This window comes from Scomber japonicus, chromosome 1 (assembly GCF_027409825.1).
Source record: "Scomber japonicus isolate fScoJap1 chromosome 1, fScoJap1.pri, whole genome shotgun sequence".
In the NCBI taxonomy this organism is placed as follows: domain Eukaryota; kingdom Metazoa; phylum Chordata; class Actinopteri; order Scombriformes; family Scombridae; genus Scomber; species Scomber japonicus.
Window position 1 is genome coordinate 34,863,356 of NC_070578.1, and position 113,851 is coordinate 34,977,206.

Sequence of the window (113,851 nt, forward strand, 5' to 3'; positions counted from 1 at the left end):
TTCTTAAATGTCTTCACTGCTTTTCTTGGAATGATAGAACCACCGGGGTACGTGGCACACTCAGGAAAAACAGAAAATTACACACAAGATCACCTCAAGGTGGCGGGACAGATGCACCAAGTTGCCGTCATTGCACCTTAACGTCTGCTCATAACACACACTGCCATTAAAAGCCTGCATGTGAACATGTGCTCAGAAAAGGCTGACAGGCCGAGAGACAGCATGAAGATGAAGTGAGACATCTATAAAGAGCTTTGTGTGTGTGTGTGTGTTTGTGAGTGTTTGTGTGTTTTTGTGTGTGTGTGCGTGCAAGGTCCTGGGGTCACATTCCTGTATTTAACAGGCATAATGAAAGGCAGAAACACAACATGGTCAACATGTGTGGTTTTTGTCAACAACAGGATTGTCATACAAAATTCTTGAAGCCACAGTCACGTTCTATTTAGGGATGCACCGATCCGACATTAATATCAGATATCTGCCCCGATTTGAACTAAACAGCTAGATCGGGTATCGGATAATAGGGCTGAACCATAGGGGCCGATCTATTCATGAAAAAATCATATTCAAACTAAATATTATATTAATATAATTCGACAGTTTGTTTTTATTTTGTTGTTTGCCATCTCATCCAGCAGTGGGCGCTCTAAAAATTTTAATCTATGTCTTCATTTGTTACATTTTGTTTTAGTAAATTAGGAAAGTCATTTTTAAGTCAAGCCTGATGCATTCAGTCTCTACCACACGGCGAGGTTTATAGTTTATTAATTCAACAATGGTATCGGATCGGTATCGGCTGAAAAAGTCGTATAGTTAGATCGGGTATCAGATAATGGGGTTGATCCATGGGGGCCGATCTATTCATTTCAATTCTATGTTCATTAATCTATGTCTTAATTTGTTAAATTTTGTTTTAGTAAGTTAGGAAAGTCATTTTTAAGTCAAGCCTTATGCCTTCAGTCTCTACCACATGGCGAGGTTTATTAATTCAACAATGGTATCGGATGGGTATCGGCTATCCGTAGTTCTATTGTTTTTTCATTTGCTAGCATTAAAATATTACAGAGTCTTTATTATGAATCAATTATTAACATCATATGTAATGTATAATAAAAAGATGGATTGAATTCCATTGGGTGTCGGCCAGCACGGCCGCTATCTCCCCTTCTTGCAAATGACTTGCTGCTTTATTGACCCAAGAGGGATTTTTGCATGAGACTCAACTGACCGAAAGCAGACTTGGCTATTGTTTTTTTTTCACGGGGAACACACAGTAAGTACAGTTAACTCCTCACTTAGCACAAACCTGTAATAAAAAAAACATGTTGACCTAATTTATTGCAGTCCTACGAACGCAAAAACAGAGCAAACACCACCTTCACACGCACACACACTCACACACACACACACACACGTAAGTTAGGCTGACTACAGAGCCACATGACGGGCCCAAGAATGACACTCATCCATGCCATGCTGTCAGCCTGCTAAAAATACAAAGCAAACCAAAGCTGCGGCACTGTGGCACAAGTTACATAAGGATTACATATATACACACACTGTATATGTGGGACAATCCTGAACTCCCACTGAAATCCAACTGCCTTTCTTGTCTTTAATACTGTGCTCTGTCTCTCTCTCACTGCCCTATATTTCAAGTATAGAATAAAATCTGCATTTTTTCTTCTTTTAAATTGGCAGGATGAAAAATGAATTCTTTATTTCACAGTTCCTTACAGTTTCACTAAGCCTTCACAGTGAATCTGAGGGTGACAGCGAGGTGAGGATGTATGCAGTATATAGGTGACACAACAAAAGCTAAGAATATCCTGCATCGCTGAGATACTAAACCAGAAGATGTTAAAAAAGAAAGAGATAAAAAGGTTTAATCTGTGCAGCAACAGCTACAAATTCAGCAGAAATATCCTTTATCTAGTCAGCCTTGAATTTAGATGCTTCAAATATGCTGAGGAGGCACAACAGAACTATTTTCAAGCACAGATCATCACTGGATTCCCTCCCCGGGGCTTCGTCCAAAAAGATGCAGATCCGTGACTCACATCGTGCCTGACACGTTAAGAAATCTGCATGACATCCTAAGTGGTCTAATCCAAATACCTTAATTTGCTGGCTGGCCTTCTCTACCTCTCCTCCCCCGGGTCCCTGGCAGGGAAGTCTCGCCTGGCCATGGTTCTGGAGGTGAACGCCCAGCGAGAGAGAGGAGTCACGATTTATTCCTTATTATTAAAAATCCGTTTTAGAGAAGATGTGCTCGGGCCGCAAGCTTCTTTAAAAGGTCACTACAGAGCTCTTTGCAGTGGTCCTGAGGCACTGGAGAAAATATTTATATGTTTCTGAATCATTTATGACGTGTGTTTATTCAGCACAAATGCCTTAAGATATGACCCCCCCTCAAGATTTTGCAGATTGTCTTCAAAAAGCAGAAATCAGCATTTAAATATGAAGTACCTAATATGACATAACGTGCTTTTAAGACACTTTAACAAAGCCAAATGCACAGATTGTCTTGGTTATGCCCGAAGACTTACAGTAAGAGTACAGTAAGGTAGAGAATGGGTTTGTGGGAGCAAAAGAAACAGAGTTGATGGAAAAGCACCACAGAGCCCCAGAAACCTGAAACTAGGCCACATGAAGGGCCGGGTGCCAGAGCTGTAGACAAAGCTTCCCAGCCCAAACTCGCTGACTTATAACCACAGCAGGAACTCAGGGAGGAGTTCGATAAGATGTCCAGACCCTCAGTTGCTTCCACAAGGGGCTTTTTAAGACAACGTGACAGGGGAACGACTTCCAGCTGTCTCGAGTTATAAGGAGAACCGGGAGGGCAATGAAACTCGCCAAAGCAAGGCTCTCAGTCCGAGGGGCTTGCGACGGCCCCGGCCCTGGCCCCGGCCCGGCTGCCGCACTGGGCTCCAGCTGTATAGACATTAAGGCTCAAAGACTGCCACAGCAGGGCAGACACGTGGAGGAGGTGAAAAGGAATGTGCTCGAGAACATAAACACAAGCCAGTAGGAAGCCTCGCTGGCCAAGCATCTGCTTTCAGTTAGCCCAGGAGGAGTGGGCGTTTGGCTCCAGTGCCTTTCCGACATCAGGTCGTGTAACATCACGGAGGAAAGATGACCCCTCTGAGAAACGAGGAGCTTATTCTGTGCCAAATTGCAATCTCTACACCTGACTTATTTTGTTAAATTACTCAACTAAACAGTGAGAGAAACTTGAATCGAGGTGTCGCATGTTCCTGCTGCCGAACATCTCCGACACACCTGAGTGAAATTTAAACAACACGGAGTTAAAGCCGGTTCTGATATACTTCCACTGTGTCTTCTAAACTCCAAGCAAAACAATTAGGGCTGCAACTTAAGATCTTTTTCATTATTAATTTTATTTTCTTGATTTACAGATTAGCCCTTTAATTAATAAAGGGTCAAAAAGTTGTGCTTTTTCCCCAGAGCAATGTCTGGCCATGTCCTCTTTTGCTAGTTTTATCTAAACATCAGTCCAAATACCAAAGATATTCACTTAATTATCATAAATGACAAAAAAAAGCAGCAAATTCTTGAATTTAATAAGCTGGAACCAAAGACTATTTGGCGTTTTTGCTTGTTTTCTCCAAACATCAATGCCAAAGATATTCAGTTAATTATCATATCGGGGGGGGAATCAAGCAAATTCTTGAATTTAATAAAGTGGAACTAGAGACTGTTTGGCATTTTAGCTTGAAAAAAAAAGACTAAAGGGCTAAAAGTTAATAAAATGTCCAAATAGTTTTAGATTATTTGTCTTTTGCGAGCACAAACTGTGTGGTAGACACACACATCCGGAGAAAAAAGCAGGTGCTGGACCAAACAACAACAAAAAAGGAGGAGATTGGTGCAAAAGAAAGCAGGAACAAAGTCTTTTGTAAGCACAGACATGAAAGGAAACAAGCTTTATACTTCCAGCTCAGGGAAAAGGAGAAAAGTTTGAATATGTATTGCACGTATCAACCACCAGCTGCTTTGACCACTTTGTTGTGTAATTTGTTTTCAACTAAATTACACAATAACTAACATTCAACATGAACTTTAATTGCTTTTTAAAAGGAGTCACAGTGCGTGTGTCCAGCAGACAGTATTGCAAAAGTTTAGGATGCAATAAGCTTTGCCAACAGACGCTGTGTTTTTAATTAAAAGCGTGACCATTTGTTGCTGTTAGTTTTCTCAGGGTGACTTGTGGCTCCTAGAGTCTCTAAAAGTTACATGGGAAGTTAAACTTTTTGATCAATCTTATAGTTTGGGCTGGCCAAGAAGGAAGGAAGGAAATGAGGGAGGGAGGAAGGAAGGAGGGAGGGAGGGAGGGAGGGAAGGAAGGAAGGAAGGAAAGGAGGGAGGAAGGGAGGAAGGAAGGAAGGAAGGAAGGAAGGAAGGAGGGAAGGAAGGAAGGAAGGAAAGGAGGGAGGAAGGGAGGGAGGAAGGAGAGAAGGAAGGAAGGGAGGGAGGAAGGAGAGAAGGAAGGAAGGAAGGAAAGGAGGGAGGGAAGAAGGAAGGAAGGAAGGAAGGAAGGAAGGAAGGAAGGAAGGAAGGAACAGTCAAAACAGACGGGGTCAATTTGACACTGTGTTTTTAATTAAAAGCGTGACCATTTGTTGCTGTTAGTTTTTTCAGGGTGACTTGTGGCTCCTAGAGTCTCTAAAAGTTAAATGGGAGGCATCTTTTTGATAGACCTTATAGTTTGCGCTGGCCAAGCTTTCCTGTCACCACCCGCTAGTTCTGCTGCTACAAGCCTGGGCTGCTGGGGGACTTCCTGTGATGCACTGAGCTCCTCTCTCCTCCTTCCCATCTGCACACATTCATGTACCATTAATACATGTTACTAACTTGGCATCTTCCCCGTTAGTTTTGTGCTTTCTCATTTCGCAGGAGACCTTTGGCTGAGGACCGACCCACCGGCCCACCGCTCCCGCTATTAATAGGAGTCATATTTCTAATATTGTTTTTGTAATTGTTATTGTTGTTGCTTTGCTATGTGTGTGTGTCTCTCTCTCTCTCTCTCTCTCTCTCGCTCTCTCTCTCTCTCTCTCTCTCTCTCTCCGCTCTCTCTCCGCTCTCTCTCCGCTCTCTCTCCGCTCTCTCTCCGCTCTCTGTTTCTCTCCCGGTCAACACAGATGGCCGCCCACCTGGAGGTTTCTTCCCGTTAAGGGGTAGTAAAGTTTTTCCATGCCGCTGTCGCCAAGTGCTTCTCATGGGGGGAATGGGCAGGCGGGGGCGGGGGGGGGGTTCTCTGTACATTACAGAGTACCGTCTAGACCTGCTCTATGTGAAAATAGCTCTGAGATAGCGTCTGTTGTGTGATTTGGCGTGATTTTAGCAGTAAATATAACTTGACTCGACTTGTTTTGTTGATAATATGAAACAAATGTGCCTTCAGGGAGTCATAAAGTCATATCTTTACACCAGATATCATTACGTTGGTATTTCATTTTCTAACAAGGTAACAATAAACAACGGTGTCTCCTACAAATTCAAATCACTTCTTCGTCCTCTTGAGTCAGTCAGTACTTGTTTTTTTCACAGCAGCCAATCAGTGTCACAAAGTAAATAGACTCATACAGCAGGTGTGTACTTCTCTTTTAAATTTTTAGGTGTAAAATCAATGTGTGAAATCCCAAAGCACAGCATTCAAGATTTTATTACCCTCTTCTTATGTCAAATTTCAATCAATTCCTTTCAAAGATGCCAGACACAAAAAGATAGATCGATGGATGAATGGACAAAAAAAAAAAAAAAAAAGGAAGTCAAATCCATAGACACATAATAAATGAGTTGTGGAGTCTTTTAGTCATTATGAACAACGTGTTAAAAAATGAATCTGCCTGCCCATAAATACCAACACATTTACTGCTCATATGAAAATAATTACTGACCTCAGTGTTGCCGGGTGTTAAAAACCAAATAACTGTACGAATACTTCACAATGATCATATTTCAGGCCAGATTGAATCCAGACCACAGCACACACACACTCTGTTTGCTTTGAATTTATAACATTAATTAGATCTGGGCTAAAGGTCACAATACATCTAACGAGTTCAGTGGGTCGACTGCAGTGAGCTCCGACCACAGGCCGACATTTATTATGACAATATGCAAATCTGTTGTGTTAGATGCATGTCCGCTAATAGAAGATGAAGTTTATGGGCAGGCAACTTCATTTTTAATACGCTGTTCATAATGACTAAAAGACTCCATCAATGTCCTCCACTATTTTACCAACTGATTTATTATGTGTCTGTGTCTTTTTTTGGTACATTCATCCATCAATGTGTCTTTGACTAGAATTTGACATAAGAAATCTCCGAAATCTTAATTTGCTGCTCACTACTGAGTGAACAAATAGGTGTCTATTATATAGTGAAACACTAAATAAGGGAGAGATTTCGGAGCACAGTCAAAATCTTCTTTTGACCTCTACCTGTGAATTATATAGTAAGTCCATCTATAGACATGATGATGTTGATACTTACATTATTGTACTATAAGTCAATAATGTAATTATTGTAACAGGCACAGGAGCCAGTGTTTGGTTTGTCCGTTCTGGGCTACTGTAGAAACATGGCCGTGCAACATGGCGGGCTCCGTGGAAAAGGACCAGCTCCCTATGTAGATATAAAGGCCTCATTCTAAGCTAATGAAAACCCAACTATTCTTATTTTCACTAATTAAAACTAATTCCACTTCTGCCAGGTCCATTTCATTATAGATGCCACTAAATTTTACATACTGCACCTTTAATCCACACCAAATGAAAGGAACAAGGTTAATCAGAGACAAGATAATCAGTTCATGTTACTCATTACTGACATAGAGTCATTAATTTACAATGGATAGTCAGGCTGGTTACAAATCAGCTCCATAGCCTTTAATTAATATATACTAAGAGACTGGGACAAAGAGGGTAAATTATCATATAAATGTAATAATTATCATGCACCTGGCAACACTGATAGAAAGTCATGTGGGATGCAAGTCACACATGAGAAATGAAAGAAGCAGCAGGCATCAGGATGAGTTTGGATGAGGGAGTCCTGAATCGTCAGACCCTCAGACCCATTTTTCTTACTGTTTGCGGGGCGTCTGCAGACTTACAGTAAAGAGAATCATTTCAAGATGCTTTCTGGGATTGTTTCCTGCAGCTAAAATAAACATGGGCATGTTTCATGTTATATAACCTAAAAGTTTCAAGAAATTTAAGATGAAGGTTTAACTTTTCGAGACAGGACTAATTATCAACAACATCTCAAGCGGTGTTGACACTGACTTTATTTCCAGCTTCATAAAGTTAAAGAAATGCCTTTTGGGAAATAAATATCTTACACCACAGAAGTATTCGATTTAAATTTATTTTTCCACTCTCTATTTCCACTCTAGAGGCTCACTTAATTTTTTTTTTTGCCTCCAGTATAATTTTTGACTTCAATTTTAATCTTCAAAGTTAAGCATTTGTCAAAGCAGGGGCAGGACGCTCAGGGGTCAGACACTGAGGTTTCATCCATTAACGCTCGCTAATGTAACAGGTCACACTGCTTTTTTTTTTTTTTTTTTTTTTTTTACTATGCAAAAAAGCAGTATCAAGAGGAAGACCATAAAAATAACTATGCCAAGGTTAGCAATTTGTGCCCTGCTGGGACTAACCTATACCAAACATGAATATGCTAATTTACTGTAGGGTGCTTTAATAGAAATGCATTGGTTAGCATACAAAGTGCCTTAAATAACTCTGTGCAAGTTCTTGACCTAAATATCAAAAGGTGTTTTAAAATTCAACTCAAGTTTAAGCTATTTTTCTCCTCTTGGTGCGAATGGAAGACTGCGATGTGTATGTTATGGATAATTAAGCACATAGCGTGATGGATGATGAAGCAGTGATGTGAGACAAGAGCAGTGACAGACTTCACCTGCCAGCAAGTGATCCTATTAACATCACTCTGATTACACTGAGAAAAATAAACAAGGTGGGGAAAAAAAGATAAGGAGATTGGTGCAGTTTAAAAAAAGTTGTATTCACTACTAATGTTTGACACCTCCATCTCCATGCAATCATAGTTATAAAAATAGATGTAGCGAGGTGTGATGACAACCATTGGTTTGCACTTTGAAGCCCAAAGTTGCAGCTAATTGTTGGCTCCATCTTTTCCATTTGGAGCCAGAATCTTCCAAATAATTAGTGTGGGTTGTTTTCTTTAGCTAACGTTAACTTACTAGGAAACAGTGCTCATGTTAACTATATTGATCTGATTTGTACGTGTCCATAATCAAGTAACGATAAACTTCCACAATAGTAGAACAGCAACAATTTCTATTTCTATTAATTGTTTGGGTCAAGAATACCAATTAGTTGATGGTTTCAGCTTGTCAAATTTGAGAATTTGCTGCTTTTCTTTGTTTCTTTTTCTTAAATTATAATAAATTGAATATGAATAAGTTTTGTGTTGTTGACAAATAAGACATTTAATGACTCCACCTTGGGCTCCAGGAAATTATGATTATGACCAAATTATTAGATTACTTAATAAAAAATAATAATAATTGGAAGATTCATTAATGATAAAACAGTTATTACTTGTAGCTATGGGCAACAGTCCGACTCAGTTTGAGTTCCGGAACCGAGAAGAGCAGCAGGTGCGCTAACTGTCAACCACAGCTGTCAATCAACGTCCACACTTCAGACATCAAAGTTACTATAAGTTGGGGCAAATATTTCCAAAATGACTACTAAGCTCATTTATTAGAGGGTCTGGATTTAAAGACTGAGACCATAATGACTCATTTAAAAAAAACGACTGTCTGAAGTTGTAGCATCTAGTGGCCACCAGTGGTATTACACTTTAAGGTACTTCGGCATTGACTAAAGCCTCAAGACGTGATAGTCACTGCTTCCAAAGAAATAATGAGCTTCTATTTATCATTAACTTCTTTTAAATTACTTATTAAAACTCACTTCTACAGACTTGCTTTTATGCTATATCGTTTGTTCGTTGTTATTGTCTTTTAATCTTTTTTTTTAACATCTCCTTATGGTGTTTCATTGTCTTCTACTTTCATCTTGTTAATGTTGGCCTTGTTCCTGCTCTCTGTGTCGTATGGTTTTGTTTTGTATGTCAAAGCACTTTGTAAACTCTGTTTTTAAAAAGATGCTATATAAATAAAGTTAATATTATTATCATTATTATTATTTAAAAAGCACGAGTCAAGGATGCAAACATAACGCACAGCCACACTGGATTTTTATGGCTGATGGAGCTTGATATTTAGGTCTGAACCAGGTTGTTTTGGTGGTTTGAGATACAGGAGCATTGTCCAAGGTCTATCATTACATCTTATTTTCCAGCAGTTGATGTTGCCGCTGAAAGCTCCTCTGCAGTCTTGTGTTAGCACAGAGGCTTAGATATAGGGTGAAGTCATTTGTTTAACCTCCTGCATACCTTTCATTTACAGATTTTGCCCTTCGCCTTGATGTTGTGATATTTACGCTGACAACTGTGAGCCGCCACAAAAGTAATTGGAATAAACAGCTACAGGGTGTTAAAACTGTTACTAAGCCATATTTCAGTAAACATATTACCCAGGTTTAATACGGGGGGGTCCATAAATCTTGGTTGTCGACAGTATTCAAGATGTTACCTTCCTGGCTCAGTATTAGCACAGTGAAGTGCTAACACTGAGCCCTGTGGGAATTAATACCATGTCTCCAGGAAACCCGATCTCACCGACCTGCCTTCTCTCCCAGTCTGATCTTTTAATTCCCTAGTTGGCAGAAAAATGGTCTTAAGGCCGCTGTTATACCTTCAAGTCAGACAAAGTGATTTGGTCAAAACCACACATTTATTTTCCTGTTTGACCTCTTCTTTTTTCTTTTTTTTCTTATTTGCAGCTTGTTATCTATGAAGCCTGGCAGTTTTGATTTAGTGATGTCTTTAAGAGATGGGAAGAAAGCAGGAGGATACTAGGGGAATAATCCTTTACCCTTGTGAACCTGGTAGACCACACAGCAGCAGCAGCAGAATAGGGTGAGAATCAGACAATTACAGCCTTCACCAGTGAAGCCTACATCCAACAAAGTTAAGTTAAATCTATTGAACTTTCCAAGAAGTCTGCCCAAAGTGGAACAGAGTGGAAAATCAGACTTTAGTCTAATTTAACCTAGAAGTAATGCATGTGCATGTGACCGCAGTTACATCTAAATTACTCATCATTTCTGTTTGAGGGTATTATTTTCTCAATGTCAGCAAGAACAAGTCATAAACACTGACAAATTATCACTTCATAAAGATATTATGGCAACAGCTGCTTATTTACACATCAGCAGACTCAGATCAACATTAGCAATCATGTTGGGAGTCTTGGTTTTTGATCATCTGACAATAACTACTGTATTAACTGTAACCAATATTCACTCTCCTTTTAGCTCTGTTTTGGACTCCACCAACGTTACACAGTCAACTGACCAGCTATTAATATGTTAAACAATAGTTCAAACCAAATATTTATCTCCTAGATTGCCAAACCTGAATATATTGGACTTGCTTTTGATCACCTGACAATACAAAAATATTCACTGTATCCAATATTCACTCTCCTTTTAGCTCTGTTTTGGCCTCCACCACCTCCACCAATATTACTAGGGCTGTGTATCGTTTAAAGAATTATGATACCAGTACCAGTGCCAAGTACCCTTAACATGATTCCGATACTAATTGAATACTTTATTCGATACCCATACACATTTAGTGCTCTGTCTTTTATCTGGTGTAACAGGCGTGCAGTGTAGACACACTTTAGAGCATTTAGGAGGCATCTTGGCTGCTGATCTGCTAAGCGCTCGAACTCAAATTCACCACGACTTCACTACCACAGACGGGTTGTAGCTTCTGTGGCAGTGGGCCAATCACATGTCGCATTAAATCAATGAACGCTTGCTGTTGATTGGCTGTGAGCAAGTCCGTACAAATAGTCAGATTTAGTCTAGCTTAAAAGGATCACTTGTAGGTATCCTTTGACGGGAGATGTTTCGATACTACTTGGTATCGATTTATAACGGTTGATACCTTAAAGGTATCTAGTACTGATACCCAGTCCTAAACATTGCACAGTCAAGTGACCTGCTGTGAATATGTTAAACAATATTCCAGAGAATATTTATCTCCTATATTTGTGAGACAAACCTGAATGAACTGGACTTCCATTTGACAGGTGAAGAGAAAGAGGAGTTAATCTCTGGTGGGTTTATAAGTAGTATTTTAGCTAATGTGTTAGCAAAAAGAAAAACCTCCAGGCCCTCAAACCTCCAATTAAATATAAATAATATGTTTTTTTTGTTTTACTGTAAATTGCTAGACGGTTGTCTGTGTGTTTTTTCTATAATTTTATTCAAATGATGCACTTGTTTAGTCATGCACTATTCACCCATAGTGCTAAAACTGCCAATTTCATTGCTTTCGGACTGAGACAGAGATACCCACAGCAGCTATACTTTGCAACTTCCTGCCCATCCTTTCAGTCTGAGTGCCTGTCCAACTGTCGAAAGGGTCAATCAATTCTTAAAACTACTCCACCGCCGCTGACTCGACCAAAAAATTAACTTTCTCAATTCCTCCACACTGCTGCATTATTTCCACCAGAGAAAACAGCAGATAACAACACAATCCGAGTGAAATGTGTTTTTGTGCTCTGACAGATGACTTCGCTGGGTGCTATGAATCTCACTTTAGATGATGAGATCAGTTCCAAACACCCCAAATTCATCTTTTCCGAACACCAGATGCCACCCACCAACTGTGGAGACATCCTGCCTTTCTCTCTCTCTCTGGGCTATACTCTGAGCTTACAGCTAATTAGTGTTTGTGGATAGTCTTCCCTGGGAACGTGTAATCCTGTTCTCCGTCTATTCTGCATGCAAATCTATAGCAGCTTTTCTTTCCTTGAGTACAGTGTCGTCTTCTTCTTTTGGCCACGTTTTGCATAAAAACAGAGACCCCGCTGTGCTGTAACCTTCAGTCTGACACAAAGTCCTGCTTTTATCAAAACTTTAACATTGAATCTTCATTGTCACTTGCACAGAAAACAGTTAGCTGCATTGTACAATGAATTTTTTACTTTGTGCTCCTTTCCAGCTGCCATAGATACTCAGTTCTGTATCTAATAAATCTTGCTACTAATATATTAAGTTTATGGCAAAATCTGCAGTGACAAAGAACAAGCGTCAATACTTTCAGTGTTACTATAGTCGTGCCTGTTGCAACATGCATAAAAAACTATAAACTTAATCAACTGCTTTCATATTTTTTGGTAATTTATACTTTGTTTAATCCAATCAAGGTTTCCTGTACACGCGAACAACGAAGCATTTGAGAAGTTTGACTCGTATTATTAAACAGAGAAGATGGTTTTCATAGAAAAGAGTATTTAAACTCATACTAAGAAAAGTATGGAAAGTTTTCTTCTTTTTTTTCCTTTAGTGTTTGTACTGAAACTAAAGTATCCAAGCACATCCAAGACATACCCGAAAGGCTGTCAGCTGGATCCAAATATGTGATTCAAGTGGGCTTGAACATTTCAGTATAAATATTTCTATGTGAACAAAACTCAAGCAAAGACTGAAAAACAACACCCGAGTTATTTATTATTGATATCCCTAAAGGAAAAAAAACAAGCTTAAAGCCTTTGCTGATGATGTACTGGGCAAATTTTGTTGTATATTGACTAGATGTGAACAATATTACACCGCGTTTTATATGTCTCCAGCAGCTTAATTGAAGTTTAACAACAGAAAATGTTTCACTGATGTGCAACAAAGAACAGTATTAGTCTCTCAGTATTAGTTAGGATACATCTTTCTACTTTCTCTCTTTCTTCTTCCATTCAACAATGAAAGAAAAATCAGAGAAACATACAAAAAACAATCTGAACGTTCACAAAAGCAGAAAATACACCAATATGTTTAAAAAAACAAGTCGCTGTCACTCACTCAACAGTTTCATCCTTTAGCTCTGTTGCTTTCCTGTGTTTTTTCACCCTCTCTATTACCGTACTCCCTCCAGCTGTACCTATAAATCACTGCCAAATGCAACACACCGAAAGCTTGTTGAAAGGCATTATGTGAAAATGCAAGCAATCATTAATAACCTGCTTTAACTCCCGTCAGACACGAATAAAAAGCATCGGAGTAAAATTGTTGTTCAATGTCCTTGCAGGAATAGCAGGTACAAAGAGGTAAATAGAGGCGGAGGTACAAGACGAATTTAAATTAGGTGATAACGTTCCTTATCATTAGCTCGACTATAGTGTAACCTAATCTTCGTGACAGCTGGAATAGGGTGTAAGCTGCTGTAGCCTGAGGCCCTCACATCAAAACACAACCTGCATTACTGCAAAAAAAGACATCTCTACTAAAGCTTCATCACAAAGTAACTCCTGCAACAACAAACTAATGAAGTTTAGTGTTTTCTTCTCCTTTATGTTATGTGTGAACACAGAGAATGGCTTAATTAAGTTCAAAGTGTCCACAGTGAGTCTCCAGGGACATTCATAGTTAGGCCCAAAACCAGGGAAATACTTGGAAAGGAGACAATGAAACCTACTACAATATCAGACTTTGTTTTTCAGTCATGCGCAGAGCAAGTTTAGGTGAATGCTACCCACCCAGAAACACATGAACACTCCTCAAGTGCGAGCAGGGTGATCACCCCTGACAGCTCTATGAAGTGGAACTCTTTGTATTCAATAAATACAGGATGACAGGAGTAGCATGCACCTGATATCTCAAAGATTAAAACCCCTTTACTGCCACAGGAAAGGGGGACAACTTGGTCTCCGGTTTATGTGGACAGCAAAGCGTTAGACCTGAGGCTGTAGTCTGGGTTACTGAGAGTACCTGCAGTCTTCAATCAGCAAAGCAGCCACCATCAAGAGCTGTCAGTCCTTTCATCTTTTTACTCCCTGCTGTAAAAATCCTCTTCTCTGACCTGCACAAGACTACAAGCAAGACAAGAGCGCCTTTATTTCAACTATGACTTCTTTCTTTTTTTTCCCCCCTTCTCTGGAATTCAAGTACAGCGGCCTTCTGCCCTCCCAACAAGAACAGACAAGGCAATAAGACAAAACACAAAAACATCCCCGTCCATCGTGGTGCACAACACGACACATCTCAGGTCTCTGGCCTGTGTGAGAAATTCTTTAATATGCTTTAACACTTCACAAAAAATAAACAGGCAGAGGAGGCATGAGGATGTCTGAAGTTACAGTGGAAGCTTACCTTTCTGGTATGTGTGGCTGAGGTTTGCAAATGACAGGCTTGAGAGTATTTCTGTCACATGTATGATTTGACCAGACTTGCCTGTCCTGTGCGACACCACTAAATGATATGAGGGGATTTTTTTGGAGAGTAAACCTGCCCATTGCAGCTATGGTTTGACTGCTGGTATGTTCACACCCCCACAAGGACTGGGTGCTGAATTGGTACTGGTTCCTGATTGGCCAGAGCCAGCATACTAATGAGCTCCTGCAGCAGTCTGTGCTCCTCTCTGTATCATTAATTAGTTTAATATAAGGAGGTTTTTTTACTTTATCTACTGTTAAATGAGCTCTTTTTTCCTACCTCTAGCTGTCCATTTGTGTTAATGCATTCATTAGTGTTGTGGAACTACGTCATGGGTGTGTTTCGGTGCAGCAGATGGGGTGAACCACTCCAAAAAAGTGGGCTAAATGTACCAGTTGAAATCAAGCAGCCCTGTGCTCCTACATGTATGTCATGCATTTTGAAGCTGGTAACTATCAGTGTGCATGTTTATTGAGTCACTGCTCTCACCACACGAGCCTCCATCTGGAGAAGGATTGTTGTTTTTTCCTGTATCGACCGCGTGGAAGATAGACAAGTCTAGATATCACTCAGTAATCTCCTGCAGTTATACTCATTCCCTCCCGGTGAATTAACAGCAGCCTATTCCATTATAACGTTACATATAAATAAATAAATAAAGTGCTCATTCAAGGACAAGGCTGGAGATTTTCAATATTTTTTCTTCAGGTCAGCAAATTTCCAACAATGAATTGATCCTACTTAGTTTCTACTGAGTATTCTGTGTGTATCCAAAGCCTGATTTATCTTATTCCTCTGTGCTGTAGAGCGCCATTGTTGTCCCAAAAACTATTAAAAACTTGTCAATGAGCCACAATGCTGCACTGGGTGACCTTCTCCACAAAGATCAAAGGCATTGTTAGTTTGTCTAGAAACAGCTTTTAAAGTCTAATAACTACAATAAAGTTTTCAGTCTCAGCAGAGTAGTTCTGTGTAAGGCAGACTTTTATTCACAGTACTTTGCTAGCTTGTAGACTTTATCCTATATTGTCCATTGTACATTGTAAATTTCTGCCTTACACAGAACTACTCACAGGAGACTGAAAATGTGATTGTTAATGATCTTTGGAGTCATTTCTGAACAAAATAATGTGTCCAGACTAGGGATGCACCAATCCAATATCAATATCGGATATCAGCCATGATATTGACTAAATAGCTAGATCGGATATCGGATAATGGGGCTGGTCCATGGGGCCGATTTAGTCACTCCAATTCTATGTTAGCACCACGTGCTACGTCATGCATCAGCAGCATGTGCAGCATGTGCAGCATGCTGGTAGACTAGACTCACTACAAACACAATTATTTATTATTTTAATAATAATTTACAGTTGGGTACATTTTGTTTAGATGTGATTTGTTACGGTTTGTTTTACAAAGTTAGGAAGTCAAGCCTGGTGCCGTCAGCCTTTTCCACATGGCGAGGTATACAGTTCATGAATTCAACAATGTTATTGGGTATCGGGCCGATACACAAAGCCCAGGTATTGTTATAGATATCGGGGCTTAAAAAGTCAGATCGGTGCATCCCTAGTAGTCCAAACTCTTTGTGACAACCCTAACCCTAACCCATGTCACCCAGAGCATCTTCAATGTGTTCTTAATAGTCTTAATAGACAACCACAGAGGTCTATAGACCAGAGGAATAAGATATATCAGACTTTAGATGCACACACAATGTTAATAAGTGGATCAATTCATTGTTGGTTTGGCTTTGCACAACAATCAGCCTTATCCTTTAAGCACTAGTGCACATAATTACAACAAAACAACAAGCAGTGAAATTAAGAAGGGATATCATTAAGAATAACAATAAGCACCACACTGGTATCAATTCCTTAACCCCCCTCCCCCTGCAGCTCAGCTTATCTGCCTTGCTCTGACAGCATTACTCAGACATATTTGCAGCGATGCATCACACTATCAATGAACAGATCTCCCTCTAAATGTGGACATCATTCATGCAAGACTGCATTAGCATACACTCACCATCTTTATCCCCCTAGTGACGAACTCTCTGCCCTTAGCTGCACCACCACCAACACACACACACAAAAAAGCCTATGCAAAAAAAACAACAACAACAACAAAGACGTGAATTGTGCCTCTGCAGAAAATTAAGGTTAACTAACAACCCTAAAATATCCTCAGGCAGTGCAGAGTGTGCTTTTTTTGTGAGTTATTTTTAGCCCTAAAACGACTATAGTGGGGGTAAAAGCTGACATGTATTTATCACAGAGAGAGAGAGAGCTTGACTGAAGGATTTAACATGGTGTTACTTAGTGGGTAGATTTATTTACACACATGACAGCTTGATTCAAATATTAAAAATAAAAATAAAAAATTGATTGCAAACAACCTGTGGCACATTTTAACATTACTTGTAGCTTATTGCAGGAATGAGCTGTGAAAGCAAAATGCGACGAAGGGAAAGACATTTGTCATTAGCAGCATTTAAAAAAAGACAACAAGTGTAAACAAATAGGACAGCACACACACACACACACACACGGTGACATGAGCTATAGCTGCACGGGATTTCTGGCTTGTTCTAGCCGGTAAATCCCTGTTACTGTATCGGTTCATCATTTCGTACTTACCCCCGGTTGTGATCGGTGAATTAGTCCTCACACACGCAGAGAGAGACACACACAACTTCGACTACCGGCGTTGTTGCATTACAGCGATTAAAAAAAGAAAAATAAGAAAGAAAAAAAGAGGTGAGGTGACCCGTCTTTCTGTGCGTGTGTGTCTGTGTCTCGGTGCCGGTGCCGGTTTGTTGTGTATATTGTTGCTGTTTCTTCTCTCTCTCTTTCTCTCTCTCTCTGTCTCTCCCTCTCACTCTCTCTCCCTCTCTCTCTCTCTGTCTGAATGTGACCGTCAGCTGTCCAACCAGGCGAGGCGTCTTCTGTCAGTCACAGAGCCGAGCCGGCTGTCCGCTCCGCCGCCATCTTGGTAGTGATGGGAGACCGCCGTCCCCCGCAGACACGCGCACACATACACACACGAGTACACTAACTGACACACACATGCACACATACGCGCACACACACACAGGAGTACACTAACAGACACACACACACACACACACACACACACACGAGTACACTAACTGACACACACACACAGTTACACATACGCGCACACACACACATGGATACACACACATGGATACACACAGTTACACACACACACATACATACACATACATGAGTACACTAACAGATACACACACACACACACACACACAGTTACACGTAGGCACACACACATGGATACACAGACATACAGGGATACACACACACATACGAGTACACACACAGATACACAGTTACACACACACAATTACACATAGATACACAGACATACAGTTACATATACACACTCACACTTGTATGCATGCATATACACATACACACAGATTCACACACACACACACATAGAAACACACAAAGATATAAACACACACGTAGTTACATACACAGTTACACACACACATATATATGCATGCATAGACATATACACACATGGATACACACACACATATAGATACACACAGTTGCATATATACACATAGTATACACATACATCTCCATACACACAGATACACACACAGACAGTTACATATACATACATACACATTCATACACACACATACATAGTTATATTGTACATAACTTATATATACATACACGCAGAGATATAAACACACACAGACACAGTTATATACTGTATATATACACACTGAGATATAAACAAACACACACAAATACATACTCACACATTTAGCTACACATACACATAGATATACACACACTCACACATCGCTACACACACATAAACACACACACACACCACATGTTGTCCTTGGTCACTTTTGTGGACATTCATTTCCTGGAGACTAACCCCTAACCTTAACCACTGACCCCAAAATCACATTTTTCCCATTAGGGGACGCCGTGATTGTTGCCAAATGGACTAGCCTTCCCTAGTTCATTTTTCCTGAGTCTGAAATGTGTCCCCTGAAGTAACATACACACACACACACACACACACACACACACACACACACACACACACACACACATCTCTCTAGTGGCAGTTTTACATCTCAACTGCCAGCCTCTCCCAACAGGACGGATCTCTTATAATCCGGCTGATGCTGACAGTACTCTCTATTATATTCAGTGGTAGAGAGTTTTCAGATCCTTTGCTGTAAGTAATACCAATACAATAATGTAAAAATACTCCATTACAAGTAAAAGTCCTGCACAAAAAATATTACTCATGTAAAAGTACTGCAGTATTATGAGTGAGGTAGTATGCAGTATTACAGTAAAAGTACTGCAGTATTATGAGTGATGTAGTATGCAGTATTACAGTAAAAATACTGATATGTTATTATATATGACATCATTAGATTATTAATAGTGAAGCATCAGTGTTATAGCAGCATGTTACTGTTGTAGCTGCTGGAGGTGGAGCTAGTTTACACTATTTTATATACAGTTAGCTAGTTTACACTATTTTATATACAGTTAGCTAGTTTATACAACTTTATATACAGTTAGCTAGTTTACACTACTTTATATACAGTTAGCTAGTTTATACTACTTTATATAAAGTTAGCTAGTTTATACTACTTTATATACAGTTAGCTAGTTTATACTACGTTATATACAGTTAGCTAGTTTACACTACTTTATATACAGTTAGCTAGTTTATACTACTTTATATACAGTTAGCTAGTTTATACTACTTTATATACGGTTAGCTAGTTTACACTACTTTATATACGGTTAGCTAGTTTACACAACTTTATATACAGTTAGCTAGTTTATACTACTTTATATACAGTTAGTTAGTTTATACTACTTTATATACGGTTAGCTAGTTTACACTACTTTATATACGGTTAGCTAGTTTATACTACTTTATATACAGTTAGTCAGTTTACACTACTTTATACAGTTAGCTAGTTTAGTCCAGTGGTTCCCAACCTAGGGGTGGCGCCCCTCCAAAGGGTCAGCAGATAAATGTGAGGGGTGGTTTTTCTGTCATCAGTGCAAATGTATTTTTTTTAAATGCCTGTTTTGACATAAAAGTCTGTTCAGGGGAAGATTTTTCCACTGACACTAAATCAAACTGTCCATTTTCATCATACTATATCAGGTAAACTGTTTTGTGAAACCTGACAAAGTCGATCCCAACAGCCTGTGAGAGTCGTGGTAAATTTGGCTCACAAATTGGCAAGTGCTGCTCATATTGATTGAATCGATGGCTCACACTGTATAATGAACAGAATACTACCATACTACAATCAGCATCACAAAACAATTCAGACTCAGGGCCTATTCACACCAGGAAAGTCCTTTGGTCCGCTTATTTAGTCCGGACCAAAATACAATGTTTCTTTTTTGGTTTGGTGCGGTTCCTGTTCACATTGCGCTTTTCGCAAGTGGACCAGAATTTGTCAACAAACCCACATGTGTGCAAAGATCGTTCAATCATTGGACAAAACGCTAAGTGAGAGCGAACCGTTCCAGGGTCCGTTTGGAAGCGAACCGAGACCACCTCTCCGACTGGGTCTCGGTCCGACTGTTTGGTCCGCTCCAGAGTTCGATGGTTTGTGTTCACACCAGCCCAAAAGGTCCGCACCAGCGATTTTTTTGGTTTGGTCCGAACCAAACAAGGCAGGTGTGAATACACCCTAAAATACATATTTATTTGGCTGAATCCAAATTATCATCTTTAGCTAAAGCATCTTTATAATGCGATAATATAGTGGAGGTTTGTGTTTTTAAGAAATAATGATAATTTACTTGTTGATTTGTGTTTATAATGACTTTTTAATCTCTCGCCCACTGGATTTATTATCTGTGGAGACCTTTAAAAAGCAGCTCAAAACCCATTTGCTTTGACTTGCCTTTGTGTCATTTTTCTATTTTCTATTTATTTGTTATTTTATTGTGTAATATATGTCTACATGTTTAGTTTTATCTCTTCTGTGAGGCACTTTGTGATGTCTCTGATCTTTTTAAAGGTGCTATATAAATTCAGATTCTTACTTCCTTATGTAATTAAACTGAATGATTCACAATTTCTGCATGACCATATGGCATTAAAAAAAAAGATCAAACATTTTGAAGCAAATGAAAAACTATGCTCAATACTTTTCCCCAAGATGCTAAACTCATTTCACAAAGGATAAAATGAAAAACACTTGAAACATGAAAAGAGAAGACATGAAATCACGTTGCGTGCTGAGAATCACACGGGACTTAAGAAAATCCTTTCATTACTTGAGAGAAGTGGAAACATGAAAAAATGTTTTTGATACTTTTCTCATCAGACCCAACAGAGAAGAGAAGTGGAACAAAAGATAATGGCATGAATCACAAGCAACAGCGAGTGTGATAATCCTGATGGTGATAATGATAATATTATTAGCAGAGTGTGGATGTGAGTGTTTGTGTGTTCACAGGGGGAAAGAGGAAGTTATTAAAATGTACATAATGGACTCAAATAATCATACGGGAGCAAAAAGATAATTATTCTATAATTGAGCTAATTAAATTGGAAAACTGTCAGAATCATGACACCTTTCAAGGGATTCAGTTGTAAGAAGCTGAAAAATACAAATCTTTTGATATATTAACACCTCATAAATTGGTGAATGATGTAGGAAATAGTCTATTAAACACATCGAGCAGACACAAAAAATGTTAGCATCAATTTAAAGCCCTGTTTGTGCCCACCTGACACATGAAAGGACAATATTCACTCTCTTTTTAGCTCTGTTTTGTTCTCCAGCTCCAACCCCAGAGGGAAATATCTGGCTCCAAAGCTGCTAGATACTTCACTTTCTTCACCAGCTAACTTTTTCAGTCTTTTTTGGTGCTGCGAAACCAACATGGGTTTAACAGAGCTTTCTTCTTGTCTGCTAAAAGGCACTAAGAAATCTGAAAAATCCAGTTATGATATTTCTCTGTGAGTAGTCATTCACTCATATAAAAGTATAAACATGCTAATATTTTTGGCTTTTAACATCCAGGCAAATAGATGACCCAGATGATAATATATTACTGCTTTATTTATCCAACTTTTGTTTGATATAACACTTTTATATGGCTTTGAATGCACTTATATAAAAGTATAAAAATGCTAATATGTTTGGCTTTAAACACCCAGACGGATAAATGACTCAGATGGTAATATATTAATGGCTTATTTGTCCAACTTCTGGTAGATTGAACACTTTGAAACACTGTTCTGAAACAGTGTCAAGGTCATAAATATTCTTATTTATTCATTCAGCGTGTGAGAATAATTTGAATGGAAACCAGATACAGTAACAACGTTAAGTGAGTGTTTACTCCCATGTGTGTTCTTGGACGTGAACTGAAAGAGTGAAACCCAAGCAAACTCAAAAAGCACTTGAACTACCTGCATGAGGATGTGTTCAAAGATGTCAGAGATACCTGAGCAGACTGTTACACTCTGCAGTTGGGGTAAGAGCAAGAGAAGAAATGCAGCACTGTTAACCTTATTTGTTGAATAAAGGGATGTCGAACAGCTAATATAAAATACGTCTGTTTGGGGTTTGCTGCACACAAAATTCAATATGTGTGCTGATGATTTTTGCCTATTTGAAAGCTGAGCAGAAACTGAGAAACACATTTTCAATCACTGTGGTGTGATATGGATGGTGGCTGCCACTTTATAGACAGAGTACTGAGTTTATTCCCGTTCTTTTCTGCAGGCAGTTGCCCTTATATCGGCCTTTATTCACATTTCAAAGACACACAGTGCAGGTGGAATGGAAAGTTTTGAAGATGTATGCGAGTCCATTGTGGTCACCCTGCAGTGCAAAAGTGTTTTCCTTCCTTCCTTTCTTTCCTCCAAATTGCCTGCTGGGACTGACTCTATCTCGCTGTATGTGTTCAAACGAATAAGTGGGAATGGAAGATGATAAATGAATGAACAATGAAAAGCTGCCTCCGTCTTGATCTGTACTGGATTATTCCATTGATTGTAACTGTCACCCCACTTAGAGGTTGTTTGCTAGCAGCTAATTTTTCAAGATGGACAAATCCAGTTTCAACTTTATGTTGTTGGTGAAGGGCAGAATAAATGATGAAACTGGTTGAAACAGCTTCGACTATGAGTAGGTGTGAGGAGGTTTGTTCTCGGTCAGTGGGGGCGGAGAGCTTGCAAAGCGTTCCTACACAGTCATGCAGAGTCATAAAGCCTTTAAATGTGCATTTTTGTTTGTCTGTTGTTTTCACAAGTTAGATGCACAAAAACAGCTCTTATGAATTTTTGATTTCCCCTGTTTTTTCCAGAAGTTGGAAATGCATAAAAAGGGGTTAGTGGGCAAAAATATCAAATAAATGTGTGAAGTTTAGTTGGAGGCTGTTTAGGCAGGTTGTCTGTACACAACAACTGGTGCTTCCTTCCAGATTCTCACTAGCTGAAATATATATTTGAAGTTGTTTTGCTTTGTTTTGCACACACACTAGTGACTTCATAGCTGCTGCTGCTGCTGCTGCTGCTGCTGTATGATCATCCTAATGTACCAGCATGTTTCTGGACCCACCCACAAAAACTGGCATACACTCTGGATTTCCTTATATCAAAGAGACATGACATCACCATACACTGTGTCGTGGATATTGCTTTCTCAGATCACTGTTGCATGTTTTTCAGTGTATCTGCTGTCCCTGTACAACAGAACATACCACTGATGATAATATACTCAAATCCTTTAGGAATACTGTGTGTTATTGTTGTTCAAGACATGGCCAACTGAGGGGCTTGAGAACAACTTCAACTCAAAAAATACAAAATATTATTCATAAATGTTGCATCCATTAAATCTAAAAACATAGAAGAACAAAGAGCCCCCTGGAGAAATGTTCTGGATGTTAGACAGTTGAAGAGACAGTATCACCAGGCAGAGAAACAATGGAGAAAGGCAAAGGTTCACCATGAAATCTATAAGGATAAACTACAAAAAAGGAATTAAACAGATCTTTCGTCCCTAAAATCATTAATATTGATAATAATAATAAAGTGCTCTTTTCTACCATTGTTCTCCCTTTTAATCCACCATCTCAAATCCCTGCTGTCCACTGAAAAATATGAGCAATTTGTTATATTATTCAATAACAAAATTACTGACATTAGACAAAACATTAGTGTCTCAAGATCTGGAACTGAACCTACTCTCCAGTTCTCCAGGAATATTACAAGTCCCATGTCTCACTTTGACCCTTTAGACCTAAAAAAACCCCAAACCCTAGACAATATTGTTGGGCAGATCAAGTCCTCCATCTGCTGTTTGGATCCTCTCCCTACCACATTTTTAACAGTTTTTAACTACTAAGGTATTAGAAATTGCTACGTTCTCTCTCTTCAGGCAGGTATATTTCCTGCAACATTTAAAACAGATGTCATTAAACCACCTCTGAAGAAGACGTTTGCAGCAACAGTTGATGCAACAGTTATTGCTTACTATAGGCCCATCTCCAGCTTACCATTTCTCAGTAAACTCCTTGGGGGAAAAAACAGGTTCTCAGCTTAATAACTATCTACCATCAAAGAGTCTTCTTGACATCCATAAATCAAGTTTTCGATCCCAATGGTTCAGCATATATGGCCCGATACTAAAGTGGTTCAGAACCCAGATACAGGATGGGAAGATCTGTATGTCCATTGGAGACTTTGCCTCGGACTGAGTGAGTATTATGTGTATTATACCCCATGGTATGATTCTTGGACCACTACTATTTAAAGCTACCTTTACCTTTGTTACATTTTTACACATTTTTTTGTTTAGGTTAAAATGCTATTAATAAGGTAATGGTACTCTAAAATGTTAGCGAGATCCACCAGACATAGAAACTCATCATTATTCCAATCATATCATTCAGTCTGAATGATATGATTGGCCAAGCGACCTGCCTGTTTTCCCTTTCGTAATTACGTAATCACGCGTGGACCCCCACCTGGAAGAGGGTCTGTTGTGGATCCACGGCATTATAATACATCCATGATCCATGGAGATGGCCATTAACAGACAGTAGCGACTGACAATGACCGACAAAAGCGGGCCATGGCTTCCACGTCCATCCACTCCCATGGTGAAAAAACCCCACTGTATATAGTGTGCGTTCGCGGAGGTGGAGGCAGAGGGAGGAGGGGTTGTTGCTGTTCAAGTTTTTTCAAAGTGCTGTGTGAAATGCAAGAAAGGTAAGAATCGCTTTAATCTCAATATGCACCGACTTGCATGTTGTACAGACACACAAAATAAACTACCATCATTATGCAGATGATTCACAACTGTACATATCCCTGTCTCCTTATTACCCTGATCCCAGACATTCCCTGATTCCCTGATTCAGTGTATTGATGCCATTAATCTATGAATGTCAGAGAACTTTTTACAACTGAACAAAGACAAAAGAGAAATACTCATCTTTGGTTTAAAGGCCCAGGGCAGAAAATTGCAGCTCGTCTCAGATCTCTATCTCTGGAGAGCAAAAGTGAAGCTAGATATAAGGGTGTAATCATAGACGGTACATTTCAAGAGCCATATCAATCATCTCACAGGATCAGCCCTCTACCATCTAAAAACATTTCATCTCTAAGGGGATTTCTGACACAATCAGACTCTGAGAAACCAATCAATGCATTTATAACAAGTAGACTATACTACTGTAACGTCTGTAATGTCAATTCACCGGCCTCCCAAAAGCAGCTGCTCCGCCCCGCCTCAGGACCTGTGGGAGTCTCTGAAACTAAACTGTTTCAAAAGTAGGTTAACATTACTTATTACACAGTCTGTGGCTAAATTTGTAGCATGTGTGCCTATGTGTGTGGTTTTTTGTAATTTGTATATTCTGCACTGATTCTTTCTGCACCTGTGCTGGTTTTGTTGTGTTAAGATTGTCGTTGTATGTAAAGTATGTATGAAATGTGTTATATAAATACATTTCACTGGATATGAGTTGATGTAATGTTTTTTTTATTTCTCCTGTTTGAATGTTTGACATATGCTCAGTTCATGATGAAAATGTGGATATTTTCTCTATATCTTTAACCCTCCTGTTGTCCTTGAGTCAAGGAAGGAAGGGAAGGAGGAAGAAGGAAGGAAGGAAATGAGGGAGGAAGGAGGAAAGGAAGAAGGAAGGAAAGGAGGCAGGGAGGAAGGAGTGAGGGAAGAAGGAAAGGAAGAAGGAAGGAAAGGAGGGAGTGAGGAAGGAGGGAGGAGGAAAGGAGGGGAGGAAAGAAGAAAGGAGGAAGGAAGGAAAGAAGGAAGGGAAGGAGGGAAGGAAAGGAAAGGAAAGGAAAGGAGGGAGGAAGGAAAGGAGGGAGGAAAGAAAGAGAGAAGGAGGGAAGGAAGGGAAGGAGGGAAGGAGGGTTAAAGACTCTTATAAGCCGAGAATGCAAGCAACAGTTCTCATGATGTTTTATTGTTTTGTTTTCAACAGTTTATCTCTGTGTGTACCAGCTTTCAGTAACTGCTTATTATCCTCATCTTTATGAATAATCAAAAAAATCTGATAGTGTATCGTCTTAAATGTCTTTTAATATCCTGAATAGAGGGCAGGTTCCTTTAATAAATCCTTTAAATTAGGATATTTATGAGTTGATCATTAAAGTAAGAGCAGACTGATGATCATAAACAATATTTAGTGTTTCACTTTGTTCATTTTTAGGATCAAATAAAATGTTTTATCCTTCAGTTCTTTATTCTACACCTTTTCACCCTTGATGAAAAGGAGACATTTAAGACTTTAAATTAAGGATTTAATCTTTAGTGAATGTAAATCAAATGTTCCTTTCATCCAGTGCTTATTTAATATCCCACATTACACTATGAGATTATTTATAATGTGGATATCATAATGTTAAAAATGTGCATTTTAAAGCATTTTGTGGAGCTGCAGATCTAAACATGACACAGCCATCTTCAAGACCTAACCCTAACCCTAACCGTAAATCACAGAGTGTTGAGAAATAAACATATGGAGCATATAAAGCTAATTACATATCTAACTCTGTCAGCATTTAAGAGGATAAAAACCTTTTGGTGTCGATCATCAACCAGAATTCAGTCATGTCTCACTGCTGCCATCTACTGGATACACCTAACTAACACAGCTCCTACACTAAAGTATATGTGGAATGGCTTTGAGTGAAATAACATTTGAAATATATTCAGTATTGACACCAGCAGTGCATTTTAGGTACTTTTAAGGGGGTATGTTGCTCTTGGAGTATATGTAAAATAATCTGGAAAGTTTGTAAATATATGAATAAAATGTATTTGCTTCCCATTCTGCAACTACAGCCAAAATTCAGAGACATTAAGACATCAGCTCAAACAACATTAAGGCTAATTCCCACCTACTTTGCATTGCTGAATTCATATGGGTGTCTTTGTCATATGTCTACATGCTTGTGTATATGAATTAATATGTGCACAGATGTATGTAACAGTATATTTTTATTTTAACTACGGTTTTAAATTACCATTTTTTTAGGAGGGTCTTTTGGAAGCCTGAAGGGTTTTTTCTGATCTCTCCTGCACATTCACACACATGTATTGTCTCATTTCTAAATGCAATTAAACTAAACTAAATAGTATTTTGCAACATGCCACCAGGGGGCAGTAATCATCATCTCTACCTTACTATCGCTTTATATCTTCAACATGCTGATGACTACTGGCCTGCAGATTAGAGATGGGAGATAACCACCTGCTGCCAACATACAATGGTTTTAGTGGTGATTAACAGCTTGTAGCTTCTGCACATAGATGTGCTGATGGCTGCGGTGAGTTTACTGGCACAACACAGCATCAAGTGTCCATCCTAATGTGATATATGAGGCAGAGAGCATGCATGCATTTTCATTACGCCTAAATACTACAGTTTACTGTATTATAGCGGAAGAGGAGGGGAGAAGCCCTTAAAAATCTGGATTGCATTCAACTATAAGCCTTTAATTTGGTGAAACAGAAACTATCAGATCAAATATAAACTGGAACATAATGAAAAACAGACTCATGGTATGAATCATTACTTGTCATTTTGCTGGTGTACAAACTTTTCTGTGTTTGATCTTTAGGATGTGGTGAAATGCCCCATAAACTTTGCCATTTTACAAGCTATACTGATATGTAAATGTAATAAAATGAACTACATTACTTTTAGTCTATTTGGGTAATACATTGATATATTTTTAACTTCTTGCTGATTAAGCTACCAAAAAGCAGAGGAACCAGGCTGTTTTTAATCCTCCTGTTGTCCTCGAGTCAAGGAAGGAAGGAAGGAAGAAGGAAGGAAAGGAGGGAGCAAGGAAGAAAAGGAGGGAAGGAAGGAAAGAAGGAAGGAGGGAGGGAGTGAGAAAGGAAAAGAGGTAGGGAGGAGGGATGGAAATAAGGACAGAGGAAAGAAGGGATGAGGGAAGAAAGGAAGGAAGGAGGGAAGGAAGGGAAGCAGGAAGGAAGGAAAAGAGGGAGGAAGGAAGGAGGGAAGGAAAGAAAGAGAGAAGGAGGGAGGATGGAAGGACAGACGGAAGGAAGGGAGGAGGGAGGGAGGATAGAAGGGAGGAAGGAAGGTAGGATGTAGGGAGGGGCAAAGGAAGGAGGGAGGGAGGGAGGGAGAAAGGAAAAGAGGAAGGAAGGAAGGGAAGAGAGAAAGAGGGAGGAAGGAAGGAAGGAAGGAAGGAAGGAAGGGAGATGGAGGAAGGAAAGAAGGGAGGGAGGAAGGCCTGATAGTAGGAAGGAAGGAAGGAAGGAAGGAAGGAAAGAAGGGAGGGAGGAAGGCCTGATAGTAGGAAGGAAGGAAGGAAGGAAGGAAGGAAGGAAAGAAGGAACAGTCAAAACAGATGGGGTCAATTTGACCCGGGAGGACGACAGGAAGGTTAAAACATCCAAAAAGAGCCAAAAGGAAAGACAGAAGTTTTCTTGTCGCCTGGTTTCATCAAAGAATAAACTGCTGCAAATATTTTCTACCAGTGAAATCCCAACAGCCTCCCAGCTCAACACACGAGACGATGAAGTCAGATGCAAACAGCTGAGGGTGAGTCAGCTGTGGAAACAGTCAGTGATAATAAACAGTTTCCTCTAACAAATGAGAGAAACTCCATCTTTGCTCTATTGCATTATTTCCTCACTAAACATTTGTATTCATGATTGATAATTCGATTTTTTTTATTTCAGACTCTGACAGTATAGCTAATGCTTTGCTTGGTGCTTTTCATGTGAAACACTTTGGAAGTTTTGTTATAAAAGCAGTGCTGTATAAATAAATCTATTATTACTAACTTACATACTAATGTTAAAACAATACAGAGAATACTTAAAGAGTCTGTATGTTGAATATATTTTTTGAGATGATCATGATATTTGCTTAACCTCCAAGATCACCATGGTGATTTGTTATATTTCTCTTATTATCATTAGATCTCTTGTTTAGAGCCAAACCAACAATCAACTGGTCCTTTTAACCTTTGTGTCGTCCTCCCGGGTCAAATTGACCCCGTCTGTTTTGACGGTTCCTTCTTTCCTTCCTCCCTCCTTCTCTCTTTCTTTCCTCCCTTCCTTCTTTCCTTCCTTCCTTTTTTTCCTTCCCTCCCTCCTTCCTTCTCTCTTTCTTTCCTTCTTTCCTCCCCCCTTTCTTCTTTCCTTCCCTCCTTCCTTCCTCCTTCCTTCCTTCCTTCCTTCTTTCCTCCTTCTCTCTTTCTTTCCTCCCCATTATCATCTTCCTTCTTTCCTCCCTCCCTTCCTCCTTTCCTTCCTTCCTTCCTTTCCTTTCTCCCCTCCTTCTTTCCTTTCCTCCCTTCTTCTCTCTTTCTTTCCTCGCCTCTACCTTCCTCCCTTCCTTCTTTTTTTCCTCCCTTCCTCCCTCCTTCTCTCTTTCTTTCCTCCCCTCTACCTTCCTCCCTTCCGTCTTTCCTTTCCTGTCCTCCCTTCCTTCCTTCTTCCCTCCTTTCCTTCCTTCCTTCCTTGACACGAGGACGAGGACTGCTCTGATAGATTTCATTCCACCATTGCTCCACTATTGTAAATCATAAAGAGTTTGGCTCCATTAGTTTGTATAGAAAAGGCTCCAAAGACCAATAAACAGCTATCATGTTTTCAGTCTCTGGAGAGTAGTTCTGTGTAGACTTTATTTACAATAACAACTTACAATGTCATAAAAGTCAAGAGGTTGTGATATGCAGCACAACCAGCTTACACAGAACTACTCTCCAGAGACTGAAAACGGTAAAGTTATTAATCCCACCTGTGTTCTCCCTGCTTTGACGAGTCAAATGTCTGAATTAATAAAAAGGCCTAAAAACTCTACAGATGCAGAATTTGTGATGATTTTCTGTAGTAACATGATTTCACTCAAACAGCCAAATTTAAACTTCCTGTCGTCCTCCCACCCCGTCTGTTTCGACTGTTCCTTCCTTCTTTCCTCCCTTCCTTCTTTCCTTCCTCCATCCCCTTTTCTTCTTTCCTTCCCTCCTTCTCTCTTTCTTTCCTCCCTCGCTTCTAACTTCCTTCCCCCTTTCCTTCCTTCCTTCCTTCCTTCCTTTCCTTCCTTCTTCCTCCCTTCGTCCTTCCTTCCCTTCCTTCCCTCCTCCCTCCCTCCTTTCCTTCCTTCTTCCTCCCTTTCTCCCACCTTCCCTTTCTTCTTCCTCCCTTCCTCCCTCCCTCCTTTCCTTCCTTCTTCCTCCCTTTCTCTCACCTTCCCTTCCTTCTTCCTCCCTTCCTCCCTCCCTCCTTCCCTCCTCCCTTCCTCCCACCTTCCCTTCCTTCTTCCTCCCTCCTTTCCTTCCTTCCCTCCTCCCTTCCTCCCTCCTCCCTTTCTCCCACATTCCCTTCCTTCTTCCTACCTTCCTCCCTCCTTTCCTTCCTTTCCTTCCTTGACTCGAGGACAACAGGAGGGTAAAGACACATCAGACTGATTAACTTGTAGTGTACATGCTGATCATGTTTAATGGCTCTGTATGCTAATGCCTTTGTGTCACAGGGGCCTTAGTTTCCGCTGTAAGACAAGCCTCGTGCACAGACGCAGAATTACTGGAATTTCTCCTCTCTACTATTGATTTTCGGTGGGGTTTGCAAATGTTTACATGACTAGCAAGAGACATACAAGCTTCTTTTTTTCCCCAAATGATCCCCTCCCCTGCGCTCTCTCTCCTCCGTGCATTAGAGGTCAGGAGACATGCAGGATGTGAGCCGGCCAGTAAGCTGCAGAGAGACTGAAAGACTGAAAGGCTGTCAGAGAGTCTCCGGTAGTCAGTCTGTCAGTGTCTGACAACGTGCATGAAGGGAAAACTGTTTGAGCTTCTCTTTCATGCTTTTGAGCAGAGGTCATGTGAATGTTGATTATGACTGAAATCATTTTTATATCATGACTGTGTGTAACAGGATATGATGTCATGCTACAGTAGTAGGAGCTCCCAAAAGTGCAAAATTAGATCTGCAGTTAATCAATACTCATCCTGCGGTTTTACAACAACACAACTCAGCAAACCACACAGCAGACTTTTTTTTTTGGGGTTGTTGGCTCAAGTATAATTATGAAAGACCACCACTCCTCCATGAAGGCTTCAGTGTCTCTTTATTTATCGAGTGTGCTCAAGGCGTACAAGATTGGCTGCCGACACAGATGTTGGTTATGGAAGTGAGTTAGCAGTTTTATCGGGAATGTTGTTTTTAGAATTGAAAATGGAGGCTGCTGTAGAAACAGATAGTGAATGAGAAAGTAGTAAAATACAGTTGTAATAATATAAAATGTGTCTTTCAATGTCTTCAAAGGTGTTCAGAGATGTTAAAATAGTTGACAGATAACTGACTTACTTACATTAAAAAATGATCTAATTTTCAACTTGTTGAATGCTTTTGAATCTTATGTTTTAAACCCACTCAAATTATTTTCCATCCTGCCTAATATCAATAAATTTTGCCCACAAATTCTGACTGTGTGAGTCCTGAGAAAACCCTACATATGCTTTCAAGTATACAATTACAATTTCACTCATTGCGTTCAAAGACTGGCTTAACATGAGCTGCAGTGCTTTGTGGTAAGACATTATGGAGCTGACCTTGACCTCTGACCTCTGATCTCTAACCGAGCCCCTGCAGGCTTAGAGGAAACAGAACTTCCTCTTTAAAATCAATACAGCGTCACGTTATGACACTGCAAACAACATTAAAGCATACTGCACAGGTCAGAATGAAAGGATTTTAGTTTAACCATTGCCCCACCTACACACACACACACACACACACACACACACACACACACACACACACACACACACACACACACACACACACACACACACACACACACACACACACACACACCATCAGTGTATATGAAACCCAACAGACAATAGAGGAGACACAGAAACACGATATCAATGTTTTTACCGAAGATATCAGAAGGTCTTGAGAAATGTCAGCGATTTACTAGCCTTTAAAAAAACAGGCATCAGATTACATCATGATTCATGCAGGTATCACGAAGCATCGCATTCATCAGTCACCAGATCAGGACTCAGCTAAAATATTGGGCTTAAAAAAGGTTTTCTGTTTCATTGCATTTTTTTTTCTTTTGTGATTCAGGAGCTTCAGTTTTCACATGACTAATAATGACTTCATCTCACCCTCTTCTGTATTTCTCTGATGATGACATTTACTTTTGGGGAAGCTTGGAAAGACCCTTAACCCTTACACACTGGTCATACTCTACACACCCTCAGTACTGTATGTTATGGGTCAATACTCACATATAAATATGTCTATATAAAATTTTGAAGCACATATCTGTTTAGAAAGCATCACTATCTGATCTGACTGATCAATAAATGTGTGATTAATCTTTCAGAGAGCAGAGAGAGTGTACTTTTTAGGTTTTACACCACTAATTCATGGAGAAACAACACCTACTATCACACAATATCATGTCCTATTTTACATAAGACATGAAAATATAAAATAGCAATAATTATTTAAATGTATTTTATTGAAACTGAAACTTACAAGAACTTAATGGAGCTGTGTGGTTTATTGTATAACTATTAGAGCCATCAGTCTTCACTGCTACATCATGAAAGAAATCCTCATAACTACTATCTTATTAAAACTATCAACTATTCATTTAACAAAAAGACATATGGGTCAAATCTGACTAAGATTTGCCTCAATGGGACCAAAATGTGCAGCATCCCAAAATATAACATTTAAAATAGATTCATTTTTGTGCATTTTGGGCCACTTTGGAAAAAGCCATCAAAATTGTCAAATCGCAAAATGGGTCAAATTTGGACCCAAGCAGTGTGTAAGGGTTAATAGTTAAAAGATAACCCAGGAAGAGAGAGAGAGAGAGATGGAGATTACCTCTCTCCAAAAGAACCAGACATTTTGACCTTTTGGGTCAAATTGACCCCGTCTGTTTTGACTCTTCCTTCCTTCCTTCCTTCCTTCCTTCCTTCCTTCCCTCTTTCCTTTCCTCTCTTCATTCATTCCTTCCCTCCTTCCTTCCTCCCTCCTACCTTCCTTCTTTCCTTTCCTCCCCTTCATTCCTTCCTTCCCTTTCCTCCCTTCCTTCTTCCCTCCTTTCCTTCCTTCTTCTTCCTCTCTTTTCCTTTCTCTCTCTCTCCCTCCCTTCTACCATCTTTCCTTCCTTCCTTCCTTCCTTCCTCCTTTCCTTCCTTCTTTCTTTTTTTCCTCCCTCCCTCCCTCCCTCCTTCCTTCTTTCTCCCTTCCTTCCTTCCTTCCTTCCTTCCTTGACTTGAAGACAACAGGAGGGTTAAACAGAGTTCTTTTAAAATCTTGAATAAAATTGAGACTAAACTCTTTTTTATTTTATTTCTCAGTCTCACTGTCACACTTTTTGGAAGATTTCCAAGTTGCTCATTTTCTACTGAGGCCGAATGTTACACAGCAGATTGCTCAAGGATTTCCATTTCCCACCACTGCCCTCATTATCTAATTGTATTTCCATTCAGTATGTTATAAAGTCCTTATTTAGCTTTTACTGTAATTTAATGTTATGTAAAAAACTAAAAAGCTTTCTTAACCATCAGTAAATAAAATATAGTGTGTGAGTCTTGAGTCTTGAGTCGAGGCTGTATGTTTAGTATGAAGGGAGTGTGATGCTAACGAGGTTTAACTAGGTCTCTGCTTTCTCCTGCGCTTGTGATTCAGTGACATGCGGCAGTAATAAGAAGTAATTATGTTATCTTGCTGGAGTCTCATCCTCTTCTTCCTCTTAATATTGATTCAGATGCACTGCTGTGATGTCCTGTCAGGGCGTCTTTACATGATGAGCTGATAGAGTGGTAAAACAGTGTTGACTCACATCCTGTGCTGTCTCACCCAAAAAAATGTGAGTGAAACAGCAATAAAAGGAGGAAAAAATGCTGCTGCTGCTTCCGGTCTCAGTTTATCATATCACAATGACAAACTGTGTAATTACAGCATGGAGCAGCATATGGTGTGTGTGTGTGTGTGTGTGCTTCCATCTGTGGGTGAAGAAAACAGTTTTCCTGGGGCTGATCTCACAGGATCAGTGGTGTGCACTAAGGGGGGGGGGGGGGGGGGGGGGGGGGCAGGTGAGGCGGTTGCCCCCCCTCAAGGCCCAATTGTTCAAAAACGTGCGCTAAAGTGCCTCTTGAGGGCCAAACGCGTGCTAAGGTGCCTCTTCGGAGCCAAAACGCGTGCTAAGGTGCCCTCCTGGTTGGCAAAACACACTAAACTGCCCTCTTGGGTGGCAAAAACACACACTAAAGTGCCCTCTTCCAGTGGCGTGAGAGGAGAACGTGCTGTACGTGCCCTTTTTTTTCTTTTCGCCCCTGCCCTTCAAGAACTTCTTCTTCCTCCCTCCTTTCCTTCCTTCTTCTTCTTCCTAACTTTCTTCCTTACGACAGGAGGGTTAAGCGAGGACCAACACACAGTCAGTAAAACGGCCACCATGTTGGATCATAGCCACACTGCATCAGTCTGCCACTGCAAGAAAATACATACATAAAAGCCGTATGCACTTGTGTAAGTATATCCATGCGTCTGTGTGTGCCTGGCTTGGGTTACGCTCTAGCAGAAACCTCTCTGGATGCACCTTGCTTGCGGGAAGCAGAACGGCTGCAGACATAAATAAATCTCCCCCGAGGAAAGTCGATATAGCAGCTCGCATGTCCACAGCAGATGAATATCTGTCTGCATCTTAATGGCTGCGAAACAATGTGTATACAGTATGATACACACAACTATGTGCTGTGTTTTATATGTGTCTTAACATGTGGAAGAAGGACATGAATCCTTGGCTTATAAGTAAAAGCAGCATCAGTGCCACAGAGGAAGCACTTCATTCCAACAGTCTTACAAATAAAAGTAAAGAAGTTCTGCAGCTGCATCATTTTTGTTAAATGTGCAAATTAGAAGGAAGAAATGATGAGTTTAGCAAGGAAAATATAGAGTAAAAGCATGCAATGTGAAGTTAATTTTTTAGATAAGATGAAGAAAAAACTTAAAATGGAAGGAAGCACAGAAGGAATTCATAAAAAAGGGAACTTGGAAAGAGGAATGGAGAAAAAAGAAAAGAAAAGAAAAGATAGAGATAAGAGATAAAATCAGAGGAAGGCTACAGGGAAAGCATCTGTACTGCTGTGAAATTAAAATCTGACAACATAGGAACACTTAACAAAGAACCAGTACAGTGATATGAAGTAGTCTGACCTCAGTCTGTTGTCACTGCAACAAAGGAGAGACGATTGTCAGCTCTGTTCTCTTAATAAGGCTGAAACACTGTCCAGAGTGTGGCGGCACCCTAATACTTTCATTAGTTATAAAAATATCCCAGTACACAGTGTATTGTGTCTGGATCAGTGTCTGAGCAGACTGAAGCTAAACAAATAACAGTTTACTATCAGCGTCAGTCAGATATCTGCAGAATATGTGCCGACTAATGTGATTATACTGGATATATATATATATAGTGGATTTATTTTAGCCAGCTCCTATTCACACACATTATTTACTATACATTTGTAAAATTGGTTCCCTAACACCCAGATTCATTTAATTTCATGGTTATTATGGTTAGAAATTTTTATTTTTATTCTCATTAATGTTTGGTCCATGAAATGTCAGAAAATGGTGAAAAATATTGATCATAGTTTCCGTAAACTCAAGATGATGTTCTCAAATGTCTCATTTTGGCTCATCCAATAGTCCAAAATCCAAAAATATTCAGTTTACTGTCAAAGAAGACTAAAGCAACCAGATCATATTCACATTTGAGAATCTGGATTTTCTTTCTTGAAAGAAGAAAAAATGACTCAAAATGATGAATTGGTTATCAAATTGGTTGCCAATTAATTTAATAGTTAAATACAGTATCAGCTAATTGTTGCAGCTTTAATTTTGGTACAAAAAATTTAATTGCAAAGACATCATTAAGAATAAGATATCAAGAGTAAGGAGTACACTCAGCCATTCATAAAAGGATAATCGAATGCTGTACATAATGTGGAGGAACAGGAAATAACCAGAATAGAAACCAATTATAAGAGAATCAATAGACCTTTTTATTGATTCAGTCATTTTGACTTGTCAAAACAGGAAAAGCAAAGGTGAGATTGATAACTTTTATGTTTTCAGTCTGTGGAAAGTAAATGGTATCCAAACTAAAATGGAAATATAATGCATCTTTTTGGAAATTTTGTGCAGCTTTTATATGCAAATATACAAATATTATCAATATTTTAAAAATCACCATCCAAACATAATGTTGTATTCTTAATTTTCTATAAATTGTTCTCTTGGACCATAGAATAGTGTATTTTTTTCTCATAAATGTTCACTCTCCGACAGCTTCATTAAGGATTAATCAAACATTATGAATGTTTATTGGTGTCGAGACTAATTATGAGTCAGCATCAGACCAGTATGTGAAGGGTTAAAGTAGCAATAATAACATCAATCACACTATGAAGAAGAAAACTCCACAGAGGGAATTCATGAAGTGCTACATCCACTGTGCTTCGAGGCAAATGTCTAATAGCTCAGGTTGCTGCACAGATTTTTTTTAAAAAGAAAAAAGAAAGGTGGAATATTTCCTTAAGTGAGATGTAACGAGACCCTGCGGTATCTAAAGTGAGAGGTGCAGCACTGCAGTTGGTCAGAGGAGTCTTAGATAGAGATCAATGGAAACAACTGAGACCAGTGGAGCCAGAGACTCCCTGCTGATTCAATTTAACATCTCTGTAATTCACATGATCGTATACTGGCTCTAAGCTGACACACACACACACACACACACACACACACACACACACACACACACACACACACACACACACCATTTGATCAGAAGCTCTGGTACAATTTTTCCAAGGACAGATGCGTCCATAAAAATAATCAACATGTGTTACTGTCATTTAGATTACCTTTCACTCCCCAAACAAGAACATTTTTTTTATAAAAATAATGTCATTTAGATAACATTTAAACTTAAATAGAAATAAAATCCCTTATTGTATTTATTAAAGCGATGGTTCGGCGTAATTTCGACCTAGCGCATACGCACCATGAGGTCTATCTAAACACCACCTCAGCCGTTTATTTTCATTTGGTCGGAAAATAGTGGAGTTAGAGCCATCAGATGAATGGCTTAGTACAGGCGCTAACGGGACTACCAGTGTATCTCGTAAATTACCCCACTAAAAAATAAACACTTACCTGATGGCTTTTACTCTGCGGCTACTGCTAAAGCTGTAAACAGCGTTCACGCGATATTTCTATTCTGATGTTTACAGCTTTAGCAGTAGCAGCAGAGTAAAAGCCATCAGTGTACTTACAAACTTTCCAATGCATCGATTTATGAGTAAAGACCTTATTTGTACTACTGTAGAAGTTTGATAACAGTCCAGGCATTATTAGTGGGGTCATTTACCAGATACACTGGTGGTCCCGTTAGCGCCTGTACTAAACCATTCAGCTGATGGCTCTAACTCCACTATTTTATATTAGGTAGACCTCATGGTGCATATGGCGCTAGGTCGAAATTACACCGAACCATCGGTTTAAGTACAATAAATACTGCACTATTGTCCCATCTCTCACTACGGTGGCCGAGACCCGCCATAGCTGCAAATAAAAACAAACGCTGCTGCAAATAAAAAGAAACACTGCTGCATATAAAAGAAACGCTGCAAATAAAAAGACACACCGCAGCAAACAAAAAAACGCTGCAAATAAAAACAAACGCCGCTGCAAATAAAAGAAACACCGCAGCAAAAAAAAAACAAAAAACACCGCAGCATATAATAAAAAAAACGATGCAAATAAAAAAAGCCACAACGGAAGTGGATTACCGGGGACTGTTTTTGCCGAAACACCGGAAGAAGAAACAACAACAACAACAATAACAGGACTACGAATTGGAAAACGAACTTGTTGTATTGTTAGCTTCGGCTAACACGGGGAGACCACTAACGAGAGTGGAAACAACTGAAGGCTACATAGTTCCGGCAGCTTATTACTGTCGTTGTTGTTGTTGTTGCTTGTACGTGTAGGTCAGGAAAAGACGTAAAAGGGACCGTATATGGTTTGTTATTTGTGTTATTACGTTGCGTGTTGGACTAAATACATGGACATATTGAGGAAAGTATTTCGATGTTATGGAAACGGATTCCATATTTCACAAGAATGGATACTTGGCGAGCTGTACAGAAAGTCCTGAGTTATAAGATGATCGGTGTGGATAAAGGGAAGACTTTGAAGGTATGTAGAGATTATAGCTGTTTTTACTTTAGCTGAGTGGCTCGCCGAGACAATCGCTAATACTATTACGTCTGTGAGCAACCAATATAATTCGTGAGTGGTCTTGAATGAATCAGGGCAACCTATGCTTTCTAACAATGTACGGCATGAATAAATATGTTTAAGGGTTGGTGTTAAAACATTCAGAAGGACTTGTGGCTACCTCCCAACCTCCGACCCGTCCCGTAGGCGGAACAGCGTGTTTTAAGTGTCTGCAGCCGAAGCTAACAATACACCGGCATTCTCCAGTTCAACTTCAAACCTGGGGCTACATCGCCCGACCAAATAACACATTAAAAAGTACATGTAGCGACATTAAACACTACCATTTTCACTTACTTTCTAGTTCGTTTTCCAATTCGTAGTCCTGTTGTTGTTCTTTCTTCTTCCGGTGTTTCGGCAAAAACAGTCCCCGGTAATCCACTTCCGCTGTGGCTTTTTAATTTGCATCGTTTTTTTATTATATGCTGCGGTGTTTTTTTGGTTTTTTTTGCAGCGGCGTTTGTTTTTATTTGCAGCGGCGTTTGTTTTTATTTGCAGCGTTTTTTTGTTTGCTGCGGTGTGTCTTTTTATTTGCAGCGTTTCTTTTATATGCAGCAGCGTTTCTTTTTATTTGCAGCAGCGTTTGTTTTTGTTTGCAGCGTTACTTTTATTTGCAGCTATGGCGGGTCTCGGCCACCGTAGGGTCTTGGCCACCGTACATCTCTCTTCCAGTGTAGCAGCTTGAATCCAGATCCAAACCATCCAAATCCTGCAGAAAGGTAAGTCTAGAGACAAAAGATGTGTCCAAATATCTTTAAAATGTTGATTCCTCTCTCTTTCAGCCACTGAATCCAATCCATCCAGCTATCTTAACAGTGTAGGGGAGTTATTAAGCACCAAAACATCCTATGAGGAATTATTATGTATTCCCTTGTTTTCTCCCAGTTTTAAAAGCTTAATGATCTCGTCTCTGCTGACTTTCATTATAGTCCTGAGTGCTGCAAACAGATCAAATATTTACAAAGGATGACAACATGCAGTTTATGCCGTTCCTGTTTATAATACTGAAGCAAATTAAAAGATAAATGAAGTTTCTTTGACACAAGACAAATGAGAAGTGGTGCAAGAACAATTTCACCTTGTTGTTTCCTCCCACTTTAATATGTTTGATGCCAGCTCTGTTCACGTCTGTTGTTTCCTTTCCTTCCTTCCTTCTTCCAAATTGCCTCCTACACATCTGTTTTTGCAGTGTGGTAGGAGAACATACCTAAACTGAGTTATATTAAAAACTTTATACTAACCAAATGACCAAGGGTTTCACTTTAAAGCACATTCATAAAACACTGATTGGAAACAAACTATAACTCACACATTTTGCAGTTTCACTCCCCTTGACATGCACACTTGTGTCAATTATAGCTGTAATAGCCTTCATATAAAAATAAAAGCAGGGTATAGAGGTTCCATTCATTCAGGGCTGCATCAATTATTCATACATGCTCCTGTTGGCTGTGCCGCTCCTGGGATCGATGCCTCTGTAATGTGGACTGATACGAGGCCCTGGTCGAGTCCTGGCTGGCTGCAGCAGGTTAATGGGCCGACTGGATTTCACTCTCTGCTGCTGGAGGCACTTCCTGGGCAAACCTCTGCACCAAGCAACACTGACACAAGTTATAAGTATGCATGTAGGCACAGCAGATATGGGCAGGCATCAAACTATAGACTGTGTATAATGATGGATAAAGTGAGGTTTGATGTCATAAGTTTGCACTGGAGCTGGTTTGAAGCCTAGAGTTGCAGTTTTTAGTCCGAATTTCTATGTTCCCAGTTGGAAATTTCAACTGGGAATGCCCTCTAAAGTCGGAGGAACCTCACCAGCTCCAACCTCAAAATTCAATATGGCTGCCCTGTGCACCAACAGCATGAAAGTTGTATTAATATCCTCTTTTTTTAAGCACTTCAGTTTTATTTGTGTCTCAATAAATCAGTCGTACACACATGAAAACTAAGACTAAAACTAAAACTAGCAGTGAAAAAATACTGTAGTTAACTAAAATATAAATAAAAACTACAATCAACAATGCAAAACGGACTAAAACAAAACAGAATTGCAGATAAAATCAACTTCATTCTGGATATTAATGCAGACAATTTAAAGTTTTGCTTTTGATAATTACTGAGCTCTTCTGTGGGTTGAGCATCGTTAATGTTTAAAAAAAATAATATAATAAAATGGCTTTGCACATTATGGTACCTTTTATAAAGAATAACTTGGTAAATCATATTTGGTGTCATGCATTCAGAAACACCTCCAAACCTTTCAATTAGGGAGTAGGAGTAGGTCTAATTGTAAGTAATTGACTTTTTTTTTGTATTAAGCCTTAAAACATGTCTGTAGGGAATCTTTAATGATCCAATTATTTTATTTTTTATTATACAGATCATGTTTCCTTCCTCTTTTCCACAACCTCTAGAATTTGAATGACTGTAATTTCTATTTTTAATGTTAAACTGTGTAATATATTATATATAATTTTTGCAAATATGGTGATACTGACACCTCTGTCTTTTTTTGGAAGAATAAATATTTATATGAAATCAACTCGTTTATTAACAAACTACAAACCTTCCTCAGTAAATGACTATTATTGGTTTGTTGTGGTGTTGTATTGATGTTATTAAGGAAAAGTAAAGTTACAGTATTGCATATAATTAAATAAGACTATAGCTGTGACTGATTAAAACACAGATTGTTATATATACTGTAAATAACGTTTTCCACTTCAAATCACGTGTTTTCCTCTCTGTGGTTCACCTGACTGTGTGTTTTTATGTGTGTGTGTGTGTGTGTGTGTGTGTGTGTGTGTGTGTGTGTGTGTGTGTGTGTGTATGTGCGTGCGTGTTTTCTCTCTAATCCATTACTCTGCTCAATCAATTTGTGCTGTCGTTCAAAGGAGAGGTTGAATGTTTCATGGAGTGTGCGGTAAATGGTGAGTTTCTGAGAATCTGTGAATGACATGGTGAAAGTGTTGCCTAGTAACGGCCATCCTGTCTTCATGTAATCCGATTACACAGTTGATTAAATACAACTAATAATGCAACAGACTAATCCAGGAAGATCTGATATAATTAACAAGTAGGAAAAGGAACTTATTAGAAGTTTTATAACTTAATAAATGTACTGTCTTTTCTTTTTAAGCCCTGTGAGTGAAATCGGGTCTTGTTTTGGTCTAGACTGAAATATCTCAACAACTACTCGAAGGATTGCTAAGAAATTTTGTGCAGAGATTCACGGTACCCAGAGGACGAATCCTACAGACTTTCATGATCCAATTACTTTTCCTCCAGTGTCACCATGAGGCTGATGATTTTGAATTAATGTGAAATATCTCAACTAGTCTATCACATGGATTGAGATTAAATTTGGTACAGACACTAGCTGAAACCAGAGAATTTGGCACATTTATTCTTAAATAGAGACAAATATTAAAAAAATGACTCCAAGCTATTTATCAATTATCAAAGTAGTTGGCAATTAAGTTAATAGTCAACTAATAAATGAATCTAGACACCAACCAAATGGATTATTCATGAGTTTTGAGATTTAAAAATGACAGAAAAGTTATTTTTATTCACACCATTTTGGTCTGTACTTTCTCTTTCTCATCCTAGAACACAACATTGTAACAACACATTGAAGAAAGTAAGGTAAGGAAAAACACTGGCTTTAAACTGTATTTGTTAACTTAGCTGACCCAGTTTTTCCTGAAGGTGTCGAATCCTTTTGAAACTTTGGACTGTTTAGTTTCAGTTTCTTATGTTTTTTTTTGCAGAGTTTGCAGTCAGATAAATTGATTTGGTTGTGTGCCAGGACATGTGCCGTTATCATCCTGCTGGGCTGTGTGATAATGTGAAGAGCATTAAATATTCAGTTAAGAGGAAGTTGAGTGTCACTACATTATCTGAGATGTCAGGCATTTATTGATGACTATCCTTTATCTGTTAGAGCTGAAAGAGCATGCAAACTACAACCACTGGGAGTAATATTATTTGTCTGATAGATGTAGTCTGTTTGTTTCATGAATTATAGATTTCCCAAAATGTCATGGAGAGCCAGCAGCATGCTCCGACACATACAACGTGTGTATGACATCACCTTGACAGATGAGTCCTTTCAGCAGCACTTGCTGGAAGTTTTAACATGGGAAACTCAAAGATTATTCAATCAATAAGTGAAGCTTTTTTAAAAGGTTTGTTGTAACCTCCACTGAGGCTGAACTGTTAATTGGACAAAGTCTGCTGAGCGGGTATTGAGTAAGTCCACACAGGCTGCTAGTAAACCAGGGGAATAATCTGTCTGTAGTTTGGCAGCATCCACAGACAGGCATTTTCTTCCCATGCGATGTGCTCTAATGCTTTGAGTTAAGCTATGGTCCTCTGATTACATTAAAATGACTCAAATCAGCATTCAGAAATAGAATTACAAGCAAGAATAATTCGCTTTGTGAATGAAAAAGCTCTTTCCTGCTTCTCTTATCTTTTTCCTCTTTTCTTTTGGAGATGGAATTCATCAATGAGAGAGTAAAGGAGCTGTAAGGGAGAGCAGAGGATGCCTTACTGCCATTAACCTGAGACCACCCTCCTCTTACAACCCCCTCCCTTCCCTCTCCCAGCTCGACCCCACTCCACCTCCTCTCATTCATTCAGACCCGGCCCTGGCGGGGAGGAAACTGCTGCCCCCTCAGGGATTTGGCATCATAATTATATAGGAAGCAGAGCAGTCTGCCGTCTGTTAGAGCTGGCGAGGCTGCAGGCTGGTCACACATGTCCGCTAATGCACAATGAACAACTGGGCATAGCATGGATGCGAAGCTGTCTTTCTGACACTGTTTGGAAGGTAAGATAATCTCTTGTATTAATCTTCAAAGAGTTAATAATAACAGAGAGTGATTACCAGCTTATGCTTTTAAACCTCCTGCTGCTAACAGTCTGTTCAGCACGATTAGAAAACTGCTACAAACTATCGATATCATTATAATAGACTATCAAACTTCACTCTTTATGAAAATAATAAAAGCTTTCGAAGCAGCGTAACAGAACTCCAACAAAACCATCTCAGAGTAAAGTATGAAACTCTGTAGCCTGAGTAGATGTTAAACCAATTTCTGTGGTTTAACGGAAACTGGTTCATGTTCTTCCGCAGTCTTAATTTGATTTATTGCCACTGGAGATGATCATAAAACAAATAAACAACAACAACAACAAAATCAGTAGACTCTGCATCAGCCTATCAGTACCCAATGATTAGATAACAGTCATGTGCACAAACAGGGTAAAAGCCAAAGTTTTTGAAAGGTCTTTTTTGGGGGTAAGAATTAAGATCATAATCACTGAGAGAAACAAAAATGTGAATAAAGAATCCAGTGTTGTAATTAAAAACTCATTGAAATACTGTTGATTTGATCATTTAGAGCATTATTTAGAGCATGTAATGCATGCAAGTTGTTTATTGCACCATAAAAACAGGAGAGAAGACAATAGTGCTAAAGAGAAAAGGTCTGTCCAATACCATAAAGGATGAGACATTTGTTGAGAAAAAGTGTGCTAAGTTGTACTTTGGCTTGTGACAATAGGCTGTATTTTAAAAGTCCGGTATACATAGAGCTTTTATGAATGTATGAATGATACGAGGTTTTGTAATCCTGTTATGACTGTCTGTTTTCAAATGTGTCACAGAGAAAGACGAGGAAGCAGCCATGTCAGAGAAGAAACCACGAGGCTCAGACACTCGTCCCAAATGTGGCATCCGCAGTTGGAGTGCTGACAGTTATATTTGGCGAGGGAAGAAGCGCTCACGAAACTCTCGCAATGGGTCGAGTCCAGGAGGGCTTGAAGCAGAGGGGACAGAGGAGCTGGGTGTGCGTTCAACATCCTGTCCGAGGCGGCGTAGAGAGAGAAAATGTAGCTGCACCACACTTGGGGACACGTTGACGTCTGCAGACATTGATGCAGTGTGTCGAAAGGCCTTGTCCCGGCGATCGCTGCGGCAGAAGTTCCAGGATGCTGTGGGGCAGTGTTTACCTCTGCGCTCTCACCATCACCATCATCATCACCACCCACCGGGCTCCTCTCGTCCCTCCTCGGTGCTCTTCTGGTCCAAACGCAAGATCCACGTCTCGGAGCTCATGCAGGACAAGTGTCCCTTCTCACCCAAGTCTGAACTTGCCCGCTGTTGGCACCTTATAAAAAATCACGTCACCCATCCGAATGCCCTCAAGGACCTGGAGGCTACCCTCAAACCCAGTGTTTCATCGTCTTCCATCTCCCCACCACACACACCCCTCTCCTGGGAGGACATCTGCTGCTCCCCTGGGCCTGTGGGCACCAGTCTGGAGGACGGGGATACTTGTCCTCATGGGGGAGCAGAGGGCATCTGCAGCCACACGGACTACATCCTGGTTCCTGATCTCCTCCAGATCAACAACAACCCCTGCTACTGGGGGGTGTTGAACCGCTTTGAGGCAGAGGAGCTCCTAGAGGGTCAACCAGAGGGAACCTTTCTGCTCCGAGACTCTGCCCAGGATGAGTTCCTCTTCTCGGTCAGCTTTCGACGCTACAGCCGCTCCCTGCATGCACGCATTGAGCAGAACGGCAAACGTTTCAGCTTTGATGTGCGGGACCCATGCATGTACCGAGATCCCAGTGTGACAGGCCTGCTGAGACACTACAGTGACCCAGCCACCTGCCTCTTCTTTGAGCCCCTTCTTTCCCAGCCGTTACCCAGGACCTTTCCTTTCTCCCTCCAGCACCTGTGCAGGGCTTTGATCTGTAGCTGCACCACATACCAGGGCATAGAGAACCTGCCACTGCCGCCTCAGCTCAGGGACTACCTCCAACAGTATCACATCAAGTGTGACGGGGCCTGTGCTGTGTGACAGCCCACAACAGGCTTCATACCATGGGGGCTAAGACTGGGACAAGCAAAGGCAATTAAACTTGTCAAGGAAGCAAGAGCACTGTCATCGCTGGTGCAAATCTTTTAAGAAGTGCAGAACTGGAGAGCAAACAAATGATTGTTTTGTTAGATCTTTATTGATCTTGATGCATCAGGAGAGAGACCCAGAACGGATGATCCGCTTCCTCTGCTACAGGAAATCATGGATGTAATGTCTGTTTCATCATCCTTAAGTACTAAAGGGATACTTTGAAACCCGGATTTAGGCTGTCTGCTTTGCACCTTCTTCATTGTCATTACTGTAGCTAATGGTTAAGCTCATGGGACAAGAAAGAAACCACTACAGCTGAGTGTGATACGCTGAAAAACAAAAACAACCCCAAAACATAAGCTTTAATGACTTAAATGGAACAAGGATTCTCTCAAACCACCATCAAGACATTAAACCTTGACCCCCACTAAGTTTTTAAGGAGCATTTTTATGACTTCAGTACAATCAGAGTTGTCTTGGGTGGGTTAGCATCTAGTGGCCAGTAGAGGAACTGCAGCTTAAATGATCATTGCTATCTGGAAAAGATTAAACTTACTTTCATGCACCTTCGTACTGTAAATAGTTGGTTCGCTGTGGCTTCATCCTGCAAACAAGCAATGCTGTGAAACATGTTGGACCAAGTCAGAGGCATATAAAGGACTCCAGCCGTATTTTTATGATATTAATCCTCAATTGACTTTCCAATTAAAGAAACATTTTGGACTTCTTTAGACACCGTCACCCTTGGCTGAAGTGGTCCTTCCCAACATCGCCATATACTGTCGCTCAAAATCCTTAAACGCTGTTGTCATCTCACTAAACACAAAATTCAAACTTCATCTCTCTCCAAAGTGAAGATTGAGGTTGTGAACTATGCCTGATGGATTACTCAACACATTTATCTCTTTGTGGGAAAGTGGAACGAGTCAAACTGAAGACAACGAGGCTGTGTCTGCTTCTCTTCTTGAACTTTTGTCTGCTTCAAAAAAAAAAAAAATCAAGAACTTGGTTGGTAATCAATGTGAGTGAGAGAAAGAGAGATGTGTTATAACCAAGACTGAAAAACTGCAAACTTCTTAATACAAATGTCTCTTGTTAAATGAGCACGACCTTGACAGGACTGCCTTCTTCTCTACAGCCACAAGATGGCAGCACAACTGCACTGATCTGAGGTTATTGAAAGCATGATCTGCTCCACTGCTTAACTGTTTTTTTAAGCTCAAAGCTCCTCTATAACTTTGTGTTTTAGCATCATTTCGTGCCTCTTCAGCTTTCAAACCTAGTTATTTAAAACTGTCTACATGGTGAAGTGGAGTGCACTTCACTATGAGACTATAATCACTCTCCTCAAAATATTTGAATCACTGTGATGCCCCCTCTAGGCATATATTGTATTCACCACATTGATAATAAATGCCATTTACACTGCATCTGTATTACGAGTGTTTCTCAGGTTTTTGCCAGATTAATGGTGCAGAACGAGGCATGCTTAGGCGTGTCTGCTCATGCTGCAACTATGGTAGTTAGACAGGCTAATTGTATGGAAAATGTTGCTTTTGAAGTATTGCTTTGAAAACAATTCACCCTGCTCTCTGTGAAAGGACACCTCTAAATGCCAACGCTTCAGCAGAGCAAATGGAGAGATAAGGACATGAAAAAGACTATTTCCCTACCAATAACAAGGGTGAAATTCAGATTTCCAGTTGATTCATGTGTCATTCAATGTCTCTACTTTCTCTAAATGGCTGCTTTTAAAAAATCTGCCCTAAGGTGACTTGCTGCATGAATACAAAACAGTACATGGAATATTCATCATATTCATGCACAACAGGTGAATCATTTCCCTTTCAGTATATTTATCATATTATTTTTACATGGTTGAGTAAATAGTCTGGTCTGTTTTACACCATTATCTTTCTTCATTTTGCTGCCTCTGCATTTGTGGATATCCTATTTTACTGTCTCTGTTTCGTGCTGTTTAAGTAGGGCAGCCAATTATTTTCACAATTAAATCAATTAATTGTTTTGTTTGGTCCATAAAATGTCAGAAAGTGGTGATAAATGTCTATCACAGTTTCCCAAAGGCCAAGATGCAACCTCCAATGTAATATTTTGTCCCTCAAAGATATTTACTTCACTCTCAAACTAAAGCAACCAAAAAAATTCACATTTAAAAGCTGGAATGAGAGAATTTAGACTTTTTTCTTTTAAAAAAATGAACCACAATCATCACTTTGTCAAAATAGTTGGCAGTTAATTTAATAGTTGGCAACTAATCAGCTAATTGATTAATTGTTGCAGATCTAGTAATTAGAGCTGGTTTGGGCAACAGATTCAGACTATTAGACTAGTTAAATAGAAGTTAGACAGTAGCATGAATGTGAGACTAATTTGTTACTTAAATAGATTAATCTTAGACCTAAAAATTAGCCATCCTACCTTCATATTATCCAACATCTCAGACTTGACCTTTCATGGCAGTACGGAAAGACACCTGCTGACAACTGAGGAAAACATGACTCAATTTGTGATTTTCTAACAATGTTGGGGGTGATGAAATAAGAGTTTTCCAGGGAAAGGGGGCATGAATTTCCATTTTAAAAAGAGATTTATGTGACAGTTTATGACACCAAATTTATGGAGCGTACTGCTCAGCCTGTGAATATAATATGTGGCTCAAGAGGAGCTTTAAAATTTACAAGAAAATAACCCTGATGATGCCAGGAAAGGGTTATCTCAGCTTGGTCTTCCAATTTATAAAAGGAAGTTTCTGTTACAAATTGGAGGTGTTTAATTTAAAGAAATTGAAATTTGTCAAGCAGGGAGCCTAAAAGAGACTAAAAGTCAAGATATCTCAGCCTCTGCAGCTTCCACTGTGACCATTTAAAAAATAATCTACCACTAGTGAGTCCTCCTAAGTGCAAGACTAAGTTGCTGGAAGTATTTCAAGAGTACAAGAGCCAAAGTCTATCTTTGTATTTGATACCTCTGACTGTGACATGACCTTCTAAACATATAAACACTCAGTCAATGGACAGAGTCAGGAGCCGCCCCTATCGATTTTACCGAACCACATACATGAAATATTAATGCTGTCTTGTATGATCCGGTTAGTGAGCATCATTTTTCAGCAACTCAAAGCAAGCGTCTGGTGTTACATTAGATTTATGATACATTTGATATCCAAATCAGAGAAACAAACTAATAGTTTTTATGGTTTGATATAATCCGGGACTGGTTCATATATCCACGTGTAGCCAAATACACACATATCTTGTGTACTATTAGATTACAGTGATGTAATATTTAGACACCCAGCTGTCTGCCAACAGAGTACTTCCTGTTGCACTAATCAAATTCTCCCCTGAGACGCTGCTCAAACAGGCGAGTGGACAGTCAGCCAATGGCAGGCCGTCTTGGCTGTCCAGAGAAGGGGTCAAAAGGTACATATACTCTATATTAATAGATAATTTAATTAGTAAATTATTGAAAAGCAAGAGTGAGTGCCTTTCTCAGATGAGGGTGTGTCCTATAATAAAATAAGAGTGATTAAACACATCTTAACCTCTGACATAAATCTAGGGATCCCAGAATAGGAACTAAAATCACCTCTTGGACCCAAAAGTTACACAAAAGAAACCTGGAATTAGACACAAACAGGCATTATTTAGAGTATGTCCTGTATTAAGTATATGGTAGGTATTAAGTGTTGGATAGGGAGGAGTATTACAATCTGTTCTGGGGTAAGTATTAGGGTGGATATAAAGGTAGATTAAAGTGTTCAAGGCATGAAGATGAGTACACGGTAAGTAACGGTAATCTCAACATTAGCTGTCAGACTGTGGGGACTTTATTTTGGTTATATAAGTTAGCTTGTTATATTATCCAGTGTTTCAAATCTTCATCTGAAAAGCAACTAAAGCTGTCAAATAAATGTAGTGGAGTAGAAAGTACAATATTTCCCTCTGAAATATAGTGGAGTGGAAGTATAAAGTAGCTTCAAATGGAAATACTCAAGTAAAGTACTTTCCACCACATCAACCAGGCAACTTTTGTCCCCTTGAATCAATTTTGACTGTTAATAAAGCATAAAGTGTAGACTGTGTTAGACCTTTTTTAGTCAACTTCATTCTAACTTTACACTTATTTTTGGAAATTATGGTCAATATGGCTTGTTTAAATGAGATCATATCTCATTATTTAGTTAAAGAAAAAAGTAGAATTTATGAATTGTTTCAACTAAATTTAAGATCAGAGGAAAATAATTTGATAGATTATCACAAACTGGTCAAAGTTTAGTCAGGATACAGTTTAGAAACCACTTCAAATTTGAATGGCAGCACATAATCACACCTGTGGTCAAAACTCACCCAGCCTGTTTATAATAAAGCATAAAGTACAAATTATTGTTGAATTCAATGAAAGCAGTGATGATTATACTTGTAAATAATGCAGTATGGAACCATCAATGTGATTTTCAGGTAATGAGCAATAACAGGTCAAATTTTACCAAGACAACAGGAGGGTTAAGAACCAGAATCTTTACATCTTTAAATTTGCTATCATACAGTTTCTTATTTCTGCCCGTTGATTAACATTTATAAGTTAAAAGTAGTCATTAATAGAAGTATGTGCTTTTATTTTTATGAATCCGACTCGTCCTCTGCGTGCCTCGGACGTAGGAGGAGTTTCGAATGTTGCGTCATGACGTTACGCGCGGGAGTCGTGACGTTTGTTTCCTTGTTTTCAACGCAGCGCGGGAGATTCAGGAGAAGAGGAGCATAGTCTCTGGAGTCCTTTGGGGAAGAAGTAAGTTGTTCTAACACTTTCTTTACACATAATAACCTGTCTGATAGATTTAACTTCTTCATGTAGTCTGAGATAAACGCGCCATCATGATGTTAACACGTTTCTTTGTTGAATTGGATGGTCTTAGTTTAAAAACAGCTGGCTTTATTGTTAGCCGAGCTCTTCTGCTAACTTTAGCTGCCATTTGAAGCATGAGAAACGCTACCAGGTGGTTTACAGATGAGTCGGAAATGTGTTAACTTCTTATACTAACCACTGTGTCGTTTTTCTTGTTCGTCAGTCTGGTGGTTTTTGTTAAAATGCCCTCTGAAAGGAAGCCGATGCGTTACGGACACTCGGAGGGACACACCGAGGTCTGCTTCGATGACTCTGGAAAGTAAGTTCATGACCTACTTACATTTATAACTACTACTAATCATTACAGTCTGACAGCTAATGTTGAGATTGATTTTAACTGTGTGGTGAATGTTACTTGTGTCATGCTCATTCATTACAGCCTGTTTATAAAGAACATAACATTAAATTAGTAGTTTTCTGCAGTTTAGCTCCTCTCACTGGTGACTGAAATCACTGTTATTAGCTCAGTTGAGGCATAAAGTGAATAAGAACTTAATTGATAGCTGCAGAAATAACTCTGCAGCTGTTAAAGGATAAGTCTGCCGATTTCCTATTGCTTTTCTTATTGTCAACAAATCCCCATGATCCAACGTGTAACCCTTAATAAAAATAAAGCAAACTTTTTATATAAATGTACATTTATTCATTACAAAAGATTTAGAAGACAGACAGACAGACAGGTAGATGCCATGACACTTTATTCATGTATTGATTACACTGTATAGACTACAATTTAGGAAATATAATAGTGTTATATTAAGTGATTTAGCTGCTAGTGAAGCTGGTCCATGCTTTACAAAAACTGGTATGAAAACAATTTGCAGACTGAAATGAAATGGCTCTAAATCCTCTTGTTGGACAGCAGCAAAATGATTAAACAGCCCACCAAAACAATCTTTTTGAAGTGCATTCAACCTGTTTGACTCTCTGTTTGAATTTTCCTTTTCCTGCACAAAAATCCCAATCTTACTCATGATTAAATTAAATGTCCTCAGGTTCATCGTAACCTGCGGAAATGATGGAGATGTTCGGATATGGGAAGGTCTGGATGATGACGAGCCAAAGTTCATCACTGTTGGAGAAAAGGCTTACTCTCTGGCTCTCAAGGTTGGTTTTCTGTCACTGTTTGACTTATTCATGTTGTTTTGGGGATACATGACATGAATGACATGAGTCAACACAATTTATAGAAATGGAAGCTGTCACCTGCAATTTACTTATTGTACTTTCCTTGAGTATTTCCATTTGATGCTACTTTATACTTCCACTCCACTACATTTAATAATCTAATGATGTCATATATAATAATATATCAGTCAGAGAGACCAAACTACTACTTTTACTGTAATACTGCATACTACATCACTCATAATACTGCAGTACTTTTACTGTAATACTGCATACTGCACCACTCATAATACTGCAGTACTTTTACTGTAATACTGCATACTACGTCACTCATAATACTGCAGTACTTTTACTGTAATACTGCATACTGCACCACTCATAATACTGCAGTACTTTTACTGTAATACTGCATACTGCACCACTCATAATACTGCAGTACTTTTACTGTAATACTGCATACTACGTCACTCATAATACTGCAGTACTTTTACTGTAATACTGCATACTACGTCACTCATAATACTGCAGTACTTTTACTGTAATACTGCATACTACGTCACTCATAATACTGCAGTACTTTTACTGTAATACTGCATACTACGTCACTCATAATACTGCAGTACTTTTACTGTAATACTGCATACTACGTCACTCATAATACTGCAGTACTTTTACTGTAATACTGCATACTACATCACTCATAATACTGCAGTACTTTTACTGTAATACTGCATACTACATCACTCATAATACTGCAGTACTTTTAATGGATAATTTTTACATTGCTGTATTTGTACTTAATTAATGAATCTGAGTACTTCTTCCACTACTGGTTGTCAGTGATTGATTAAGGTATTTTCTGTAATTCTTGTCTTTCTTCTACAGAATGGGAAGCTTGTGACAGCGAGCTCCAACAACACCGTGCAGATCCACACGTTTCCAGACGGGGATCCCGACGGCATCCTGACCCGGTTCACCACCAACGCCACACACGTCACCTTCAACAGCAGCGGCTCAAGAGTTGCTGCCGGCTCCAGGTACTCAGACACGCCTCGAATCTGATTGATTGATATAAGAGGGAGGGTAAAACTTTTGGCATATTGATTTTATAGAGAAGGAAATGCAACAATCAAGAAATGGGGATGAATGCATAGGCCAGTATTAATCTATTATAAGCTTTCTAACTCTTTCTAAGACCGCTGTTCCCAAAGTATTGTTCCCTCGTTATGATTTAAACCTTGATAATAAATATAAGAGGACGCTTTTTTAAGTTCAGCAGTTTCATCTTTTCAAGTTGAATTGGCGACGCTGTGGGATCCATGTAAATGTCATCTAGATAACATCAAAGTTTAGATGAGCGTGGGGATTAAATTTCTATATGTTAGATGGAGGAAAAGGCTATCTGTGTGTAGTAATGGAACAGAGAAGAGTGGAGTAGGTTAAGGACTTGAACGGGAGTGAGATAGTGTGTGAAAGTCGGAGCTGAAGGTGATGTGGTTGTAATGCCCTCCAGCTAGAAGCTAGCTCGTACTAATGCTCTGCTCTAGTCTTATCTGTGTTTGCAGTTGAGATAAACTGTGAAATATATCTCAGAGTAATGCAGTGCTCTTTCAATCTCAGTTAATTGTTAGGATTAAAGAAGATTTATGTTGTACAGATATTGTTTGTATTAATGTTAAATGGCGGTAATGTGAGGGCCAGCATAAAGGAAAAGTGATCTGAGCTACACTGACTGATCTTAAAAGTCAATAATGTCAAATAATCAAAAGGGCCTCATGAGAATTTCCAAAGTAACTAAAAATTGTCTAAAACCCCAAAATGTTTAATTTACAGTGTTTTTAAAACAGATAAAAGCAGCAAAAATCACATTTCAGAGCTGAGAGAAAGATTTTTCTTACTTAATAATTACCTGAATGATTAATTGATAGTTGAAAGCTAATTTTCTATTAATCAATACAAGTCCTTCAGCTTTAAGGCTAATTAACTTTAAATTTGTACTTCACACAGACATTAAAGTTGTATTGATCTTCTCATCAAACTCTTGTCATGAGAGCAAATATGTGTATTTCCTACAACTGTCAAACTGCAAACAGACATTTTGCATGAGTGAATTCATTAATATATTATTCTATTTATCTACTGCTGGGTTTTTAAATACACACAAGAGAATATAAGTAGTACAGCTTTCTTTAATTATGCTCCAAAATACTTAAAGCTATAAGAGATGTGAGATGCTGACAAACATGTTTATTTAATCTGGCTTTTAATATTATGATTTATTTTACTTATTTTTACTAAATGTCCAATTATATTATTGAGTCTTTATATTTGAAATGCATTGAGCTACATCTATTAACACTATAAAGGTATAGTTCACCATAATCCTTTTTTAGTGAATGAATTTATTTATTACTCATCTTGTGTTTTTCTCTCCTCCTACGTGGATGTCCGGCTGCCTGAGCAGATTCTGGGGTTCACCCTGACATATTATATTTTTTCCACTAGAGCTGAAAGACGGAAGCGAATGTGTCACTTTCATTTTTTATCAAACCGTGCACGTCTGCTCACTCTCCGTCTCCTCTCCGTCGGGCTTTGACATGTCTGTTGTGTTCAGTGTCGTGCATATTATGAATGAACCACACTATGATCTTATTATGTTTAACCCTCCTGTTGTCCTCAAGTCAAGGAAGGGAGGAAGGGAGAAAGAAAGAAGGAAAGGAGGGAAGGAGGGTTGGAGGGAGGGAGGGAAGGAAGAAGGGAGGGAGAGAAGGAAGGAAGGAAAGAGAGAGGGAGGGAGGAAAGGAAGGAAGGGAGGAAGGAGGGGGGGCGAAGGAAGGAAGGAAAGAGAAGGAGGGGAGGGTAGCAGGGAAGGAAGGAAGGAAAGAGAAGGAGGGAGGGAGGGAAGGAAGGAAGGAAGGGAGGGAGGGAGGGTTAGGATGGAAGGAAAGAGAGAAGGAGGGAGGAAAGGAAGGAAGGAAGGAAGGAACGAAAGAAGGAACAGTCAAAACAAACAGGGTCAATTTGGCCCAGGAGGACGACACAAAGGTTAATATTGTTTCTTGCAGTGCAGAATGACACATACACACACACACACACACACACACACACACACACACACACACACACACACACACACACACACACACACAGACAGTAACGCACTTGACTGATATTTCCACCTCTCAGACACCGCAGCACTTTGGATCTCTTCATGATTAGTTTTATTTTGGAGATAAACGTCTGTTTCCTGTGAGAATTGATTTTGCCCTAAGCAGGTTTATCAGAGCAATAAAAGCACTGAGCATGGAGCCCGATTGATGTTGCTCATTTCTTGTTGTGATATCGATTGTGAAAATTCAGACATCTGAGGCTGTTTGTTGGGGGCTTGATTTGCCATCTGCATTCTGTCGGACGTTGGAGGAAATCAGGATTATATATTATATTTTTGCTCCTCTCGCTCATCGATTTCACAATTTCCACACGTGTCTGCTCACGGCTGACTTGCTCTTTTTACCTCCAGTCGGCCGACGCTCACGGGCAGACGATCGCGTGCAAGCACAGATTGTCTGCACATGCATTCGTATTAATTTCCTCTCTCTTTTTTTTTTATCCTCAGTGACTTCATGGTTAAGGTGGTGGAAGTGTCGGACAGCAGCCAGCAGAAAACACTCAGAGGTCACGAAGCGCCTGTCCTCAGTGTCGCTTTTGACCCTAAAGATGACTTCCTGGTGGGTGGACAATGTTTTTTTATTTCTGGTTATCTGCTGCTGATTATGAAGATTTTTGTCCCTAATTGGCACCCATACAAACCACAAAGGATGGTAAAACGAATAGATTACCTGTTGCACTAAACTGAAACTTTTTAAGATGATACATTGAGTCCTGCTGCACTTAAAAAAATAAATAAATAAAAAAGCAGACTGTTTTATTAAGCAAATTAGATCATTCCTTTTGGCAGTTTTGTCTTTATTTAATAGCAAATACAAATAGAGCAAGAAAGACAGGAAACATTTTTAAAAAGAGGCGTTTAGGTGAAATCAGCAAACGCAACACTTGGACTGTATAACATTAAAGCACTCCTTCAGTTTACCACAACATACTGCACACACTCTGATATTACCAAATACTTGAATTAACACCTGGTTTGACTCTCACTCTTAGTTCAGAATGTCAAAATTTGTAAATTGCAATGATTTATACCTCATCTGGACTATTTTCTAGACAATTTAAAGTGAACACAGCAGCTGGATTAAGATGCTAAAATGTGACCAACTCATTTGTTGTTTTTAGGGCAAATTTGCTTTATTATTAATTATAGATTCTTAACAATAGAGAGCTGAGAAAAAAGGTTTGAGGGTTGCTGTTGATTACATGTTCAGCATCTTAAACCACGAGGCCAAACATCACTCATTTTTATGATAAAAATAATATTGTACTTTTTTTTGTTAAGCTTAAAAGTTGCTCTGAGACGTTTGTATGTAGCATGTTTGGGGTTTTTTGGCTCTGTTTGTGGCCTGAGAGCAATTCAATTGAACAACCAGCTTGCTTATTGTACAGGTTCACATACATGCAAAAGTACATTTTCTGGTGGATGAACGCAGTTTTTCTACCGTTTACTTCGTGATCATGGCAGCTAAAAGAGATGACACCTTGATAACTTTGCAGAGTTGTAAAACCTTGTCTGTGTGTGGTATTATAAACTGCGGTGTGGTGTTTAGTTGTCTGATAAGCCTTTTTAAATGCATTAATCTGCTGCTCCGGCTTCCTGGATTATATTTCATTGCATCGTCAGTAGCTCAAACATCACACCACCATCATCACAGCCTCTTGTAGTGTATTAACTCAGGACTGTTTTTAGTCTTGAATGCAGCCCTCGTCTTCAATCTAATAAAATCCACACAGTTATGAAGCTCCACCACAACATGATTTCACCCATAGACAAAAAAAAGATGAATTATTGCCCAGCTCTATTTGGACAGTACAGTTGTTGTCAGTGTGGTTCAGTAACATTTGACCTGTTTTTGATCTAAAAGAACTAAAAATAAACCTGGTCCTGTTTCTCTGCCAGGCGTCGGCCAGCTGTGACGGCTCCGTCGTGGTGTGGAATATTGAGGAGCAGGTACATTTGTGTTTCATCGTCTTACACTCAACATTTTATTTATTTAGTTTCTATTATTATGCAGCCAGTCTGTTACATGCTGATGCTGATGCTGATCTGCTTTACGTCCGTTCAGACTCAGGTGGTCAGTTGGCCTCTGCTGCAGAAGACCAATGACGTCACTAACGCCAAATCTCTGTGTCGACTGGCCTGGCAGCCCAGGACGGCGAAGGTTAGTGTTTAATTAATCATCACATAGAAAACAGAGGCAGATGAGCCAGAGCAGTTATACGTATTATATCCCAAAGTAACAAATAATGTGTATGTGCTGTCAGTTTTTAGCAGTTCCTGTGGACACTAAGGTACACCTGTATGAGCGAGGGTCCTGGGATCATGTGACCACGCTGTCCGATGATCTGCTGACACAGGTGAGGTTCAAGTCCTTAACACCTTTTTATTAACTTCCTTCAAAATCTTCACTCCACATATTAAATGAGTTCAGATGTGGATGTAAGCTGCAGCTTGATTGGTTGTTGGAGGTGTAGTGAAGTTTCGTTCAATTTAGTTTATTTCGGTCACGTGAACTCAAAACACTCATGTACAAGAAGACTAACAAAGCAAATAATCATATTTCCCCGCTCCGTGTCCTTCATCTCCACCACATCTACTAACAAGATAAACAACAGATAAACAAAAAATAAATAAAACGAAAGTATGAATAAATAAAGCACTTTGACCAAAAAGGTGAAGGCTGAAGCATATGCTCATAGCACCTACCCTTCTTTCATTAATCATTCAATAGATTCCAAACATCCACAAGAATTAGCTATATACATAATGCACACACAACAATACAGTGATAAGACACACACACAACTGAGAGGTGATATTTATAGTTTCCCTTCATTTTAAAAACCACCCTCGTTTTCTTTCCAGCCGATCAACGTGGTGGTCTGGTCTCCATGTGGGCAGTTCCTGGCAGCCGGCTGCATCGGGGGTTTTATGGCAGTTTGGGACGTGAACAGTAAACTGTGTGTGGAAAGGTACGTAACGGAGATGATGATGCTGATTGTTGGAGTAGTTCAGGATTCAGGCTTCAGTTGAACTTTTCTCTTCTCCGCTGCAGACAGAAACATGAGAAGGGCTTCACGGTGTGCAGTCTGGCCTGGCACCCATCAGGCAGCCAGATCGCCTACACAGACACAGAGGGCTGCCTGGGCCTACTGGACGGACTCAGCACCTCCGCATCCAGCACCAGCACCAGCTCCTCCACCACCACCAAGGTACCACGCTCATCTTTTAACTCTACTGTGCTAGCTGCAGTGTGCTGAATGAAGCAGCTGATTTTCAATCCATGCAGATACTAAATTTTAAATAATAATAATGCATTTTAATCATAGGCACCTTTCAATCAAAGCACTCAAGGACGCTTTTAAAAACACATAAAAATAAACAAAAAGTCAAGTCAGAGTTTATTTATATAGAACATTTAAAACAACCTCAGTTGACCAAAGTGCTGTACAAGACACAAGATAAAATAAAAGAACAATTATGAGAAAGAAAACTATAAAAACATAAAATATAATTACACAATAAAAGTCAAGACGTCAAGCTCAACTGGGATTAAAAGCCGATGCAAAGAGATGAGTCTTAAGGAATGATTTGAACTTTCCAGCGTCTGAGCATTTCGGATATTATAAGGGAGGCTCAGTCACCTCTGGTTTTGAGCCTTGACCTCGGAGCATGCAGGAGCATCTGAGCAGTTGTGATATGGTTTAGCTTTATCTTAAATCTTAAGTCACATTACATCATCTTGTTTCTACCATTAATATTAAGTCACTATTGTGTTAAATAGCTCTCTGTCTTTCATCAGGTGGCGGCTAAAAAGCCAGAAAAAGACTACGACGACTTGTTTGACGACGATGATGACGACAGACTCATGGACGACGGACAGAGCGACACCAACTCCCCGGTTAAAAGAGCTGTCGCTAGGGACAACGACGATGACGACGACGATGATCTCATGCCTGCAACAGGGCGGGTGAGGAACAGAGGGGCGATCCTGGATGATGAGAACTCGCTCGGTGAGTCTTGATACCATTTTTATTCTTATCAAACGTTTCTTCTGAAGTGAGAATATCTCCACTGACTCCTTATCTACTCCCGCCCCCCCTTCAGACACGGGCTCCCTGAAGCTCGGTCAGGGTATGTACGGAGATGACGATGACGCAGGTAGCGCCATAGTACCAGCAGCGGCCCCACTTGTACCCTTGCATCCCGTTTATGAGGGACCCCTGCCAACGCCGCCCCAGAAGGCCTTTCAGGCGGGATCCACCCCTGCTCACCTCACTCACCGCTTCATGGTAGGACACACAGGCAGAACCATCACGTACATGCAAGAGGACGCTGTTGGGATATGTGTTAAATGTAAAAGTTAAAAATTAAAACTAAAAACTGGAAATTTGGACGAACTATCAGTCTAGAGCAGTGTTGAGCTAACTTGGTTAAAAACACACCTCAGATTGTTTGTTTAATAGCTGAACTAACGGCTTTAATGTGCCTCAGATGTGGAACTCGGTGGGAATCGTTCGAGGCTACAACGACGACCAGGACAACGCCATCGACGTGGAGTTTCACGACACAGCCGTGCACCACGCCATGCACCTCACCAACAACCTGGGTCACACCATCGCTGATATTTCCCAGGAGGCCGTGCTGCTGGCCTGCCCAAGCACAGACGAGCTCACCAGGTAAACAATCTTCTCCTCCTGACCGTGGCTCATGATACTTATATTAAGACAAGACTTAATACAGCGGAGGGGGAGAGGGAGGGGGAGGGGCAGGGGGAGGGATCTCAAAGTTGTAGTTCTTCAAATTTGATGCTAAGTCCTCTCTCTTCAAAGTTACTAACTGCAGCTTTAACGTCTGTGCATTCAGGCCTGTTTTTTTTAAAAATCCTTCAACCTGCTCCTCTCTCCTCTGTCTCCCAGTAAGCTGCAGTGTCTTCACTTCTCATCGTGGGACACCAACAAGGAGTGGATGGTGGACCTGCCGAAGGACGAGGACGCGAGGGCGTTGTGTCTGGGTCAAGGCTGGGCGGCGGTCGCCACCAGCACCATGATGCTACGACTCTTCTCCATCGGCGGAGTCCAGAAAGAAGTCTTCAGTCTGCCGGGACCCGTCGTCTGCATGGCTGCACACGGAGAGCAGCTGCTTATAGTCTACCACCGGGGTAAATACACACACACACAAACGCACACACACACACACACACACACAAACTGACTAGAGAGTAAACACTGTGTTGTTAAGATGCATTGGTACAGGGTTAGGGCTCCAAATAATTATTAAAGTGATTATTTTCATCCTCAGATTCTGTTTATTATTTTCTTAATTAATTAATTGTTTGATCGATAAAACATCAAATATAGTAAAAAAATGTCTATTACAACATCCTAGAGCTTCATTAAATGTCTTGTTTTGTCCATTAAACAGACCAAATTCAATTCACTATCATAAAACACTAAGAAAAGCAGCAAAGTCTCACATTTATAAACCTTATTACATCAAATCTTTTGCATTTTTGCTCAAAAAAATAAACTAATCGATTAATCAAGCATCAAAATGGTTGCAGATTAATATTGTTTCAATTGACTAATTGATTAATTGACTTCTATGCAGCTCTAAACAGATATGATAGTCCTAAAGTGAAGTAAAGTAAGAACAATACATTTGAAAGCAAATACTATATATATGTTTTTGTAAATGTGTTGTAATGCGTTGCTTTACACAATATGTACTATATTAATTAAAGCATCACTCCTCACACAGCACTTTCATTTGGTTATTTTAAAGCCTCGACAAATCCTTACATTTGTGTCTCATTTTCCGTCATCAGCAACGGGCTTCGATGGAGAACAGGCTCTCGCTGTCCAGCTGCTGCAGTTTGGTCGAAGGAAGAGACAAACCATCAACGGTGAACCGCTTCCACTCTCTCACAAAGCCCACCTGTCCTGGCTCGGATTCACTGCTGAAGGTGAGTCTGTCAGGTTCCTGTGGACATATATAACTCCTCCTGTTCATACTGACCATTATTCATAATAAACTTACATTATAAGTGATGGAGGACAAAATCCACAGTCCTCCTTCTGTTTAAAACTAGATCTGAAGTTAATATGAAGCTTCAGCGTCCAAAGGAGTCAAATCTTCATCTTCTATGTTTCAGCGTTACAGTGTTTTTAGTAGCAAAGTCTTTTTGTTCCTATACTTCCACCACAGCTCAACAGGAAACACTAAGAGGGAATCTGATGCTATAAAGACTATAAATGTGTCAGATATCACTTGATATGACTAACTCACACTGTTACCATAGTAACTATAATAACTATAGTAACTCACACTGCTGAAGCTGAAGCTGAACTCTTAACATTTAAGTTTAGGATTGTGAGATGACGTCCAGGTTGTGTTTTTTTGTTTTTTTAGGAACCCCCTGCTACGTGGACTCAGACGGAGTGGTTCGGATGCTGAATCGCTCCTTGGGAAACACTTGGACACCAGTATGCAACACCAGAGAGACATGCAAGAGCAAATCGGACCACTACTGGGTGGTGGGAGTGCACGAGAACCCTCAGCAGCTCAGGTGACAGTAAAAACATCTGATCTGTAGTTAGTGAGATAATAAAGTGTGATGCTTTAAATTCAGACTATTTTAAAGGATGTCACCCTGATCCCTGGACTGAAGGTTGTTTTTGTCCCGTCAGGTGTATCCCATGTAAAGGCTCCAGGTACCCCCCCACCCTGCCCAGACCTGCCGTGGCCATCCTGCCCTTCAAACTGCCGCTGTGTCAAACCACCACAGAGAAAGGACAGATGGAGGTAAACACACCTAACACAGCGGAGACAGAGACAGCTCGCTCACATTAACAGCACAACAATATGATAAACACTGAATATTAAGAGTTTATATTTAACCCTGTTTATATTTACTGAACAGCTATACTTTAAAAGACTTTCAGTAATCAAACTTTTTGAAATGGGACCAAAATTAGAAAAATTACAGCAACACTGAGGGAGAGAAATGGGTGTAAACAGATATAACTGATTGGAAAGTACATTCATTTCTAACTAAATTAAGAGTTTAAGAGTTATCAAAGATGACCATCTTTAATGTGTAAAGGCCTTTTGAAAGAGTCTTTGACCTGAATTATCTGGGTATGTAAAGCTGCAGGTGCAATTTTAAGTGAAGACTGATTTACAGGAAAATATTTCACTTTCCAGATTAAATTTTTACCCTGAAATTTGGCCAAAAGTTTTAAAAAATCAAAAGTGCTGCTGGGAAGTATGACAGTAAATCACAAATATAAAGATGGATGTCTTTTGCTTACAAAGATTCATCACTATCTCTAAAAATATTATAATATTTTATGTATTATAACTCCTTTTTGAAGGAGTTTTTGACCCTGAATTATCTGGGTATGTACTGATTTACAGGAAATATGTCACTTTACTGAGATTACATTTTTTTACCTGAAATTTGGCCAAAAGTTTTTTTTAAACTGACGGGATGGATGACAGTAAATCAGAACTATAGAGATGGAGGTCGTCTACATACAAAGATTCATCACTATCTCTTTGATGTCTCATTGATCTATAATAACATTATTATAATAAGTGTTCAGTTTTTATTCCCCTCTGATCAGTTCTTAATCTAGTTTTTTAAATCTAATTAATCATTTACTATATTTTACTATAGTATTAAAATCTATTTTATTTGATTACATTCTCATAATCTTTATTTCTTGTGAGCATAAGTCTCAAATGATTTGTTCTGTTGTATTATTGTCATCTGTGAAGCACTTACCTGGATTAAAGGTGCTATACTAATAAAGTTTAATTTGTATGAGGAAAGTTTTATAGTTTATGTTGATGGTTTGAACATTTATACTAAAGGATTCCTGTAATTATTATACTGGTTTCTCTTTGATGAACCTCATATGAAGCTCTAATAAAGATCCAGTTTCTTGTCAGACATTTTTCTTAAATTTGACTTTATAGTTCAGAGTTTTCATTCAGTGTGTCGTCCTCTGTCGTCCTCCAGGAACAATTCTGGCGTTCGTCCCTCTTCCACAACCACTACGGCTTCCTGTCGTCCAGCGGCTACGAGATAGACGAGGACGGACAGACTCAGTCTCAGAAGGAGCAGCAGGAGTTGCTCATGAAGATGTTTGCAGTGAGTAGAAAGACTTTTGGTTTGTTCTTGCTTCTCGTGTGCTCTCCTCGACTCTCCTTATGAATGAACCTTGACGTTTTTTTTTCTTCTTCCAGTTGTCGTGTAAGCTGGAGCGAGAGTTTCGCTGCGTGGAGCTGGCCGAGATGATGACCCAGAACGTGGTGACTCTGGCCATTCGATACGCCTCCAGGTCCAGACGCATGGCCCTCGCTCAGCGGCTCAGTGAGATCGCCCTGGAGAAAGCCAACCAGATCCAGGAGGAAGAGGAGGAAGAGGAACAGGAAGTGGAGCCACAGTACTCCAGCGTCAGGCGGACTCCATCTGGGTAAAAATACACATTTCACTTTGACTGATGGAGTGAAGTTAAAACACACAGGTTTTATTTTATGGTTCCACATGAGAGGGTTAGGGTTAGCCTGATAACTGAAGGCTCTGTCTCCCATTTAGGTTCTAGGACTCACAAGTAGGCCTGCATTCTGGGACCGCGCTGTTTTAGGTTCCATCCACACGGAAACGCCTTTTGGTTTAAACGCAGATGTTTTGCATCGTTTTGGCCGATCATCCAAACGAATACTGTAAACGCCTGAAAACGAAGCTTTCTGAAACTTGGTCCCAGGGTTGAAAACGAAGCTTTCTGAAACCTGGTCCCAGGGTGAAAACGAAGCTTTCTGAAACCTGGTCCCAGGGTGGAAACGAAGCTTTCTGAAACCTGGTCCCAGGGTGAAAACGAAGCTTTCTGAAACCTGGTCCCAGGGTGAAAACGAAGCTTTCTGAAACCTGGTCCCAGGGTGAAAACGAAGCTTTCTGAAACCTGGTCCCAGGGTGGAAACGAAGCTTTCTGAAACCTGGTCCCAGGGTGAAAACGAAGCTTTCTGAAACCTGGTCCCAGGGTGAAAACGAAGCTTTCTGAAACCTGGTCCCAGGGTGGAAACGAAGCTTTCTGAAACCTGGTCCCAGGGTGGAAAAATTCGCAAACCTGCGTTTCAATGATGTCATCGCCACACCCCTCGAGCTTAGCCTTCCACCTCTTATATCCCTTGAGTTTGGTTTCTTCTACTGCCGATTTGTAAACAGCGCTCAAGCTTTATGCGCATGCTCCGCCTCTTCCTCTCCGTTTTTGGTGAATTTCTGAAACTGAAACAGCGCCGCCTATAGGCCTGGAATATGAAGTAGCGTGTTGAGTCGTGTTGAGATGGATCCGTTTGTACGCAAATATTCTTGAAACGATGCCAGGGAAAACGGAGGGGGAGAAGATCGTTTTGGTACGTGTGGACTTGGCCCTTAGTGGGGTAATAGGGTCTTGTTAAGGGTTTTTGTTGAGGAAAAGGATTTTTAAATTCAAATCTGGATTTTACATTTTACATTTTTATCTCTATTTCTAGTTTGTGTCGGTATGTGTCATGGTTATTATAGTTTTAAAATTTCCATTATTTTTATTTAGTTTTTCAGTTTGCTTTTTTATTTCAGTTTAGTTTTAGTTTAACAAGTAATGTTTAGTTTGAAATGTTTTATTTAGTTTTTATTTAGTTTTAGTTGTTCAGGTTTATTCATCTAACTGAATTAACCATTTGAAGGTGCTTCACTTTTACTAAATGTGTCCCAGAAGTTTATAAATGTGATGAAAAGAGGATGAAATGGGACAAATACCCTGGTGAGCTACATGTATTTACCTAAAACACACTTTGATGCTTTAGTTAATGGTTATTTTTTTAATCCCTTTGTGTACACTGTGTAGCGATAAAATTTACCAGGAATAAATTACATAATCTGATATTTACACAGGGATACAACATTTTATTACACACACACACACACACACACACACACACACACACTGTGACATGCAATGAACTCACTAATGTTTGCCTGACATGGTTTTATAACTACTTACCTGTAGTTAATTATTGCAGTGTGTTTAATCTCATCTGTATTTTGGTACTAAATGGAAGGACTGTAGCACAAGGTATTGGAAACTGTTAGTGACCAAAAGTTAGTCATTAGTTTTAGTTTTTAAAGCATTTAACTCTCCTGTTGTCCTCAAGTCAAGGAAAGGAGGAAGGAAGGAAGGAGAGAGGAATGGAGGAAGGAAGGAGAAAGGAAGGAGAGAGGAAGGAAGGAAGGAAGGAAGAAGAGAGGAAAGAAGGAAGGTAATGGGGAGGAAAGAAAGAGAAGGAAGGAAGAAAAAGTGGATGGAGTAAGGACAGAAGGAAGGAGGAAAGATGAACGAAAGAAAGAGAGAAGGAGGGAGGGAGGAAGGACGGACAGAAGGAAGGAAGGAAGGAAAGAGGGAGGGAGGAAAGAAAAGAAGGAAGGAAGGAAAGGCGGGATGAAGGAAGTGAGGAAAGACAAGAAGCAAGGAAGGAAGGAAAGAAGGACAGAGGAAATAAGGAAGGTAGGAAAGAAGGACAGAGGAAATAAGGAAGGTAATGGGGAGGAAAGAAAGAGAAGGAAGGAAGAAAAAGTGGATGGAGTAAGGACAGAAGGAAGGAGGAAAGATGAACGAAAGAAAGAGAGAAGGAGGGAGGGAGGAAGGACGGACAGAAGGAAGGAAGGAAGGAAAGAGGGAGGGAGGAAAGAAAAGAAGGAAGGAAGGAAAGGCGGGATGAAGGAAGTGAGGAAAGACAAGAAGCAAGGAAGGAAGGAAAGAAGGACAGAGGAAATAAGGAAGGTAGGAAAGAAGGACAGAGGAAATAAGGAAGGTAATGGTGAGGAAAGAAAGAGAGAAGGGAGGAAGAAAAGGTGGATGGAGAAAGGACAGATGGAAAGAAGGAAGGAAGGAAGGGAGGAAAGAAGGAATAGTAAGATACTGAATAAAAAATAACATTCACATACAGCAGTAAATGTGAAAGATAAGCTCTAATAAGATTCATCAGAATATATAAAACATGGTTCATTATGTGTGCAGGTACGGCCACAGTGAAGACACCGGAAAACGTAACAGCAGCAGACATCATCATCATCATCAGCAGGAGGAAGAGGAGGAAGAGGTTGTAGAGGAAGAGGACGAACAGGAGATGGAGACGGAGGAAGCAGCAGAAACCAGAAAACGTTAGTTCTACTCTGATCTCTCTAAGTGAGTTTGTTCTCAGCTGAAGAACAAAGAACAACATATCTGATGACTGTCTCTCGTATGTCTCGTTCTTTAGGTCTGAATCCGTTTGCTAAAGAAGCGGCATCGCCTGTACAGCCGACTCCGACACCCAGTGAGTAAACACGAAAATCAACCTTAATCAATAACCAACAGCTCATATATTTAAATATAAGTTTATTTATAACTTTAATGAGCATTGAAGTGTCAGACAAGTTAATTTACGTTAGACACACTGGCCTGTTACAGTATATAAGAGTGTTTAATTATCTAAAATCCAGACATCAGACACCCAAGTGCAATATGTGATAGACCAAATATTAACCACATTAATAGCTTTTTATAGTGTTTCATTATTAGTGGAGTTAGAAAAATCAAATTTCTTGCGGTAAAACTGTTTATTTGTCGCCAAGACGACAGCTAGTCCAGACAATAGTATTTGATAGAGCACAACAGGCATTGCAATCTCAAGTAAATGAAAGAAAAACATTATACAGTCATGTATCACATAACCCAACCACTCTCAATAAGATGATGATATAATTACATTACATTGATATCAAATATATTCTTAATCTTCTTTTAAAACCAGCCATTCCCTTAATCTCATGAACCCCACCTGGAAGACTGTTCCAAAACACAATGGACCTATAAAATACTGACAACTTCATAGAGTCAGACTTAGGTAGTGGAAGAGTAATCAGTCCACTATTCGCTGAGGCGGGAAATCTGTGATACCCGACAGGCAAAGCAAACCAGTCTTTACCCCCATCTGAGCCTTCATAACAATCACATGTATAATTACCACAAAGACACACAACAGAAATCATCATATTGGCCCAAATTTAACACAACCCTTAATATTAGACAACCTCCTTTTTCCAACAGCTGTTTTTTGGGGAAAAGACTTTCACACATGATAAGAGTCATCATCATGGAAGGGTAGCTCATAAATCCCAAGTTTTTATTTTTTATCACTCACAAACTCTATTTCCAGGTTCTTGAAAGTGATAATGTATATTTAACATTTCCAGAAAGTCTTTTTTGACCTTGTAATCTTTTTCAGACAGCAGTAGCCTCATTCATGGCAGCTTGACAAATAACCCTACTACCCATGATGCATTGTGTTTGATTGTTAGTAGAGTCAAAAAATCTAATTTTTGGGAACGCCTTGGTAGCTGAGTGGTTTCCACACATGGCTTAATTCTGGCAGGCGACCTATGCTGCAGTTCATTCCCCTCTCAGTCTGTTTCCTGTCAGCCTCTCTGCCACCTATCAAAATAAAGGTCAAAATCAAATTTTTGGGGGGCAGAAGTTTGTGGAGTCGCGGCGGGAAACTTGTGACACCAGACAGTCAAAGCAAACTGATCTTTACACTTTATCAAATATTTTATTTCTGATATTCAGCATTTCCAGAAAGTCTTTTTGACCTCTTAATCTTCTCTGACAGCAGTAGCCTCCTTTTGGCAGCTTGAGTCCAAAACTTGATAGCCTAGTAGCAACATTAAGGCTACCCATGATGCAACACCGTATTACACCTATAGACTCTCCATTCATAAATAATATCTGATATTGTCAAAACATAATTTACTAATCCTTAAATATTCCCAGTTTTATGGGTTTTTTTTAATGATCATTAAAGTATTTTAAATTTGAACGAGCACCTGATGTCTTAAATTTGTCTTGCAGTTGTTAAAGGAGGACGTGCAAATCCTTTCAAGGTGAGGATTTAAGATATTTTACATCCATGATATCAGATTATTATTTCGATGTGGAGTTTAAAGACTTTGGGGTTAAGTGGATTATTGGTAAAGATGTGATGGGATGGTTTCAGGTTGGTGGTGCAGGGAAACCTTCTCCTGCAGCCGGTCAGCCTCGAGTGACCAACATCCTGGACAACATGACGGCCAGCAGGAAGTCAGCTCCACTCAGCGGCTCTGCGGGGAAATCGAGCAAAAACCCCGTCCTCAAACCGCTGGCCCCCAGACCCAAAACAAAGGTATCATCTCACGTCTTTCTGTCCTTCCTTCCTTCCTCCCTCCCTCCCTCCTTTCTTTCTTTCTTTCCTACCCCCTACATTCCTCCTGTCCTTCCTTCCTTCCTTCCTTCCTTCCTCCTTCTTTCCTTCCCCCCCTTCCTTCCTCCCTCCCTCCTTCTCTTTCTTTCCTACCCCTACCTTCCTCCCTTCCTTCTTTCCTGTCCGTCCTTCCTTCCTTCCTCCTTTCCTCCATCCTTCCTTCCTTTCCTTCCTTCCTTACCTCCTTTCTTCCTCCCTTCCTTCCTTCCTTCCTTCCTCCCTTCCTCCCTCCTTCTCTCTTTCTTTCCTCCCCCCTACCCTCCTCCCTTCCTTCTTTCCTTCCTTTTTCCTCTGCCCTTCCTTCTTTCCTCTGTCCTTCTTTCCTTTCTTCCTTCCCTCCTTCCTTCTTTCTTCCTTCCTTCCTTCCTTCCTTCCTTCCTTCCTTCCTTCCTTCCTTCCTCCCTTGACTCGAGGACTATACCCGTTATTGTCCAATACCCAAAGCCGAGCTCTCAGTATCGATATCAGGACTAAAAAAAGTTAGATATTTTTACACTTTGAGTCTTTCTGCTGATAAAACCTGTTTATTTTATTTTTTTCTTTCCAGACTCAGTCGACTCTGCTTCAGATGACGAGCCAGAAGACGTCCAATAATAAGAAGAGTCAGGCGAAAGCAGAGCCGGCCGCAGATCAGCAGAAGCAGGCGGACGTCCCTCCTCCAGCCTCACCAGACAACACAGAGAACAAGAGGTAAGACATTTAATTGTCTGCTCTTTTTTTTTTTTTTTTTTTAGATAAGCATCAGTCTGCAGACCAGAGTCGTTCTACCTCATGAATTAGATTAAGTTTATAGCTAAAATAAGGCGGAGTGGAGCGTTAAACATCATTTTTGACCATCTGTAGAAAGACAATGAGTTAGGATTATTTCTTTTTTAAATGGAGAATTGTATTTTTTGTGTCTCCTCAGACCGAAGACGGGCTTCCAGCTGTGGTTGGATGAGAACAGGAAGAGCATCGTTGCCGACCAGCCTGACCTGCAGGAGACGGACATCATCAAGGAGGCCATGGGACGCTTCAGGACGCTGTCAGCAGAGGAGAGACTGGTACGAAACACTGAGGGAGAAGTTGGGAGGGATCATACTGAACATACATTTATTACACTCAATGTTTTATCCATCTCATTCAGGGTTCTTTAAAGTCTTAACACTCCTGTCGTCCTCCCGGGTCAAATTGACCCCGTCTCTTTTGATTGTTCCTTCTTTCCTTCTTTCCTTCCTCTTTCTTTAATTTTTCCTTCGTTCTTTCCCTCGTTCCATCTTTCTTTGCTCACTTTCTTCCTTCCTTCCTCCCTCCCTCCCTCCCTCCTTCCCTCCTTTCCATCCTCATTCCTTCCTTCCTTCCTTCCTTCCTTCCTTCCTTCCTTCCTTCCTTCCTTCCTCCCTCCCTCCTTTCCATCCTCATTCTTTCCTTCCTTCTCTCCTTACTTCCGTCCTCTATTCCTCCCTCCCTCCTTACTCCTTTTATCCTCATTCTTTCCTTCCTCTCTTCCTTCCGTCCTTCCGTCCTTCCTTCCTTCCTTCCTTCCTCCCTCCCTCTCTCCCTCCCTCCCTCCCTCCTTTCCTTCCTCATTCCTTCTTTCTTCCTTCCTTCCTTCCTTCCTTCCTACTTTCCTTCCTTCTCTCCTTATTTCCTTCCTATTTTCCTCCCTCCTAAAATAAATTTCACTTTCTGATTAGACAACAATGTTTTTTGTAGCCGTTTCCAGTTCATCTTGTCTTGATGTAGTTTTGCCCTGAAGAGCAAATTGACCAGTGAAACCCATCAATTAAACCCTGTGAGGGTATTTATTATCAGCTGCAGATCCATTAACCCCGTCCTCACCGAACAGCATGAACACACATCTCTTTCCTGATTTCCTGTTATATTTCCAACATTACGTCTCTGCTTTTTTCACACCTGATGAAACCATTGGAAACAGAGACACAGTTTCATATTCATATAAAACCTCGACACAGTCCTCAGATTAGTCATCAGGGATCAAATTCAGTGAGAAATCTGTCAGTTTGGTCTCAGTCATTAAAGACAGTGTAAAGTGAATTCAGACGTTTTCTTCTAAACACATTAAATAGGTCATAAATGTATTTCTAAAAAAGGTGTAAAAAGCATTTCAACCATTTAGATTTTAATTGTGGAGCTAGGCAAGATTTCTGTGTTCAGGATTTACGCAGTGGTGATTAGCGTAAACCCGCCCCTGCCGCTGTACAGGTATAAATACATTCAGCGCACACTACTACTACTACTACGGTCTACAGTTAGCCACCGAGTTAGCTGCTGAGCTAGCCGCCGAGATAGCCGCCGAGCTAGAGGTGGTGACTTTGATTGAAAGGTGACACTTGGTAGGGGGCGGGGTTTCAGCGAACTCGGCGGGCACACCCACAGCGTTTGGTAGCAGAGAAAGAGACTGATTTTTACACAACTTTGAAGCCTAATTTCATATATTTGGCGATTTTTTTTTTAATCATTCAAATTTGGAAAACACACTTTTCTGTGGTATGTCAAACTCAGAACACATATTTATTCTTACTTTAAATAGTGCATGAAATGAGCAAAAAGCGATTTGAAAGTGTAGTTTACATCAAAGCATTGAGACCAAACGCAATATGACAATATATTCTAACACCTTAAACCATTATTTTAGCCTTTTATTTAAAGCAAGTCAAATTAAAAATGTCAGGTTAAAAGTCATGGGTCATGGAACAGAGGGTTTTATTTGGGTTAAAGATTAAAGTTTGCCATAAAGGACGGGACAGAGACCAGTATTTTCTTTACTGACCAATTGTTAAAAACTAGCCATAAATGAACGGTCAGGGCTGTTTTTAGAGATAGGGAACTAATAAATACTGAGGCTAGGAATATGGACAGGGAGAGAGCTCAGCTGTTGTATAAATAGATAATAAATGCTTGGTAACATCATTAAAGCTGCTATAACTAGGTGAATAATTGCCAAATGTCAGATAATTGAATAATTGTCTTTTTTAAAAGCAAAAATGCAAAAATATTTACAGGTTGCATCTTCTCGTGTGAGGCTTTTCTGTCATAAATTATAATAAACAATATATTTTTGTCCATTTAATCTGTTAATTGGACAAAGAGAGGTATTTAAAGATGTCCCTTTTGGGTTTTAAGTAATTATGACCTTAAATTCTCTATTTATTAAGAATATTTTACCACTTTTCCCGCCAAGTGGCAACAACAGAAAATCAGTTATAGCAGATTTTAAGATATTTTTCACTGATTTCTTCAACAGAAACAGTTCAAAACCAATTTTCACCCAAATTTTCACACACACACACACACACACACACACACACACATCCATATCCATGTCAGCTGCGGAGGGTCGATGGGTTAATAAATGAGGGCAGTAATGACACACCTCATCCTTTCATCCACCTGAGTGCTGAAAGACGTCAATCTGTGGGTTTGTATAGTAACCCGGTCCTGACCCTGCATACATCAAGGCTCTCAGCAGAAAGACAAGAGGAAGAGGAAGAGGATGAGGAAGGGAGGAGGAAAGGGAAAGGGGGGGAGGGGATGGACGGACGCCTGTTGCCTGGGGAACCCTGTCGAGTGTGTTTTAGCCGTGAGGGCACAAAAGGCATTTATCTTATGATAATAGTGAGAGAGAGAGAGAGAGGGAGAAGGTGAGTGTGTCAGTCTGCAGGAGGAATAATTAACACCATGCAGCTTTTGTGTGTTTTTAAAAGACATTTCTAGTGTCTGCGTCCTCTTTCATCACCACTTTAAACTGATTTCAGACTGTTTTTAATACTTATTTTAAGACGAGAAACGTTTTACTACTTTTGTAAACTGATCACAATTCAATTAAGTTTGAGTTAACTTCTTAAAAGACGCTTGTTAATATATTTTAGTCTTTTGGGGCCCAATACTGTTGGTCACGGTTGCTATGGATATTAGCAAATGGAAAAGAGGGAGGGAGGAAGGAGGGAGGGAGGGAGGGAGGGAGGGAAGGAAGGAAGGAAGGACATGAGGGAGGGAATGAAGAAGGAAGGGAGGGAAGGAAGAAGGAAGGGAGGAAGGGAAGGAAGGAACGAAGGACATCAGGGAGGGAGGAAGGAAGGAAGGAAACCAGGGAGGAAGGAAGGAAAGGAGGGAGGAATGAAGGAAATGATGGAGGAGGGACGGAAAGAAGGAAGAGAGGAAAGGAAAGAAGGACAAAGGAAAGAAAGAAGGAGGGAGGGGGGAAAGGAAAAGAGGAAGGAAGGAAGTTAGGAAGGTAGGGGTGAGGAAAGAGGGAAGAAAGGGAGGAAAGAAGGAACAGTCAAAACAGACGGGGTCAATTTGACCCGGGAGGACGACACAAAGGTTAAATAAAGTAAAAATACTACTAATATATTATAATCAAACTAATTACATTAAACAAACGGCAACAAAAAACATATAAATTAAATCTAATTTAATTATTAAATCTAAACAAGAAAAACAAAAAGCTCCAACAGGTAGAAACAAAGTAATCAGGGCAGATTGTCGCCCTGAGTTTTGACTTGCAGGGAACATTTCTACATATATTAACCTCAACTTTTAATAACTGTGACCATGTTTAACACAGATATCTGTATATAGATATCTATACATGATAACAGTATGTAAATAGCAGACAATGACAAGAAGCATGATATATGTGCCCTTTAAAAACACTTTTCAGCTGTGAGCATTTTATTGGAAAGCTTTTGAAACAGGATCCTGTGAAGGCTGATTTACTGTGTGTGTGTGTGTGTGTGTGTGTGTGTGTGTGTGTGTGTGTGTGTGGCTTCCTAATCACATTATTCTGCGTAAATACAATAAAACCACAATTAAATATCCAGACGACACGGCTTGTCCCATCTACCAGCTCTGTAATGGTGATGTTTGTGCGTATTTAGCTTCTTTTTTTTTAATGGAATATGCATGGGGTTAATGGCAGCGCTTCATCAGGCGTTGGAGGTGAAGAGTGTATGTTTATTTATTTGTGTGTGTGTGTGTGTGTGGCCTCTGATGCTGCTGCTGCCAGTCCACTCACCAGGCCCCCGATGATTCATCCTGGCTCCATTACGTCCAGGAAAGCGTTTCCCTTTTGTCTCGGCTCGGAGAGAAAAGGGAGAGGAAAAAAATAAATAAATAAATAAATAAATAAATAAAATGAAAAAGGCAAGAGGAGGAAAAAAGAGCCAGCAGGCCAAAAGAGATGCAGCCTGTCAATAGTGATTATACATGACAGGATGCAATTTTAAACTGCACGCCTGAGAGTGTGTGTATATGTGTGTGTGAGAGTGTGTGTGAGAGTGTGTGTATATGTGTGTGTGAGTGTGTGTGTGTGTGTGTGTGTGTGTGTGTGTGTGTTAGTCATCGTCCATGTAGGTGTTTAGATAGAAAGAAAGGAACAATGCTCTGTTTTTTTTATTTTCCCATCACTTCATCTGATAATTAATCTTCATTTCATGTCTTTCTCTTCTTCTTCTTTTTTTTCCGTCTCTCATGTAGTCGTGGACAGAAAGAGCAAAAGGCCACACTGGAGATGCAGATCTGAAGAAGAGGAAAAGAGACGGAGGAGAAGAAGGAGGAGAAGGAGTAGGAGATGCGGAAAATGAAAATGGACAAACTGGAGCAGATGAAAATAGCGCAAAGAAGAAGAAATCTGTGGATCCTTCCTCGAGGCTTTCAGCGTTCGCATTTAACAAAAACTAAACATTTAATAGTTTGATGGTGAATGAAAAATGGTTTATTGGGACGTATTCAGTCCTCCACAGGTGTTACATCTGCTCTCTGAGCTTTGAAGCACTTAATTAAAAACATGTAAAGCCCTTAAATACCTTTTCTTTTTTTTTTCTTTTTTTTATAAAGTTGGTGCTGGATCAGTGATGTCATCAAATCATCTTTATAATCAAATGTATTGTTGTGTGTTTGTTACAGTTAACTAAAAAACCTTTACTGTGTTTTATTGATTTAATAAATGTAAATGTTTGTTAGTTCATGTTTTCGTCTTTATTTTTCAGAAGTCCATCGCACGACTTAACCCTCCTGTTGTCGTCGAGTCAAGAAAGAAAGGGGGATGGAGGAAGGAAAGTAGGAATGGAGGAAAGAGAGAAGGAGTGAGGAAGGGGGGAAAGGAAAGAAGGGAGGGAGGGAGGGAGGGAGGGAGGGAGGGAAGAAAGAAAGGAGGGAGGCAGGGAGAGAGAAAGAAAAAGGAATGGAGGGAAGAAGGAAGGAGGGAAGGAAGAAAAAAAGGGGGATGGAGGAAGGAAGGGAGGAAAGAGAAGGAGTGAGGAAAGAAGGGAGGAAGAAAGGAAAGGAGTGAGGAAAGGAAGGAGGGAGGGAGGGAGGAAAGAGGGAAGGAGGGAGGGATGAAGGAAGGAAGAAAGAAAGGGGGATGGAGGGAGGAAAGAGAGGAGTAAGGAAGGGGAGGGAGGGAGGAAGGAAAGGAGGGATGAAGGAAGGAAAGAGGGAAAGAAGAAAGGAAAGGAAGAAGGAGGGAAGGAAAGGGAGGGAGGGAGGGAGGAAGGAAGGAAGAAAGAAAGGGGGATGGAGGAAGGAAAGAAGGAAGGGAGGAAAGAGAAGAGTAAGGAAGGGGAGGGAGGGATGAAGGAATGCAAGAGGGAAGGGAGGAAAGAAAGAGACAAGGAGGGAGGAAGGAAGCAAGAAAGAAAGGGGGATGGAGGAAAGAGAAGGAGGGAGGGAGGGAGGGAGGGAGGGTCAAAACAGACGGGGTCAATTTGACCCTAGAGGACGACAGGAAGTTTAAACCCTGAACCTCAGAGTTCCTACTGAAGGTCTAAATCTTTAAACATGTAAATCAGTTTCCTACAACAGCACTGTTACGTAAAACAGGAGGAAATGTGTGGAGCTAAAGTCGAGGTTATATGTTAGAGATTTTAAGTCCAAGTTTTGGTATTTAAATTTGAAAAATAAAATGTATTTAAAAAATAAAACCCAAATTAATTTTATTTTGAATAAATTACTAAACTCTTAAATTAACAAACTGCAACGCCCATAAAACAATATCAGGGTCAAAAGTCTGAAACTCAAAATAAATTGACCTGAAACTGCAAAAAGAAAATGACTTGTATGAAAATAAATAGATTATTCAAAATAACATATAATTTTATATAGTTTTTTTTAAATAAATTCCCTTATTGTTCAGCTTTCAATATCAAAACAGTTTCAAACCTCTTTTCAGAATAAAGAAAACATGACCTTAATTTATCTCCATAGAAATGTTGGTGACTGTTTTCATCTGTGGGTTAAAGGACGTGTTCACAAGTTTTCAAGTATCATAAAACAGCAGTCAGGTGTCCATATGAGCAGTGAAAGAGGTTTTCCTCGCTGTAATCATTCCTCCTGTTCATACTGACTTAAGATTTTCAAATGTGCTTTAAGTATCATAGCGGGGCCCAAAATCCACAAAATAAATTAATTTAAAAGTCTCTGATCAGCTTCTATTGAGCTTCATCAGTGTGAGTTACTATAGTTATTATAGTTACTATGGTAACAGTGTGAGTTAGTCATATCAAGTGATATCTGACACATTTACAGTCTTTTTAGCATCAGATTCCCTCTTAGTGTTTCCTGTTGAGCTGTGGTGGAAGTATAGTAACAAAAAGACTTTGCTACTAAAAACACTGTAACGCTGAAACATAGAAGATGAAGATGAAGACTCATTTGGACGCTGAAGCTTCATATTAGCTTCAGATTAACTTCAGATTAACTTTTAACCTTCCTGTCGTCCTCCTGGGTCAAATTGACCCTGTCTGTTTTGACTCTTCCTTCCTTCCTTCCTTCCTTCTGTCCTTCTTTCCTCCCTCCCTTCCTTCTGTCCTTCTTTCCTTTCTTCCTTCCTTTCCTCCCTTCCTTCTGTCCTTCTTTCCTCCCTCCCTCCTACCTTCCTTCCTTCCTCCCTCCCTCCCTCCTTTCCTTCCTTCTTCCTTCCTTCCTTCCTTCCTTCCTTCCTTCCTTCTTCCCTCACTTCTTTGCTACTAAAAACACTGTAACGCTGAAACATAGAAGATGAAGATTTGACTCATTTGGACGTTGAAGCTTCATATTAGCTTCAGATCAACTTTTAAATGCATTTCTTTGCACAGACTGTGGATCTAGTCCTGTATCACTTCCACTGAATGTTTATTATAAATGGATCATATATTATCAGTATCAACAGGAGGAATGATTACACTATGAGAAACTGGTTTTAATGTATATTTAAGCTCCTGGCTGTTTCAGACAGACCTGAATAAGTTCTCTAACAGGTTCTTAAGAGAATACTTAATTTTTCCTTTGTAAGCTTGATGTAGTATGCAGTATTACAGTAAAAGTACTGCAGTATTATGAGTGATGTAGTATGCAGTATTACAGTAAAAGTACTGCAGTATTATGAGTGATGTAGTATGCAGTATTACAGTAAAAGTACTGCAGTATTATGAGTGATGTAGTATGCAGTATTACAGTAAAAGTACTGCAGTATTATGAGTGATGTAGTATGCAGTATTACAGTAAAAGTACTGCAGTATTATGAGTGATGTAGTATGCAGTATTACAGTGAAAGTACTGCAGTATTATGAGTGATGTAGTATGCAGTATTACAGTAAAAGTACTGCAGTATTATGAGTGATGTAGTATGCAGTATTACAGTAAAGGTACTGCAGTATTATGAGTGATGTAGTATGCAGTATTACAGTAAAAGTACTGCAGTATTATGAGTGATGTAGTATGCAGTATTACAGTAAAAGTAGTGATATATTATTATATATGACATCATTAGATTATTAATAGTGAAGCATCAGTGTTTGATGCAAAGAAATGAAAAGAAAAGAAAAACTAAAAGTAAGCTGATTTCATTTGCATTTCAATTTAGTTTTAGTTAGTTTTGCATTGTTCATTGTAGTTTTTATTTACAAAACTCTTTATTTTTATTTCAGTTAACTGCTTTACATAAAAACAAAACATTTGACAGTAAGAATTGGAAACATAAAAACATGCAATTAAAAACCCAGTAATAATAAAAAATAAAAACAAAGTACAGAAAGAGAGAAAGAGTGAAAAATAAAAGAAGAACTAGAACTAAACTAAACTAAGTTTTCAGCATAAAATACAGATCTTAACAAACTAGCTGTTGTTGTATATTTAATGTCTACTACGCAGATTGTTATATTAGTTTGTGAAGTCATGATTTAGGCCCATGTCTGTATTTTTGTTGGATATGTAATGTCCGCATATAAAAAAATAGATTAAAAATACAATTAAAGTTTAAAAAAGGGGAGATTTGCACATTTACACACATTTAAACAGTCTTTAAACGCAACACTAATTATAAAGATCTTAAGAAATGGATGTTTACTCTCTATATGTAATGTCAAATCTAAAAATGAATAATTAATTGTATTTTTTAAGTAGTTTAAAGTATTTTAAAAAAGGAGATTGGATCAAACAGACACAACAATACACATTTAAACCATTTCCTTGAACGCAACATTAATAATAAAGATCTTAAAAAGCGTTTTTTTTACTTGCAGACTGTATTAAATCTGGTCTTGCAATGGAAAACAAGGGTCTCCTTCAGATTTGCATCTTTCTGGGTCCATGTGGGAGTCAAAAGAGAGGGGGCACGTGTGGTCCCGCCCCCTCGGTGCCAAGCCAGCCAATCGGATCTCTCCCTGGATTATCCTGCTGTTATAAAGCCTGGGGATGCTGAGGCTGCGAGAGGAGAGAGACCACTTCACTTTAAACCAGAAAACTGTGGTGCTGCAAACCCGATCCAACAAGTGCACAGCAGAGCAAAACTAAAGGTAAAGAAAAGAAAAGAAAAGTAGTGATGGAGCACTCCAAACAGACACAGTACACTTCAAATGAAAAGAAAGAGTCTGGTGACAGCAGCAGCTCGGTGCTCAATGGACACTCCGGCTCGCATCGGACCCCGGCGTCTGTGATGGAGAGCTGGAAGGAGGAGCGGACCAGGAGTGTGGAGGACAATGAGATGAGCCTCCCGTCCCTGGCTGCAGCTTACACCACCATCCTGCGGGGGCTTGGGGAGGATCCGCAGAGGCAGGGGCTTCTCAAAACCCCCTGGAGAGCCGCCACAGCCATGCAGTTCTTCACCAAGGGCTACCAGGAGAAAATTATCGGTGAGGAGTTTTTCTTTTTTTTAAATCCACAAAGCCGCTCAGAGGCGCTTGGGATTTGTCCTGCACGCTGCGGGCAACAGGTGGCAAGTCTGAGCGCGCGAGACAGAGAGAGAGAGGGAGAGTAAACACCTCCCAAAAAAGACCCCACTGTGCAGAAAAGAGTTGATGCACTTCAAAATTTAGACTTTTAACTGAGCTTTACACTGGTTTTATTAGGTGAGGATGATTATGTGTGTATGTGTTAATAGGGTGGACAAAATATTAGCAACACTTTTCAGTTTAATACACTCCAGTAGGACACCACCACCACCACCACCCATACAGCTCTATAATAAACATAAAGGAGAGTTATAAGCTGTTTTATTGCATTAGATTGCACAAGTGTTCCTAATAAATAACTCACTGCTTGTGTAATGTTGCATCATCTAGTCTGTATTAACTTGTTTATATGCTTTACTAAAAGGTGTATCATGCTTATAATTAATTATTTGAATATTATCCTTACCTCTAGATACTCTGTGTATTTTTTATATTTTATTTTTATGGGACTTTATTTAAAATAATCATTAATCATTGAGCTGTAGATGGAGCTGGCAGTGTTGAAGGGGTTAAAAAAAAGTAGAACTGAAACAAGTTAATTAATTGGCAGCTACTTTGTTTATATATTGAGCAAGTTTGTCAACATCTGCTTGTTGCAGCTTGTCAAATGTGATGATTGAAAGCTTGTGTGTGTCACATATGATCGTAAACTGAATGTCTCTGGATTATTGACTGTTCATCAGACGAAATTTAACATTTTAAAGACGTCACCTAATAGATGTTTTCATGATAAAATGAGAGTGAGAAAAGAGTTCAACATTCATCAAAGTGAAAAATGTGGTGTGTCACGTGCTGCGTTCATTTTATGAGCTTAACCTGCTGCCTTATTTCTGTCAAACCTGCGGTAAAGGTGTTTTAAATACACACAACCTCGTGGGCATATTCATGATTAGACTAATAAAATAGATTGTTAAAAGCCGTGTTAGACTCCACAGCTTAACTTCAACTTAACGCCAAACTCTCCGGTCTCGTGCTCCCACGTCACTCCCAGAGAGGACTTGCAGATTTTGTAGAGTCACACACACGCACACACACACACACACACACACACACACACACACAGTGACATGTTTGACATGTGATGGCGTGGGTGGGTGTTGGGAGCACCTGGAGACGGGTTGCTACGCAGTGTCAGGTCCACATGTGTCAGCTTCTCCACGCTACGACGCGTTGGAGTGGATGGAGCCGGGGATCTGCCCCTTCTTCTTCTTCTTCTTCTTCTTCTTCTTCTTCTTCTTCTTCTTCTTCTTCTTCTGCTTCTTCTTCTCTCTCTGTGTGTCTGCCTCCTGTAGAAGCCCATCTGGAGGTAGTTTGGCTGCAGTGGGGGTTGTTTTTTTGCATGTTATGAAGCTGTAACGCAAAAGGAAGGAATGCAGCCAAGTGGGAGACAGAGAGAGAGAGGATAGAGGAGAGAAATGTGAGTGGACCCAGAGAGAGAGAGAGAGAGAGAGAGAGAGAGAGGGGATTCATGTTTGATCTTTAGGGGGAAACACTAAAGCTCCTGTGACATGAACATCAGCCTCCATATGAAGGTCCTCACATCTCTGAGCAGCAGTAGAGGATGGACAGAGGTGGAAGATAATGATGGTGTACGTGTGTGTGTGTGTGTGTTGCTCTTTAGGCAGCGGTGGTGGTGGCGGTGGTGCTGTGTCTCTCTGCTGATTGGCTGTCACAGGAGCCTCCCCTTTGACTTTGTTGGAAAGCAGAGAAAAAAAAAAAAAAAAAAAAAAAGCAAAAAAACAACCCACACATGTATGTTGAGGCTGCAGCTTGGAGCAAAGAGCCGGGTGTTTGTAAAGATTTACAGCAGTTTGAGGGGAAGTGTGTTCACGTGCATGTGTGTGTGTGTGTGTGTGTGTGTGTGTGTGTGTGTGTGTGTGTGTGTGTGTGTGTGTGTGTGTGTGTGCAGGTCATGAGTTCAGCTTTCATCACAACATGAGCCTAAAATCCTCTTGTTGACGAGCACATGACCAACCAAACTGTAGGAAGAGGAAAAGTTATGCAGAGATTAAACTGAACTTCTGAGCTCGTAACGTTACAGAAACATGTAGTTTACTCCTGATTAATAATTCAACTTTAACCTTTAATTAATAAAAATAAATGTCAGAATTAGGAATAATTATTTGAATTATTGTAAAGATCGATTAGTTGCCGGCTATTCAATCAGTCACCAACTAGTTTTGATAGTAGATTCATCATTTTGGAGTCATTTGATGAGAAAAGAAACCCAAATTCTCTGATTATAGCTTCTTAAATATGAATATTTTCTAGTTTTATTAGTTATTTATTACAATAAACTGAATATTGAATCTTTGGTTTGTGGGCTGTTGGACAAAACAAGACATTCAAAGACATTTCTTGGGCTTTTGGAAACGTCATTCTACATGTTTCACCATTTTCTGACACTTTATGAACTAATTGATGTATTCAGTATTGTATTTATCTTTAATTACAGCCCTAAATTATTGAGAAGTCTGCAGAGTAGTTATTGGATTAATCATTTGATCTATCAAGTATCAGCAAATAGTGATAAATGATGCAAGTTGGTGTGTTCAAATAGCTTTTCTTCTCTTATCAACTATCTAAACTCTGAATGTTTTATGCTTATGACGATTAAATTAATGTTTAATTACCAGAATAATATAAATAATTTAAAAACTATTAAAATAATATGTCAGATAAAATGAAGTAATTTAACTTTATTGATCCCAAGCAAGATGAATCTGACTCCTGTAAATGCATCACACAGCTGGTCTTTGCTCTGATTGGCTGCGTCCATCACATCACCAGTGTTTCAATCAGCAGGTTTAACTCATTATAGATGAAGGGGGTTGCTCCTTTCAGCCAATCAGGGGGCAGCATTGTGAGGACCCTGGCTCAGTAACATGAGACCGTTTCCTCTCCTGTTGATTTTGAGACATTTACTTGTTGCCTTTGCACCAACATGCATGTGACAAGAATTTTATGCTTTATATAAAACATGAAACGCATCAAGACACAATATAAAAGCAACATGTGACAAAATAAAAAGACATATATATAATGCAATTAAAAGTGTTTAAATTGGAAATAAAATGAAGCTAAAATAGAATAAGACAAGACATAAAACAGGAGAATAAAGATATTAACCCTGAAATTGTGATTTAATAAAAAAAGCAGTCACAAAAATAAAAGTCTTTAGCTAAATTGTTCCAAGATTATATAAATTCCTTAATTTGTCCGTTAACGTCTGCAAAACTGAACCTCCTGCTCTTCCTCCTGCTCTTCGTGCTGTTCTCTTGTTTCTACTGCAGTGCTGCTGAGATTCAACGTTGACTTCTCTCCCACACTGGAGGACATTTAAAGTCGTTTCTCGTCGTTTATTCTGATGACTGAACCCATCAGAGTGTTGTCAGCTGAAATAATAAAAAGAGCTACTACGATATGATGTACAGACGGTAAATCTTTAAAGTCCTTCAAGGCAAATTTGAGATTGTCAAAAAAAATGATGTTGACTGCAGGAACAATGGTAGCCTGATATAACTCCACCAACATCTCCGCAATAATGAAACTTCAGAGACGACGTGAGACTCATGTGAATAAATATAGACGAGATTCAACCATTTAAATCACAACAGCTGATTACAAAGGAGGTAATATCTGAAATCAGACCTTTAAGATTTTGCTCAAGAGGGTTTTTTCCTCATTTTTTAATATTAAACATGTTACTGAATACATATATTGCTGTTTTTAATTCTTTGATGTCAATATTTTTTATTATATTTAGTAAATAAATCATGATGTGGGCTTATTTGGAGCACACATGGGTTTAAATGGAGTCACAGTACCAATTAAACTCACTTTATTCATCAAATATCTTTATTTTATATTCCAAAATCTACATGAACTAATGAGTACATTTTACAATGAGAGATAAATGTTGCTTTATAAGAAATGATCTCTCTTATAAATCATGTCAGTATCCATGAAACACAGCTGGGCATAGATTTTGATGCTTAATAGGAACATTTACCCTAACAGCTGGACTTAGATCTAAGGAGGAAGGAAGGAAGGAAGGAAGGAAGGAAGGAAGGAAGGAAGGAAGGAAGGGAGGACAGATGGAGGGAACATTTACCCTAACAGCTGAAAACATTTGTTAGAAAATTAGAAAAGTAATCAAATGTAATCAGTTACATTACGTTGACAAAGTAATTGAAATACTTACATTACTTATTACATTTTAAATAAAGTAACTAGTCAACTGTAACCTATTATATTTCCAAACTTAAGTAACTTTCCCAACCCTGTGATATGTCCCAAGTGTCTTTTCCTGCTTTTAAAAGCGGCATCACAGTAAAATGATGTAATTTAGCAGATTCTTCTAGCTGTTCTATGATTAATGATTTCCCCTATTTATTCATTACATCAAAATTACTGATGAATATTTATCAAAAATCTCATTCTGTGAATACGCTAAGATATTGATGAAATATCAATATCGAGGTATTGACTATTTGTGTTTCTTCTGTGTGTATTTAAGTTTATGTTCTGTTTGTTCAACAACCGTTTGATAAATAGTTCATACCGTCTCCTTATTCATCAGATTTTGTTGCACTTACGGCAGCGAGCATTTGTAGCTTACTCACTTTATTCACACATGAGCTCAACGGGACAATACACGTGTGTTGTGATTTTATCATAGACTGTATAAAAGAAATGGACGTAACATCCGTGACGTCACCCATTGGTTTGTGGACTGCTGCTCGGAAGCCAATAGTTTCGAATCTAGGCAGCGTCATCTTGAAAATTTCAGGTGCATGCTGGGAAAAATAAAAACACGGATTCTACTTATACGGGCATGAGGCGGAGCCATGGGCGGAGTGGGAGAGGTTGCTATGGTTGCGAGGGCTGGATCTCGAGGACATTGGTCAATCAACCTGTCAATCAGGACGTAGCCACGCTCTAATGCATACCCTGCTTTATCATCAAATATAAAATCAGGGAGGCCAAAATGTCCCAAATGAACATCATACTGCATTGAAGAAGGCTTTAAACTAGCGATTGAGACCATAAACACATTTTGAAAACGTTTACTGAGGTTAGAAATCAAGTGAGAAGTTGGTGAATTCTCCATTGACTTGTATAGAGACGGTTGCCCCCTGGTGGCCTTTTGATAGAATGCAGTTCTAAGTTACTTCTGCGTTGCCCTCATTTCAGAGGACCAGAACTCCCCGCCTGGATTTGGCGCCATATAAATAAAGATTGGCTAACTAAATGTTCTCATTGGTAGCTATAACCCACCAATGAACTTTGCCACAGGAGGACGCTGTTAGTTTTCTTTCTCCAACAGCGAGTCGGGACATTTTTTTTTTAGTAATCTGAGACGTGAAACTGAGAAACAAACAACCGGTTATAAATTCTGCTCGAAATACAAATTGTATGTTTCTGTGTGCATGTCAAGGCAGAGATGTGCAGCGGTGACTCATACATGCCCAGGGTTAGGACTAAGTATAGGATGTGTGTGTGTGTGTTTGTGTGTGTGTGTGTGTGTGTGTGTGTGTGTGTATGTGTGTGTGTGTGTCTGAACGATGAATGAACTTTGTTTATTTAGTCATTCACGACAACATTTCCTGTTTCATTCAGAACCTGCCGACATGTTGCCTCTTCACTCTGTGACACACACACACACACACACACACACACACACACACACACACACACACACACACACACACACTCAGTACTAATGAATGTAATTGACAATGATGAGTAACACTGTCATTACCTGATAGTTGGCTCCTTTATGTCACCCAGGGCGTCCGAACCGACAATCCTCACCAGCTGCCCTTTATTTAGTTACGGTTGACTTAACTATATTTTCCTTCAGGATGTGTGTGTGTGTGTGTGTGTGTGTGTGTGTGAGTGAGATGCGTGTATCACTGTAATTGCCGGTGAAAGATGCTGTAATGAGAAAGAGTCTCAGAGATGTTGCGCACTTCAAGCCGATCCTTAAAGATAATTAGGCTTCACAACAACAATACTAATAATGATGTTCTTCAAAGTCAACAAGACAACGAGATAACAAACACGAGCAGTCAGACGACCCGACAAGCCTCCTCTATAAATGAACGTCTTTCCTTCTTTTTCTTTTCCTTTATTTAACCAGATAAAAAGACTCACTTAGATTATGTTAGGAAATCTTATTTTCGAGAGAGATTCGGCCAAGAGAGAAGCTTAAACATGATTACACCACTAAATACAAGCACGATATAAACAGATGAATACAATGGGAGCTTTTTCTTTCACTAAAGCCCTTCTAAGGACGGGTGTTGTTGTAAATTGGCATCTGCTATAAACACTGTGATGCTTGCAGATAACTGTGTGTATTGTATTTGTCCCTATTAAATAAACCAATAACATGCAATACAAGATTATAGAAAGTGACCCGTTAAGATGTATAACAGGAACCAACTTTTGAAAACCTCCACTTTACCTGAATCTATCTTTAAGGAAAGGAATAATAATAATAATAACTTTATTTATATAGCACCTTCCATGCAATAAATGGAGCTCAAAGTGCTTTACAATGAAAAGAAATTACATATACCTAGTGCTTCACATTAAAAGGAGCAAAAAGCAATGTTTAAAAAAAGAACAGAGAAGAAAGAGAAAATAAATAAAAACATTAATATACTATAAGATGGAATATAATCGAGTAAAATAACAATAAAAATAGTACAAAGTCAAGTTAAAAGAAGTGCAATAGTAACTGATAGAAGAGCTGATTAAAAGTGAAGAGAAAGGTTTCTTTCCTGATGGCTTTTACTCTGCGGCTAATGCTAATGCTGTAAACATCGTGGAAATATCACGCACAGATCTTTAGATGTGCTGTGCGGGTGTCTCGCGAGACCACACAGTATTTCAGTGATACCACGATATTTTAACAATGTTTACAGCTTTAGCATTAGCAGCAGAGTAAAAGCCATGAGGTAAGTGTTTATTTTAATAAACTCCTGGTGTACTTACAAACTTTCCAATGCATCGATTTATGAGTAAAGACCCTATTAGTACTACTGTAGAAGTTTGATAACAATCCAGGCATTATTAGTGAGGTCATTTACCAGATACACTAGTGGTCCCGTTAGCACCTGTACTAAGACATTCGGCCGATGGCTCTAACTCCACTATTTTATATTAGATAGACCTCATGGTGCATTCGACGCTAGGTCGAAATTACGCCGAACCATCGCTTTAATTCAGAGTTACCAACAGCTACAGAATCACGTTTCCACTTTAACTTTGTTCTTGATTAGAAAACTCTCAAAACAGGATTACCACTTTATTACAGTGTCAACCTGAAGGCAAGCTTCATCCAGGGTCAGTTTTTTTTACTTTGTTGTGGGTCAATAAGTGTATTAAAGTGTGTCCAGGAGCAGGTTGTTGTGTAGATCCAACAAATTGACTTTTAGATAGATGGGATTCTTTAAGCTGCTATATTAAACCTCCAGTTACTGTATCAGAAAAGTCACTGTGGTCCCTGAAACGTCAGCTCTAATGCAGGTGATCGTTAACCGCCCTTTGAAGAGACGAGGTGTGCCACAAGATTCAATCCCAATTTTTAGCCATGCATATATCACACCTGAAGGAAGGGACTTTGATCTAGACTGAAACGTCTTAACTTTCATGGATTGCTGTGAAATTTCGTCCAGGCGCTCCTGGTTCCCAGACATTGGACCTCATGCAAGAAGATTTTCTTATCCTAAAACTCTCTGACTTCTTGGAGGTTTGCTCGTGTGTGTGTGTGTTCAAAGTCATATTCAATAAACTCTGTTAAAGGACAAGGCTGCGATTTTCTATATTTTACTTATTGAGCCAAAACAACAATAAACTCATCTTACTAACAAGTATTATGTGTTTATCCAAAGTCTGATATATCTTATTACTCTAAGCCGTAGACCTCCAAACTATTAACAACACATCAATGAGCCACACCACTACACTAGGTGACATGTTCCTTCATTATAAAGAGTTTGGTGGCGTCAGTTTGTTTAGAAATATCTCCAAAGATGAATAACAACCATCATGTTTTCCCTCTCTGGACAGTGTTTCAGCTTCAGGAAGAAGCCACCGCTCTTCCTCTCTATAATAAACTATCGTCGTATTGATCAGACTCTGAACCAGACATTGTACATTTCTGTGTGCTGTGACTTCCTGGAGACTGAAAATTTGATGCTTTGGAGCCATTTCTAAACAAACTAAAGTAATTATGCTGTTCAGAGTGAAGGAAGACGTCAACCAGTGTGGTGGAGTGAATCATTGACGTGTTTTGATAGTTTAAGACAAGAGTGGAGGTCTATGGCACAGACTGTGGATGCACACATGATACTTGTTAGTAGGATGAGTTTATTGTTGGTTTGGCTCCAAACATGAGATTTGGTAATAATGAGAAAAAAATAGAAAGTTGTTTCCTTATCCTTTAACCCATCAGACCCATCAGCTTCAGTCTATTAAGAAAATGTTGGCATGCTAACACGCTAAGCTAAGATTTTGTCCAAAAAAAGGATGTCTCCAAACATGATAGCATTAAGTACAAGCTGACAGAGCCTTTAATATGGCTGTAAACTCTTAGTCTTGTTGCAATTTTAACATTTAATTACACAAACAACCAGGCTAAAAACACATTAGCTACATAATTATATCAGTTTAAAGCAGATTAACGAAGATAAAGGACATAGTTGTGGATTTTAGGAGAAGCAGGACTACGCTAAACACTATTTCTATCCTGGGAGAAGAGGTGGAGGTGGAGGAGGCCTACAACTTGTTTAACTGAAGAAAAAAGATCTAAAGAAAAGGACAGATCCTTCAGGTCCTGCAGTGAGACGTTGCATATCTATAAAGGACATATAGGACAATACAACAAACCCCCCTTTACACAACCATCTGGACGGACAGCAGAGTGTCTCCTTCAGCTCGTCTGTAATGAGGACCGTTACAGGAAGTCATTCATGCCTACCGCAAGAGCATCTACCCCCCGTGCTGAGAGAGGAGACTCATTTAATCTGCACACTAATAACAATATCAAGCATTAAGTGTAAAATTCTGTTTTTATTGTATTTCTATCCCACTTATTTTCTTTAATATAGTACTTTTTGGTGTTTTTTTAAGATATATGTGTTTTTGTTGTCACTTTTGTGGTAGCTGATATTTCCCTTTGAGGATAAATGAAGCACTCTGTCTTTCTTAAATGTGAAAATGTGCTGCAGCTACGACAGAGAAGATGGTTATTAACATTTACTGGCTGCCAACATGTTATCACCAGTATGTCCATCTGCACGCCAGCCAGGAGCCGCAACTATCAGAACAATCAACGGAAAGATTTATGACAGTAAATAGACTGAAAGTGAATATTGTAGATCTCAGTAAAAAAAACAAATCATACTTCTCTCTCTCTCTCTTTCTCTCTCTCTGGTTTCTCCTTAAAATGTCACAAAATGTCTCATCTCCAGAGAAAAAGCTGTAAAATTCAGCTACAGTCCTAAATAAGATTGAGTTACAGATATTCATGATGAAGAGCAGCATGGCATCATCACCCAAACTGCTTCATAATCAAATAAAAGTGGTGAAAAGACCCCTAAAAGAACCTCTTTATCTTCTCAAACTACCTTGTTTACAGACGTTGAATACACAGCAGAGACTGAAGCAACAAGTCAGTCTGTTCTCTTTTGGCACGTTGACCTCCCTCCCTCTCTCCATCCCTCCCTCCCTCCCTCCCTTCCTCCCTTCCTCCCTCCTCTCTTTCTAGCAGATAGCCAGTCAGGAAATTAAAAAGTGCCGGGGTAAGAGCGAGAGGCGTCTGCGTCGTCACAAACAGATAAAGCGGTTTATTGAACCCCCGGCAACCGAAAAATGCAATAAAGCAAAAACAGGAAGCAGCGTATGGAAGCAGGGCTATAATTAGATGGCGGTGTTTGCCAGAGAGAAACACCGGCGTCCACGATAAAGAGAGGAGGAGAGGAGAGGAGGAGGGGAGGAGAGGAGAGGAGAGAGGAGAGAGAGGAGTGGAGAGGAGAATAGAGGAGAGGAGAGGAGAGGAGAGGAGAGGAGAGGAGAGGAGAGGAGAGGAGGAGGAGGAGAGGTGAGGAGATGACTGGACAGGACATGAGAGGAGAGGAGAGGAGAGGAGAGGAGAAGGAGTGGAGAGAAGAGGAGAAGAGAGGAGGAAAGGTGAGGAGAGGAGAGAAGGAGAGAGGAGGGGAGGAGGAGAGGAGAGGAGAGGAAAGGAGAGGTGAGGTGAGGTGGAGAGGAGGGGAGAAGAGAGGAGGAGGAGAGGAGAGGAAATGAGAGGAGAGGAGAGGAGAGGAGTGAGAGGAGAGGAGAGGAGATGAGAGTAGGAGGAGAGGAGAGGAGCGGTGAGGAGAGGAGAGGAGCGGAGAGGAGATGAGAGTAGGAGGAGAGGAGAGGAGCAGAGAGGAGAGGAGCAGAGAGGAGGAGGAGAGGAGAGGTGAGGAGAGGAGAGGAAAGAAGAGGAAAGGAGAGGAGAGGAAGAGGAGGAGAGGTGAGGAGAGGAGAGGAGAGGTGAGGAGAGGTGAGGAGAGGAGAGGTGAGGAGAGGAGAGGAGAGGAGAGAGGAGAGGAGAGGTGAGGAGAGGAGAGGAAAGGAGAGGAAAGGAGAGGAGAGGAAGAGGAGGAGGAGAGCTGAGGAGAGGAGAGGTGAGGAGAGGAGGAGAGAGAAGAGAGGAGAGGCGAGGAGAAGAGAGGAGATGAGAGGTGAGGAGAGACAGATGGACGGGTTTCTGTCTGTCTGCTAGAGTGAAGTAAAGTGATGCAGGGAGCTTTCTGTGCACATCAAAATCAAAAAACATTCAAAACATACAGAAATACAGAACTAGACATCAGACAATGGCATAAAAAGAACATAAAAGAACATAAAAAGAAATAAATCTTAAATAATTAACTGGCCAAATGAAGTCATTGATTAAAAAATGACAGAAATGTGTGTAACTAGATTAAAAATGAGGTTATAATAATGAAATTAATCAGTCAATAAATCCACAAATATGAGAAACAGGTTGAGCCTTTAACCCTTAAACAGGCAGGAGAGGAAAATGAGATGTTAATTATTATTTTATTTACTTTTTATTTACTTAGGTATCTCATTTGCACCGAAATTAAACATTTCCACAAATAATTTAAAACAATATTTTGTATAGTTTGGATTTTATGACTTGTATCTCCACCAGAAAACGTTGCCCCTATTAAGGTATGAATAATGTGTATATGTATCTCCTGGTGCATGTTGTCTGTTTAAAGATTAAATTAAAAATAAACATTGAAAACTTGATCTTGTTCCAATTTTGTCCCCCAAAATGAGACATGTAGATTTTCCTTCATGCTTCTTCTTCTTCTGTTGTTTTTTCTCTGCAGACGTGCTGAACGACGCCATCTTCGACGAGGACCACGATGAGATGGTGATCGTCAAAGACATCGACATGTTCTCCATGTGCGAGCATCACTTGGTGCCCATCTTCGGCAGGGTGAGAGCTGCACACACACGCGCACACACACACACACACACACACACACACACACACACACACACACACACACACACACACACACACACACACACACCAGCGTAGTATTACAGAGAGCAGGTTTAACAAACTCAGAGTTGATAATCTTGAGTTTTTGGAGTATTTTCACTCTAAATTAAATGTGTGTTTCATCTGTAGAGCTCCAATATTACAATTACAATTATTCACCATGGCAACAGATAAATAAAAGACAGAGCCTCCTAATCCAGTAGATTTAGAGATATTAATGCAAGAGACTCTGAATAAGTTAACACAGTAAAGTTTTATTCAGCGTTGTCCATTAATTCATCACATACAGGACTTACGTACGTTTCCTTTAGTGGTAATTAAGTGGAGTCGGACTGTGTATCAGGCTGCAGCTACGTTATAAATATTCAATATATTTGCTGAGCTTTAATCTGACGGGGACAAAACACAGGAGGCATCAGATGTAGATGAAAAATACAGTTTAGGATTTTTAGAGAGACATAATAATAATAATGTGTTTGGTGATTTATACTTGAAAAGGCATCGAGGTTAAAATATAGACATCAGACAGATAAATGAAGATGAATGATGAATGATGTTGCTGGATCCTGCTCAGACATATTAATTTATAATCTCTGATATTCCAGTAAAGACGTCCCATCAGTGTAACCAATTACATCATGAGTGAAACTGATGATTATTCATTGATCCTACGTGTCTAAAGCTTCATACTGATTTTATTCATTTAAACTGAGATTATGTGCAATAAACATTTCAATGCAGGAGCTCAACATGAGTACAAGCAGAGGTTTTTATTCTGAGCTGAAGCTGAATTCACACTGTGTTTATCTGAATGTGAAGGCAAACATTCACTGATGCACATAAAAGCGGTAACTTTATAAAATCCTGAGTATCAAACTAATATCGAGCCAGGATTGATGGTAAACCTTCACTCATGAAAGCGCTTCGATACGGACTGAATGAGGAAATGAAACTCAGTGAGAGAGAGGGAGGAGACAGAGAGAGAGAGAAACTCAGCCAGCGAGCAGGTTTAGCTTCACAGAATCAGTTGCCATGGTAACTGAACCTGAGTCTTTCTGGACCTAAAATCTCAGTTTCCCTCATTTCAGGTTTAACAAACTCAGAGTTTTCACTAAATCTGTTTTCCTGGTATCATTTCATTTCTTTTAAGATGGTATTTTACTTGATTGTATCTATTTATTCTATTCTTTACCTACTTTTACTATGTACTATTTTACTATTTTCAATTATTACTGTTTTTATTTTCCATCTTATATTACATTAATGTCTCTTTTTCTTTTTTCTTTTTTCTATATATTTTAAAATGTGAAGCACTTGGTGTATGTAATTTATTTTGTTGTGAAGCACTTTGAGCTGCATTTATTGTATGAAAAGTGTTTTCAAAATAAAGTTATAAGAATTATTCATTATTTACTATTATTATTACTCGGTATCCTGATTGCAGAAGAAAAGAGAAACAACACTCAGCTTTCTGCCAAGATTTTGAGAGAAATAAAAAGGATTTCTCGTTACTGAAACATAATGATAGAAGTAGCAGACATACTGTATATTTACAGTAGTCTGGTGCCAATCAAAGGCAAATAGAGGTGACATCAGTGTGGCAGCTAAAGGAGAGAAAGCAATTCATCCTCTTCTTGTAAAATAATAAATTAATAGATCTTATTGTGTAAATCCCAAATGTAATGTGAACATTTTTTGCCCATACCGTCCAACACTTTGGTTCAGATTAGAGATCTCGACATCTTAAAGGTTTAATTGCTCTGATGTGAATATTCGTGGTTCCTCTGTGGATGAATCTCAGTCATTTTAGAAGACCCCTTCATAATTAACTTGCATTGTAAATGATGGAGAACAAAATCCACAGTCCTGTGTAAAAAAAAAAAAAGCATTTAAAAGTTGATCTGAAGTTAATATGAAGCTTCAGCATCCAAATGAGTCAAATCAAGTCTATGTATGTTTCAGCGTTACAGTGTTTTTAGTACCAAACTTCCTCTTTTTGTTCCTATACTTCCACCACAGCTCAACAGGAAACACTAAGAGGGAATCTGATGCTATAAATACTGTAAATATCTTTTAAGATTTTCATCAGATTTTCAGGTTGTAGCTTGAGATCGCTCTCGGATAAATCAAAGTATCGTATCAGATATCAGACTTGTTAATAACAGACTAATCAGGATCAGAGCTAAAACAATACTTTTTATTTAATTTATTCATTTTAACAGACCTAGATGGGCTTGTGGTGGTTTCTGAACTCTATGTTTGGAGTCACTTTTGCATCTTTTACCTTCAAAAACATGTTTGTCAGCAACTGATGTGCTTTTGATATTCTTCGAGTCGCCCTAGAAACAGTAAATACTGATAACATCATACAAAAAAAACAAAAAAGCAAGTCAGAAATATTGAAACATGGAAACAGATGTGTATCTAGAAAGCCATTTATCTGGAGACCCGCTGGTTTAAACAACAGAGAACATGAGAAACAATCAGATTAGCTGAGATCTGTTTATCCTGCGTTGGGTTTTTTCTTGCTTTTAGCCTCCTCCTCCTCTTCCTCCTCCTCCTCCTCTTCCTCCTGCTGCTGCTGGCTTGTGCCTTTGACATCATTACCCTCCGCTAAAACCTGATTGGCCACTTCCCCCTTTCTGCGTGTTCTTTCTCTGCTTCCCTTATCCCTCCATCTTCGCCTGCAGGTGCATGTCGTTTAAGACAATAGGGACTGGCAGCTGATCCTTTTCCATCGGTGTAAATGGGCTCTGATGACAGCAGTGAATCACACGCACACACACACACACACAATTACCACACCTTCTGTGTTACTGTGTGTGCTAATGTGTGTGTTTGTGTGTGTTCATCAGTGTCCATCAGGTGGTTGTTTATGTCCCTGAACCTCCTCCCTCCTCTCGTCGTCAGCAGCAGCGTCGCCTCTTATCCAGCCTCTCTCATCTGTCTGTCGTGTCTCTGTGACTCATCACATGGAGCGAGACCTCGTCCTCCTCCTCCTCCCCTTCCTCCCCTTCCCCCTCTTCCTCCTCCATTGTTGGTCAGATGGCGTGCAGGTAGCCGCCGGCTGCTTGATAAACCGCTTTCGATGTCGATCAGACAACAGGCGTTTATTGCAGACTGTCAATTACTTTCCCATCAGCAGAGCCGCTGTCACATCAGTTGCTAAGAGAGGACGGTACCTGCAAAAGAAAACATCCTTTGGTCTCATATTCAGTCTTTAAAGCAGCTACAATCGATATATTTTATAATAGGAATATATCAAATAGGGAATTATCAGTGACTCTACAGGTTTACGGAGCTTTTTAGTGAGTTTCAGCTCATTGTTTAGCTGCCTGGCTTTAACTTTATTGTTTTTGTTCAGGGTCAAAGCTCTCATAGCGTCATTTTCAGCCACAGCAGGCAACTCAGCTCCAAACAGCAAACAGACACAGTTAGCTGTAGACTAGCTGGTGAACATAGTGGAGCATTTGGCAACTAAAGAGCCAAATATTTCCCTCAGGAGTTTAGTAGTAGAGAGCAAAAAAAGAGCTAAAAGAGAGTGAATGTTAGACTTATATTCAGCAGGTGGACAGAAACACAACTCCTAATGAATGATAATGTTGATCAGTAACTGCTGGATGTGGAAATAAGTAACAAATTCAACAACATAAAAGAGATGAGATATGTCAGTATTGTGGTCATAAAATCAGTTAATGCAGATTTAAGGTTTAATTTTTCTTTACTTGCAGGACTGACCGGTGCTTCTGTCTTTAGACGGACTCACAGGACTCACAAAACTTAATTCAAACCTGAAGTAATATATCTTCATCTTATAAAACACTATAAACAGTTTTCCATTTGTTCATCCAGCATGTGTGTTATCATTCACCTCATGAATAGATGCTCCGCTCACAAAGAGGACAATCACCCAGGTTTCATTTGGTGGAAACAATTAGAGAGTTTTCTAAAAATAACCTGCATTACAAAACCAATCAAAAGTCTTCAGGGCGACCCTTCATATGGGGCGATGGAGAAAATTAGAGGAGAGCATCATTTCCAGGAAGTCGTGTCCTTGTTAAAACATAAAGAGTGTTGGTTTGTTAGTTGCCCTTCAAGCAACTACTGTGCATTTAAAAATCTTCAGACTTCAGTAGGCAGATCCCTGATTGTCTGATATCTACAGTAGATGTCTATCTAGATGAATGTAACTCCAGTATTCACTCTCTTTTAGCTCTTCTTTAAATAAAAGCCCAAGGTGATGTCCTCAAACGTCTTCTTCTTCTTGTCTACAACCCAAAGATGTTCAATTAACTTTCATCAAAGACTAAATAAAGCAAAACATTAACAAGAAGCTGGAATAAGAGAATTTAGGGGATTTTTTTCTTTTAAAAAAAATGACATGAAACGACTAATTTCTGTCTATCAATTGAAATCACTGCAGCTTTAAAGCTCTAGTTGTTTTTGTGAATACCTGATGAATATACATCTAATATTCACTCTATTTTTAGCTCTTGTTTTGGTCTCCACCAGCTCCTTAGAAACACATCTGGCTCCTCAGCTGCTTCACATGTGACTGACAGGAAATGTGCCATAAAACTAAGACAACTGAACACAGGCTCAATAAGCTTCATAGAGCAGCAGAGTAGATCATAACTCTCTGTGTCAACCTTTTTAAAGAGTCTTTTAAGGCTAAATTTAAAAGCCAAATCTAAGAGGAAATCCCACTTTTCTGGTTTTAGGAAACTTTTCTTCTATTCTCAGTTATTCTCCAACCACGACGACTCTTCTCATTCTTTACTTCTTATATTTTCCTCTCTCTCTCTCGTCGTTCACAGCATGTGTAAATGCAAATAGTTTGAGCAGATAAGTGAAAAGAGGCTCCGTCACAGTCGGCCTGTTTGATGTGGACATATCAGGCCGCTGCAGCAGAGAGCCAGGAAGAGAAAGAAGTGGAGGAAAAGGGAGAAAAAGAGATCTTTGCACGCTTGTTGCCGCTGCCCTTTCTCTCGTCTTGTCAACAAATTGCGTCTGACATTTGAGTGGAGCTCATGTGTGTGTGTGTGTGTGTGTGTAAGAGAATTACAGCCTGCAGCCATCCTCAGCACTGATTCCCCCCCGCTGATGACTCCGGCTCTTCCTCCTCTCGTCTGTTGCTCGTCCACCTGCTCGATTGGCTCTCATCTTCAGCTCTCTCTCATCTTTTTGTCGTCCGCCTTTTGGCTTCTGTCACATCTGTGAGGCTGTCGCTCAAATCAAAGTCAATGTGTGCAGAAAGCTGACAGCTGCAGTACCTCAGTGATTGTTTGACACCACGAGAGCTTCTCAACTTAAAGTGCATTCATGGAAAAATAGCAACGTTTATAGAAAGAAAAAAAAACAAAAAACCTGTTGTATCTTTAGGTAAGCTTTATTTATTCACACAATCTGAGATGAAGATGTATTTTGTGACCTAAGAACAGATTTCATGTTCACAAGATCACAATAAGATGGTTTATTCACACAAACTGATCCTCAAACACACTGAAAGGCACAAATATCAGCTGAGAAACTCCAATTTTAGGCTATATTGTAGGTAGGAGGAAGTTCAGGTTAAGCATAATAGTAATGTAATAGTTGATTATTCAGGGTAAAATATTTTAATTCATGAAATAAAATCAAAATTTTGGTTAAGAGGAGGATAGCACAAGAATAAAGAAGACTCATACCTTCACAGATGGACACTGAAAACTACATTAAATTAGTAATACTGTATAAAAATATAATTAAAATATGAATATGATAAATAAAACATTTTGTGGATATTTGTCAGGTATTGTTACACCAATAAGAGATGTGATAAAACAAAGATTTAAACTGAAATTCGATTGGTGGGCTGATTGAAGTCTGACAGGAAGTTCTACAGCGAGTATCACTGTCTTCATCTTAAAAAAATTTAATGTAGTGTACATTCAAGACAATTTAAAGATGAAGAAGATGTCAAACTCATTTTCATTCAAGGGCCACATACAGTCCAATTTGATCTGATGTGGGCCGGATGAATAAAAAGATGGAAGGAAGGAAGGAAGGAGTCAAGGAGTGAGTGAGGAAGGAAGGAAGGAAGGAAGGAAGAAAGGACAAATGGAAGAATGGAAGGAAGGAAGGAAGGAAGGAAGGACGGAAGGAAAAGGAGGAGGAAAAGGAAAGATGGAAGGAAGACAGGACAGGTGGAAGGAAGGAAGGAAGGAAGGAAAAGAAGAGAAGACAGAAAGGAAGGAAGGAAGGAACAAAGAAAGAAAAGGAGGAAGGAAGGAAGGAAAGAAGACAGGAAGAAAAGGAGGAAGGAAAGATGGAAGGAAGGAATTAAGTAACAAAGAATGAAAAGAAGGAAGGAAAAGAAGACAGGAAGTGGGCCGGGGCGGACCCCTTGGCGGGCCGGTTCTGGCCCACGGCCGCATGTTTGACACCCCTGATTTAAAGTGATACCAACTTCTTTCTTCATACAGTAAATTATGGAGCCTGCTCTTAATTTAACAGTGGTAACAACTGCTTTCTTCATACAATAATTTAACAAAATTCCTACTCATGTCCTGTGTGCACTCTTGCTACAGATCACTTGGATTTAATAATTTATTTGGATCTTGAACTAAAATATGTGGCTAAAACGTCTTCTTTGTCTCTTTCTTTAAACTTGAGGCCGACTGAATGCGATTGGTGCCTCCATAAGAGAAGAAAATGCAAAACAGTTAAATCAAGAACATAAAATGAGTTATTTTCTCTCCAGCGTCACTCCCTCCCTCCCTGCCGCGCTCTGAATGGATGGTTGATGAGCAGTGAAATGATGTTTGTGTGTGTGAACACCCCTTAACAGTAGTGGCGTCCTGCAAAATATACAACATAACAACCACCAGCTGGTGAAGTGTGATGAGTCTGTATTTGTATTTATTTACTCAAGTTAGAGTCTAACAGAATATTTGGGTGGTGTACAGTTACAAGAGGGATTTAAGTCAAATCCATGGCATTTGATTGGACCTCTAAAAAAGGGGCGGGGCCTCTCTGTGTCACCTTATATGCAGAAATTGGTGAATTGATGAGTGGATGTCATGAGCCTACAAAAGCACACGCCATGTTTTGTTTTACAGGAAGAAAATATGATTGGATTTTGATAAAAGAATTAGGGCTGTCAAACGATTAATTTTTTTAATCACGATTAATCGCAGAATTTCCATAGTTAATCGCAATTAATCGTGTTTTGAATTGCATGTTTAAAATCCTGTTATTTTCCATTTGAAGGCAGTTTTAAGCCCATAATGTAAAACATTTCTTACCAGAGTGTCTTAATTGGGAATCAATCACGGCTCTGCTGCGACTCCCACACTCCAAAATGGTCCTTTGGTGGAGCTGAGGCTCGCTTGGCTGCACCTGGGTGTTTAGCGTGGAGGTGCTAACTCAAACTCGACGTACTCCGGTGGTAGTTAAACTCCGTTTGACACGGGTTGCATTTTACTTTTGACTTGTCAACTGAACCGTCTGGAAGTTTTTTAAAGTTAAACAAGCCGTTCAAAAGTCCAGTAGCTCTCTTACTTTCCATCAGCGCGGTAGGTTTACTGCAGGAGGCCACTTCAAAGCATAGCGCTACAGCTAGAGGAGCCGTCTACGGGGGAGTAGAAGGGACAAAAAGGCTTGCAACAATAAAATTCGATTAAAAAAAATTTACGCGTTATGGACTGCATTAACCTAATCGTGATTAACGCGTTAACGCTGACAGCCCTAATAAGAATATAAATAGTTGATTTCTTTTTGTCTTTATTTTTTGCATGTATTGTTTAATGGGTGCACAGTATGATTGGGGATGTCATCTAAAAGGGTTGAACATTTAATTCTGACTTTAACCTTTGTGTCGTCTTCCCGGGTCAAATTGACCCCGTCTGTTTGGACTGTTCCTTCTTTCCTCCTTCCTTTCCTCCCTTCTTTCCTTCCTTCCTTCTGTCCTCCCTTCCTCCTTCTTTCCTCTGTCCTTCTTTCATTCCCTCCTTCCATCCTACCTTCCTTCCTTCCTTCTTTCCTCCATCCTTCCTTCCTCCCTCCCTTCTTTCCTTCCTTCGTTCTGTCCTCCCTTCCTCCCTCCCTCATTTCCTTCCTTCGTTCTGTCCTCAGTTCCTTCCCTCCTTCCTTCCTTTCCCCCTTCCTTCTTTCCTCTGTCCTTCTTTCCTTCCCTCCTTCCTTCCTTTCCCCCTTCCTTCTTTCCTCTGTCCTTCTTTCCTTCCCTCCTTCCATCCTACCTCCCTCCATTCCTTCCTTCTTCCTCCATTCCTTCCTTGACTTGAGGACAACAGGAGGGTTAATCTCGTCGACTTTAAAGAAAGAATTTAAAATAAGGACACTATCAGTCACACAGAGCTCCATCTAAAGCTGTGTAAGAAGGCAGCGAGAGCAAAGGTCAAAAGGTCACAAAACCATCAGAAGTCATCGTCTCCGACCATCTGGAACATTACAGCAAATTTTATGGCTATTATCTGTTTTCTATCTATCTATGTTATCTATCTTATCTCACAAATTTGTCATCTAAAGTAATGCTCTGAGAGAAATTACAAACACACAGACTTTTCTTCTTCTTCTTCTTCTTGACACTTTGAGGCCTCGTCACTATCCGGGCAGAAATGTCTCATAATATACTGAAATACTCCACAACTGCTCAACATTTCACCTGAGCTTCAGATGAATCCTCTACATCACTTGCCAGACTAAAGATACACACTTTTACACAATTTTATAAAATATTTAACATCCTTAAATTTATTTTGTCCCTTTGTGCAGGTTCACATCGGCTACCTCCCCAACAAGCGAGTGCTGGGCCTCAGTAAGCTGGCCAGGTGAGGGTGTTTATTTTAATATGATGGACTGTGTGTGTGTGTGTGTGTGTGTGTGTGTGTGTGTGTGTGTTGTACTGGGGTAGTGTTTAATTGGCCATCCCAGGTGTGTGTGTATTGTGTGTGTGTGTGTGTGTGTGTGTGTGTGTGTGTGTGTGTGTGTGTGTGTGTGTGTGTGAGCTAGTGTGTATTTAAGCTGATTACTAAAATGAACGCATGTGTTTGTGTGTGTACTAGTGTAGAATCTGATCCCACTGACCCCAATACCTTAAGGCTTATCGCACTAACACCCCCTACTAACCCAGTACTGGACACAAACACACACACAAATACACACACTCAAACACACACACCTTAAAGGGAACATCCGGTTTGATCTTATTTTTGTCATTAGTAGTAATACAATTGTCCACGTTTAATAAGCTGCTGAGTTCTATTAACGCAGCGATATCACTAAAAAAGGAAGCAGGCACATGTTCATACAGATTTTTGATTTGAGATTTTTTTTAAACTGACTCCACATGCTAGCTGAACTCTGGTGGAAGAGGAGATGAATGCTAACAGTGAATTTATCATCCAATTATTCATTATAGACCAACTCTCCAGTTTAACTTTGGCATCAGTTTTCTTACTATAGTTTTCCTGTACGATAAGGGCCGATAGCCGAGGCTTGATACGATATTATACGATACAATACATAATGATGCAATACGATATGGTATGATACGATACAGTATGATACGATATAATACGATACGATACGATATGATACAATACGGTACGATACGATACGGTACGATACAATATGATATGATACATAATGATACAATACAATACAGTTTGAAACAATACAATACGAAATGATACGATATGATAAATAAAGATACAATATGGTACGATATGATATAATACGATACGATACATAATGATACAATACAATATGAAATGAAACAATACAATATGAAATTATATGATATATGATATATAATGATACGATACGATATGATACAATACAATACAATATGAGACGATACGAGATGATAAATAACTGATGTACGAAACGATACGATACTGTAACAAATATGATACATAAAGATACATTACGGTATGGTAGGAACAATACAATACGAAACGATACAATATGATACAATACGATACATATTGATACAATACAATATGATATGAGACAATACGAGATGATAAATAACTGTGATGTCCATTTTTCCGTTGATAGTTGTTAATTTTTCTCCCACACATCATTGATACAACCCAAGCCATCAAATCAACACATAAAAACCCAGTCAATCAATCACGAGACTTAACTTTCTTTTTAACTTTTATAACACTGCTGTCAGGTGGAAACCTTGTAACTCTATAGTTTAGTGTTGGACATATTAGGTTTCCGACAGTGGCCATAATTATCGACATCAACAGAGCCTTATTTCGGGTTGAGCCTTATTTCGACCCCTTTCTGCTCGAAGGCCCAGATAATCTGTATGGTAGATCCAGACATGCTTATAACCAACATTTCGGGTGTGTTCAGTTTCATTATTTGCCCTCCGCTCGAACACTAGAGGAGGAGTGTTGTTGTAAAATGATCCAGGAAGTCTGGAGTCCAACTATCTGTGACTTTTAAAGCTTCTCACACTGTTGCCGTTTTTAGGGAGCGTGTCTGTTCTTCAGCTGCCACCATTTTTTTTTTCTTCCTTTGCGAATATATTGAACCCACATTTACATCTTGTTTAGATTTGGTAACAGATGTTTTGTGGCTGAAAACACATCGTCGCCTTTAACTTTAGTTTGAGGCGGTTTTCACTTTAATGTCTTTTAGAAGCGGGGATCTATACACATGTAGACCTTCAGTGTCACATTGTTTGCCCCTGTATCCACATATGTTAAAAGAATCCTCTTCTGATTGGGCTTTTCAGAAGATAAATTAACCGGCAACTACTTTGGTCATTGTTTTTTTTTTTTAAGTATATTTTTTCGGGCTTTTTTGCCTTTAATGGACAGGACAGTGGAGACGGACAGGAAACAGGAGGCAGAGAGAGGGGGAATGACACGCAGGATAAGATCACTCGACTCGGGATTCGAACCGGGATCGCCTGCAGCGAGGACTGTAGCCTCAGCACATGGGGCGGGTGCTCAACCCGCTGAGCTATGCTCAACCCCTACTTTGGTCATTGTTAAAGAAAAAAGTGACACATTTTTGCTGTTTGCATCTGTCTTGAATTAGAGGATTTAAAGCTTTTATTTCCAGATGTACAAAAGGCTACAATGAGATATAAAAACATCATCTTTAACCCTCCTGTTGTCCTCGAGTCAAGGAAAGAAGGGAGGGAGGGAGGAAGGAGGGAAGGGAGGGAGGAAGGAATGATGGAAGGGAGGAAGAAGGAAGGAAAGGGGGAAGGAAGGGAGTTAAGAAGGAAGGAAAGGAGGGAGGGAAGAAGGAAACGAAGGAGGAGGAAGGAAAGGAGGAAGGAAGGAAGGAGGGATGGAAGGAGAGAGGAAGGAAGAGAGGAAGGAAGAGAGGAAAGGGAGGAAGGAAGGAAGGTAGGAGGGAGGGAGGAATGAGGGAGGGAGAAAGGAAAGGAAAGGAAGGGAGGAGGGAAGGAAAGAAGGAGGTAGGGAGGAAGGAAGGACAGAAGGAAGGAAGAAAAGGGGATGGAGGAATGAAAGAAGGAAAAGAGGAGAGAGGGAGGAAGGACGGACGGAAGGAAGGAAGGGAGGAAAGAAGGAACAGTCAAAACAGACGGGGTCAATTTGACCTGGGAGGACGACAGGAAGGTTAAATCAGCATTTTCTTTTCTCCTTCCTCCTTTCCTTCCCGTTACGTATGTAGAGTACATCCTGCGCCTCATCGTTCAGCCTGTTTTGGTCTTTGTGACATTTCCTTGGAGGTGGTGGGGGTCTCTAGTTGTCTGAAGTTGTTTTTCTCACAGAGAAGAGCAGCAGGTCGAAGGGGAAGAACGGGTCGTTTCTGCTTATCGGTTCTTTTTTTTTTTTTTTTACATCATCAGACGAGACAACAGCTGTAAAATGACGTGAATGAGTTTTTTTTAGTTTGGTGTTTATTTTGGAAAGGAGGTTGGGTTCACCGTGTTGTTGAGCTAAATCAGTATGAATGACATTTTTAAAATGTTAAACATGGCTCACCTTTGTCATTCATTTCTTTCTTTCTCCTGTAAACACTAAAACTATTCACCATCTTTAAACGTCAAATACGTCCTCACAAGTGTAACCCCCTGATTTGGAGCATGTTGTGCACTTGATGATTATTTTCATTATCAATTAATCTGTCAAATATTTTCTCAGTTAATTGATTAGTCGTCTGGTTCATTAAATTTCAGAAAATTGTGAAAAATGTCAGTTTTACAAAACCCGAGATGACGCCTAAAATGTTGTCTTCTGTCCCGACCAGCAGTTCACAACCCAAAGAGACTCATAGTCATAATCATAGAGGACAAAAAAAACCCCAAAACAACAAAACTAAATATATACATTTAAATAAATATCCATATTTGAAAAGCTAGAAACTGAGAATTTTTTGCACTATTTTTTCGACAATGGATGGTTTATCAATCAGTCTATGAATCAATCCTTATTTATATAGCACCAAATCACCTCAAAAGAAATCTCAAGGCATTTTTCACATAGACTGTTCTCTTTAATCCTATTTAACCATTCCCCCATCATCTCATCATTTATCAAAATTTTTGCTGATTAATTTCTTCGGTTAAGCACTTAATCAAATAATCGTTGCAGCTCTACACTGAAATAAAAAAATGAAAATTGGGCTTCATATTCCTACAACAGCAACAATGGAAACCAATTTCAGATAGAAATGTTGGGTAACCATGTCTGAAACTCATCATAAACATATTTATTATTTGGGCTGGGTGTCGGTCCTCAATACCTTTCAGTCATCGACTGAAATAAATCGATACCAAGCAGTATTAAAACATCGCCCATCAAACGATACCTGCAATCGATCCTTTCTGCACCCAGAGCCAGAAAGTATGACTCTTTGCTCACAGCCAATCAACACAAGTGTTCTTCGATGTAATGCGACATGTGATTGGCCCACTGCCACAGTAGCTACGACCCGTCTGTGGTGGTGAAGTCGTGGTGAATTTGAGTTAGCGTGCTTAGTAGTTCAGCAGCCAAGATGCCACCTAAATGCTCTAAAGTGTGTCTACACTACACGCCTGTTACACCAGATAAAAGATAGAGCACTAAATGTGTTGATGGGTATCTAATAAAGTACTCAATTAGTATCGGTATCACTTTAAGGGTACTTATATCATCATTTTTTAAACTATACCCAGCCCTAGTAATGTTGGTGGAGGTGGTGAAGGCCAAAACAGAGCTAAAAGGAGAGTGAATATTGGATACAGTAAATATTTTTGTAGTTATTGTCAGGTGATCAAAAACAAGTATATTCAGGTTTGGCTCACCAATCTAGGAGATAAATATTTGGTGTGAAGTATTGTGTAACATATTAATAGCTGGTCAGTTGACTGTGTAATGTTGGTGGAGTTGGTGGAGGCCAAAACAGAGCTAGTGAAAGTAATCAGTTGGTATCAGAATCAGGTGAAGGTACTTGGATTGGTGCTGGTATCATAATTTTCTAAACAACACCCAGCCCTACTTATTATGCATTATAATCTACTTATAAAACTATATGATTATACTTATAAGCAATCATAAATATTCATGATGCCTTATAACAATAATTATAACATATTATGAAGTATTTTATAATGGCTTCAAAATCACAGCTGTTACCAAATGTTCCTATTTAGAAAATGTAGGAGACAGTATGTTGATTTCTTTTCTGTAATATTGTGAAATTTTAACATTTTTTGGATGGAGGCTTTAAATAAGCCCATTCAAGTTTTCTGCCTCTCCCTGCATTAAATATTCTCATCATCATATTGTCATTATCTGAGATTTTTTGTGTCAATTTAAAATAAATCAAACTTAAAACTAAACTTATTTTAATCTCTGTTTTGTCTCTTGTCGCTCTCAGGATCGTTGAAATCTACAGCCGCAGACTACAAGGTATCAAAGAAAAGAAACTAATGACCCCCATGTTGTTCAGAGTTCAGTGTTTCTCAGTTTCCTGTGAATCCGTCGAGCCTCGTCGTTGTTTGTTCTGTTTGTTTGTTCATGTCTGTGTCTCTGTCCGTCTCACAGTTCAGGAGAGGTTGACCAAACAGATTGCCGTGGCGATCACCGAGGCCCTGCAGCCAACCGGCGTCGGCGTCGTCATAGAAGCGACGTAAGTAAAACATTCACAGAGTCATTTGTTTGTTTCCTCTCTTTCACTCTTTCATTCATGTCTTTCACACCATCCTTTCCTTCACTTTCACTGAATCCATCACTTCATTGTCTTCTTCTTCTTTCTGTTCTCATCTCTTTCACCTCCTCTCTTTTTTGTCCCAATCTTTCATTTATCTTTTCACTGTTCTATCACTTTTTTTCTCCATTCGTTCATTTCTTCTACTTTCTGTTAACTCTCCTTTCCTGCTTTTAATTTTTTTAAGTCTCTCTCATCTCTCTCTTCTTTTTTTCCCTTCCATCACTTTAATTTCCTGTATTTTCTGTTTTATCTTTCCTCCACCTTGTCTTTATTTTTTTATACTTTCATTTGTTCCATTCATTTAATTTCCTTTCCTTCACCTCCTCTTCTTTCTTTTTTATATTTTGATTTGCTTTACCTCAACATCACTTTTCTTTTCCTCATCATCGTCACATCTCTTACACTCTTTCATCTCTTTTCTTAATTTTTGATGCTTTTATTTCTTTTTGCCTGTTTAATTACTTTCATTTATTTCTCTTTTCTGTTACATTCCCTCCTTCACCTTCTCTGTAATACTTCACATTTTATTTCTATTACTTCATCTCTTCCTTTCCTTCACAATTCACAGTCATTGATTCAATTTCCATCCTTTTTTCATGTAGTTCATCAAAATTTATACTTTCAGTTTCAAATCTCTTATATTCTCAGACGGAGAGAGACTTCACCTCTCTATTGACTTTCTTTCACCTCTGACCTATAACTCCAACTTCTCCTCCTTCACTTTTACTCCCTCGTCTTTCCATCTAACCTCCTCCTCCTCGTGCTTCCTCCCAACAGTCACATGTGTATGGTGATGCGCGGCGTTCAGAAGATGAACAGCAAGACCGTCACCAGCACCATGTTGGGAGTTTTCAGGGAAGACCCGAAAACCCGCGACGAGTTTCTGACACTCATCAGGAGCTGAGGAGGACAATAGTTCCTCCTCTTCCTCCTCCTCCTGTTGCCTGGGGTTACCTCCACCTGCACGGACCAGCCGCTGTGCTACCTTGTATGTGTGTGTATGTGTCAGAGAGTGTGTGTGTGTGTGTGTGTGTGTGTGTGTGCGTGTTTTCCATCTCACCAAAGGCAGTGACAGAGTGTTTACTGTGTTTTCAGTCCGATTCGTTTTAATCGTCAGATAAAAGTGAAGCGTTACCTCACAGATGTTTCTGTTTGTCGGAGGCCATTGACTGACTGACACGTTGTTTACTTTTAGACAACAGGGACAGACTTTACCCCCTTTGTCCACGTGTGTTTTGTGTGTTTGTGTGTGTGTGTGTGTGTGTGTGTGTGCTCGTTAATAAAATATAAGCCTCTGGCATCGAACACCAGAGAGAGACTTTATAGTGCGAATTGAGAGGAATCACTCATCATTTAGTGGAGTTTATAGGTCCTTATTAAATAGAGCGTGTTGCAACTATAAACAGTATGAAAATGAATAATAAATAAAAGCATCAGATTTTCAGTAATTTGGTTTTTGAGCTGTTGAGTTAGAAAAAACTCAAAATAATGCCAAAAATCGTGGCGTGTCAGTCCTAAATCTACATTATAGCAACATTATGACAAGGATTGTGCAGTATAAAGATGATTATTAACGAGATGTAGAATCACCGACATTAATCATTGTAGGTAAAGCCAGCAGGTAATGAGATCAGAGGAAACTGTTAGCTGGGAACATTTAGGATTATTTGCATTTTGTGGGAAAGAGGAGGAAGGGTTGTAATGCCATGAAGAGCCACAGGTAGGCGCACTGGCACAGCTAGACTTGGGTTTTCCATCTTTACAATGTGATGGTGCAAACACTGCCAAGGCTGATGGAGACCAGATTCAAAGATGGTGCATATTTAATCAATTTAAATTGCTCATCTTGCACATAAAATGTTGTGTGACCTGTTGAAAATACACAGTAGAGTTTCTCCTGCTGGCCCCGCCTGCAAATTTAGGATGACATCACAAACTTTTTTACAAGATTTACAAATATAAAACCATCACAGATTAAAAAATCATAATATAAAGGCAGATTTTTGTTGTTGTTGCAGTACCATGAGTGGCCACTGGGAAAAATTGTAAACCCCTCTTTAAGCACGATTTAGGACTGCTGCTTTGTGAATTCAGCCCCTGATCTCAAAGTCACAGCACACATACAGCAAGATGCGACAGAAGTTTAAAGTACTGTACATCTAACTCTGAGACAATTAGTCGATTAATTGGTCAATCATTTTAAATCGAAAAGATGAATCTGTAATGAAAATAATGGTTAACTGCATCCCAAAACATGATTTTCTCTTTTTCTATTCAATCTTGGTGATCGATCATGTTTTTATGGCACTTTCACACTAAGAGTGTCAAAAAAGTCAGTTCTCACATCGATACTATAAAGATTATATTATCAAAACAAAACAAAAAAAACATCAAATTTTTAAAAGTTAGCGATAAAGAGTCTGGGTCTGAAAATAACCCCAGTATCACTCTGCTGGTGAGGAAGGATCCGTCTGATTGTGCCAACTCGCCTCTCGACTAAAACCAAAAAAAAAGACTTCAGAGTTAAACTGGAAGTTCAAATTTTGGAGAGAGGCAAATGAAATGTGTGTATTTGTGTGTGTGTTTATGTGTGTGTGTGTGTGTGTGTTCTTCACAGCTTTCATCCCAGCTGATGAACGACGTGGAGATGGGCGACTGTGTGTGTGTTAATATGTGTTTATTTGTGTAACAATGTTATTGCATCTCAATGCATCATAGTGTCCCCAGTCAGATTTTGGGAGGTTTTAATGGTGTAACGTGTTGACTGGAGTATAGTGTGTGAGTGTATGTGTGTGTGTGTGTGTGTGTGTGTGTGTGTGTTGGGGAGGGGGGGGGGTTGTTGTATTTGTGGCCTTGTTGAGAAGGATAGCCGATTCTTTGGCTCCTTCACCATCAGTGTCACTTTATGTACTGTGTTCATTTCAAAGACTTTTTAATCAACGAAAATAAATCTATGTGACGACAAAGACTGAAAGTTTGTTTCTTCACTGCACAGAAAATAAAAACCATTAAAAACCAGAGATGGAAAGTAATTAAGCACATTTACTACAGTATGAGCTACTTGATACTTCCACTCCATACATTTCAGAGGGGAATATTGTATTTTCTACTCCACTACATTTACAGCTTTAGTTACTTTTTCAGATGAATATTTGACACAATCGATAATATAACAAGCTTTTAAAATACAACACATTGTTAAAGATGAAACCAAAAAGTGTGTAGTGTGTAGTCGGGCTCACATTTCAGATGTCTATGAGTTGTTAACAGCTCCACCAAATAGTGATTTTTCCCTCTAAACTTCTCACATGGTTTCATTTCAATAAATGTTCAAATGATCCAATATTTCAGCAAAAATCAAAGATTAGAGAAAAAGTCCAAAAACTAAAAACACATTTGAGTATCAGAACTAGGTTGGGAACCACTGGACTAAACTAACTAACTGTATATAAAGTAGTATAAACTAGCTAACTGTATATAACGTAGTGTAAACTAGCTAACTGTATATAAAGTAGTATAAACTAGCTAACTGTATATAAAGTAATGTAAACTAGCTAACTGTATATAAAGTAGTATAAACTAGCTAACTGTATATAACGTAGTGTAAACTAGCTAACCGTATATAAAGTAGTATAAACTAGCTAACTGTATATAAAGTAGTATAAACTAGCTAACTGTATATAAAGTAGTATAAACTAGCTAACTGTATATAAAGTAGTATAAACTAGCTAACTGTATATAACGTAGTATAAACTAGCTAACTGTATATAAAGTAGTATAAACTAGCTAACTGTATATAAAGTAGTATAAACTAGCTAACTGTATATAACGTAGTATAAACTAGCTAACTGTATATAAAGTAGTGTAAACTAGCTAACTGTATATAAAGTAGTGTAAACTAGCTAACTGTATATAACGTAGTATAAACTAGCTAACTGTATATAAGTAGTGTAAACTAGCTAACTGTATATAACGTAGTATAAACTAGCTAACTGTATATAAAGTAGTGTAAACTAGCTCCACCTCCAGCAGCTACAACAGTAACATGCTGCTTTAACACTGATGCTTCACTATTAATAATCTAATGATGTCATATATAATAATATATCACTACTTTTACTGTAATACTACATCACTCATAATGTATTTTTCATGCAGGACTTTAACATTCTAATGGAGTATTTTTACACATATTTATTGTAACTTTTACTTTAAGGATCTGAGTACTTTTTCCACCTCTGTTAAAAACTGTTAAAACCATCAAACTTGACGGCCGATAGTTGAAGCTCTAAAGCTGTCATGAGCTCATAACTCTGGTCTGGAAACTCTCTGGAAAAAGTAAAACCATGTGGATGTAGAGAAATGAACAAGGTTGAAGAGAAAAACTGGCTCCCCAAAGAAAAAAAACTAAAAACTGGGGCCCCTCAGCTCAGTTTGTGCCTCTCGGCCAGTTGCAGGGTTAATCTGGCCCCGAGCCCGCAGTGTGCACAGCGGACGGCTGGAACTGATCACGGTCTGGAAGTCTGACAGAGGCATGACTCAGCAGCATTTTGAGAGTTTTGTAACATCTCATTCATGCATCTTAATACCCGGCAGCTCACAGCAGAGACGATCCGGGCCTGAATCCGGTTCGCTGAGAGCAGGATTTACAGTACTACTGCTCCAACTCCATGACCTCACGAGAAGCAGCCAGAATAAGAAGGTTTAAATCTTTGACAGTGCTTTTTTACTCACAATGAAAATAGTCTCAATTTCGTCAATTAATAATTGTCCTCTTTATTAGCTGGTGAGCCGATGACGTTCAGAAACTTCGATAACGCCACACTACTATATGACGTCATCGGTGCTGAGAGCTTGAACCTGTAGAAAAGTTACACATTGAAGCTTTAGGGGTGAAAATCTTCATCACATTAAACTGTTACCACCTTCAAAGTGACTGACAGCGATTTAAAAGTTTAATCAAGTTTGTTAACAGAAGTTATAATAAACCCAATTTGAACTCAAGTGGGCCAGACCAGTAAAACCATTGCATAATAACCTATAAATAACATAATATATATAACTTTACTATAATAAACTGTCTTTTCTCAGAAGCTGCTGATTTAACAACATTTTATACAATGATCAGTATAGGAATTATTTAAATATGACCACAGTATGTTTGTATTGTATTCTTGTATTTTCATACTTTGAAAAGTTATGGAAGTGGGCCGGTTCGGACTCCTTGGCGGGCTGGTTCTGGCCCACGAGCCGTATGTTTGACACCCTTTGCTTTAGAGCTAAAGATCTCCACTGCATGAACTGCTGCCACCTTCAAAGTGACTGACAGTGATTTACAAGTGTTTGTTTTTTTAATGTTTATATTCTTTTATCTTTCATAATCATTAAACTTTTAACATGTTGGAAATAAATGTTTTTCACTTTAACATGTTGTCCGATTCATAAATTGATTAGTTAAAATAAACCCAGTAGTTTTTTCCCCTGATCAGTCAGTATGTACACAGTTGGAGATTTTCTAGCTTTGGCGCCCCCTGGTGGTCAAATTAAACAAAGCTACTATGGTAGAAATAAATGATGTCCTCTTAACTTCCTTCATTGTTTGTTTTATAGTTGATTAAGTGACTAAAAACATATTTCTGATAAAGTTTGAACAGAATCTTGAATCACTTTTATGTTTTCTCCACATTCCCAGTCTGTAACGCAGCAGAAATTTGCTTTTTATAAGCTTTTCAGTTTAAAAGTCACCAAAATAACCCCAATTACATCACTATGACATCATTCAGGTTATTTTTCAGACTTTGAGATGAATCACCTGAACTTTATGTGTAAAACTTTATGCACTGAGGGGCAATTTATGATAGAAAAGGGGAACGATTTCTACATTTACAACTTTATGATCGTCATAAAGATGTTTTAATGATTACAGAGTCGACCGTGTGAGGATTAAAACACTATCGATTTATAATAATATAACACCATATCTTTTTAATTTGGGCTCAATTAAATTAAACAGCTGACTATGGTTGATTTGATGTGTCTGTATTAGTTTGGATTTCAGGTACCATTTCATTAAGACTGAGCTTTTTGCTGTCATAATTATGCCATAAATAAACGTCACTTACATGTTGGAAACTCATATTTATGATAACTTCAATATGACATGAACGTGACATTAGCTCCGGTATTTGGGCTGACCTTTAACCCTCCTGATCTGTGCTGGAGTCTCACAAAACTCTGTGCTCAGTGTTTTTTTCTTATCCCTCCTGTTGTCCTCAAGTCAAGTAAGGAAGGGAGGAAAGGAGGAAGGGAGGGAGGAAAAGAGGAAGGGAGGAAAGGAGGGAATGAGGAAGGAAGAAAAGGAGGAAGGGAGGAAAGGAGGGAATGAGGAAGGAAGGAAAGGAGGAAGGAAGGAAGGAAGACAGAAGGAAAGGACAGAGGAAGGAAGGGAGGAAGAAGGAAAGAAAGGAGGGAGGAAAGAAAGGAGGAAGGAAATGAGGGAGGAAGGGATGAATAAGGAGGGAGGAATGAAGGGAGGAAAGGAAAGGAAAGAAGGGAGGAAGGAAGGTAGGAGGGAGGAAGGAAAGAAGGAAGGAGGGAGGGTAGGAGGGAGTGAGAGAGGAAAAGAGGAATGCAGGAAAGGACAGGGGAAGGAAGGAAGGAAGGAAGGAAGGAAGGAAGGAAGGAAGGAAGGAAGGAAGGAAGGAAGGAAGCAAACTTAAAGCTGAATTTAGATGCTTTAAACCACGTATTCATTCATAAAAAAACATCTTTAAAGGCTAATGTAAGTCTGAACCCTGTTTTCACCATCGAGACTGAATCACACACACACACACACACACACAAACACACACTGGAGGAGTTACAACTTTTTTTATGGATAACGGGGGCATGCCAAGTCACAGCATTCTGGTACGTCGCGACAAAATTACAGCAAGACACATTGAAAAAAAAAAACACTTGAATGTACAGTATTCACACACACACACACACACTTACACACACTCACACACACATCCTCACAGTCAGTCACACACACATTTTTTTTGTACAGACCAGAATAATTCATAACTTCATATCAGCATTAAGAAGTACCTACAGAGTACAGAAACAGGCTTCGTTCACGCTGCTCGCCTTCAGGCCGCAATTCAGATTTCATTTTGTGCTTTAGAAAAAAAAAAAAAAAGTTTTAGAAAGTTACTCAGATCAGACGTGAAGCAGTTATTTGAAGTTATTTGAAATTTTCGGAAACTTTGCTGAGAGGTTTTAAATGTTCCTCCATGACGGATTCAGGTCCAGTCACCTGATCAGCTGATCACCCTGAGCTCTAAACCCGATATCAATGACACATTTTTGTACGATGTCTTTCTTGGATTTTGCTTGAAATTGAAAAAAAATCTTCTTCTCCAATACATTTTATTTTTTATTGTCTTATACTAAGAACATATCTAATATTAATGTGCTTTTTTTGTCATAATCTAAAATCTGTAGACTTCTCTGAAAGTTTCTATAAGGAACTAAACATCAATCCTCACATTAGAAGACAATATCATACCCATACATCATAAGTGATTATTGATTTATTACTGTGGTGCCCAACATTCAGTTTGTGGCTCAATGCAACTGAAAAAAAAGAGGAAATTATAACATAAATTATATTATAATAGTTAAAATAGTTTTTACTGTGGATCCGTCACATCTGGAGTTATTACAGCTCAAATCAAAAAGTTATTTAAGATAGAAACATTTGATGCTTCAAGCTTCTCAAATGTGAGGATTTACTGTTGTTCTTTGTCATATTGTTGCAATAAATTGAATATTTGGGTTTTTGACTGTTTGTGACTATTTAAAAAAGTCCTCTTGTGTTCTGGGGGACTGTGACGGACATGTTTCACTATTTTCTGATCTTTTATGGACCAGTTAAAATCAGAACTGATGGTTAGTTGCAGCTCAGATCAGGTCAGACATGGATTCAATTATCAGAGGATGGATGATCTGATTTACATTAGAGCTAAAACAAACAACCCTAATTTTAAAGGATTTAAACTAAATGTCTAAATGATGTCTGCACTCAGTCGTCAGTTCTGAGAAACATGACGTGGATAATATGGTCACATGGGTCAGATACGGATCAGATTTATGATGGAGGACGTCAGAAAACTGATTAACCCGATGTGGTTTTTCTTTATCTGCACTTTAAAAATAACATGTAGAGAAACGAGGGACAAAAACAATCTGAATTGTGGCTTTTTTTAAAAAAAAGCTGCAGCGTGAACGTGACTCCACACAGCTGTCGCTAGTTTCATCCTGTAACATTACAGTTTTTAAAGTCCATATAAAACCATTTACATTTGGGGTAAATGTCTCGAGTACAAAAAAGGCACTGCCATTTGTTATTCTAAATATGACTTTCCCAGCCTTGTGCATGCAGTTTTTTAAAATATAAATTACACTTTTTTTTTCCTCCTTTCAAAAAATGTCTCCTTTTTTCTGCATTTTTCCTCACTTTTTTGTCCTTTTTGTGTTTTTTTATTATTAAACATACAATATTCTTTTTTTTGTCAAATATATACGTAAGCCTGCAGTCAATACAGGACATCGGCTCTTTGATAAAATAAAACTAAATGAAATAAAAGGAGCACAGTCAAGCGGTAAAACTTTGTTACAGAATGGATGCTGCTGAATTTACAAAAAAACAAAAAAACAAAAAACAAAAAGAAGGAAAAGTCTTGGCATCCCATATCGACATAAACTGACTAAACTGCAGAATCTATGACAAAAATAAAGATATAAAACAGCATATATGTCTTGACTTAAAGTACATTAAATGATTTTTTTTTTTTTTGGAATATCAAGGCGGTATCTAACTGTTAATACTGCAGTGTGCACAGCGTTAGAAGCACTTCCTGGACACCCACAGAGCTGATATGCATTTAGAAAAATAAAAAATAAAAAAAGCATTTGGTTTTGGAGAATAAAATGTGAGTAATGATCCGGACCTCAGAGCTGTAACCCTCCGCTGTCCCAAGTTCACGTGGACGTCTCTCGAGAGCTTCGACCCCCGAGAGATGCTGCAGGAAACTGAGAGGCCTGGAGGCTTTCTTTGAATAAAAACTAAACTATATATCTGTGACCTGTTTCTCTGTAATTCTGTATGTCTGGTTTCAGGGCTAGGGCTGAGTATCGTTTAAAAAACTATGATACCAGCACCAATCCAAGTACCCTTAAAGTGATTCTAATATCAACTCAGTACTTTCATTCCATACTCATTACACATTTAGTAGTTTTTGATCACCTGACAATACAAAAATATTCACTGTATCCAATATTAACTCTCCTTTTAGCTCTGTTTTGGCCTCCACCACCTCCACCAACATTACTAGGGCTGGGTGTCGTTTAAAAAATATACCAGTACCAAGTCCCCTTAAAGTGATACCGATACTAATTGAGTACTTTCATTAGATACCCATCAACACATTTAGTGCTCTGTCTATTATCTGGTGTAACAGCCGTGAAGTGTAGAATCACTTTAAAGTTTAGGTGGCATCTTGGCTGCTGAACTGCTAAACATGCTAACTCAAGTTCACCACGACTTCACCACCACAGACGGGTCGTAGCTTCTGTGGCAGTGGGCCAATCACATGTAGCGTTACATCGAAGAACGCTTGTGTTGATTGGCTGTGAGCAAGTCCGTACAGATAGTCATATTTTCTAGCTCTGGTTGCAAAAAGGATCGATTTCAGGTATCGATGTTTTGATACTACTTGGTATCGATTAATGTCGGTTGACCTTAAAGGTATCGATGACCGAGCCCTCCTCTGGTACATAAAACGCCCTAATCCTAACCCTAACCCTCTGCAACAACTTCAGACTCCAGATCTCATATCCTAATCTTAACTAGTGTCAAGAAATCCTAGAATGAACTGGACCAGTCTACTTCCTGACCTCCCAAAACCCTCTTTTAGTTTAGTTTCCCGGCAGCTCGTCCGACGTGAATCACATGACCGAACACGTGCCGAAGCGTCTTTGACCGACCGACTCACTCTGACGCCAAAGCTTCACATGAAAAAAAAAAAAAAAAAAATAAAAGAATCTCAGCATGACAC

At 39.4% G+C, this 113,851-nt stretch overlaps 4 protein-coding genes across 6 annotated transcripts in view; 3 read left to right on the forward strand and 1 right to left on the reverse strand.

Moving 5' to 3' along the window:
- LOC128383889 (C-myc promoter-binding protein-like) overlaps positions 1-17,204 on the reverse strand; it is a 100,953-nt gene extending 83,749 nt beyond the window's left edge. For 2 of the 3 annotated variants that reach the window (XM_053343638.1, XM_053343509.1), the window contains exons 1-2: positions 17,014-17,204; positions 2,119-2,193 (exon numbers count right to left, since the gene is read on the reverse strand). The gene's annotated coding sequence lies outside the window, so the exon portion shown is untranslated. The remainder of the gene's footprint in view (positions 1-2,118; positions 2,194-17,013) is intronic. The other variant, XM_053343575.1, reaches the window with a different exon arrangement.
- Positions 17,205-43,987: 26,783 nt separating this feature from the next.
- On the forward strand, positions 43,988-45,166 carry socs4 (suppressor of cytokine signaling 4). The gene has a single exon (XM_053315062.1). It carries the CDS (start codon positions 43,988-43,990, stop codon positions 45,164-45,166), a length of 1,179 nt encoding a protein of 392 aa, XP_053171037.1.
- Positions 45,167-49,981: 4,815 nt separating this feature from the next.
- wdhd1 (WD repeat and HMG-box DNA binding protein 1) lies at positions 49,982-73,714 on the forward strand. Its single transcript, XM_053343812.1, has 26 exons — positions 49,982-50,026; positions 50,307-50,402; positions 51,139-51,250; positions 52,157-52,308; positions 54,888-54,999; positions 56,340-56,390; positions 56,506-56,601; positions 56,705-56,797; positions 57,306-57,412; positions 57,496-57,659; positions 58,262-58,453; positions 58,548-58,732; positions 58,935-59,119; positions 59,360-59,601; positions 60,268-60,405; positions 60,852-61,008; positions 61,130-61,244; positions 62,467-62,598; positions 62,694-62,923; positions 65,504-65,646; positions 65,745-65,801; positions 67,376-67,407; positions 67,521-67,685; positions 68,311-68,453; positions 68,671-68,806; positions 73,245-73,714. The coding sequence occupies exons 2-26, from the start codon at positions 50,326-50,328 to the stop codon at positions 73,446-73,448; spliced, it is 3,420 nt and encodes a 1,139-aa protein (XP_053199787.1). The 5' UTR covers positions 49,982-50,026; positions 50,307-50,325; the 3' UTR covers positions 73,449-73,714.
- A 3,603-nt stretch (positions 73,715-77,317) lies between these two features.
- Positions 77,318-105,738, forward strand: gch1 (GTP cyclohydrolase 1). Its single transcript, XM_053315218.1, has 6 exons — positions 77,318-77,875; positions 89,377-89,486; positions 98,331-98,386; positions 103,416-103,447; positions 103,583-103,667; positions 104,526-105,738. The coding sequence occupies exons 1-6, from the start codon at positions 77,566-77,568 to the stop codon at positions 104,650-104,652; spliced, it is 720 nt and encodes a 239-aa protein (XP_053171193.1). The 5' UTR covers positions 77,318-77,565; the 3' UTR covers positions 104,653-105,738.
- The last annotated feature ends 8,113 nt before the right edge of the window (positions 105,739-113,851 follow it).

Excerpts from the sequence above, each read along its gene's own strand:
- socs4 (XM_053315062.1), top strand. The coding sequence starts at position 43,988 with ATGTCAGAGAAGAAACCACGAGGCTCAGACACTCGTCCCAAATGTGGC.
- wdhd1 (XM_053343812.1), top strand. The coding sequence starts at position 50,326 with ATGCCCTCTGAAAGGAAGCCGATGCGTTACGGACACTCGGAGGGACAC. Across the intron at positions 58,733-58,934 it reads ACCTCACTCACCGCTTCATG|ATGTGGAACTCGGTGGGAAT; the intron begins GTAGGACACACA and ends AATGTGCCTCAG. Across the intron at positions 62,599-62,693 it reads TGCTCATGAAGATGTTTGCA|TTGTCGTGTAAGCTGGAGCG; the intron begins GTGAGTAGAAAG and ends TTCTTCTTCCAG.
- gch1 (XM_053315218.1), top strand. The coding sequence starts at position 77,566 with ATGGAGCACTCCAAACAGACACAGTACACTTCAAATGAAAAGAAAGAG. Across the intron at positions 77,876-89,376 it reads CTACCAGGAGAAAATTATCG|ACGTGCTGAACGACGCCATC; the intron begins GTGAGGAGTTTT and ends TTTTCTCTGCAG. Across the intron at positions 103,668-104,525 it reads GGCGTCGTCATAGAAGCGAC|TCACATGTGTATGGTGATGC; the intron begins GTAAGTAAAACA and ends TCCTCCCAACAG.